A 144,179-nucleotide genomic window follows, 5' to 3' on the forward strand; every position below is an offset into this window, starting at 1 on the left:
CCCCCTTTGGACTTGATGGCAAAGCTAACTTGTCGTACTGAGAACTGTCATCTGATTCCTTTGAGCTGTCCTGCATCCCATGTATTCTGTCACATCTGATATCCCTTCTGTAGATTCATCTAGTTATATATAAGTAAGTTGTTCTTCTACGAGTGGGTTGCCATCAAGTACAACACATGCATCATAATGCCAACAGAACCTCTCACATATCACGTGCATTCATGTCATACTAAACAATGCTCTTAATTTGACTACATATTGGAAAATACCTCTAAAAATCACATTATTTAACCCTCTACCAATACGAACCCAATACACATACCCAATTAAAAAAACCCTTACTTTCACTAGATATTGTAGGTATCCATTTTTTCATTAACATTTTTTATACCCATTTATATTTTTTCATTAACTTTGAGCTCCATTCTTTATACCTACCAATATAAAAACCCTTTACCTCCTATTATATGCTGAATATATTATGTCATTTTTCCTCAATATATATCCCCCAATATGAATGCAGGTGATATGGTATTTCTCCCCCAATGAATCCCCCGTGGACTCCTGTAACTGAAACAAATGCATTGAAGGAATCCTATGATATTATTGAGGGTGTATCACTGCTACGAAATTTTCTTTTGAAGACATGAGAGAGAGTCATTAAAAGAAGCATTAATTGGGAAGACCTATTGGAGTTGTTGGATAATGATATAAGAGAACTCATGCTCCTCTACAAACACCTCATACATGCCACCTGTGATAAAGATGTGTTAGGCCTCCGTTTTGTCTGGTTTTATACCACTTTTTTCTCTAAAATCACACATGCTTTCGTTTAGTTACTATCGTCGTTTTGTGCATTATAAAGTAAATATTTACTATTTGGCACTTTTCCCTTGTTTTAACAAGATTTAACATTAAAATCATAATTAATGACAGTTTTTGTGTTTGCAGGTCTAAAACTTGGAGGAATTGCCTTTATATACGTGATTACCAAGCGCATGATGGGTGGCCTTGATCCTACACTCTTGAGGATTCTTGCACTAAGAAAATATTGTACATGTTGTCTTCATCACTTTTTCTATCTTTGGCATGTCAATGTTCTCAGGGAAACATATGGAGTTACGAAAAAATAATTGTTCAACCAACTTCTATATGCAACAAATTTCTAGCCTGTTCTTGAACTAATGAAATGTTGTGCCTGCGCTGATTTGGGGGTTTGACATCTCGATGCAATTATGAAGAAAACTGAAGATGGATTTTATCCAAAATGATGTTTTGACAACTCCAAATGAGTTAGAATGTACCCATGTTTCACGTTTGATTTTCTAGAAGAAAATTTCTAAATCAACCCCAAAATTTGTAGAGTTTGCAAACTGCCAACTTCCTCCTCGATTTATGTGTAGATGAAGACAAATCTCAAAATTATGGGACATGGGGTTTTCTCCTAGTAGAGGAAATTAATTAAGATGCCAACGGTTTTTTAAAATTCACCATGTTTAGGGAGATTCAAAGGGTTCTTTGAAGCATATTTGTAAAAAATGCATTTTTTCCAAAATTCCAGGATCTTGCCTAGATTTGGAGAAAATGGGAAAATTTTAGTTTCTCATGCACCAGATTTTGATTTCTTTGTTAGAATATGGCTATGTTGTACCTCTATAGATAATTATAGGTTAAGGAATTATGCCAGAGCATCTAAAATGTTTTGTTTGTTTTGGATTTTTGGATGACCAATGCTCTAAACTGTTAAACAGGTGCAATTTCGTAATTACTTCAGATATATTAGAAGGGTTGACTCTTCACCTTTAACATAATTTTGATTTGAAGAGATGTGTAAGGTTGAGATTTAGAAAAATTATGATTCATTAAATCTGCAAATCGAGTATTTAACTAGTCATCCACAAAGGATGCGTGTAAAATCCTTTTACACCCAAACAAAATATATTTAAAGTTTAAAGGGAAGTGAAAATTAAAAGATGTAGAGGATTTAATTTAAACAGAAAGCTCAATTAACTAATCTCTATAATTGATTATAACTTCATGAGGGCTTTTAGATAGATTGAGATTCAATCTTATCTTACCTAGAATGCCCATTATTTTCAAACATATGCAGATTTAGACAAAATGGAAATATAAATAACATATAAGTACTCACAGGAACACAAGTTGTTTCAAAATGAATCCAGAATCCTTCTATTACTTTCAGAAAATAACTTCAGAGGATTACAAGTCTTCTCAAGAGTTTATCACAATGGTTCAACCCTTTATAGTTTGATCTACAAAGTATTTATACAAATTTCCTAAAAATATCTTGATTTAAATATCAAGATTTATTTACAAATATCTCAAAACTGTTTTACAAAAATATAACTACAGAATAGGAAAATAAAACTGCTTGGGCATCTTGACACTGAATTCGAGGCTTCTAGTGATGACTGGGCTGAAAAGGTTGTTGTTCTATTACTCTTGATAATTATATGTCCTTTTGTTCCTAAAAACTTGTATCTTGTTGTTGAAAACCTATTGTCTACTGTTGGAAATCTATTGTCTGTTCAATTAATGAGTTGTCATATCTTTTCCCATCTTTCTTCATCTGGAATGGAATATTTGATTAACTTTATGTATGTTTCATCCACTTTAGTGTATTTCTAAAAAGTGGGTTTGACTACAAACAAATGTTTGATTTCATGTTTAATCAATAAATCAAAACTCAAACCTTCAATAAAGGCTTTTCCTGTAATAGTCCCCTTAATCTTAGCAAATCTGGATTTGTCTATAGCTATAGCATGCAGCCTGCGCTGGTATTCTTCGAGGGGAACCAGACTGTCTTTCATTCCTCTTAAACTTTGAAGTCCTTTTTGACGTAGTATATTAAACGTTTTGTGGAACTTCTGAATACTAGCTTCTATATTATGGCATTTATTTTCTATTTGCAGCATTAGATTCGTTTTAGTAAGAATCCTTCTTACTTCCAAAATAGTTTCAATTCTTTCCTCAATTTCATATTCTTCCAGCTCTTCCCTTTTTTTTTGAATTTAGAATTCTAATCAATGCTTTTTCCTCTGCTGGATTTTGACCGAGGTCTTTCTTTACTTTTGCAATTACCTCTGATTTTTCCAATAGCTCCTCCTGCTCAAAAATAATTTCAATGGAAGGCCACAAATTAGTCATAGACTCATTGATATCCAGCCATATGTTTTCTTTGGCTTGTGCAATGGATTGAGCAATAGAAAACTCATTTTCTAGAGTCTCTATTCTCTGAGTTAATCTATGAGTTTTTAGCTAAGTTATTTGTTGAGTCTGTGGACTGTGTTTCCACTACTATAGTTGCTGCGATAGAAGTCCTTGTAGTAGGAGTTGTTGAAATACCTTCAATAGAAGTTGTTACTATAGGAATAGTTGCTGCCATATATGCTTATTGTTATTTTTCCTTTAATAAACTTCTAGTTCAATATCCATCCTTCGTATCTTTAAATTTTGTTCAACAATAATTTTGAACATGCTTTCTTTTTATTTTTCTAACTCACCAACTTCTTTGTTCTCTGGATCTTCAGTAGTAGGGAGTTTTAGCTGTTTCCTCAATTCTTGAATGTCATCATTTTTCCTCTTAATCATTTCCTTAGCAACTTTGACATTACTGGGATCATATCCCAATTTGATTATCATATCTTCTAAGGATTTTATCTTTCTATATTTGCCTAGTGATGATATCTTTTCTAGCTTTAGCTGGGACTGAATGTTCTTCAATGAAACCCGCAACTTAGATGTTGCCATTTTTGAACTAGTCAAGGTTGAGTAAATCATTTCTCTAGCTTGCTTGTGTAGATCAATCTAGTCAATAGGATGAATCTGTTTGGTGTCAAAAGCAAAAACAGATTGTTTGTAATTTTCTACAGTTTTTGGAAAAGGAACTTTAGGCTCTAGAAGGGCCATATGAAACTTTCCTTTTTTAGGTATCTAATGTTGAGAGAAGCCTGTGCTGGGGAGCTAAAGTTTGCTTCCAGAATTATGAATAAATGGTGGCCTTCAGTGCCTCATTTTTCTTCTTAATTCCCTGTATCTAGCAAATATACTTGGTTCTTTAGTAGTATCATCTAGCTCTCTTGTTTGGACTGATTCTGAAGGGTCTTGAATGACTAAAGATACAAGAGAGCTTGAGAAAATTTCTTCAATCCTTGGAAATGTCTTAGCATAAGGACTTGTTAAAACTAATGTGGTATGTTCTTGTGAGCTCTCTTCCTGAAATGGCTCTTCGAGACCGTTCTTTTTCTTCTTCTTGCAATGAAGTCCATCTGCTGAATTTCTAAAACTAGAAGGGAAATACTTTCCCTTGTCCTCTTGGCATGTTTTTCCTATGGCACTGGAGTTTGTGAAGTTGTAGAAATGAAAACCTGCTCTTCTGCTTCCTGCAATGTATTTTCCTACCACTCCTCTTGGTTCATGTACTGTTCAATCTCTGGTCTAGGAGTGTGTGCATAAGGAGTAGTTTTATGTTCTACCCTTAGCTTAGAAATAATCCCCAAGGGATCATAAGACCAGGTAAAACTTAATTTGAATTTCATTTGTTTCAAAAGGAGATCTTCTTCTTTTGCATATGCTTTAGTATTACAAATAAAGGGTCCAATATGAGCCTTTAACTTAAACTGAGACTTCTTTTTAGCTGACACAAAGTGTAGCTCATCCATATTCATCATCTGCCTTATATACTCTAATGAAAAATCCTAATTGGTACAAACTTAGGCAGTTTATATGGAGGAAGCTCACATCCATATACTCTAATCTCTGTGTAGTTTTGATACAAGTACCAATCTCCAGTCTTTGTTTTCTCGCTGAGGTGTAGAATTCTCTTGATTTCAGGGGAAATCCTAGGAACAACATCACTATTGAGCAAGCATGAAACCATATATAAAAACTGATTGGTGTAATCACTGAAGGAAAATTCATTGGTATTCTTCCTTACCAAGGAAGTCCAATGAATTACAGATTGAGGATTACCCTGCTCATCTAATTTCTGTAATTGAAATTGGAATTTATTTGCTTGATGAAATAAGAACAGGTATACAAGAACTGACTGATATTTGAAATATCCTTCTGTTGAAAACTTCAAGAACTAATAATGTATTGCTTCAGGAAAAAATTCACTCTAATTGAAGATCATCGATGGTTTTTCACCGATTGAAAACACTCACAAAAATCCTAAAATAATCTCATCAACCCATTGATCATTTGGACAACCTAATAGACAAGAAACTACTGAGACAACCTGTCTAGTCATTTCTGGGAACATTGAAGAGTGGTATGGAGAATTTTTTCTTAGTAATTCTGCATTTTCAGGTAAGAAGATCTCAAAGATCTTAGCTCTTTGAGGGAATGTGAGATTTTTATAGATTTCCATAAGGGAATCTACAGAAAAAGGGTGCAGAGGGGCTGAAGGTTTCACTTGAAGCATTTGGCATATAGACTCAGGGGATATTGTGAACAAAACATCATTGTTTTGAGCAATAAGAGCTCTTTGAATTGGAATATATCTGAAATGGCACCAGGTTACAAATTCTAGAAATAAATGAGTTTGGAGAATGGTGAATTGAGGCAGGAAGGAGTCCCACATGCTCAATTCATCGTTGGCATCAAGGAATTTCTGTTTTGCCCAATTGAGAAGTTCATATAGGTCAAACTCACATTGGGTTTCAGAGATTTTATATTCCTGGTCGACTAGGGGTAATCTATCTAAGTCTATGTCAGGGGTCATCATCGGATTTTTCTCTACCATTTTAGATTTTCCTTTGGAAGATATTCTGGAAATATACTTTAGTAAGGGGTGATGTTTACTAGGTGATTAGTGAATTTCTGTAGTGATGATAGATGGGCTTTCAATGTTGGTTTGGTTATACTAGACCTGCGCATGCAGCTTGTAAATGGAATGCGTAAAAGATACAAAGGTAAAATGTGTGTTTTATTTATGGAATGGTAAGTTTAAACATTTGCAAGGATATTTGTTAACAAGAGTGGGTCATTTATTACGGGAAGGTAACAGTCGAGGAGATGGAACAAATAGATACCAGTTATTTATTGACGAACAGGAGGTGGACAGATGGGGAAGGTGGAGTGGCTTTATTATTTTGGTAGGAGTGGGAACGATTATCTGGTGGTTTTCGGGGGGGGGGGGGCGAATGGTAAGTGGTTTATGGAGGGGGGGTCTAAAATATTTGAGGGGCAGACACGTTGCATTGAGAGTTTATTCAAAACAACTTTTTGACCCCGCCTTGGTTAAACATCGGAGACACGGAAGGGGTGGGTGAGGGGGATGGGGTTGAAGTGCTTCCCCAATCGTTGATCTAGGTGGGGAGCATCTCATTGGTTGAGATGAGCACCTTTATTACATAAAGCGACAAAACGTCAAGTCGTATTTATCAAGATTATTATTAGTCATTTAATTATGTTTAAACAAATTAAACCACTAATTAAGATGATGTGAGACATTTGAACTAGGGCACTTTTTTTAATATATCTTGGGATTTATTCATTATTTTTTCTATTTTTTTATTTCTCTATTTTTATTTTTTATATCCCTTTTCATTTTTTTCTATTTTATCTTTTTCGTTTATATATCTTATATTTTATTTTTCTTTCCTTTTTCAACAAATAGATGTAAAATTCGGAATAAGTTACAACATCGTCTCCATCTGGGGACTGCTTCTCCCCGTGGGATGTAGAGAAGATGCAGATCCATGTGCCTTCTCCTCGGGCTATGGAGTCTTTGCTATGAAAATCACACTTGACAACAAAATTTAAATGAAACTGGTAATGTACAATGGACTATGACCGTAGTAACTTCAATACTGAATATAGTGTTTAAGATATTGTCCATTGATAGGCAATGAAGAATATCTTCCTTCCAGATTATGTAAGATAAAAGTATTATTTCCCTTGATTTCTACAATGTTGAATGGTCCTAACTAGATATTATCAAATTTACCATGTTTTCCTCTTTCATCTCTTCGGGCATCCCATTTTAAGACTAAATATCCTTGCCTGAAGTCTCTTTCTCTAGCCTTCCTGTCAAACAAACTTTTCATCTTGTTTTGGTATTGGTGAAGCTTGTACTGAACTTCATCTCTGTCTTGATTTAACTCAATGATCTGATTGATTCTTCTTGAAAAATCATCAGGTTCTTCATATGATTCCTGTAAAAATTTCATAACAGGAAAAGCTAGTTGTGTAGGAAAAATGGCCTCAGTGCCATAGACAAGTTGAAAAGGGGATTTACCAGTTGATCTCTTAGGTGAAACTTTGTTAGCCCAAAATGCATACTTGAGATGGCTATCCCAATTCCTCTTATGATCTGAGAGTACCTTCTTGATAACCTTGACCAAACTCTTATTTGATGATTTTTCCAATCCATTTCCTTGAGGGTAATATGGGGTAGAATGATGCAATAAAATCTGATACTTTTGGCAAAATTCTATCATTTTAACACTACTGAATGCCTGTGCATTATTAGTGACTATCTGTTGTGGACAACCAAATTTGGATAATATATTTTCTTCAATGAATTTGATGACAACAATGTATGTTGCGTTCTTGACAGGGATGGCTTCTACCCACTTTGTGAAGTAGTCTGTAGCAGTTAGGATCCATCTGTGCTAATTACTGGATGTTGGAATTATCTCTCCTATGAAATCTAGTCCCCACTATAAAAAGGGTGCTTGAATCAACACTAGAACAAGTGGAAGTGCTACTAACCTTTTCTTCCCAGCAAATATTTGACATGGAATACAACTTCTGACCTTTGCTCCAACTTGTGAAAACAACTTCGGCCAATAAAAACCTTCTCTCAAAATTTTGTATGTTGTTGCTCTCCAAGCATAATGTCCTCCACATATACCTTCATGAAATTGTTCTATAACACCTTCTGTTTCATTTTCAGTTAGACATAAAAGAAGGATATTCAATGGATCTTTCCAATACATGTTAGCATTGATGATACAATATTTCATAGCCTTTAATCTGAGGGTTCTGCATTGATTTTTTGTGAATCCAAGAGGATACTCAAAATCATGAAGAAAATGTATAATATCAGCATACCATTTAGATAATAAGAACTTTTCATCAATATGAAGTGGAAGAGGAGTTGAATCTGTAGTAGAGGAAGGTTCTTGTGTATTCTTCTCTCCTGAACTTTGAGAAGGTTCTTGTGTATTCTTCTCTCCTGATACTTGCATGATAGTATTGATTCCTAGAACTTTACAATTTGATTCAGCCAAGAGTTTGGCTAAACCTTGTCCTTTCACCAACTTAGTAGATTGGATATCTAAATCAAATTATAGTATTTTTGCAATCCATCTTCCTCTCCTACCATCTGTACCAAGTTGTGTCGAGACAGTCTTGACAGCATCATTTGGGACATAGGCAGTAATAGGGGAATGAAGGACATAAGTTTTGAAGGCTTTTAAGGCTTGTACGAGAGCATAAGCTTGTTTTTCATTGATATCATATTTCAACTCAGCATCTCTCTTAAATTTGTTGAAAAAGCCAATAGGATGATCATCTTCATTATCATTCTTTTGCAATAAGACAAAAACTAATGTAGTATCAGAGGCAAAAGAGAAAATTCTAAAAGGCTTTGAATAATCAGGATTGGCTAGTACTGGGGCTTCAAAAATAGCCTTCTTGATTTGTGTAAAAGTATAGCTTACCTGCACTTTCCATTTGACTTCACGATTCTTCTTTAGCATATCAATAATATCCTTGACTATCTCAACATAGTTTGGTATAAATCTTCTTAGAAAGTTAATCTTTCCTAGAAAAGTTTAAATTTATTTTTTATTTAAAAAATAAACTAATTATCTCAATGGCCGAGACTCGTTTTGGATCAGTCACTAATCCTTCTTTTGAAATAATGTTTCCAGTAGCTTTCCTTCCTTTATAGCAAACAAATATTTCTTTGGATTGAGCGAAATTCCATATTTCCTGCATCTATCAAAAACCTTTCTCAATTTCTTTAAATGTTTCTCATCAAAATTTGAAAATACAATTAGATCATTCAGATAAATAACAACAAACTTGTTAACTTTACCAACAAAATCTAAGTCCATTTCTCCTTGAAAGGTAGCTCCTGCATTGGTTAGGCCAAACGACATTCTAGCATACATAAATGTACCCCAAGGAGTTGTGAATGTTGTTTTTCCCTATCTTCTAGACTTACTAATATCTTATTGTATCCAGAAAAGCCATCCAACATTGAAATTCTATTGGAGCCTATAACTTTTTGGAGCAATTGATCCATCTTGGGCAATGTATAATTTTCCTTTAAAGATAGTTTGTTTAAGTTTCTAAAGTCTACATACAGTATTATTTCACAATTTTTCTCTCTGACGAGAACTAGATTTGCTAACCAATCAGAGTATCTTAGAGGAACAACAATTTTTGCATCCAAAAATCTTTTAAGTTATTTTTCAATAGGTGGAAGCAAAACTCGATTTATTCTTTTCAATTTTTATTTGAAAGGTTTAGCTTCTAGTTTGAGAGGAATTTTATGTTTAATACGAGTTGTGTCATAGGTTTTAAGCTCATCAAATGACCAAGAAAAGACATCTTTATAATGCTTGAGAAGATTAACATATTTGTATTTTTTCTCTTTAGGTAATGATTCTGAAATTTTTACATTTCTGATTTCTTCATTGCTTCCAATATTACAATCTTCAACATCCTCTTGCTATGAACAATGTAAACTTTGAAACGGGAACTGATACTGTTACCCGTTTCGTAGAGATAGCAAAAAAGTGACCTGATTTTGGAAAGGGGTGATGCAGAACACACATGTTTTTTTTAGAGCATAGTTTTTGGCACTTTAATTTTTTTTTTATGTACATTACGTTTTAGAATGGTAGTGATTTTCATGCTGATTTTAAAAAGTGGTAATTCTGCATCAAACCCTTTTTTTAAAAGACCTATTTTTGACTTTAAATTTTCTAATGTATGAAATGTAAATAATTATTTTGTAAATTTAATAATTTTTTAAGTGGTCGTTTTCTTCATATTTTCTTGTTTTTTATTTTAATTTTATTTTTTTTGTAGTGAGGTTTTTATTGTTTTGCATTTTTAAATTAGAAGGTCGATATTTTGAATTTTCGATATTCTACATATTTATACATCCTTAATTAATTTTTCAATCCACATGAAATAATTGTTTCTAAAAAACAATATTTTTTAACAATGGACATAAAAATAACCATTTTTAACATAAATATAACTAAAAAACTACATGTTTTGATAATTTTTTGCTAGAATTGACATGTCAAAATCACAATTTTTATACGAAAATTTTAACTAAAAATGGTTAAATAATAGTTTTTTTTATGAATTTCATGTCAAAAAAATAATAATAATCTTTTTTTTCCAAAAGATAATGATTAACTTAAAAATTAATGCGAAAATCACATATTACAAATATTGAACGCATAACAACCTTAATTGAGTGTTTATTCTTCTCATAAAATGTCAAAGTCAAAACATTGCAAAGCTTGATTTCCAAGCATAACTTAAATTTAATCAACAATGTCACGTAATCCAAACTCTTCGTCCTCTAGAGTTTCATCATTGTCTTCTTCCACAATATTTTCTACTTCCTTTTGCTCATTTTCCTCTTCTAATGGATCTTTGATGTCTACGAATCTCCCAATGTATGTCTTTCCAAACATTCCATGTAATGGTGGTTGGGGTTCCTTTACCTTTTTTGCCACACGTGATTCACTAAAGTCCCCTTTCTTCAACCCAATTTCTTGCATTGCATCTGGAAGAAATTGAAGAGCATTAATTCTTTGCTGAATGAAATTGCACTGTATTGGATCTTTTTCAATTGCAATGCAATTTCTTCCTTTTTGAAGGAAACATGCTAGTGTTGTTCCTAATTATCAAGCACAAAAGAAATAATGAACTAAATTAGTACAATGACATATTAATTAAAAAATAACATATTGAAATTCAATTCCATATAATAAAACTTACCTGAGCTAGAAAATAAATCCATAACCCAATCTCCTTCATTTGAACATATGTCTATAAGATAGTTAATCAATAATTGTGTTTTTTTTATAAATGTTAACTATCTCTCCTTTTGCTTCTTTGTCTTCATATGTTAGTTTTCTCACAACAGCATCATAAGTCAGTGTTTGGCTATGACTCTTTCCGTCTAGCCGGTTAAAAATCATAGACATATGGTTATCATCTTTTTCCCAGCTATCAATATGAATGAACTCACAATCATTTATAAATTGTTGATCTTGATGGTTAAGAAGATTTGACTTTTGCTTGTAACATGAAATAGTAAAAGTTCAATTAACTTGTACATAAATGAATTTTTCAACATTAATCAAATATACATTTTAAACGTCTTACCATGTAAGCTGCATCCTTGAATTTGTTTTCCCCTTATAGCTTGACAATATCATTGCCAATTGTGTGTCTGAATGAAATGTCACAAATCTCCATAATGGTGATGACGTGACTTCTACAAATCCCGCAACCACTTTACTAAGAGCTTGATAAGTATAAGGGTCACTATCATAGTCAATGTTTGGAATATTGAAACCATGGGGAATATCTGCAATAACTAGGGCATAATCCCTTTTAGGTATGAGTTTAGCAATGTCTTCATAGTCGCCTTGTATTACTTGATATTGAATAGTGTCTAGCCCATTCCAAATGAAATGATTAAGAGTTGGATCAAGTTCAACATTCTTAATACGTTGCTTCCTCAGTCTTTCGATCTTTATTTTTTCAATAAAGGTTTTGAAACTATCTGGTGCTCCATTATCATCCTTCCTCATCTTTTATAAAATAAACAAATATATGTGTAAGTTATAAATTAAAAATAGTACACAGATGAATAAAAATGAATGTATAAATCAAGATACCTTTTTAAATGCAAGATAAAAAGCTTTTAATGTTGATGTAGAACTTGAATCTGGATAGTTGCGTACAACATCATCCCAACTATCTTCATTCAACAATCTAACCATTTGTTCTTGAATTTTCATGTAAACTTTGTGACTGCATAGATAAAGTAACAAAAAGTTAATATAATTATATGTATAACAAATACTACCAAGAACAACATGTTTTATTTAAAAGATAATTATAATCTAGAAATAAATAAAATAATTCAACAAACTTACTTTTGAAATTCTTCAGAACTTTCTTCCAATGATAATTCCCCTGACCTCACACGAGATAATATTGTTTTGACAATTTTTTCATCTTTCACTCCTTGCATCGCTCTCCAAGGTGTGATAGTCATATCGTCTGGAAGCTGCTTCATTTCAGGAGCTGATTTACTGTTGCTACATATCAATGGCTTAGACTTTTTGACCCTTTAGTTTTTAATGCCAATGTCTTCCCAGATGCTAAAAATCTCATCAATCAACTTCCAAACATCTCTAGTTCTAAATGCCAATTGGAAAATGTTATCAGCACCTCTGAATAAATCACTAATTTTTTTGCCTTTTCCACCTTTTGAATTGGTTTTCTCTTCAATTTGATAGTCTATTTCCATACAACATTCCTTTCGGAAATCTGCAGTAACATTTGTCCTATCCCCACCACATTTTTCTTGAAATTCACTATGAATAAATCTAACCCTTTGGATGAAAGTCATAGACATCCTATATTCATTATCTGAATTATGATCCCATGCCACTAACTTTGTTTCTGTATCTGATAAACTAGCATAAATGATACATTTCATTGTTTCAAAACGTGGGTTATTAGGATATTCCTCCATCAATTGTCTTTGAGCTTTTACAGAATGGTTCCCCCCAAGCACATAATAATTGTATTCAAAACATTTTGACTTATCAAATGCTTCTTTGTTGGGAACTTGAAGTGGATCAACAAGAAGCACATAACTAACCACATGAGCATATGGATTGTACCTCATCAATGTCTTCAAGTTGTGAACATGCAGATGATGTGGCTTTCTGACTTGATATTGACATTGTCCTTCACTTGCCTTATAGGTTTGTCTGACATTAAGCTAAAATGTATGACCACCATCAATTAAGTTTCTCTTTGTCAAATTCTGTCAAATGGAATTTTGTTTCCTTTTGATAATTCCATCCTCTAAATCAGCTCCTGGTGTAATGATTTCTCTGCTTTCTTTTGAAGTTTCTCTAGGTTCTTGACTGTTGGTAATGACTACTTCAAAATCTTCAACTTTACTTTTCTTCGTCATAACATTCTCAACAGATTTATTCTTGGGCATTGTTACTTTAGGCCTTTTACGACTCTTCTCAGTTCCAATGTCATCTTCAGTAATGGCAACATATGCTTCATTGTCAGTTTCAACTTCATCGTCCTCGAAAGTAACTTGTCTACCCTTGCTAGATTTATCCACCAGAGGCCTTTTTTCTGATTCTTTGAATGTAGTTTTGTAACATCATCAATTACTACATTTTGCTTGTTTTCCATATCTTCTTCTGACACTGAGTAAAAACTGCTGACAACTTTCATGATATCATGCTCTATGAAATGAATGCCTCCCAACCTAATTGAACAACTTTCAACAAAATTCTGCCAAACAAAATATCATATGTCAATAAAAACAAAGTTAAAAAATATACTTTCAAGAACACAAATATAAATAAAAATACTTACGATGTTTTGTTTCATCTCATTTATGATTTGTTTACACAACTTTGTAGATACCTCTCTCATGTCATACAATGAATATGATAGTCGGTATTTAATCCTTTCATGTGACTTGGGAGCTTTTGTAAGTATGTAAACAACTTCAGTGTCTGGTACCGAACACATATCTATGACTCTTCCCATCACCTCATAAATTCCATTATCATTCGGTATATCAATATATAGATATATATTCACATTTTGGCTTTCTCTTTCTTTCACATACCAGATTCTTGATGGAAATTTCACCTCTTTTGAATTCTTCCAGTCTAAAATCATCTTCTTATCATTTGAGGCACTTGAAAGATTTGTAGCCATGAGCTCAGGTGGAGTTCATTCACCAATGTTTTTTGAAGATGCACCTTTAAGAGTTTTTGATCCAGAAAGATTCACAAAAATCTTCTTTGATGCCATTTTCCTGAAAAATAGAAACACATAAATCAGTAAATAACAAAAACATATTAACTTAAATTAACAATGAAAATATATCATAAATTTTTTATTTGTATAATCAGAATCACCCAGCCACCCCTGACGAGCAGTCGGGCAGGTGGGTGGGCGGGCGGGAGGGCCGATGAGGGACGGCGGGGCGGGGTGGGCAGCCGGGCGGGTGAGGGTAGGCGGGGATGGGCAGGCGGGTGAGGGGCAGGGGGGACGACGGGGATGGCGGGCGGTTGAGGGAGGGCGGGCCGGGTGGGTGAGGGCGAGAGGGCAGGCCAGGCGGGGTTGGCAGGGATGGGTGGGCGGTTGAGGGAGGGCGGGTCAGGTGGGTGAGGGCGAGAGAGTGGGCCGGGCGGGTGAGGGCGAGAAGGCGGGCCAGGCCGGTGTGGGCAGTGAGCGGGGAGGGGGTGGGCGGGCGGGCGGTTGGGGGGGGGTGGGGTGGGGGCCAAGGGGGGCGAGGGCGTGCATGCCGGAGGGCAGGTGTGCGGGGGGCGGGTGCGTGTGGGTGGGTGAGGGTGGGTAGGGTGGGTGGGGGGGGATGGGGGGGGGGCTAGGGGGCAGGCGGGATGGGTGGGGTGGCTGTGGGCGGGCGGGGCGTGTCGCGTGAGGGTGGACGGGCCAGGCAAGGGTGGGTGGGCGAGAGATACGGGCCGAGCGAGGGTGGGTGGGTAGGCGGGCCGGGCTGGGCAGGCGAGGACAGGTGGGCGAGGGCAGGGCGGGTGGGGCGGGGCGGGCGGGCCGGGTGGGACGGGCCGGTGAGGGTGGGCGGGCAGGCGGGTGGCAAGGGCGGGGCAGGTCAGGCGGGCGAGGGCAGGTGGGCGAGGGCAGGTGGGCGAGGGCGGGGGGGTGGGTGGGCGGGGCAGGGCGGGTGAGGGCAGGCGGGTGTGGGCGGCTAGGCGAGGGCAAGGAGGGGGGGGAGCCAGGCGGGAGACGGTGGGTGGGCGGGCGGGTGGGTGGGCAGGCTGGTCGAGCCGGGTGAGGGAGGGCGGGCGGGGTGGGCCGCGCGGGCATGGGAGGGCTGGAGGGCAAGGGCGAGAGAGCGGGTGGGCGGGCAGGGTAGGTCGGGCGGGTGAGGGTGGGTGGACGGGGCAGGCAAGGGCGTGCGGGGAGGGTAGGTGTGGGTGGGTGGGGAGGGAGAGGCCGGGTGGGCGGGGAGGTGGGTGTGGGTGGGCAGGGAGTGGGAGGCTGGGCGGGGAGGGCGCCGTGGGGGAGGCCGGGCAGGTGGGGAGGGTAGAGTGGGTGGGCGGACGGGGAGGGGGATGCTGGGGGGCAGGTGGGGAGGGGGAGGCAGGACGGGCTGGGTGGGTGGGCAGGGAGGGGGAGGCAGGGCGGGGTGGGTGGGCGGGGTGGGGGAGGCCGGGGTGGGTCAGCGGTCAAGGAGGGGGAGGCCAGGCAGGCAAGGAGGGTGGGGTGGGTGGGCGGGCGGGGAAGGGGAGGTGGGACGGGTTGGTGGGAATCGCTCAACCCCTGGGGCTGGGCGGCCGGGCCGCCAGGCTGGCGCGGGGGTGGGCACCGTAGCCCCACCCTGCGCCACCTCGGCGGCCCGCGCGGTGGCTGGGGGATTCCCGGCAGCCCGCCCACCTACCCGTGCTGTGGCTAGGCGATTCCCAGAATTGCCCAACGCCCTCTGCCAGGCGGGCGGGCCGACGGGGTGGCACAGGGTGGGAATGCGGCGCCCACCCCCGCGCCACCCTGGCAGCCCGAACGCCCAGCCGCAAGTGTTAGGACCTACAGTTCCGCCTGAAGTGCGACCGCGTTCGACGACGAGCGAGCGGTTGGAGAAATGTGAAGAACAGCTCTATGAAGGATGTGCGATGGAGACATGTACATATGCGAGCACAAGAAGGTTGAGCAATGGTTTTAGATGCGTGGGAGCATGGTTGATTACCCACGGGGCCGACCTACGACTTGGAGTAAAGCCGACTTGCATTTGCGATGGAGTAGGGGCATGTTATATCGTGGAGGACGAGTTGGCTAGGTAGACTAACTCGCCCTGCCACTCGTATAAGTTCGTGATGCGTGGATGGCATTCGATCATCACATCTTCGACCTTCAACAAAGGAGAAAGGCGCAGTTCAAAGGATACGAGGTGCAGGTTTAGTGTAGCCGGATGCGCCCAAGTCTTGGGCGAGGTTACACGGGTTGAACGCACGGGTGTATCGGCTGAACAAAGGCGTTGGGCGAGGAGCGCCCACCGGTCGAAGAGAAGGCGTGCACGGGTAAGGCGTGGGCGCCCGGTTGTGCAAGGCGTGCACGGGTGAAAGCGAGGGCGCCTGGTTGTGCGAAGGCGCATGGGTGAAGGCGTGAATCCCCGGTTGTGCGGTTGTGTAGCTCAGGTGAGCGCCCGCCTGTCATGCAGAGGCAAACGCGGAAGTTGTGTACGGTGGAAACAGTGAAGTGTTGAGATTGTGAACGGAGGTGTGACTCGTGCGGAGGCACCCGTGTGTGGCGACTTGGTTACAACGAGGCACGCCCAAGTTGGGCAAACAACACGATCGTGCGACAAGGTGAACAAAGGGTTGGTGAGTCGTGCGGCGACCGTGCAGAGGTGCCGACGAGCTGGGCAACCGAGTTTGCCGAAGTTGAAAATTGGCTAAGTGTAAATTTGGGGTTTCCCAAGATTTAACTTGTACTTGTAAAAGAAGATTATATATATTGATTTGGGCAGACTCATATTACAGGGAGTTGCCCCTTCCTTTATACTGTTGTGCATTTCTCTTGTATAATGTTGTTTATGTGAATGTTATGGGCTTTCACTTGTATAAAGGAAACATAATAATACTTGGTAACGAAAATAAAACTAAGTATGGAATGTTACGCATAGTCTACAATCGTAAGTATTGGTGAAAAGAAAATGATTGGTAGTGCCGCACCTCGCTATAAGCGGTTGAAAGACTACCGCAGGTGTAGGGTATGATAGGTGGTATCAGAGCTGGTCCAAGTTTTGCAGGAAACTTGGTGGACTGAATCAAGGCGTTGATTATATGAAGACCAAAGACTTGAAGGAAGTTCAAGTTTTGCAGGTAACAGGTGGAATATCAGGGTGATTTAGGTCAATGGTGAAACAGGTTTAACAGAGGTGAAGCTTAGTGCTTGGACCAAGCTGAACGACAAGGCATGGCAGGTTTGGAAGAATGCAAAGGGAAGCTCATGCTTACCTTATATAGGTTGAAGCAGATGAAAGAAGAGAATCCACAGATTCAAAGGAACTTGAAGTCTTGGAAAGGAATGTTGAAGACGAACTTCTTCAACATGATTGGACAATGGAGAAAGATGAAGTTGTAGATTGTGTTGACAAGGAAAAGGAAGCCGTGATAGTTGAGGATGTTGTAGATGTGACAACGATGGAGGATGAACTTGAGATTGATCAAGTTGGACCAGGATCGTGCAGTTTGCAGACAGGGATGGATGAGGAAACTCACATGTAGGAGCCTCATGAGGATGATGTAAGTACTGTTGATACTTGTGTTTCAGTTGAGCATTTGGTAGATGAACCGTATGCAGGGAAGGGCAAAATCAGTTTGCCGATGCTAGGGAGGATCTTACCATGGATGTCTATGATGAGACCTTGTATGGAGAAGCAAGGATTGTTGATTGTTGCAGGACTTGTTGGGTTTGTTTGTGACCTTATGGTAAAAGGTACAAAGGCCCGTGACAAGGGAGGAACATGATGATCATTGCGGAGGATTGGGTCATGCTTTAGCCACATGGAGAATTGGCTAAGTGCCCGACATGACTCATGGACAGATTGAAGGAGGGCACACACTTGAGTTGCTTGGGTGGACTTCTCATGGCTGAGACCAAGAGATAGTCTTGGTGGAACCTTTAGTGGGGGAGCTATGATGGAAGAGACTCATGATATGATGATGATATGGTTGGGTGATCGAGTTCACTAGACCGAAGATTGCAGACTTGGATGAGGATGACCGATTGTTGTGATGAGTCTACTTGGTTGGACTACATGGGCAACTTAGTCATGGACATCAGGTTGGAGACATGGAGCATGGAAATCTTATGCAGGGACATGATGCAGGAGCACTTGTAGAGGTGTCACTTATGGGCATCCAATGAGGAGTGCCAAGGCAGGGATGTTGTGCAGGTCGATTTGCTAGTGTGACATGGAGACTTATTATTTATGAGCCGATGAAGAGGTTGTGCACTCTTGTACAACAAGGCCATGGACTTGGAAGGAGTTGTGAGCATACTATGGAGCATTCCTACTACATGGAGAGCTAAGGCATCTTGTAGAGACCTTTGGGCCGAGACTTGTATGCTTGCTAATATTTTGGTTGGAGATGACTCATGGAGCTCATGATGACATGAGATTGTTGTGACTTTTAGGGACTTCATATATGGTGGACTTGGAGGATCTGATGCATTGAGGAGCTGAGGTCAGAGACTTGATGCAGAATGGGATGCATATTTTCGAGTACATGTATGGGAATGGCTTGAAAGAGTGACTTGATGTGGAGGATCGATATGAGACACTTTGGAGTGATGGAGTTACAACGATGATGATGCCTTGGTGTTATAGACATTTTTGTGCCTCGTAGCATGGAGCATGAAATGTCAATAATTACAGGGATCCTCAGTCCCTAAACATGTTGTTCTTACCCCTAGAAGAACAAGGTCAGCAAACCACAGCACTTCCATCAGTTCTCCACCTGAAAACACTCAGAAACAGCCTATTTTTGGATCATGTCAGCTGCTCCACTGAGCATCTGCGCTGGAATGCAACTGCTCCTCCTTGTACCTGCGCTGTAAGTCAAATTTAATGAAGGCTACCTGCGCTGGGCGAGATTGGCCAAGTGGCACAGTCATTCTGCAAGGTGTCAATTGCCCAGGAAGCTTCCAAACTGACACTTGGTTCATGGGATTCGCCCTGTGATGAGTAAGAGGTACTTGATCTCCATGTGTAAGCAAGGATCTCCAAGTGGACTCAAGAACTGAAGTTTAACTGAAGAGGGAGAGGACACTAGTCAGCTTCATGCCAGCCTCAAGCTGACTCATCCTCTCTTCTTCTCTCCTATATATAGAGCTCTTCTATGAGGTCTAAGGAGGCTGGAATTTTGTGCAAAGCAAGGAAGTGCTGTTGGTTTACAGTTAGAGCTATTGGGTGATTGCTTTCTAGAGGTGAAGAGGAGATTTCTTGCTGCTGGGGAGGTGCTGCTGGATTGGAGCCATTGATGGTTGTAACCTTCTCAGAACCCTTTTACTTCTATCAATAAAGCTTTGAATGTTCTCCTATATACTTGTATTGCATTGATGTATTGTATTTACTTGTATGTCTGATTCACTCTAATCCATGCATCAGTTATGAGTACATGTTTCTTGTAGTTTCCCTCTCTTGTTTGTGTAGGATCTGTGTGTAGCTGGGCCGGCAAAGGGAGCAAGGAGTTGGGAACAAGAGACAAAGAGAGGATAGGATCGACAAAAGCGAAAGACACCGGTTGGTTAATCTTTTCTTCCTTCTCTGTACTTTCATAAAGGAAAATAATCAAAGCTTTACTTTCAGTTGTTGCTAAGGACTGTCACCCTTAGAGTAGGGATAGGGTCATCCGAGTCGGATACTTTTCCCCACAACACTTGGTGGCAACACTTGGGCATGGGTTGAGTTGAGACTTAACCACTTTTGACACATGGGAGCTGATTGATCTATGATCATGGGCAGCACATGGATAGATGAGACAAGTGTATACTTGTTTCTATGGCAGACTTGAGGGAGGGCACATTACAGATATGATGGAGGTTGCTTCATGGACCTGGATGTGGCACATCGAGAGTCGGGAGATGATCTCTTCCTTTGAGGAGATGGATGTTTTGCAGATGGATGATGATGTTGGGGTAGATGTGGCCGATTTCATATAGCACATTAGTACCAGACATCATGGACAGCATGTTGCAGATGAGATGAGGGCTACTTCATGGACCTGAGCTGGCTTACACTTGTATGGAGATGGATTCTTGATCGAGTTGAGGATGTGACGGGATGTTCTGATTACACTTGTATGGAGATGGATTCTTGATCGAGTTGAGGATGTGATGGGATGTTCTGATTACACTTGTATGGAGATGGATTCTTGATCGAGTGGAGGATGTGACAGGATGTTCTGAGAAACAACTGATGGTGGCATGAGGATGTGCATTCTCATGGTTTGAGCGTGACAGTTGGACTGATCACCCGACTAGTTCAAATATGAGGGAGCTCAATGTGCAGAGATGTGTTAGCATTGTGTTGGAGTATCATGGCAGCAGTCCACACGAGGATGACACATGATGAGGTCGGCACAAGATGTTGCAGGAAGCATGTAGCTTGAGATGGAAGGATCAGCCTTCCACGATGGGGAGAGCAGCATGTGGAGATTGCGACGAGATGGTCAATGATCATGCATTGGATTGAGATGATTTCTGGTGTATGACATACCGATGGGGTGTATACCTTGGTATGGTGATCTTGGTGACAGATGGTTGCCGGGACGAGACATGATGGAGATGGTAGTTCTACATATGTTGCAGGGATGATTGCAGTATGTGGAAGAGTTGACATCATGGGTGAGACAGTTGTTGATGATCTTGGTGGATGGCTACCAGGATGGTATGTTGTTGAGGACGACAACGACTTCAGGTGGAGGAGGATGTTAGGACCTGCAGTTCTGCCCGAAGTGCGACCGCGTTCGACGGCGAGCAAGCGGTTGGAGAAATGCAAAGAACAGCTCTACGACGGATGTGCGATGGAGACATGTACATATGCGAGCACAAGAAGGTTGAGCGATGGTTTTAGATGCGTGGGAGCATGGTTGATTACCCACGGGGCCGACCTATGACTTGGAGCAAAGCCGACTTGCATTTGCGATGGAGTAGGGGCGTGTTATAGCATGGAGGATGAGTCGTCCAGGTAGACTAACTCGCCCTGCCACTCGTATAAGTTAGTGATGCGTGGATGGCATTCGATCATCACATCTTCGACCTTCAACAAAGGAGAAGGCACAGTTCAAAGGATACGAGGTGCAGGTTTAGTGTAGCCGGATGCGCCCAAGTCTTGGGCGAGGTTACACAGGTTGAACGCACGGGTGTATCGGGTGAACAAAGGCGTTGGGCGAGGAGCGCCCGCCGGTTGAAGAGAAGGCATGCACGGGTAAGGCGTGGGCGCCCGGTTGTGCAAGGTGTGCACGGGTGAAGGCGAGGGTGCCCGGTTGTGCGAAGGAGCATGGGTGAAGGCGTGAACGCCCGGTTGTGTAGTTGTGCGGTTACGTGGTTGTGCATGGGTTCTTGGGCAGCTCGGGTGAGTGCCCGCCCATCGTGCAGAGGCAAACGCGGAAGATGTGTACGGTGGAAACGGTGAAGTGTTGAGATTGTGAACGGAGGTGTGACTCGTGCGGAGGCGCCCGTGTGTGGCGACTTGGTTACGACGAGGCGCACCCAAGTTGGGAAAACAACACAATCGTGCGACAAGGTAAACGAAGGGTTGGTGAGTCGTGCGGCGACCGTGCGGAGGTGTCGACGAGCTAGGCAACCGAGTTTGCCTAAGTTGAAAATTGGCTAAGTGTAAATTTGGAGTTTCCCAAGATTTAACTTGTACTTGTAAAAGAAGATTATATATATTGATTAGGGCAGACTCATATTGCAGGGAGTTTCCCCTCCCTTTATATTATTGTGCATTTATCTTGTATAATGTTCTTTATGTGAATGTTATGGGCTTTCACTTGTATAAAGGAAACATAATAATACTTGGTAACGAAAATAAAACTAAGTATGGAATGTTAGGCATAGTCTACAATCGTAAGTATTGGTGAAAAAAAAACGATTGTTAGTGCCGCACCTCGCTATAAGTTGTTGAAATACTACCGCAGGTGTAGGGGTGTCACAGCAGGGGTTGGGTGATTCCCACCCACCTGCCTGGCCTCCCCTTCCCCGCCCGCCCACCCACCCACCCTCCTTGCCTGCCTGACCTCCCCCTCCCCGACCGCCCACCCACCCCGGCCTCCCCCACCCCACCCATCCACCTCGCCCTGCCTCTCGCTCCCCGCCCGCCCAGCCTTCCCCTCCCTGCCCGCCCACCCACTCCACCCTCCCCGGCCGCCCAGCCTCCCACACCCACCCAACCATCCCGCCCTCCCCGCCCGGCCTCCCCCTCCCGCCTCCCCACCCAACCTCCCCCTCCCTACCCTCCCCGCCCGCCTACCCACCTTGCCCGCCTACCCACCCCGCCCGCCTACCCACCTCGCCTGCCTACCACCCCACCCGCCCAGCCTCCCCTCCCCGCTCGCTCACACCCACCCTCCCTGCCTGCCCACATCGACCCTCCCCACGCGCCCTGACCTGCCTCGCCCACCCGCCCTCGCTTGCCCGACCTGCCCCGCCCTCGCCCACCCCACCACCCACCTGCCCTCGCCCACCCCACCCACCCACCCGCCTGCCCTCATCCGAACGACCCGCCCCGCCCTCGCCCACCCACCCACGCCCGCCCTCCCTCACATAGCCGTCGTGGCGGGCGGCGGGCGGGCAGTGGCGGGCGGTGGGCGAGAGGGCCGCCAAGGTGGTGCGGCCTAGGTTGGCGCCACCCCCCAACGACCTGGCCACCCGCTCGCGCGGTGGCTCGACGATTCCGGGAATCATCTAGCCACCGCGGGGGCGGGCTGGCAGGTGGATGGGCGAGCAGGCCGCCAGGGTGGCGCGGGCCAGGCGTGAGTGTGGGCAGGGAGGGCGGGTGAGGGGTAGGCGAGGGAGGGCGGCGAGGGCGGGTGAGGCGGCCGAGTGGGGTGGCGAGGGTGGGTGGGGCAGGCGTGGGCGAGGGCGGGTGGGAGGGCGAGCGTGCGGTGCGTGGGGTGGGAGGGCGGGCGTGGGTAAGGAGGGCGGGTGGGGCAGGCGGGGTGGGCGAGGGTGGGTGGGGTGTGCAGGGTGTGAGGGCAGGCGTGGGTGGGGAGGGCGGGTGTATGGAGGGCGGGTGAGGGGGCGGGCGTGGGTAGGGAGGGTGGGGGAGGGCGGGTGAGGGGGCGGCGTGGGTAGGGAGGGTGGGGAGGGCGGGTGAGGGGGCGGGGGAGGGCAGTGGAAGGGTGGGTGGGGGTGGCGTGGGGTAGGGCAGGCGTGGGTGGGGTGTGCAGGGTGTGAGGGGGCGGGGGAGGGCAGGTGGAAGGGTGGGTGGGGGTGGCGTGGGGTAAGGCAGGCATGGGTGGGTGTGCAGGGTGTGAGGGGGCGGGTGTGGGTGGGGACGGCGGGGGAGGGCGGGTGAGGGGGGCGGGCGTGGGCAGGGAGGGCGGGGGAGGGCGGTGAGGGGGCGGCGTAGGGCAGGTGGAAGGGTGGGTGGGGGTGGGGTGGCGTAGGGCAGGTGTGGGCGGGGGTGTGAGGGGCAGGCAGGGTGTGAGGGGGCGAGAGGGGTGAGGGTGTGTGTGAGGGGGTAGGAGGGGTGAGTGAGGGAGGAAGGGGGGGTGGGGGAGGGTGTGGGTGGAAGGCGGGTGGGTGTGAGGGTGAGGACAGTGAGTGGGGCGAGTGGGTGTGAGGGTGGGGAGGTGGGGGCGAGTGGGTGGAGGGTGTGGTGTGCGGGAGGGGGGTGGGGGTGGGGTGGAGGGGAGGCATGGGAGGGTGGGGGTAGAAGGAGGGCGGGTGCGGGTGGGGATTGGGGGTTGGGAGGTCGTGTGGGGATGTGGGGGTGAGGGTTTAGGGGTGGTGTAGCTGGTGAGGGTGCATTGAGGGGGCGGGATGTGGGGGGAGGGGGTAAGGGGGTAGGGGGGGTGGGGTGTGGGGGGACGGGTGGGACAGTAGTGGGTGTGGGAGTGGGTGGGGCTGCGGCGCCCACCTCGGTGGCCCACCCTCCCGCCGTAGGGGTTGGGTGATTCTAAGAATCGCCCAACCGCACAGCCTGTGGGCGGGCTGTCGGGGTGTGCGTCGCAGCCGCGCCCGCCCCCACACCCCCTACTGCCCCACCCGTGCCCTCACACCCCACTCGCCCGCTCGCCCTCCCTCCCTGCCCACCCCGCAACACCACGGTGGCTTGCCCACGACTGTTGGGTGATTGAGTTTGGTCGGGCCCACCATGCTCACGACGGACGTAATTGTTATTTTGGCTCAGAAAAATTATTAATTTTAAAAAAAAATCTTTTCATTAAACTAATTTAATATGAAAATTTTCAAGGAAAAAAATTTAACTTACCTTTCAATTGCGAGAATTCTCCGTTGAATATATTGTTGATAGCAATGTAGCTACTCCACAAATTCACAAGTCTTTCAACGAACTTCAGAAAACCTGGATGTGATGTGAGTAATAGTGATAATGTAATTTAGTATATACGTGAAATTACGGAGATGTTTTACCATATGGTTAATGTGGGATAATTTGTTTTAAAATGTGATAAATTGAATATTGTAGAATTGTTTTACAACGGGGTGAATGTGGGATTAATTTGTTTTAGAATATATTATAAAAATTAAAAAAAAAACATTCAATTGTTTAGTAAATATTATATACTTTAACTATTAAAATAATTAATGTAGAAGTTGTAGTTTACAATTTTAATTTTAATGATTTATTTCATAAAAAAAATTAGTTTACATTTTTCAATAAATTGTAGAATAAAATAATGAAGGTAAATAAATCTAACAAACTTTTTGGAGGGAAATATTTTCGCGAAACTTTTTGGAGGGAAAATTTCATTCTCTAAGCTATATAATATCTTTAGGAGACTCTCCATTTGTATCATTCAACATCTTCTATTTGAAATGGATGGATTGTTCTGATAGTGAAGTTTCGATTTATACACCATCAACATCTTCATCGCATAACAACTCTATTCATATTGATGAATATAGCAGGAATTCTTCCACTATGAATAGAAAGTCAATTCTTCCACTTAGTCCTGATTCTGAGGACTATGAAAGAGGGGATGGAGAATTTCAAATAAATAAAGAGTCACAGATTCCACTTAGTCCTAATTCTAAAGACTATGAAAGTAGCAGTGATGATGAGCTTGATGACAAATTTCAAAAGAATGGATTGTCACGGTGTCCACTTAGTCCTCATTTTAAGGACTATGAGAGCAACAGTGATGAAGAGCATGATGGTGAAGTTCAAAAGAATGGAGTGTCATGGTGTCCACTTAGTCCTAATTCCGAGGACTATGAGAGTAGCAGTTTTGAAGAGCATGATGGCGAATTTCAAAAGAATGGAGTGTCACGGTGTCCACTTAGTCCTAATTCTAAGGACTATGAGAGCAACAGTGATGAAGAGCATGATAACGAATTTAGAAAGAATGGAGTGTCAAAGTGTCCACTTAGTCCTAATTCTAAAGACTATGATAGCAGTAGTGATGAATAGCATGATGATGAATTTCAAAAGTATGGAGTGTCACAGTGTCCAGTTAGTCCTAATTCTAAGGACTATGAGAGCAGCAGTGATGAAGAGCGGGATGATGATTTTCAAAAGTTTGGAGTGTCACGGTGTCCATTTAGTCCTAATTCTAAGGACTATGAGAGAAACATTCATGAAGAGCGTGATGATGAATTTCAAAAGAATGGAGTGTCACAGTGTCCTCTTAGTCCTAATTCTAAGGACTATGAAAGAAATAGTGATGAAGGACAGGATGATGCACTTAGTCCTAATTCTAATGAGTATAAAGGTAGCAGTGACAAAGGACAGGATGTAGCATCTTCAATAAGTAAACAGTCACATTTTCGACGTAGTCCTAATTCTATGGACTATGAGAGTAGCATTGACAATGCACATGAGGAAGAATATCCATTAAACATCGAGTCAAATTTTCCATTCAGTCCAAATTCTAAGGACTATGACAGTAGCACTGAAGAAGGGGAAGATGAAGAATATCCTCCAAGTCAATATTTGAAAAGCAGAGCTGATCATAGTGTGGATAACATTCCTCTTAATGATGATGAAAATCCTTATACAAATGATGATCCAATGATGGAGATGTTGCCAAGAAATATTGTATCGAGGAGTAGGAGCAGACCTTTTCGTATCAATGCAAGTTGTTCTAGTTATACAAGGGGTAGAGAAGAATATCTGACGAGAAGAAGTTCTATCAACGCTCTCATTTCAAGTGAATGTTGCCAAAAAGATTGCTTGAAACATATGGATTTCAAATTTGCATTAGAAAGAAGGAAGAGATATTTGTCAATGAATAAAAGCATGCAAAATTCATATTTAGTTGGGTGCATACAATCTACATTGTCAGGTTATGATTATCATATTAGGACTTTATTTATCTGTAGAAAAGCTTTCAAAATGTTTCATTCAATTGGAAATTTTTGTCTCTCGAGAATTCAAGAAAATTTGAAAAAGGATCCCACATTTTATTCAGAAGTACGTCATAAAAGACAGTTTGGGCCATTATCAAATATTGCAATGTCATGGATGAAAGATTTCTTTTCAAAGCATTGAGAGTGTATGCCAAATAGAGAGACAATACATATTCCAGATAATTTTTCAAGATGAGAAATCTACAACTTATACAAAGAATATGCAGAAGGTGCTGAGGGACATGGCCGGTTTATTACATATCAATATTTTGTGAAGGTATGGAAGAAAGAATTCAACAATGTTTGTATTCCTAAGAAGACAAGGATGAGGATTTGCAGTACATGTGCTTCTCTTAAATAAAAAAGGGACAAATGTGAAGGGTCAGAAATAGGTAAGCATTCATAACTTTAACTTTTAAAATTGTATAGTCATCAACTATGAAAGCATATTTCTTAATGACTTTCTTTTATGTTGTGTAGATTTAATTGTCCAAGAACTTCAGGAGCATCGCGAACAACAAACAAACGAAAGGAAGAAGTTGTACAAGCATCGAAAGAAGTGTTATGATAATCCGAATAAATATTTGGGTTTGATAATTGATGGTATGGACCAGAAGAAAACACTTTTACCACATTTTGTTTTCACACCCAAAAATTTACAAGAGGAAAATTTTATTCAGTTTCACTTGGTCGGTTGTATGGTCTTCAATGGGAAAATGTTGCCAAGGGTGTACTTCACAACTCCAAATATTCATAATGATGAAAATCTGACCATAACCATAATTCATGATGTGATTTCTCATTGGTCTGGTAATCTTCCTGAAGTTTTGTATCTACAATTGGACAACACTTGCCGTGAAAACAAAAATCAGGTTGTTTTTGGATATCTAAACATGCTTGTTGAATTGAGAATTTTTCAAAAGGTAAAGGTTGTTTTCCTTCTTGTTGGGCACACTCATGACCATATTGATCAAATGTTCAGTCGTTTTTAAGTCACATTGAGGACGAAGGAAGTTGGGATCTTGCCATCACTAATTGAATGTATTAAGAAATCATACATGCCAGAGCCTACTTTTGATGTGTTGGAAGAAACTGTTGACATGCGAAGGTTTATTCTGGGATCATATGGTGAGGGGAAATGCATTTAAAAACTTAATGACATTAGCTTCCAACATCAATTTCATATCAAAAAAATTGATGGGAAAACACTAATATGGGACAAGAAGTATTCAACTACTACAGAATGGGCACCGTCATCAGGTTTGCAATTTTTGAAGTTCATTCCAGATCATCCAATATTTGCATAAAAAATATTGTTATTACAATCAGTTGGTGAATTTCATAATGCACGCAGACAAAATAGAGATATAAATTATTCTGATTTCCTGGAAGAAATTAAAAAATGTATTAGATATACATATGAGTACTTTGACGTTGATGATTCAGTTTGGTGGGAGTCATTTTTCAATAATCAAAGTGATATCATTTCAGAAACAACAAATGAAGATATACCTTTGAAAAATCCATTTATTTGGCCACAAAATGTGTCGAATGAACGTGAGGAAATAAACATTGTTGAACAACAACAATCTCAAGGTATTATTAATTCTTCACAGGAAAAGGAAAGAGAGATGTATATTGGTTCCAGAAGATCTCGTGCACAACGTGAAGCCATGGAAGACCTTTACAGGGGTTCAGTACAGGATATTAAGGAGGGTTGCATGATCATAGTGCTAGCAGATGGAGATCCCAATGGCTATCCATTCTGGGTTGCTAAATTTATAAAGTTCTTTACAGAAAATGAGGATGTTACAAGTGTTGAAGTACATTGGTATGCCACAAATACACACCCATTCAATGGTGTGTATAAGCCAGAGATGGTAGTTCACAAAAAAAATGGCAGAAAGAGAAAAAGAAAGGGTACAAATATAAATCGCCGTCGTTTCAATTTAACAAAGAGAGGAACTCTTCTCTTCAAGACGATAGAGTTTCTGAAAAGGTTGTTACCAGAAGGAACAGTGTTGAGATGGGAGTCTGCTGAAACCAGTCGTAGATCTAGAAGAATTTTGAAACCTGAAATGATGGGCATGCATGTGGACTCAGATGGGGCACTAGTTGATGAAAGAGAAGAATATGGAACATCTTCGTCAACATCCAGTCACTCATCTGAAGATGTGAATTCTAATGGTGTGCAAGAAAATATGAGTGATTTTGAATAATTGTTTAAGACAGTTTATATAACTGATGTATGCATCATATCTTGAAATAAAATTTATGATTTCCATATGGTGTTAAATGATAAGTTATGAGGCATTTTTATGTTGTTGGATTATATGTCTTAATTATGATAATTTTTATTGTTTAAAATATCTACAATGCAATATTAAATTAGAGATATAATGTATGTTTTATTCAATATACAAATAATGACTTTTGAATTCATTTAGTGATGTAATTTGTTCATAATGTCATGGTTTTTTAATTTTATAGTTGAAAAAATTTCAATTTCTTTTGTATCTAGCATGTTATGGTTGAGAACATGTTGAATTTATACTTAGGAAAGAAAAATGATATTCTACCAAAAACATTAATGTGTTTTTTTCCTCATAAACAACTTTGTTTGGCACATAAAAATTTGGTTTTACTAGCATTTTTTAAAAAGTTTGAAAATTGACCCTAAAAAAAAATCATCGTTCCAGTATCATCACTTTTTCGTTTTCAAGTTGTATTTTGCACGAAAATTTCGTAGTCACTGCCATTTTTAAAACATGTTCAAAATTGACCCTAAAAAACAAAAATCATCATTCCACTATACACACTTTTCGTTTTTAGCACTGTTTTTAATGTTTTTTCGGGGATTTTTAGCTAGAGTTCCCTTTGAGTTTATAGTTCCTGTTTCAAAGTTTACATAATTTATGAACTTGATAATGAATTTTTTGAAACATCATTATTGTCAAAAAGTATTTTAAGAGGAATTAAACCTTTTGGAATGTAATTATTCGGAAACTAAATGATATTATGATAAACTATTTTATGATTTAATTGTGAAGTTTCATTTTCATTATTTGACTTATGGTCAATGATTTGTTCTTCTTCAATTTGTAGAGCTGAAAATTCATATTTGCTTGCAAGAAAATCTTTAATTGCTCATTATCTTCGAAAACTTGCCAATGTTTAAGATTATCAGGGATGGAAGGTCTATACTTAACTTGAATGTGATATTGCAATTGCATTGGATCAGGAATTTTGAAAGAGCTAACAGAGACTGCTAAATATTCTACATAAATGTTTTCATCTCTAGGGATTGTTGTAATGTTAAAAGCTTGAAAGTAATTATCCAGAGAATCCAATACCTCATTTCGATAAGATCTAAGCATATGATGTTTTTATTGGCATATATTTCTTACTTGTTTTACAATTAATTTTGATTCACTGAATACACTTAAGTTTTGGGCTTTTGGAATTTTAGTTAACTCTAGTCCTAAAAGTAAGGCTTCATATTCTACTACATTGTTTGTAACATCAAAGTCTAACTTAAAAGATTGAGTTATATTTTCTTTATCTAGAGAGATAAGTACAATTCCAGCTCCAACTCCATCTTTGGAAAAGGCTCCATCAAAGTATAACTTCCAAACATCAGTTTTTATACATTTGGGTTTATTCACAGTCTATTCAATGCTAAGTTGAGAATTTTGGAGATCATTAGTTGATAAAGTGAAACATCCAAAATCTTGATCAACAACATAAATAGGATGATTTATTGCTTGATCAAATTTACAAACAATATTAATAAATCTCACCTCTCTGTATAATCTAAGATGTTCTCCCCCATAAACAGGAATTGTAGCAAAGACATATCCATTTGCAAACTTCCCCCTAACTTGGCACAACAAGATTTGGATAATAACATTCCAAATTTTGGGGGAATATCTGTAACAACAATATCTAAAACTACACTCTTAACAGGGATCTGAGCTAGAGTTACAACTAAATCCTTAATTAATCCAAGACAAGGTACCTTCTTTGAATCAAAGGTATATAAATCATGATAAGGTCTTGTGATTTGTAATTGAAGTTGGTCCATAATTACTTTAGGCATTAGATTGTGAGAGGCCCCAGAATCTAACATGCAATTATATAAGAGAAAATCATGAATCTTCAAAGTAACATAGAAGGGAGGGACATTTTCATCAATCATATCAGAACTAGGACCAAAAACCACTGAAGGTTTTTCATCTTGTAAACTAATCACATCTCCCTCAGCATCAATACTTGAGGATTGAATCCATTTTGACACTTGATTCTTGTAACCTGGGTTTTTGGAGAGTTCAGATAATGGAATGGGAATCTTAACTCTCTCTAATTATTTCTCCACATTAAAAGTTGTTGGAACAGTCTTTTCAAATGTGTTCTATTCATTGGGTTGATTTAATGGTTGAAGCATTATTGTTTGTGTTTTAGTTGTTTTGACCAGAGGTTCATTAATAGTGACATTTTTAGCTAGTCTACCAGGTCCTGGTATTGGTCTCAAATCATATCTTTTGGGAGAGTTGTGTGGTACTCAACAGGTAAGATAAGACCTGGATGAAGCTCAATGCATGTATAAGGGTAGTTGAAGGAAAGAGTATGACATCCAGTTGGACTGGTTGGGTCCATTGGTGTAAATGGATGATGGCAAGACAAGCATGGGAAAGATAATCCAGAAAGGTAAGGTGAATGGATTTGAGGCACAATATTCCTTGCCTATGTTGGGAACTGTTGTTCTCAATGTTGTGCATGTGTTGCATGCATAGAGGGAGTTCTCTTAAACTTGACCTTATGATATCTAGTAATTATGTTGTGACCATGATTATGCCGATGTCTATATGGGCATACATGTATGTATGTATGTATGTCATGTCTGACAGGGTCATCATGGATCATGATTATTAATGCTAATATTTATATGTATATATATGTATGTATGTATGTTGTTGTCTGACAGGGTCATTAGGAATCATTCTTGTGGAGGAATGATTGCTTACGCAAGTGAATGACATGAAGAGGTTCTTGGTTTATGAGGAATCAAGTGGAAGAGTAGTCATGAAAATATACAAGGCCAATATCATGTGGTTATCAGTCGATATTATGTGATTATATTATGTCTATGTTATGGACAGGCTATACTGAGGGATACAACAACGAAATGAAAGCAGTATGGTCTGCGGAATGTTGGGACAAGCATGGATAAGACACTGGAAGCACGGTTTCTTGGTAGAGACAGTGTGGTTTTGGGTGTGTGGTACTACTGTTGTGCATTGTTGTACATGTTTCATCTATGATGTTGCGTGCAAGCAGTATTGTGTATATATAGTGTGTGTACATGTTGTTTATGCAATTTTATGTATAAGGTGGTACATATAGTGTAGTGTGAATGTTTTATATGCAGTGTTGGGTATAGATGGTGCTATGTACATGTTGGATATGTGGTGTTGTGTACATATTGTACTATGTGCATGATGGATATGCAGTGTTGTGTGCAGATGGTGCTATGTACATGTTGGATATGCAGTGTTATGTACATGTTGTATATGCAGTGCTATGTACATATGGTGTTTTGTACATGTTGTACATGGAGTGTTATGTACATATGGTGTTGGGTGCATGATTGTACAAGTGGTGTTGTGAGCATGTGGTTTCGTGTACATGTTGTAGATGTGGTGTTGTGTGTAGATGGTGTTGTGTACATGTCATGCATATGATGATGTTTAATGTGGTGTCGTGTACATGTGCATGTGGTGTTGTGTACAAGTTGTATAGGTGGTATGATGTACATGTGGTGTTGTGCACATCTGGCATTGTGTATATGTTGTACAGGTGGTACGATGTACATGTGGTGTTGTGTACACGTTGTGTAGGTGGTGCTTTCTACAAGTGGTACCGTGTACATGTACATTGGTATTGTGTGCATGTCGTACATGTTATGTTGCAGGCATGCGGTAATATGTATGTGCATTGTGTAGTCGTGGTATCGTGACATATGCATTCATTGTGTTGTACTCTATGTACATATTTGTGTTGTGTCATACAATGGGTGTAGGTGTATGTGTGGTATGTTAGGTATAGCTACATGTATTTTGTGGTGTTGTACATCAAGTATAGTTGTATGTGTTGTGTTGTATGTCAGGTGTAGGAGCATGTATTGCATGGTGTTGTATGTCGTATCTGGTTGTATGCTTGTGATGCACACTATGTGTATGTGCACATGGTTGAGGAGAAGGAATTGGGTGTTTGTCGGTGTGGAAACCGATCCAGTGTGCGTATGGAATAAGTACAAAGGTAGAAGCTAAGGATTGATTAAAGGATAAGTATCAATATTTTATTTCAGTTTATTATGCATGTGATTTATGATTATGGTCTATGATCATTACATGTGATCTATGATTCTGGTTTATGATGGTTATATGTGATTTATGATGTTGATCTATGATGGTTGTGTTTTGAGCTAACCTGATACGATATGTTTATACATGATGATTTGGTCAAAGAGATAGTTTGACTTGTTGTGACAGGAAGCGAATAGAATTGCAAGTGTACCTTGTTGACATGCCACCAATGAGGTATGATTTGAAGTTATCTCAATTTATTTTAAATCTAATGGAAATTATGTGCTTGGTATAGGAAGCATGGAAATTCCCAATTGGGTGGTTGAAACCAACTGTAAGAATTAGCAACAACAACAAAAGAAACTATAAAAGGCAGCAATATGTAGGTAAATCATTCAAGAGCAGGGCCATTATGGGACACTCGTACCCAATAGTGTCCATTGATTGCCACGAGCATGCTATGACCAATATGATGTTTTGAGGCAGGGATATGCCTTGGTTTTTGTATCTTCTAATGTGAGGAAGCCTTGCTAAGGGATGGACTACCCAGGATGGGGGTGCCAGCGGAACTTGGAAGGTGTGTGACTACACGAAAGGGGGTGACTGGATTTCCCTAAGGTCTGTGTAGCAGAGAAGGGGAGGTTGGGGATGGATTTGTTTTGGTCATTAGCATTTCCAGATGGAATCAGATGCACATTGGGAGTGCGCCCTGGAAAAATGAGTTGATAATTGTTCACTAAGAGGACAAGTGGTGTTGGATTATAGCATTGGTCATTGGATGAAACGTTGACCTGGAAATGGATTTTGGACTTCCTGGGAAGGAGCTGAATCGTGGTATTACTTTTAGGGTGGAGGTGTGAGCCTCTGGATTCCCTTGTTGATTGATACAGGCATTATATCCTTTTATTTGTTGGTTGAACATATGTGTATATGTGTATATTATTGTAAATATTTTAACGAGCTAGTTTACAAAACTCGACAAACAATGTGGTTATTTGTTGGGTGAAGCAAATGTGTATGTGTATATGTGGTTATTGTAAATACCATAATGAGCTATATTATAAAGCTCCAGTAAATAGTATGCTTGCCATGTTTTAACAGATGGTCATTGTAAATATTGCAACAAGCTATGTTATAAAGCTTCATGGGCAATATGTTTTGTTTTCAATAGTCTTGTTGGTTATAGGTGTCATTGAACACCAAGGACAGTGTTCCCCCAAGGGGGAGGGTTCTGTAACAGCCTTGGTTAAAAATCCATGTAAAATATATAAGACCACAGTCATGGGACACATATTCCAAGTTGAATGGTGAGAAAAACATCCTAGTGGGTGTTCATTTGGTTTACTATGGATAAGGAAATTGGAAAAGGAAATGGAAAAGACTTTGGAAAGGCATGAGACATTAATTGGAATTTTATTTATGAAAATAATGGAAATTAGGAGAAAAAGGAGGTGAAAGGTCATAGGTTGCATGTGAGGAGGAAAATGAAGAAAAATAATGGAAAATGAAGAAAATAGAGGCCTAATTGATAAAAAGGCTTCTCGGGATCAATGAGCAGGTTGGGTCAGAGTAGCTCGGTCAGTTTAGTTTTGGAGCTCTCTCTCTATTCTCTCTCTATCATACCCTTGGACACTTAGAGTGTTCTTGGAGCACTCTTGGAGAGTGTGGCATACTTGGATTTTTGGAGAAATGAGGGAAAGGAAGAGCAAGAAAGTGCAAGAGGACATAAGGATCAATAGCTATAACGAGTTTTACTTGCAGGTAGCAAGTTGCATGTATGTTTTCCTCACTATTTTTGTCATGCATGGCACATGCATGTGGTTTATTGGTCATGATTTATCATTGGCATGGAGGATTGCCTAGATTGACAGTGGTTTTGCATAGCCTTGCCATTTCTTGGATAGTCATGGTGTTGTGGGTTTATTTATTTGTTTTTCTAGTTGGTTCTCATGTTTCCTTTAGCTTGGGTTGAGTTATTAGTTCCCAGAGCCTTGGTTGGAAAAATGATCTAGAATCCCTGTAATAGCTTGGGTTGAGTTATTATTCCTAGAGCCTTGGTTGGAAAAATGCTCTAGAGCCCTGTAACAGCTTGGGTTGAGTTATTAGTCCCAGAGCCTTGGTTGGACAAATGCTCTAGAGCCCTTGGTAGGTTGAGTTACTAGTCCTGGAGCCTTGGTTGGATAAATTCTCTGGAACCCTGTATAATTTATGGGTTGAGCTACTAGTCCTGGAGCCTTGGTTGGACAAAATGCTCTGGAACCCAACAACAACCATGGGTTGAGTTACTAGTCCTAGAAGTTGGGTTGGAAAAAGTGCTCTTGAGCCCTAGAAGGCTTGGGTAGAGACCAATCTGATGATGGTTTCGTGGTGTTCGACCGTGAGGTGGAATCAATGTTTGATGGGTTGATGTGGTTTGGACTCTAGAAGCCCTGGATGGTTTTGGTTGATGAGTTTTATGAGATCCCACATTCATGCTTGGAATATGGCACGGGGGTCAATGGTTGAAGAGATATTTTGCTCAACCATGTCTACGACCAGGTGGAATGTGGTAGTCCCATACTAGGTTGGATTTTTCATCATTAATACGAAGTTATTTGTCCTTGTTATATCATGAGTATTATACTGGTTTATATGGCTAATGTTTTCTTGGTAATTCTATTGTTATTACACTGGTTATGAATATGTATTATGGCAGTGGCTATGTATGGCTCTCATCATGTTTCTACTTGTAAATGAATGAACAATGTGTCAATGGCTTAATGGATGAAACTACAACTAATGCGATAAGGAAACAATGCTTCATAGTGAATCTCATATAAGTATGAGACCCCTATGCTCAGATCTGTTGTTTACACTCGTAGGTTGCATTGATGCCAAGTGTTTGATAGAATGTCAATCCCATTTAGGGATGGTTAGGCCTAGTCTTGGAGTTAGTTTTGGGTTTATTAGTCTTTTCATCATGTGTTTAATTATTTCCAAAAGTTACAGCAAGTTCTATGCAGTGGTCGAAATTCTAGGCTTAAAAAGTTCCTTAAATTCCTTGGACTCTGGCACAGGTCTACTGGAAATAGTCCCTTGACGTAGGGATGCAGGCTTGTGGGAGAATCCAGAGCTCTCTAGATGCTGGCATGCCCATATCATGGGAGCATCCATAGGTTTAAAAGCTTAAAAAATTAGTAGGACTCAGGGGTTGGTTAGCAAAAAGGTTGGGATGGTTCTTAGGAGTCCTATTGTTGATTTTGAAGGTTTGTATGGTGTATTTCCATCAGTTCCACTTCCTTAACATGAATTAGGAGGTCGAATCATATCACAGTAACTTCTCGTCACTTGGTATTTGTATTACCATGGTATTTTCCCAAGGTATTAGTTTTTAAATTGATGAGGATAGATTGCTATATAATTTTGAGTGAGTATTGAGTTTGTGATTGGATGTTTGGAGTGAGTGTGTGAGTGAGTGTTTTAGCGCTTTGCATATCTTATCATATAACTGTAGATGAGTTGAGTGATGTGCTTATCATAGTTTATTTTCAAATTAGAGAGGTTGATGGGTTTCTCATGTTGAGAAGATTTGAGAACCTAGTATGAAACATTTTGAAACGTGGCTTGCATGGAGGAGTTGAAGGCATAAAGACTTTATGCTTGGGAAGATTAGAAGATAATTATTAGAGGAGGAGAATCTCAATCCAATGGTATTTTGATAGTCTAATGAATGTTGGGTGAGGCTCGTTGGTTGTGGTGGCTTCCAATGGATGATTATCTACAGAGTCATGTGAGTATGAACTTCTCAATTGATGGATGTCAACACACTATTGTAGAATTTGAGTCTTCCAGTTAGTGGGTGCCAGTTACTTTATGTAAAAAAAATTCAACCATTAATAGAATATTTAAGCATCAACAACAGCGGGTGGTTTTTTTCCATGGAGGGGGTTTTCCACCAAAAAAAAATTGTGCTCTCTTGCGTGAATGTCTTTTGATATTGTTCGTGGAGTTTATTCTAGTTTTACATGTTATATTTGTGATTTGATGATGGGTTACTAATATTTTGAGTGTTTTTATAAAAGAGTTAAAAATTAATAAAAATCTTATCACTATTGGTTCACCCCCCCCCCCCCATTAGTAGTGAAGCGATTTCCAACAATTAGTATAATAGATGGTTCTCTTAGTGGAGCTTGATCCCTTGAGGGTAGATCATAAGAAGGGTTCTCTTTTATTGTCCATGGAAGTAGTATACATATAAAACCTTCAATCAAAACATTCATATTAAGTATGAAACCCTAGCTTTTGCAACCAAAAGTGCAAAGGAATGCGTAGAACCAAAAAAGGGAAATATACTAGTAGGGTCAGCACCAGGGTTTGGTTACAAGCACTACATCACGTTTGAAAAGAAGGTTTAGGTCAATGGAGTAGAGCCCTACCCTATGCACAAAGGGTGCAAATGGAGAGACAAGTGTGGCAAGGGAGTGGCGGTTACACCCCACAACCAGCCTAGCTAATGAGAACTGTCAGTTCCAAGCCCTAGCAATCTAGCGTTGGATTTGTGCCACCTCGCTCATGTCGGGACAAGCCATGTAAGTCAAGGAATAATCTAGAAATAAAGGTAGATGTATGTAGTTATTAGTAACCACAAATTTAATTTAACCATAATAAATATGAAGTCCTAATGTCTGCACGTAATCTACTTTGTATCAATTAGAATTGCATAACCATAAACAAGGGTTTCCAAACAATATATATTACCACATAAACCATTTACCTTATATTATATCTTTTTAATCAGTGAACAAGAGGTAAGGTCAATATTTTGTGGTTCAGTCTTATATGAACTTGTAAACATATATCATTGAACATTAAATATAAAGGAAACTATGGCATTATCATCTCAGACAAAGAACAATATAGGACAAAAAATCATACAAATTGGTCTCAATGACAATGAACTATCATTCATATAATTCAAGGCATAATAAAAGTGAAATGGTTATAAGATTAAAATAATTAAAGGGTGTGGATGTTACATACACATCTCCCTCATACCAGGATATAGAATATGCCTCTAGGTGCAATTATAAATATTTTTATAATTATAAAAGTATTTATTTTAGTTTTTCCCCAATGGGGTTGATGAATCAAGGTGACATAGGGATTGGTCTAGGTGCCTGCCACCCCACTATCCCCTCGACAATTAACAGGGGAAACATGGCAACCCACTGTGATCTAGCCTAATGCGAATTGAATTCTCTTTTAGTGTGAGCAATGGTGCATTTCAGGACTAGATAATGAGCAAGGGTATAATGTTTCTTCAGCATGCATTGCGACTATATTGTGGCCTTTGGGGTCGTAAAATTGGTATGGTATGGTAAGAGGAGTGAGTCGAGCCCACCTTAACTAAGAAGGAGGTCAAGTTGGAAAGGAATTATTTCTATGTGGATTGACGGTGGTATCTTGGAGGCTTAGCTCTAGAGCCTGGGGAACTGGGGATGAAGGTAAGATGACCCAATGGAAGCACAACTGGGACCCAAACATAAGGAGTTTATGCATGGCTACATATCTGAAGGGATTGTTGAGGTTGCAAAGTTTCTAGTGGTATTTTTCATGTTGGAATGCCAAACCAATTCGACTCAGGATTCTTAGGCCTAGTAGAAGGTATGGACATACAATTTCACTACTTTGTTTTATTCCACAATTGTTATATATTTCGGTTACAACCTCTACATTTGGGAGCTTTGGATTCTGATTTTTAATTCTAGTAGTATTTATTTCAGTTTTGGTGATGGGTTATTGTGGTTCAGCGATTTTGCTGGTGGTCTGAGGGGCTTAGATGGAGAGGTATGTGTTTGTTCTCTCCCTCGTCTCATCGAGCTAACTGTGTGATTTCTAGAGCAACAATTTTTTTGGGTATCATGGTGGGGTTTGAGGACTAACATTGCCCTTTTGTCTCAGACGTGGGCTTAGTGAAGTTAGAACCTAGGAAATTTAACCCATTTTTGTAGGTTTTAACCCCATACAGAAATTACCTGCATACGAATTCTAAAACACGGAAAATAAACAATGTGAGAGCATAACACATAAAACACATATACACAGATATTTTCCCCTAGATTCCAAAAAAAGGGCTACCAGCTTGATTTTTCATTATATTCCTTTCAATGTTACAATACATATTTATACATGCCGAAGCATCCAATACCATGGACTGAAAACCATCGCATCCAAAACCATGTGTGAAAATCATGCAAAAAAGCATAGGTGGGTCCACCCAACCTAACATAAGGTCCACAACCAAAATTTTCTAGGGCGCTGCCTCGGACCCCATAGAGTGGGGTTACCTGCACCCCTCAAACCCCCTGTGACTCCCCCCCACTACGCAATTGGCACAACGAAGGGGGGGGCTCCGCCCCCTTCCTAACCCCCCGGTTAACTACGTGGGCTAGTCGTGGAAAGAATATAACACAACCCAACATTCTCCCACTTGTTGTTTTATTTCCACAGGGGGCCATAAGAGAGCCTAGTCATTTATCCAACCCTGCAATGCCCATTGTTTCTCTACACCAAGAGAACTTCTCAAAGCTCACAGATTTTTTCAATGCATCTGCAGTATTCTTCAAAGTGTCCACCTTTACCAGCAACAACCTTTTGTCTTCTATCATATCCCTCACAAAGTGATACTGAACATCAATGTGCTTTGTATTTGAATGATATGCAGGGTTCTTTGCCAATAAAATTGCACTTTGGCTGTCACAGTCTATCCTTATAGCTCCCTGTACTAACACCATACTTGAACACAATCTCTGCAACCAAACTGCTTCCTTTCTTGCATGAGTAGCTGCCATGTATTCTGCCTCTGTAGTTGATAGTGCCACTACCCACTAGGTTAAACACATACCCACTTGTAGATCTTCTCAGATCCAGATCTCCAGTCCAGTTTGCATCAACAAAGCCACGAATATCCAACACTCTATCCAATCTTGGTCTTCCTTGGTAGCACAAACCATAATCACTAGTGCCACGCAAATACCTGAAAACCCACTTCACTGTTGTCCAATGCTCCTTCCCTGGTTTTGACATAAACCTACTCAATACTCCCACTGCATGTGCAATTTTTGGTCTAGTACAGACCATTGCATACATCAGGCTACCAACTGCACTTGCATATGGAACATAGAACATGTCTTCTTCCTTTTCTTGTGTCTTGGGACACTGTTCAGTAGATAACTTTACACCTACAGGAATAGGAACCTTCACCGTTTTACTATCCTGCATATTAAACCTCTACAATATTGTCTCGACATACTTCATCTAGTTTAACCAGAGCTTCCTCTTTGTCCAATCTCTTTTAATTTCCATGCCCAAAATATAGTTTGCAGCACCAAGATCTTTCATGTCGAATTTGGAGGACAAATGGGTCTTCAAATCCTAGATAATTTCTTTGTCATTTCCAACCAGCAACATATCATCCACATACAAGAACAGATAAATAACACGGTCACCAATTAATTTAAAATACACACAGTGATCTGCTTTGCTTCTGGTGAAGCCAAGTCCCTGTATAAATGTATCAAATTTCTGATACCACATACTTGGTGACTGTTTTAACCCATACAGAGACTTCTTTAACTTGCATACCAGTTCTTTCTTACCCTTCACCACAAAGCCTTCAGGTTGCTTCATGTAGATCTCCTCTTCCATATCCCTGTGAAGAAATTTTGTCTTCACATCCATATGTTCTACCTCAAAATCAAAAGCAACAGCAACAGATAAATGTAATCTAATAGAAGTTACCTTGGCAACAGGAGAAAAAATATCACCAAAATCAATTCTCGGCACCTGGGAATAACCTTTTGCTACCAACCGAGCTTTGTATTTCTCCACCTTTCCATCTGCATTTGTTTTCTTCTTGAACACCCATTTGTTGCCAATGGGTTTCCTTCCAGCCAGCAACTCCACCAGATCCCAAGCCTCATTTTCGTGCAAAGATGCCATTTCATCAAGCATGGCCTCTTTCCAGAGTTTTCCATCCTCTGAATCTACTGCTTCCTTCACAGTTCTGGGATCATCATCAATGATAGATAAAGCAAAATTTGAATAGAAAGCAAATGGACTATACCTTTCTGGGTACCTTCTTTCTCGAACTGATCTTCTCACAGCCGGAGTTTGTGGCTCTTCTTCTTCTTATTCCTCCTCCGCTGTAGAGTCTAATTCTTCCTCCTTTAGCTCAAACTCTATCTTCTCAGGTTCCTTTGGTTGGACTTCATGTTTAATAACATCTTTCACCTCTCTGAACACCACATCTCGGCTGTACACAACCTTCCTTGTTACTAGGTTCCAAAGCTTATAACCCTTTAAACCATCCTTATACCCAATAAAGATGCACTTTTCAGATTTACTATCCAACTTGGTTCGTTTCTCCTTTGGAACATGTACATATGCATCACATCCAAATACCCTCAGATGTGAAAGAGAGGGTTTCTTACCAGTCCATACCTCTTGTGGAGTCTTATCCTCCAACGCTGATGAAGGTGATATATTGACCAGGTAACATGTTGTCTCCACCGCCTCTACCCAGAATTCCTATCCTAATCCGGCACCACTGAGCATGCTTCTTTCCCTTTCCATCAATGTCTTGTTCATTATTTCTGCAACTCCATTTTGCTGAGGTGTATATGGAGTAGTATTCTGCCATGCTATACCACATTTCTTACATAATTCTTCAAATTCCTTACTGCAAAACTCTCCACCATTATCTGTCCTCAACACCTTTATCTTCTTCTCTGTCTAGTTTTCCACCAGAGCCTTAAATTCTTTAAACTTGTCAAAGACTTCAGATTTCTTCTTAAGGAAATATATCCATGTATTCCTTGAGAAGTCATCTATAAATGATACATAGTACACAGACTTACCCAGTGATGGAACCTTCATAGGTCCAAACACATCATTATGCACAAGCTCTAATATATGTTTCGCCCTCTTACCACCAGAGGGGAAACTCACCTGATTCTGCTTCCCATATACACAATTTTCACAGAAATCAAAATCCAGAGAGCTATTACTCATACCTTCTACCATACCTTTACCATGAAGTATTCGAAGGCCCTTCTCTCCAATATGTCCAAGCCTTTGATGCCACAACATGGTCTTCTCTCAAAAGACCACTAGATTTCTGCTCCTCTTTCAGGAACCACAGAACTGTTGCACCCATCAACAACAGTACTACCTTGCAGCTTGTACATAGTTCCAATCCAAACTCCCCGCATCAATACTAGTGCTCCCCGAACCATCTTGTAGGTATCCTTCTCAAACACTGTTTTTACACATGCATCATCCAGCTTGCTTACAGAAATCAGATTTTTGGCTAATGCGGGAATATGTAGAACACCGAGAAGTGTTCTAACTCTTCCACCTTGCAACTTCAACTTTAATTTTCCACGACCAACGATTCTAGTCTTCCTGTCATCCCCCAAGAAGACATCACCACCATCATATTTCTCATACTCGTAGAACCACTCTTTGTAGGGAGTGAAGTGAAAGGATGCACCTGAGTCAATCAACCATGTCTCATGATCTACATGTGTACTTGAAGAAGCCAAGTACACATCCCCACCTTCATCTGAGGTGGCTTTCACCTCTACAGAAGGAGCATCATCAGATCCCTTTCCTTTATTAGGATCTTTAGATTTACAGTCCCTTTTGTAGTGCCCTTCCTTTCCGCATTTCCAACACACCACCTTTACAAGTTTTCCTGGAGATTTATATCTCCCTCTAGATTTAGATCTCCCACTCAATGACTTATTTTTGTTTCTGTTCTGAGACCGTCCTCGTACAGACAAGGCATCACCATTCTGGCTCTCCATATTTTTCTGTCTCATCTCCTCCATCAGCAAGGATGAGACTATTTCATCAAACTGCAAAGCAGTTGCATTGGTACCTATTGCAATAACCAAACTATCCCACGAATCTGGTAGAGAACACAACAAACTAATGCACTTATCTTCATCTAAAATTTTGATATCAACAGACGATAACTGACTTACCACAGTATTAAATACATTCAGATGCTCTGTCACCGAGTCTCCATCTTTCATCCTTAGGTTATACAACGTTTTCCGTAGGAACAGTTTATTCACCAGAGACTTATATTGGTACAAAGTTCCTAACTTGTCCCACAAAACCTTCGTCGTAGCTTCCCCTGATACATTCAACAATACTGAATCTGAGACACATAATCGTATTGTGTTCTTTGCCTTCCGATCCAACTTCTTCCATTCTTCATCGGACACTCCCGTTGGTTTAGTACATGGATCTACCGTGATCCACTGATCTTTATCCACCAACAAATCCTCCATCTTGAGTTTCCATAACTCAAAACTTTGACCATTAAATTTCTTGATCTCTATTTTTCCACTGCTCGCCATCTTCTTTTACCACCAGAATCGATCTCGCAGATCTCCCACTAAACAGTGTCTACCAAAGGCCCGAGTGAAACCCCTCAACAACAAAGGCGTCCCCTTGAATCCAAAATAGCTTTGATACCAAATGTAGGTTTTAACCATATACAAAAATTACTTGCATACGAATTCTAAAACACAAAAAATAAACAATGCGAGAGAATAACACATAAAACACATATACACAAAGATTTTCCCCTGGATCCCAAAACCGGGACTACCAGCTTGATTTTTCATTATATTCCTTTCAATGTTACAATACATATTTATACATGCTGGAGCATCCAATACCATGGACCGAAAACCATCGTGTCCAAAACCATATGCGAAAATCATGCACAAAAACATAGGTGGGTCCACCCAACCTAACATAGGGTTCAAAACCAAAATTTTTCGGGGAGCTGCACCAGACCCCAAAGAGTGGGATTACCTGCACCCCTCAAACCCCTTGTGACTCCCCTCTCTACGCAATTGGCGCAACAAGGGGGGGGGCTCCGCCCCCCTCCTAACCCCCCGTTTAACTATGTACGCTAGTCGTGGAAAGAATATAACACAACCCAACAATTTTCTAGGAATTTTGGAGGCTTGGTGGTGGTTGGTATAGCCCAAGGTTGAATTGGGGTTCTGAGATGATCTCTTACTACTTGCGGTGTTACGACATCTTCTTATTAGTGTTTCTTCATAGGTTAGGATGTATTTGGGTGGGCTCTCAACATTTCTTCTTGGGTTAGGTTAGAATGTTGGGTTGTGTTATATTCTTTCCATGACTAGCTCCCCTAGTTAAACAGGGGGGTTCAAGGGGGGGCGGAAGCCCCCCCCTTCGTTGCGCTGATTGCGCAGTGTCCCCCCCCTTCGTTGCGCTGATTGCGCAGTGTGAGGGTCACATGGGGGGCAACTACGCCCCGGGGAATTTTTTTTTCAGACCCATGGTTTTGTGCATGGTTTTTGCACATGGTTTTGGGTGCGATGGTTTTCGGTCCATGGTATTGAATGCTTCGGCATCTATATATATGTATTGTAACATTGAAAGGAACATAATGAAAAATCAATCTAGTAGTCTCGGTTTTGGGATCCAGTGGAAAATCTCTGTGTATATGTGCTTTATGTGTTATGCTCTCGCCTTTGTTTATTTTTTGTTTTTAGAATTAGTATGCAGTTAATTTCTATACAGGGTTAAAACCTACACTTACAAGCTCATATGGAGAGGTTTGTGTTTGTTCTCTCCCTCGGCTCACCAAGCTAACTGTGTGGTTTCTGGAGCAACAATTGTTTTGGGTATCATGGTGGGGTTTGAGGACTACCATTGTCTTTTTGTCTCAAACATGGGCTTAGTGAAGTTAGAACCCAGGAAATTTAACCCGTTTTTTGGGAATTTTGGAGGCTTGGTGGTGGTTGGTATAGCCCAAGGTCGAATTGGGGGTTCTGGGATGATCTCTTACTACTTGCGATGTTACGACATCTTCTTACTAGTGTTTCTTCATAGATTAGGATGTATTTGGGTGGGTCTCGACATTTCCTCGAGGGTTTTGAAAGTACCCTGGGTGTCAACTCACTAATATATACTTGGTGCTTCTATCTGAGTGAGGGGACACATTGTGTTGGCTCTGTTGATATCTAGTGGTGCACTAGTAGTAGTTATGTGTGCAAGGTTTATTTGTGTGTAGTCCAATTAGCAATGCATTGTCATCATGGGTGAGTAAGAAGGGGAATTAGTGAGAGAGGGAGGCGCGTTGGGCACTTGCTAGATGACCCTGAACCTGGTGAGGTTTTTGACCCCAACCTAGCCCAACCACCTATATCTTAGGGACAACCTCCTCCTCCGACTAATTTCAAAAACCATCTCCAACACATAACTCTTCTCCTGGAGTAGCATAGGAGGGGTTGTAATGATGATAGGAATGTGGTCATTATCTTCATGAATGATCTCCAACAACATTAGTGGCATATGCAAGATCCTTTGGGCAGTATGCATAAGGGGAAATAATGAATATAAGAGAAACTGGATCGCTTTGAAGGAAGATTGGCCCATATAGAGAAGCACATCCACTATGACTTTATACCTCCACCATCACCTGACTCTAGTCTAGATCATCCTGCTTCGGTCAATTCCTCCAATTCCTAAAGGTCATTGGCTACATTATGAATTTGAAGGTCTTCTGGTATCACTTACCTTTCTGGTTTTAGATGATAAGGTTGTTTTGATAGTTAGCTATTTGTCTTAGTATTCACGTATTGGCCAATAAATCTGGTAAAAGTGAAAACAATAAGATTTTGAGAAAATGTAATCAAAGATATAATATTTTGACATAATACAAAACTAAATTTACCAGAAATATTTATTTTAATTTTAACTTATTAAAATTAATTAGTAATTCTTTTAAAATATTTTTTCAAAATTTATTTTAATTTTATAAACATAATACTATAAGATTTAAATGTAAATTATATTAAAAATTTCATTTTACTTTTATTTTTATTTTATGGATTGAAATAATGTATAAAATATTCAACTCGATTTATTTATATTTCAATTATTTAATATAATTTTATATACCATCAAACTAAATTTCATTTAAAATAATGACATCAAAAGTATTATATTTATTTTAATTACAGAATCGGAAAATACACCCTTTCCATTTCTTCCTAAGGCACTAAAATAAGTGTATCCCTATGAACTTCCAGAGGGACAAAGTAAAAAAGGGTGGCCATAGAATCGCAGCCAAAAGGTTGTGTTTGTTTCACACCAACATGACCCAAACCACCACAATGAGGCACCATATGTTGTCTAGGAGACATAATATACGTTGCAGCGTGACTGGACAAACAGTGCAAAGCAAACCCATGACCCAAATAACAATTTAAAGGGCAAACTATCGCTCCCCGGGCCAAACCTTAAAACTACCAAGTTGTCACCCTACCTCTGACACAATGGCCCAAATTCAAGGACATTATTCAACTTAGGGCAATGAAGAGACATGCAAGACCATGAAATGAACCACCATCCCAAGACACAAATGGTGAGAAGAGAATTCTAAACAACCAACGTAGAAAGCCAAACCCTATGCCCAATTGACAGACCACAAAATTTAAAGCTAAGCCAACAACCACCATATAAATCTTTGAAACACCAAAAATAATATTTACGAATAGAGAGAATATTCACCAAGACCTAAAACTAGGAACAAAAATCAAAAGCCCGATGATATAGCCACCGTAACACTAAGCAAACCACAACCCCTAAAACTAAGACATGTCAAGGATATGATATATTTTGAAACCAAGACATGTCAAGGATATGATATATTTTGAAAATCATAATCCAAAAGAAATAATTGTGAGAAGACGACCACCAATTCAAACATCGACTTGAACTCAGAATTATACAAATACAACCAAAAAAAAAACATAAACATAGAAATAACAATACACTCTTGAACCTGAATAACCAAAAAACTAATTAACAAAATCCAACCACCACAAAACAAATTCCATCACAAGAACAACTCACAACAAGTGAAAAGAACTTAATAGCGCTGAAGATAGGAGCCTCACCTCTGGTCCTCCAACTCTCATACATGTGCCAATCCATTACAAACAAGTGAAATTAAGGCAGGGGCTCCAACCTCCTCCTCCCGGATATTGGCACGCAACCCAAGTCACGAGACAAATGTGCGACTAACACAACATCCTAGACAACTGCGCTTCTCAATCTTTGTTTTTACCGTGAAAGCACCAAATTTCTGTTCCTATCAACGCTAACGAAACGAAACGAAAGGGAATTGTGTCGGATTTAATGTCTCTTCTAAAAGCAAATGGTGCGATAGAAACGGGCGAAGCCACCCCGCTGGTTCGTGGAATTAAAATTCACGGTATATTCCAAGTTGCGGGCGTAGTAAGTCAACCGACGTCTAATTGGCGTGTTGACTATACCGTCTTTTGCACTGCAATTCCATGTCATTTATTCCAACACCATTCTCTGCAATGCCATCTTCTTCATCATTGAGGAAGCCCGTGCTACTACGTTTCTTATATCCAGGAGCAGAGCATCATGGCACGCCATCGTCTACTCACCAATTCGACGCCTCTCACTGTTTATCAACTTTGCTTTCTTCTTACATCTGCCCTTCTCCTCCTCCTCCTCCTCTGCTTCACAACATCATGTACTGGCAGTGGCTACGAGGAATGCTACTGGGGTACATGTGGGAGCATTGAATTCGCCTACCCTTTTGGGAAAATTAACAGCGGCTGTGGTGATCCTCAGTTACAGCTAAACGGTAGTTTGGATAGCAATCCTCTGCTTTTACTCAATGGAGACGAGTATGTCATCTTGCAGCCGACAATCTTGGATAGTAATAGCCTTTATAATAATATCATGACAATTGTTAACTACAATCTATGGAAGAGCAAGCCGGGGGGTAGTTGCAATGCTTCAGGTAAGTACTCTCAATTTTGGTGGCCCGCCTCTCAATTTCGTATAGCCCACGGATACATCAATCTGACGCTTTGGGGGCAGTGCAATGAAAGTATTAAAGGGCATAAGCGCCGTTTATGTGGCGCTGATTGGTACATCATTCCCAATCCAGAATCTGTGAGGCGATTATGCCAAAGCAGTATTCAACTGCCAGTTAGAAACAACTTCTCATTCCAACGGAATCAGGATCTGAGAACACGCCTCTCAGCAGGTTTTGAAATAACATGGTATGCCGACAGGAAGAGAAACCGAAGCTGTGACGCTTGTAAGAACACTGGCGGGAGTTGTGGTTATAACATTTCAGAACCAACTAGTTTTCTTTGCTATTGTATCGATGGCACCTCGCATGCAGAGATATGCTCCACTAATAGTATTGGTACTTTTCCTGAACCCCTTCTCCCAATTCGATTACAAGACCCAATGCTTAAATTATCACCATCTATAAAAATGTTTTAAATGTTCCCTCCATTCTGCACTCTTAAACCCATAGACATATATGCATTTTTTCCGTATATTGTCAAGTATTCCTCCCCTTTGCAAAAATTATGGATCGTTGCTTTAACTCATAATAGTTGTTATCTATGTTACCAGAAACGGGACGGCAGCGAGGGTTTCTGGGAAAAAACGCACAAGAAACGGAACGGGACGGAAAACGCCGTTTTCTACGTCCGTTCTGGTCTTCATGGTCAGCACTCAGAATTTACTAACATTACCTGTTTGGGAGGTGGTTTGGGGTGTGTATCTTCAACCATGCACATTGAAGAATGTATAACGACGATTTGAGCGATCACACTAATATTCCCAGACAGGGAATCTATAGTTTGATTGAAAGCACATAGTTTCATTGCACATGTCGCTTCAATTGCCAATTTGGACCATAGTTTATTTATAATCGGGATTTGTGGCATTTCCTATTACATTAATGTATTTTCCATTATCTCCCATTTTTCTGATGAAGCTATAGTTTTTATAACTCAAATAGCATAATCAAGCCAAACTCTACGCCCAACATCAATCCCACAACGTTAGAAGTTACTAATTTGGAGCAGGCTATAATCCACTGTTATATCTCCCTGCATTGTAGCAGGTCATAAGAGTCCACTGTTGTATCTCCCTAGCATTGGAGCAGGGTCATATATTCGGCCCGGGGTCTGGCCATACACACTAATCCATTATGGGTAAATCATAAATGGGATGATTACATTTTCAGCGATGTAAATGAATGTTTTGTTATGTAAATGAATGTTTTGTTTTATGTTTTCTTTATATTTTCTCTCTCCTCGTTTCTTGAATGCGAAACCTCTGAATACTGTTTCTCGTCTCGTTCTCGTTTCTGGTTTCGTTTCCCGTTTCCCGTTTCTGGTAACATAGGTTGTTATGGCCGCGTTGCAGGTCATAAAAGCAGGCTTGCCATTGTAATAGGTAGCTATGATTTCTTCCCATTGAAAATCATTGTGAACTTCTATCTTGTAATTTCCACTGTTCTCACCTATGTAAATCAACAACACATTCATATGGATCTCTGTATTTCACTGCAGGTTGCATCATTGGAGGAGTTGCGCTCACAACAATAGCAGTGCTGTTCTTAATGTTTTATGCCAAGAAGAGAAGGCCTAGTCCTGGTACCTCTACTTCAAGGGTGGAGAAATTCCTAAAGGAAAATGCTGATGAAATGCCAATCAGATATTCACACTCTCACCTCAAGAAGATCACAAACAACTTTGCAGAAAAGTTGGGAGAAGGAGGGTTTGCTGTGGTGTATAAAGGAATGCTTCGGAACGGCGCCCTAGTGGCTGTTAAGCTTCTTGATCGGCACAGGCATACCGAGACCCAATTCATGAATGAAGTTGCTACCATTGGACGTGTCCATCATGTCAATCTGGTTCGTCTGCTGGGGTACTGTTTTGAAAACCCTATAAGCGCACTGGTATATGAATACATGCCCAGTGGATCTCTGGATAAAATTTTATTTGCCCGGAAAGAGGAGGGGCAAGTGTTAAGGTGGGAACAATTGTATTCGATTGCTTTGGGTGTGGCCCGTGGAATTGCATATTTACACCATGATTGCGAAAAGCGCATCGTACACTTCGACATCAAACCTCACAACATATTGCTGGACGCCGACGATTTCGGTCTCGCAAAACTTTGTGGAAAGCGAGAGGATCATATTTCTATGACAGGAACGAGAGGGACGCCGGGATATGTTGCGCCGGAGTTGTGCCATAATGATGCCGGTCCTGTTACAGATAAATCAGATGTCTATAGTTTCGGAATGCTGTTGCTAGAGATTGTTGGGGGCAGAAAGAATATTGATGTGCAGGTTAGCCGGTCCAGTCAATTATACTTTCCTGAATTGGCTTTCAAGCTGATTGAGAGTGGTGAGTTGGGGATGAGGTTGAGAGGAGGGGAAATGGAATGTGCAGACGAGGAGAAGGCGAGAAGACTCACAAAAGTTGGATTGTGGTGCATTCAATATAACTCTGCAGATCGTCCTTGCATGATGAGGGTTGTGCACATGTTAGAAGGAAACGGAGATGACGTCGCCAAGCCTCCGCCGCCGTTCAATTCCTCGGCCACACCTGAAAATGTTGTGCTGCCATCCACGGTAAATTCTTCTTCAATTGAGATTACTTTATAGATTTATATCTTTGATTGTCTTTACTTAAACCAGTCCCTGGACTTTTGCGCGTCTCTCGCCGATTCGCCGGACTCCATACAATACCTTTGTGAAAATGACTGGGTGACTGCAGGAAGTGTTCAGATCCTAACTCAGGTGAACTGACAGCTACCAGCCATGATTTTTTTCTCTAATGTAATAATGTTTTTACTTCTGGAGTAGGACTCAGAATCTGCTTGTTTCTGAGAACATGTACATCAAGCTACTTTTTATCTGAGAAAGATTCACTCTGCCTCCTTAATTGATAAGTAGCAGAGGAATTAAGATTAAAAGCAAACTTCTGGTCATGCAAGTTTTTTTTACAGAGCCAATTTTATCTTCTTCATTTGTTTTTTATTATTAAGGGTTCTTTTATCAAATATTGAAAATTCCAAGGTGCGGTATATTTGGGTTTGTATAGAGCCATTATTTTTTAAAGTACAATCCATTTGCCTGTACTGATCTATTAAAAAAATTGGAATATAGTGCTTTAATATTCAATTTATAAATTCATTATTCTTTTTCAATGGCCTGATGGGTTTGGATTTGGATTTAATATTCAATTTATAAATTCATTATTTTTTTTCAATGGCGTGATGGGTTTGGATTTGGATTTACTCATGCATAAAAAATTTTTTGAAATGCAATAATTTTGGTAGTAAACTCATTATTAATAGTAATAATTTTATAATAATGCTTATTTTAATTTTAAAATATTAAAAACATTTATTTATTTTAAAATATTAAAATCATTTATTTATTAATTAATTAAATTAAAATAATAAAAAGCTTATAATATTTTTAAAAAGTATATTTTCAAATTATTTTTTAATATAAAAAAAATATGATTTATATTATAAATTTAATTATTTTATTTATATTCATTAATTAAATTAAATTTTAAAATCTTTAACTGAATTTGTTTTTATTCTAAATATCTAATTAATCATTGCAGTATGAAATAAACTTCATTTAAAAAAGGGCGGCTGCACTTGGCAGCATTTGATTGGAACAGGTGGATCGCTCCCAAGCACTCGATGACTTTGCAATGCATTCCGAGAACTATTAAGGAGAATCATCTACATACCTGTTATAAAATTAAATATCATTCACAAAAATGCCTAAAAAACAAATGTTTACAAATGAAAAGATAACAAGTAATCCTTGGTTCCTAAGTCTACAACAACACACTAGCCATTACATAACATGCGACATCTATTTAAATAAAACATTGTAATGACTGCACCTTTACAAGCATGCTTTTGAATCAAACTAAACTATCTAGAGGATTTTCAAAGGTGTGTGTTTGTCCAGAAACTTTCCAAAGGCGGACCCTCTTATAAGTGGGGAAAAACGACTCTCACAATCACCATTTATGCAGTAAGAATTTGACTTAGTCCAACCACGCAATGGCTATGGTTTGGCGAATCATCTCCTCCAACCAGATAAAAGTGTTTCCAATTTCGTTTTTCATGTGTAGATTCTAAATACATATATTTTTTAAAAAATATTTATTTCTATTGGACATATATCAAATTTCTAAAAAATATAGGTTAAATATAGGTTTTTTATTTATGCTATAACATTTGATTGGTTGACCTATTTTGAAATTATAAAAGAACCTGCACTAATATATATGAAGACCAACCCATTAATATTAATGTGTGTGTGTGTGTTTTAAGACCCTGGACTTAAGCTTGACCTCGTTTCAAGGCTTCACTGGATTTCTTAATTTTATAAAAATATAAAATCAACATTAAAAATTATGTAAAATAGGATTACACAAGAATCGTCTATTATCTATAATCATACAAAAATTGTCTCATTAAAATCCATCATTTACATACAAAACTCGGGGCCTGATGTGACTATATGAGGAAAAATATGTTAGACACTTAATCCTTGGGTTATGATTTGGGTTAGTGTGTATTATGGTAAATAGTTGTTAAAGTCCAAGAAGACCCAAAAACTGAATCAACAGTTTCATTATGTATTTATATGTACATTATGTACATCATTCCTTGAGATCATCATTAATAATATAGTTAATTTGGTTTCCAATTTTGTTGTCTTACAATGGTATCATAGTGCAGGTTCTAGGAGTATATGTTACACTAAAAAATGTCACCTTGACTACTTACAGTTAGTATGGCTCAAATCAACAGTCATACTACCCTCTTAGGCAAGTCTCATGCCTCTGTTATCCATCTCAAACTCAAAGAAGAGAGAAAGTCTTGTAAAAACTATGTTTATCTCTGGGGTCGCAGGTTCTCTCTAGCCTTACCTGCGGGGACGCTGACCATGTTCACAAAATCTGCGTCCATGGACGCTCTGTATGTTAAGGGACAGGTGCGTCCCTCTATAAAAGGCAAAATGCGCGAGTTTTATCTTGAAAAAGTTACTTGTGGTTACTTCTAGAACATTCTAGAGGTCGGTTTGATGAAATGGATGCGCCTTCAGTTGTTTCATGTATCTCTATTAAGGGGGAACTTATCCCATCAATAAGGGAGCTATCCCACCCAAAGAGGGGGATGATCCCATTGATAGTGGACCTGAATAACCTCTTTACAGCACTATAAATAAAGGCATTGAGCCAGAAGGAGAAGAGGTTGGAGCTATACATTTTCTTTGGGTAAATGCTGCAGGATTTAGGTCTTCCATTAGAGCCTTTGTGAGGAGAGATTGTCTTCACTTGATTCTACTTGGGAGAGGGTGAGCTTTGTCAAAGTAGAGGAAAACCCTTGATGGACCCTGGGAGGAACTTGCACAACACCAAGGCCAGGTTGTAAGAGTTTCTTTGTTTCGTTATTAATACAAACTGGTTTATTTTTCTCAATAGCTTGTGTTAATGAGTTATTTCATGTGTTCCTTGGTCTGCATGTTGAATATATGTTTTATTATATGAAATGCAAGTGCTTGGTAATTGTTTGATTGTTTGTGGTTGCAGGAATTGACTTGAAGGAGGAGCTCATCCGGATCGTCAAGAACGGACTTCAACAACAGCGTTTTGGAATAAGGTAAGCCTAAACACTTGTAGTTTTCATGTTGTAAAAGGTGTATTTAGAGAAAGATCACTCCATTTTGTCTTGTTTGTCATTAGAATGTCTTAGACTTCTAGGAAGGTCAGTCGTGTCCGCACCCTTGACAGATTCCGTGTGACAAATTGGCGACTCCGCTGGGGAATCCATTAATGAGAGAGTCTTTTCCTTTATATGAACTTTGCTTTGAGAAAATCATTTTTATTTTCTGGTTTTTGACTGTGAGAATTAGTATTTGGGTGGCTTAGCTTTAGATTTAGTTAGATTTGGTTTTTCTTCATTTTTCCAGAAGGACGCACCCTCTGAGTACTGCACAGTGCGTCTTTGGACGCGCTGTTGCCGTCTGCACAGAGCGGGGCCGCACCTGTGACAACGGGTTGCCTGCGTCTTCCTGTAAAACTTAAGAAAATTCCATTTTTGCTTTAAATTGCTTTTAGATTTTGTTTTTCCTTAGTGTTTTCTGCCCAGATCCTTTAGTACCCTGTCAAGAATTTTCACCTGAACTAGTTTTGTGAGCTTTGAGTGTTTTAGTGGTTTTCAACGAAGTTTAGACCTAGGGTTTGATTTTTGGAAAGGCTTTGTAGTGACTTTGATAGTAGAAAGTTGTCCAGCCTTAGATCTCTCTGGTTAGTCAACCTTCTTAGAAGTCGGGCCTGTCGTAAAGTCTCCTTTTGTGAGCAACTTGCCATTTGAGTTGTTTTGGGTCAAATTTCGAATTACTTGTTTATAAAGTATTGATTTCCATTTTACAAAAAGATTAGAGTTTTGTTTTGGCTAGTTTTTGATTCTGCAATAAGCTAGTCCTTGATTTGATTGTGATCAAGTAAAACACCTTAGAAATAATCATTGTTAGTTTTGGCCTCGTTAAGATTGCTTAGAGTAAATTTGCCTTTAGTTTGCTTATGAGTGCATTTTCATAGATTTTAAGAGTTGTTAAGATTGATTTTTGGTTATATTAGATTTACTTGCTTTATTAAAAGAAAAATACAAAAACATCTTCTTAAAAAGTCTTGTTTCAAGTAGCTTTTTGTTTTCGAAAGAAGAAAAGAGTTTTTTCGTGCATGTAAAGAGAGGTTATGTTTTTATGCTTGGAAAAGACAAACGAATTGTTTCTTTGATTGTCTTCAATTAAGAAGTTGCTTTTATAAAGATTGCATTCTCTCAACTTTTTAGTTAAGCAATTCATCGAAAAAGTAAAGTAGTGGATAAATCATTCTAGGTGCATTTTGTAGTGGTTTCGAGTCGAGTCAACACACCACTAGTTTCACTTCCATCACCTTTTGACTTAAGAAACAACCTTAAAAGTAACGCTTAAATTAAAATCAATCTAGTAATCTTTATTTTTCTAGGGCTCTGAAGCACCAACATAGCTTAGGCTAGGGTCTTGGAGTAGGTGAGTACTTAACTCTCCAAGACTACAAAACCAAACAGATAGTCTATCTTGAGTAGAACAAATCCAATTGTTTCAGTTACATTCTGGGAAAGCTCCTCTTAAAGGAGAAGCACGAGCTCGTGTCCGAACCAGTGAGGGGATCATTCCTCCCTCGTTGGGAACGACGCCAGGCAGTACGTATTACAAACGGTAAACCTCGGATTAACCATTGTCGAGGAGCCAGGGGTCACTTATCGGTAAACCTTGGATTGTTGTCAAGGAGCCGGTAAGGGGATTGGAGCTTGCTACTCTGCCCTTGCGTGCTGTCGGAGTTTAGACTGTTCCCCCAGGTGTAATTGTTGTGATTGGTAACCTTAGTGGCCATAATATCTAGGATTCTACCCAAGGTGACGGTGGAGGGAAGGTCCCACTGTACCTGGAGCAGACGTCGGTTATACTCACTTGGATTTTCTGGGGGGTTCGCTTCACTTCGAGACGGTTAAAGTGGAGGAACTTGGTCCAGTCTATTCATTAAGCAGGTTGCCGGGGTAACTGTTCCACCCACCATTTCTGTACTGAATCCTGCGAGGTTGGGCCTAATCACCAACTAGCGCTTTTGGTCCGGAAGACTACTGTTTGTGTGTGGTTTGACGCTCTAGATTATTTAGGCGTGTGCTTCAAATTTGTTTGCTTCTTTAGAAGACTTTAGGTGGTTTGATTTGAAATTTTTTACTTTGTTTTCGTGTGTTGTAGTTAAAATCTTTAATTGTGGCGGAATTACCGAGACAGTCCCGTAGACTTCGGGGCAAGTCTCCTGAGATTGTTACCGGAATAGATTTGTTAAGAAAACTCCGTAAATCGCGGGGTGAATCTCCTGAAGACGTTCCGGGTCATTTAGAAGGGTTAAAGGTCCTTGTAACTCCTCCTAGTGGCAGTAGAGTAGGATCACCTGAAGAAGGAGAATTTTCCTTGGTAGTCCATCCAGATTACCAAAGTTTAGAAACAGGTTACAATCCCGAAGCTGTTACAGTTTCCGAGCTTGCTGGTAGTTTTTCATCTGCCAGTGAAACAGGCGAAGAACCTGAAATTTCAGAACCTGTTACTCCAACTCCTAGTGTTCCTGATTCACCAAGAATAGAAAGAATTATCACCGAAAATCTTCCTGTTGGATTAATTGCTATAGAAGAACTTGTTCCAGAGGAAGAAATAGGCGTTTCTGATTCTGAAGATCTAATTACCCTTGATCTAAGGGAGCGTGAATCCATCTTTTACAGTCCTCCTAGAAGTGAATCTTGGTACCTTGCATTAACCAATTTTTTAGACAACTCAGTAGGTTTTTCTACACCTCGTACTCCGGTTCCACCTAGAGGAATTCATTCTCCTGTAAATATGTCTGGTCAGTCATCTGTGTTTTCACAAAGTCCTGAATCATTTTTACATGGCGGTCCTTCTGTTCCTACTGGGTATCAATCACTTTCTGGTACCTTTGCGGGAGCATCTCCTCAACCTGTTGATCATGGGTTATTAGTTGGAAACAGTGGTAATGTACCATTGAGTATAGGTGACGTTTATATGATGTCAGGTTCAACTCCCATTAACCAACCTCAAGGTGGCCAATTACCGCCTGGGGGGCAACCTTCGTTAATGCCTGGGGGGCAACCTCAAGGTACTTCATTCGTGACTGGGGGGCAACCTCAAGGGTATCAACCCCAAGGGTATCAACCCCAGCCTCAATATGTACCCCAAAGTCAACCTCAGTATCAATATCAACCTCAAGGATGGCAACCTCAAGGATGGCAACCCCAAGGGTATCAACCCCAAGGGTATCAACCTCAAGGATACCAACCTCAAGGTCAAGGTCAACCCCAGTATTCGTATTTACCTCAAGGTTATCAACCTACGGGTCAATACCCTGGTCAAGGTTATCAACCACCTCAAGGGCAATCATATGGGACTGCACCTTACAGTTATCAACCCTATCCTCAATACGGCTATGGATCTCAGTATCCTCAACCTGTTACGAGTCAATACCCTGGAATGTTAACATGGGATCCGTCACAGGGTCAACAGATGTCGCAACCAAGTATACAGTCGGTACCTCAAGCAGGACAACCTGCAGTTCCTGGTCCACCCCAGCAACCGCAACCTGTCCAGTCAAGTGTTCAGACCCCTGTAACTTCTGTAGTTACTCAGCCGCCAATTGCACCTGGTACTCCACCTCACACGGCTGCAGCAACTACCGCTTCATCTACCATGCTTACTTCTGGAGTATCGGCAGCTCCGGTTTCTACTGTCCCTGTAACCACTCCTCAGACATCTGTACCGTTGTCTGGACCCACGGTTCAAACCACAGTCCAGATGCCTGCAGGCCAACCTGGTACAAGTACGGTTGTTACTACTCAACCTCAATTTGTTCAACCTCCGTACCAGGGACAGTATCAACCTGGGCAAGCTGCCCAACAACCGGTTTACCAGTATCAACCGTATCCTGGGTACACTTATCAACCACCTCAGCAACCCCAGTACGGTCCGGTTAATCCTGGTTTTCCAGGAGGATATAATATCCCAAATGCGACTCCTGTTCCTAGTTATCCTGGATATCCTCCTCCTGGGGCTGGTATTGTGACTCAGAGTTTTAGAGATCCTAACCGGCAGTTACCGTTTATTGCGACTTTAGATTTACCCGACTTGACGCGCCTAACGAACGATCCAATTCAATATCTTCAGTTCTGGCCGCCAATGCCAAATAAGTTGCCCAGCGATATACCCAAGTTCGAAGGTAAGTCTGGAGAGGATCCGTCTAATCACGTGATGACTTACCACCTCTGGTGTGCATCAAATTCCATCTCAGATGATTCCATCCGCTTACGTCTTTTCCAGCGTACACTCATTGGTCTCGCAGCCAAGTGGTACATTGAGTTACCACGGGCCTCTTTTTACAACTTTAGCCAGTTAGCTACCTCGTTCTTAACTCATTTTCAGTTACCAGTCAGATACGATAATGGTACAGAATTATTAACTTCGCTAAAACAATCGACATCCACGTACATTTCTGATCACATTCATGAGTGGAGACGTCGAAGGAGATTAGTGAAAGTTTTTATCCCGGACCAAATCTTAGCTGAATGGTTTGTCAAATCATTATTACCAAGAATTACTGAAGATGTAGCTAAGGCCGGAGTAGTTACTGAGGAGCAAGTCATTGCTCAGGCACAATACCTTGACTTAGTTTACACTCAGTCGGGTACGTTACACGAGAAAATTCCGGATCTTCCAAAGTCAAACCAAATCGCTGCTGCTCCTTCGGGATCTCATGCCGCTGATGGTATGATTGGTATCGTGACTACGAAGAGTAAGAAGAAGTCTTCCAAGACCTCCAATACTCCAATTATCACTTTGCCTGATTCTCCGACAGGAGAGTCTTCTCCTCCTGAACTTACCGCCGACATTCACGCTGTAGAGTCATCTACGGCCAAATCCAAAAACGGTGGAAAGAAGAAAGGAAAGAAGAAGGCTAAAGCAGACAAGGCTCCAAAGGAGAAAACGGAAAAGTCGGAAACCAATGACGAAAAACGCAAACCTCGATATCCTTGTCTTATTTGTGAAGAAGATCATTTTACGAGAGACTGCCCTCATCGGGCCGAGGTAGTGAAAATAGTCAAAGGTTCTCCCACTCCTGCTGTGTTAAAAAATCCATTTCCAGAGCAGGAGAATAAGATGATAGGTTCTTCTTCGAATGCCAGTGAAGAACCCATTTTGATGATGTCTCATGTCAGGATTGCGACTCGATCGCAAGATTATGGTAGTAAGGCTCCTGTTGATGGTAAGGAAGCAGAATCTTCTCACTCTAACCCATCAACCTCAGCTCCTGGTTCCGATCCACTACAGATCGAAAAACCTAACCCAGACTTAGTGATTAAGCCGCCCGCCAAGGGTGTACTTCGAAGGTCTGCTTTCAATCCACATGCGAGAGCAGCCCAGAATTACAACATTGTTGAAGACTTAGCTGTTTCACCTTCAGCAATGTCGGCACTCGAAGTGCTGCAATCATGTCCAGCGCAACGAAAATTGCTTTTGTCGGCTATTGGAGCTGTCGATGTTCAGGACCCGAACCTAATGATCTTTGATCTAGAAAGTAGTACACCACGTCTCCCCCATCAAATGGCTTTCCAAATTCCAGTGATAGTCAAAAACAGGCCTATTCATCGGACTGTGATTGATGAGGGAGCTTCTACGTGTATTATGTCGATTCAATGTTGGAGATCGCTTGGTTCTCCTTCGTTGAACCAATCCCCCACCATCCTTAAGGCCTTTGATGGCCGTGGGTTCCGTCCGTTTGGTATTCTACAAGAATTGCCTATAGGGGTCGAAGGTAAAACCGTTAGTCTGGATGTGGAAGTGGTTGATGCCCCTCTAGACTACAACCTTCTTTTGGGTCGAAGTTGGTCATATGCTATGACAGCGGTCGTTTCATCGGTCTTCAGAGTCATTAAGTTTCCACATAACGGTAAGATCGTGACTATTGATCAGCTGACATACTTTTCATCCGACCCAACCTCTTTAGAAACTATCCAGCATGTTGGTAAAACGACAATCCCTTATAGGGACATTGGTGTAGGTTTAGTTAAGGATTCCGGTTTACTGGGAACTTTTCCTCTCCCTCCACTCAATGCAGACCCTTCGTTCGCAACAATTCATATGATCACGTCAGAAAACATTATTTATGATGATCCTTGGTATGTTCCCTCTGACTCTGAGCTAGACTCACTCGGTGATGTTATGCCGTTGAGTCCGTATGAGATTGCTTATGAAGCTCTTATGTCTTTTACCGACTTTCATTCAACCGAAACCGACCAAATGAATGTGGTCAGTGAAGAGTCACTTTTCACCTCACCCTTAGAACGGATAACGTTTCCCGAAGAAGTGTCATCTGACGAACAACTTCGCGAAATCCTAAGTGTAGATGATCTACCATGGGAAGATCTCCATCACAGATCTTCGTTTTTACCTAAGGATGATGCATTTGAAAATGATTTTTCATCTATCTTTACCGCTGAATATGTCAAAGACGCTCAGGATCCAACGAAACATTCTGATTCAGAGCTGAATTTAGGGAATATTTCTCGTACTATTCCCATTGATATTTCAGTGAAGCCCGGAATCGAGGAGAACATTCATATAGGTGCCGCATGTACTGAAGAAGAAATCCAAACTTACAAGGCCCTATTCCAAGAATTCCGCGACGTGTTTGCCTGGTCTTACGAGGAAATGCCGGGAATTGATCCTGCCATTGTTGTTCATGAAATCAAAACCTACCCGGATGCTAAACCCATTCGGCAACGGTTGCGTCAGATTCACCCTCGAAAAGCGGCTGCGATTAAAGCAGAAGTCGAAAAGCTGTTGAAAGCAGGTTTCATTTATCCGATCCCGTTAACGGATTGGGTATCGAATATTGTTCCCGTCAATAAAAAACAAGGAACAATAAGAATCTGTATCGACTATAGGGATATCAATCGAGCTTGTCCAAAAGACAACTATCCTACGCCTTATATCGATCAAATTATTGATGATTGTGCCGGAAGTGAGATGTTTTCCTTCATGGATGGTTTCTCAGGCTATAATCAAATCAATATTCTACCTGCCGATCAACCAAAAACGGCATTCATTTGTCCATGGGGGACATTTGCTTATTGCAAATTACCTTTTGGGCTTAAGAATGCCGGCGCTACTTTTCAACGGGCGATGTCTTATGCATTTCATGACATCAAGCACATTGTGCAACCCTATCTCGATGATTTGCCTGCTCATTCTTTACAACGAGCTGATCACCTTGTCCACCTACGAGCAATCTTTATGAGGTGTAGGCATTATCGAATTCGGTTGAATCCCCACAAGTGTGTTTTCTGTATAGAAACAGGTCGATTGCTGGGATTTGTTGTTTCAAAAGCCGGCATTCGCGTCGATCCCTCGAAAGTCGAGGCTATCATCAAATTGCCTCCTCCTTCGAGTTTGCGCCAACTCCAAAGTTTGCAAGGGAAAGCGAACTTTTTACGCCGATTCATCCCAAACTACGCCGAGGTCACTAAAGGTTTTACACGGTTGTTGAAACAGAACGCACAATTCTTTTGGGACGAGATTGCCCAACAATCTTTTGATGCACTGAAACACGCGTTGACCCATGCACCGTTATTGCATCCTCCCAACTACAACCAGGACTACTTCTTATACCTCGCAGCTTCGCATTCCACCATTGGAATGGTGTTAGTTCAAGAAGATGAATTCAAAGCAGAGCATGTGATATATTATCTTAGTAGAACCTTAAATCCCACTGAGTTAAAATATTCGCATGTGGAGAAATTGGCCCTGGCAGCCGTTCAAGCTGTCCAGCGTTTTCGTCACTACATTCTTCTCCGCAAGACTACAGTTATTTCGGATTGCAACCCTATGATTTATATTTTGACAAAACAACTGCTAGGGGGCAAGTACTCTAAATGGATTGTTATCCTGCAAGAGTTCGACTTGGAGTTCGAGAAGTCCAAGTCTAAGAAATCTTTAGTTTTTGCGGAATTGATGTGTGATTTCCCGAGTGCTGACACAGAGACTGTGGCAGAGGAGTCCATTGTGGACGAATCTTTGTTTCTTATTAGCACTTTAGATCCGTGGTATGGGGATATAATCATCTATCTCCAAACCCAAACCTTTCGGCCTGAAGCTTCCAAGGAAGACCGTCGAAAAATTCGGTTTCGATCCCAGCAATACAGAATTATTGGAGATACACTTTATCGCCGGGGGGCAGACTTAGTTTTTCGACGTTGTTTAACTCACGAAGAGGCTGAGAGAGTTTTGAATGATTGTCACTCTGGAGCATGTGGCGGTCATATGTCTGGGTATGCCACAGCTCAGAAGGTGTTGCGCGCTGGCTATTTCTGGCCGTCTATGTTTAAAGATTGTATCCTTGCTGTCAGAACATGCCACAACTGTCAAGTGTTTGATCGAAAGATGCGCGCTCCACCTGCTCCTCTCCACCCTATAATTGCCGCTGGTCCATTCGCCAAATGGGGCATTGACTTTATTACTTGTAACCCTCACTCGGCCGGGGGGCATGCGTATATCATCCTCGCGGTTGATTATTTTACAAAATGGGCCGAGGCGATGCCTACATTCGACGCAAGCGGCAAGACAGCTGCAGTTTTCGTATTCAATCATATCATAACTAGGTTTGGTGTCCCACAAGCAATCATTACTGACCATGGGAGCCATTTTCGAAACGTCATGATGACTGAGCTTACAAGCCAGCTTGGTTTGCGCCACGATAGCTCTACTCCTTATTATCCGCAAGCCAACGGTTTGGTTGAGTCAATCAACAAAGTTCTAGTCATCATGATTCGACGGATCATTGGTATCCATCGAACGAATTGGCATAACATGTTATTTTCGGCGCTATGGGCATATCGAACTTCAGTGAAAAATTCAACAGGTTTCACCCCTTTCCAGCTAGTTTATGGCTTAGAAGCTGTGTTACCTATTGAATGCGAAATCCCATCACTTCAAATGGCTGTCGAATTACTTCCAGCTACTTCCGAAGAGGAGAAACGGTTATTATACTTGGCTAAATTAGATGAGACTCGACGTGACGCTACTTTAGCTATCGAGACTCACGCGAAACGAATGAAAGCTCAGTACGATAAAAATGTAACCCCTCGAAGTTTTTCGGAAGGAGACCTAGTACTATTATATGATCAAGCTAACGATAAGCTAGGTGCCGGAAAATTCGTTCCCATGTGGCATGGGCCCTACATTGTAAAGCGAAAGCTAGCAAAAGGGGCTTATGAGTTAGTTGATTTTGATGGGGACTCTTTGGGTAAACCCAGAAATGGACTTTACCTAAAGAGGTATTATGCTTAAAATGATGGGTATGGAGAAATTTTTAGATAGGTTAGATTTCCTTTCTAGCTAGCAAGTGTGTTAGTTTAGTCAGTGTGCTTAGCTTAGCGAGTGTGGTTTTTCGTCATTATTCTGGCTTATCTTGGTTTTACTCTTGATATTGTAGATGTCGACGCCTCTCCAAACATACATTGGATTTGCTGATGGTGCTTGTCGTAATACACGGAATATCTCTTCCGCAGCTTGGGTTATCTATTCGCCCTCTGACGAGTTAGTTTCTATGCATGGGGTAAGCCTCGGTCAAACAACGAATAACATTGCAGAATACAGTGCAGTGGTTGAATTATTATCCGAATCTATTTCATTTGGAATTCGACGTTTGATAGTGAGGTTAGATTCTGAACTTGTTGTATTACAGCTTAATAGAGTTTATGCCATTAGAAATCCTGTGTTATTAAGGTTGTTTTTGAGAGTGCGTCTCTTGGAACGTGAATTTGATTACATTGAATATCAACATATTCCAAGGTCTTTGAATACATTAGCAGATGCAATTGCTTCTCGAATGTTGGACAGACATTTACGATAATCATGCAAGTAAATTTAAAAACATTTCATCACATATGTTAAACAAGATAAGCCGGTAATAGTGATATATATAGATAGAAGTGTGTCAAAAAATATATACATCGTCTTCGATCATAGGTTTAAAACACCTTATGATCGGCAAAATGATAGTACAAAAAGTCAAAAATGTCACATGTGACTACAAAAGTGACTAGTCAATCACTGGTGGTGCTCTCTGTACGACACCACTGCGCGGGCTACCTTACGCAAAAATCTCCTAAACGGTCCAGGGACCGCGACTACGAAGCGCTGAAGCCTGATAGGAATGTCGTCCATAGTAGTCTCAGGTATATCTGCCGTGAGACGCTCTAGATCATGCTCCAACTCAGCTAGTACTTCTGCTGTCGCGTCCTGTGGGGCCGGTACCGGTGCAGCTGGATGTAGTCTATCATAAGGCCGGAGGTTGGCTGGACGCTGTGGACCAACATCTGCATTTTGAAAAAGTTTACTATTAGTTTTGAGACGATATATATAAAAAATACAAAAAATACATAACTAGAAAACTTGTGAAAATAAAAAGTACCTCTGTCGTCCCATTGTTCTCCCTGTGGAAGAACCATGTCCGGATCACCTCTGAAATCCATTCCGGCATACGGAAAGTCCTGTATCACAAAAAGCTGGCCCTCTAACCAGTCAAAATAACTATCTGAGAATCGAACTACTGTCGCGCCCTCGTCAGGATGCCGGGCCATCACCGCAACCCATCGTATCAGCTTTGGCTGCTGGGGACCCAAGATATCAACAGTGAGTTGCTGAGGGATCAGCATTGGAATTCTCTCCAAGGCAAAGCTCACGACTATAGGCCCATATCCAAAAGTCTTTAGTCGTCCGTTCTTTGCCTTGGTCAGTTGGCTCTTCATATGAGCCGACACAGCTTCACACCAGTTGAAAATGGTGCCTTGGTAACAGTCAATTGCCATCCGCATTTGGGATCCGGAAGCAATGTGTAAAGCGGCCGCGCCGCAAATTCTGGTAACCGTGAACGCTATGACTTTGAGTTCCGGTAGAGTGATGTGTTTTATCTCTATGCCTTTTGAATGGTGAGCCCCAGGTGTGCACCAATCCTCGCGGAGACTATCAAGGGATTGGCCACCCGGCCTAGTCCCCGCAAGACTGAGTTGCTCACCTCTGTTTGGCAAGCCAGTGAGAAAGTATACATCCGAGGGCTCTATCTCGAGCTGGTGCCCTCCTATGTAAAAGCATTGTTCTTGTACGTTCCATCGCTCAACCAGCCATTCCAAGAATCTTACCTGGCCCCTCATGCCCGGTATGGTCCAATATTTGTATAATCCGCATGCTCTTAGGGCATCCAGGGAAGGTTGATGATTTATTGCAGCTTCATCTTCCTCTACATGCTCTCTTTCTCTCCAGTCTAACATGATTAATGCCCTGCATATCAAAAATAGCAATTAGAAATTGATTTGGGAATTTTTGGTGGTTTTTTGAGAGAGTTGGGGTTTTGAAATGCGCGTTTCTCGGAGGACGCACCCCGGCTTTGTAGCACAGGGCGCCCGGACGCAGCTGGCCTGAAGGCGGGCTGCGTCTTCCGACCGTTTTCCCGTATGAGAAAAAGTCGGGGGACGCAGGTCACCCGAAGGGCACCTGCGTCCGCCGAGAGGCGCATTCCAAAACCAAAACCCCCCAAAAAATGAAACTAAGACCTAAAAATTAATTCTAAACGGATAGAAATGCAGAGTAGGATGTGTAAAATACCTGGATGAGACGGCGTTCGATTCCGACGGTCAGATTTTCCGCAGCGACCACGGGAAGTTTCTTGTCAAAAGCTCCTTTTTCAACCTCAACAGTGAAACGGTAAAAATGACATGGTAAAAGGTCTTTTTATAGGTTTTTTGGATGAATTAGTTCATTTTTTACCATGAAAAGATGTTTTTGAATGTATTTTTGCCTATTTTAAACAGGTATGAGTAATGTGTTGCTTTTGTGCAGGACAAAGGGATTTCGAGGGAAATTGTAATTTTTCACAAACAAAAATATCAGAGTCATCTTTTAAGCCCTTTTCTGACTCCTAAAACATGAAAAGATCGCCGAGTGTTTCTTTTTCACTCGTTAAAACGGAATTAAAAGACGGTCCCCTTTTAGCTCTTTTCTGACCGCAAAATCAGGAAAAGATTGCCGGGTTTTTGTCGTTTCGAACTCGATAAGGAAATAAAACGACGTGTCCTTGATCGCTTTTTACTTTTCAGGTTAACGACACTATTATGAAAGTACTCCTTGGTCGCAAGATCAAGCGGTTCCCCCAGGTATTATTTTATACTTTTTCGGGCTTGAGGGACACAAATATACGAAAAAGTTCAACGTGGAGTCTCCTTTAGTTTTTTCAGACTCTCTAAAATTGAAAAACGCCGAGTTTCTCCTATACTGGGCTCGTTAAACTTTTACAGTAGAGGACCTGTTCAATTACAAACAGGAACGAACCACTCCTTCCTAGGGTTCGAATTTAAACTAGGTTGGACTCGTCCGAAGGATGAGCTTATAATCAAGCATATGTTATCCTCCTCAAGCTTGTTAAAAATAAAGAGGTACTTGCCAGAAATGGTGGGGGAAAAGAGAGAAGAATGAACCTGTTTGTCACCTTTTGTCTCAAAAGAAACTTTATTACCACTCTTGAACACGACACTTTTCATTCACCTGGGTTGGGAAATCTTTTACCTCACAGTTGACCAAATCACTTTGAAAGTCTTTAACCGGGTTCCAGGGGTTAACTTTGAGTTATACGTCACCAAGCCATCTGTTGTGTCGTTATGTGTTCAAGAGGTCTGCAAGCAAAAACTTTCATCTGCAAAATACTTGTCATCCATTTGACCATCCCTGAGTCAGTCCTTACAGCAACATTTCTTCAACTTGAACAATGATTTCGTGTTGCGGGCTTGCCTGCAACGGGTCGCTTTCTATCGACATCGACACATTATCTAGAAAGATGACTTAGGAATCGACAGTACCTTGAAGTCTGCATGCATCAATGGCAGGTTTCTCGCCTTTGACGTCAGTTTACATCATTGACTTTCGATCAGAGGATTCCGTGAAGTGTTCGACATCAAAACATCTATTCACATTTCACGGGTTGTGCTTGGTACTTTGAGAACCATTGACATTACTGGTGGTTTCTCTCACGCTTGTTAACAGTTTACATCATTGACTGGTAATCAAGTGGTTTCTACCATGTTCGACATCGAATCATTTAATCACATGGCTAGAATCGTACCAATTCGGGAAGTAGAAGTGAAGACCCTGGATCTAGTTTCTACCATCCAGGCTGCGAGGAGTTTTGTATTCATTATCTATGTAGACTAATCATAAACAGATGGCTGCGTCCATACTGTGTCTACAAAAGTCTATTAAAATGATGTACTGCAAGATCATTCCTGTATCAGAATAGTTAGTCCATTAGTTAAAGTTTTGAATCTGAGTATGGGAATGCCTACCTCAGTGATGATATAATCTTATCCATGTATTTTGTGTTGAAAATTGCAGGTTCCAACCAGGCCATCCACAAGGCAATCCTTGAAATGATAAAGCGCTTCACCCTTCCTAGAATTACAAAACCCTATTCTATTCCAGGCTTCGCACTTTAGGGGGCAATCTGTTACACTAAAAAATGTCACCTTGACTACTTACAGTTAGTATGGCTCAAATCAACAGTCATGCTACCCTCTTAGGCAAGTCTCATGCCTCTGTTATCCATCTCAAACTCAAAGAAGAGAGAAAGTCTTGTAAAAACTATGTTTATCTCTGGGGTCGCAGGTTCTCTCTAGCCTTACCTGCGGGGACGCTGACCATGTTCACAAAATCTGCGTCCATGGACGCTCTGTATGTTAAGGGACAGGTGCGTCCCTCTGTAAAAGGCAAAATGCGCGAGTTTTATCTTGAAAAAGTTACTTGTGGTTACTTCTAGAACATTCTAGAGGTCGGTTTGATGAAATGGATGCGCCTCCAGTTGGTTCATGTATCTCTATTAAGGGGGAACTTATCCCATCAATAAGGGAGCTATCCCACCCAAAGAGGGGGATGATCCCATTGATAGTGGACCTGAATAACCTCTTTACAGCACTATAAATAAAGGCATTGAGCCAGAAGGAGAAGAGGTTGGAGCTATACATTTTCTTTGGGTAAATGCTGCAGGATTTAGGTCTTCCATTAGAGCCTTTGTGAGGAGAGATTGTCTTCACTTGATTCTACTTGGGAGAGGGTGAGCTTTGTCAAAGTAGAGGAAAACCCTTGATGGACCCTGGGAGGAACTTGCACAACACCAAGGCCAGGTTGTAAGAGTTTCTTTGTTTCGTTATTAATACAAACTGGTTTATTTTTCTCAATAGCTTGTGTTAATGAGTTATTTCATGTGTTCCTTGGTCTGCATGTTGAATATATGTTTTATTATATGAAATGCAAGTGCTTGGTAATTGTTTGATTGTTTGTGGTTGCAGGAATTGACTTGAAGGAGGAGCTCATCCGGATCGTCAAGAACGGACTTCAACAACAGCGTTTTGGAATAAGGTAAGCCTAAACACTTGTAGTTTTCATGTTGTAAAAGGTGTATTTAGAGAAAGATCACTCCATTTTGTCTTGTTTGTCATTAGAATGTCTTAGACTTCTAGGAAGGTCAGTCGTGTCTGCACCCTTGACAGATTCCGTGTGACAGTATAAAAGCATGGTTTATCTTCTCTATTTATCTTTTGAAATTTAAGGATGTGTCATTTCATGCCATTAAAATATTATTGAAGGCTAGGACTACACTAGAGCACATGTTTCGGAGTTTCCAATTGCTTGCTGACATAACATTGTTGTTGTGAATACTTTGGAGGTAAAAAGATCCCAATTATTTGATGATGAATTGAGAACCAAAACAAGAGCCAAAACTGTAGAGTTGAAAGAACGACTAGTTTGTAATTCTACCAGTGTGTATACACTATTTCTTTCTATATATAGAATCATGATTTTTGGCTTGAGAATGTGAAAAACTAGGAAGTTCGTGACTCTCAAGGTAGCAACATCCTGAGTCAACAGAATGTAGATAACCAATTTGTTTACAAGTGGCATCAAGTACAAGGATAGATCATTTGTTATTGAAGGCAATGGTAGTCTCACTTATGATGAGTATTTTTTATGTTTTTTGTTTTTGGTAGAAGAATGTAATCTGTCTTGTGCCTTTAGAAGAAAGTTGTTGAAGATGTGCATTGGAAATTCCTTCAAGTTTATAAGTTTGTATTGCATTATTAAATAGGTCAACTCTTCGTATGTTCTTATTGAAAATTATTCATCTTTTGCTTCTCAAATTATGTTGTAAACAAGTGCATTTTTGGTTGAACCTAACACCTGAGATTGACTAAAATGGCTCAAATTAAAAATCTATTTGATATATTAAACATTCTCATTAGTTCCATTGTCGATGAAACTATAAATGTCAATAAAGTAAGTCTTGTTGATATCAAAATCCACGTACATGATGCAATGGAGACAACTGAATTTCCCGAGATTGAGTCTCAAGTACAACGAGACAATCCTAATTCCAAACAGTAGTCAGAGGTTGATGGAGCCATTTCGAAAGAAAAATTCCATGCAAATGTAAAAATTGAATCTCCACTTCCCAAAACATTTGTTAGACCTTGGGAAGAAAATGTACATAACAAAAACAGAACCAACGTGGGATACAATAAAGATGTTTCTTTTCATGTGCCTAATTTTTCCAAACCTATCCAATTTTGTAGTGTTGGATTTCTAGATGATATTGTCCCACAACAAATCGTTAGATGCAAATATTGTGACAGAGTTGGACATGAGAAATCTCATTGTTACGATCTTCATCCCTACAAACATTGTTGAAAGAAGAATTGCCATTCAAACAAATGTTTCAAACATAATACTACTGCAAGAGAGAGAATTAATTTTGGATGGATTCCTTCTTGGGATTGATCTAGGGTAGACAAGAATATTTACAGGTCATACCACAAGATATGTTCGAGAGTATTGACTAGTCTTGCAGCGAAGCATACTTCATCTTCTCACCTTGTATCTAATGAAAATGTAGCAATAAAATCTCAGTTTGACTTTGCCTTGGTCAAACTATAGAAAATTCGAATTTCCACATCAGCAGACAACTTGGATGATGTTAACTTGTGTGACATGGATTGTGTCACCCAATTTACTTAACAAATTCAAGTTGGAGGAGTTATATTCAAGTTACGTATGTTTGATTGCTAATTTGTAGCAATCTATTTCAGTTAATTTGAGTTATTGTCAGTTTAACTAGTTCTAACTGTCAAAAGAACTAGTGGAGGTCAAGTTGTGGAAGTGGAACTTCAACCACACTCAATGATCAACTAGATAACTGATCAATCATCCCAAAATAATTGTTGCATGCAGAGAATTCAAGTTACGCAGTTGAGATGGATATTCCAAGGCAATCTACTATCAGTTGTAGCGTATTCCAATGTGTACAGGTGGTGCATGCAGTCGGAGGAAGGACCTAGGGCAATTGCGCAATTCCATGGTGGGAAATTCCTAAAAAATAGTGGAAATTTCTGAATGGAACAACGCAAGGAAATAGGAGCGTGAAGGGATTGAAATTTGGCTAAGTGTTTACCATAGTCAGTCAGTCAGGTAGAGGGATAGGCTATACACTTGCAAGATGTGCTCAGGCTTGAGCAAGCATATGTATTTCATCTCTATTCTTTGATTAATACAATATAGATAGTAAGCGATTTTGAGCAGTTTCTTTCCCCTAGATAAATCTTTGTGCATGTGTGATGTTTCTTTTTGCATGTCTATGATTCTTGTTCTAGATAGTGAATTAACTTCCACAGATCAGTAAAGTAGCTTCAATTCTTGTGATTTAGTAAATTTTAATGAGTAGTATTGAATCTACAAATTAATTTCTACAGTATCTGACAAGGGGGGAATTGATGGAATTGATATGGTCTACCACATGTTCAAATATTTTTCAAGTGAGCCTTAGTCAGAGTTGTATTTCTATAGCCTAGAGTCTGAGTTCAGAAACCAGATTCAAAGTTGTAGACAGAGTTATTTTGATTTATGCTCTATGAGAATGAGCATGATTGCATGTTTTTTCATGTTGAGATTTGTGAAGGAGCACATCCCCAAATTAGGAATTGTTCGAAAGTTGGTTTGTTTGAGGAATTGCTATGATATTTCAAGAGTTGATGGCCATCCTTAAACCATCACTGGTTGAGACCTTGAGTTCTCCGAAATTTTTGTATCTTTTTTTCTTTTCTCTTAAAAACCACCATCCTTGGTTTGTGGTCATCCTTTGAAAACCATTTCTGAGAGACATTCAACTCTTGGTTGAGATGTTTTCTTTCATTTTTAGTTCTCATTCTTGGACTTTGATAGATCCCTTCAGATTAAGGGGGGAATGTTGGACACCTATTCCTCGGGATATGATTTGGGTTACTGTGTATTATGGTAATTAGTTGTTAGAGTCCAAGAAGATCCAAAAACTGAATCAACGATTTCATTATGTATTTATATGTACACTATGTACATATTCATTGAGATCATCATTAATAATACAGTTAATTTGGTTTCCAATTTTGTTGTCTTACAAAATAGCATACCAATCTTAGAAAAATCCATTTTTTTGAGTTATACCAATTTTTCATAAATAAAAACTATGTATATTCAAAAAGACAAATTGATTTTCTATGTTTCATCTTTTTACACCATGTTCTAAAAGTTTATGCAAATACCTCTAATAATTCTTTCTAATTATTTTACCAAAATTTCATTGCAACTAACATGTCATAATTGGATAGTGTTATATCGCACTTGTAAACATATCTTTATAAAGATAGAAACCATGAAGAAAAGTGTGATTGCAATAAAAAAAGTTGATTTTCCTTTGTTCCATTCTTCTCATTCACTACATTAATGCTAATTGAATTTTTTTTACTCGTGATTTTCTGACAAGTATATTTATTATTTTAAGTAACATTTATCTCTTTGTTTATAGGAATGATAATGACATTTGGAAACATTGTCTAAAAAAAAATTGGACATATCTATGGGTTACAAGGATTTAATAAGCATGTCCATATGCATGAGCTCAAAACTAATTATCATGGAATTGTAACAACTCCTCCATAAAGGATGTTAGAAGGGTCCTTGACAATCATTTATTTAAATCTAACTTCATTGAAAAGAAGATAAGATGACATTTCATCATGTCAAACTTACAACCCCTACTTCAAACCCATATTGAAACTAGTACAATCACAATAGTAAATGTGGTCGATATATATTGATCGGCATCATTTTCATACGCCGATTGACATATAAAAGGTGGAAAATATTGTCAATCGATGTATATCAACAACATTTACTAATGTGATTGTGCTAGTAGAAGGTTGACATGTGTGGGAAGATTCATATACCATGATTAACTATGGTTCATATTGGTTGACCATGGTAGTCGAGGATTGTTAATGGTTATGATGGTTGAGCATGGTTAACTAAGGTTTACCTTGGTCAACCATTAATGTAACAATTTATTTCTATTACATTAATGTTGATGATTGTTACATTGTTACATTCACATTACATTAATGTTGAACCTGGCTAACCCTTGACAACCCTTGACAACCATGGTTGACTATGGTTGATGTCACATTAATGATAATTTTAATGTTACATCACTATTACAATAAAGGTGACATTAGTGGTTGAAAAGGGTTGACCATGGTTGATCGAGGTAGACCTTGGTCAATTGAGGTTGAACTTGGTTGAGTATGGTTGACCTTGGTTTACCATGGTTGACCTTAAATAACCATGGTTAACAAAGGATTTAGATGATACATTATGGTGGACTAAACATAACCATGGATGACCATGTTAAGCATGTTTAACTTGGCGACCATGTTTGACCATGGTGGTCATGGTTGAGCTTGTTTGACCATGGCTGACCATGGTTGAGCTTATTTCACAAAGCTTGAGTATGGTTAACTATGGATGACCATGGGGGAACATTGTTGACCATGTTTTTCAACACTTAACTATAAATAACTATGTTTTACCATGTGGACTAGAGTTAACCATGGTAGACCATGAAGACAACCTAGCCATGTTTGACCCACGAGGGGCTTCACTCAATGAACCTCTGACATAGCATGTGTGTTTGTGGCATACTAAATGATACCCTTAATTTGACTACATATTACAAAGTATCTCTAAAAATCCCTTTATTTAACCCCCTACCAATACGAACCCAATACACCTTCCCAATTTAAAAGACCCATACTTTCACTGGATATTGTACTTATCCATTTTTTTATACCCATTAATATTTTTTCGTTAACTTTGAGCTCCATTTTTTATACACAAAATATAAAAACCTTTACCCCTTATTATATGCTCAATATATTATGTCATTTTTTCCTCAATATATATCCCAAATCAACCAAGTAAACCTAGGTCAACCTAGTAAATATGTTAAACCTAGTAAACTTAGTTCATCCTCATAAAACTATGTCAACATAGTAAACATAGGTTAAACTAATAAACCTAGTAAAAATAACAAACAAAGTAAACTTGGGCCAACCTACTAAACCTAGGTTTACCTACTAAACCTAGGTTTACCTACTAAACCTAGGTTTACCTAGTAAACCTAGGTCAACCTACCAAACCTAGGTCTACCTAGTAAACCTAGGTCAACCTAATAAACCTAAGTTAACCTAGTAAATCTAACAACCCTAGTCAACCTACTAAACCTAGACAACCTAGGTCAACCTAGAAAACTTAGGTCAACCTAATAAAGGTAGTAAACCTAGTCAACGTAAGTAAACATGTAAACATAGTAAGTCTAGTAAACCTAGGTCAACTTGGTAAACCTAGTAAACTTAGGTCAACCAAGTAAACTTAGGTCAACCTATTAAACTTAGTAAACCATGGTTAAGCTAGTAAATGTAAGTCAACCTAGAAAATGTCATAAATCTAGGTAAATATATTAAACAATGGTAAATCTAGTAAACCTAGGTAAATCTATTAAACCTAGTAAACCTATGTGAGCGTAGCTCAACCTTAGTCAACCTAGGAAACCATGGTTGAGCTAGTACACTTAGCCCAACCTAGTAAACCTAGTTCAACCTAGGAAATGTAGGTCAAATTGTTAAACATAGGTTAACCTAGTAAAATTAGGTCAAGTTGGTAAACCTTGTAAACATAGGTCAATCTATTAAACATAGTAAACCATAATTAAGATAATAAACCTAGGTCAACCTAGGATGTAGAAATCATGGTGTAGATTTGCAACCACTTATGAAGTTTTAACTAAAATCACAAGACACAAACCTACTCTATTACTCTACAGAAGTTAATTCACAATTTAGAAAAAAAAATTTAAACATGCAATAAGAAAGAAAACACATGCAATAAGTATTTTTCTCGGGGAAAGAAAACTGCTAAAACCCCAATGTTTGCTTGCATTAAATCAAAATAATAGAGATGCATTACAATTTCTTTGCTCAACTGAGCACAACCTACAAATGCATAACCTATCTCTCTTCTCACTGAAAGGCCTAGACCCAAACTTAGTCAAATTTTGCTTCTAATTGAGCTCTTGTTTCCTTGCATTGTTCCTTGATAAATTAAGCCCCTATTATTTAGGAAATTCATCAAATTGATTGCACAAATCCTTTAGGCTGATCATCTGACTACATGCAACACCTGTAGACTCTGGAATATTCTACAACTGATGTTACATTGCCTTGTAATCTCCACCTCAACTGGGTAGCTTGAATTCTCTGCATGCACTAGATATTTTGGATTGATTGATCAGGTAACAGATGATCACTGAGTTTGATTGAAGTTCCACTGCACAACTAACATTCCACTAGTTCCTCCAAAAGTTGGAACTAGTTTAACTGAAAGCAACCTGACATAACTGACCTTGATTGCTACAAATTAAATCACACATGTTTAACTGAACTCTAACTCCTCAACCTAGAATTTACTGAGTAAACTGGGTGACACAAGCCATCTCACACAAGTTAACATCATCCAAGTTGTCTTATGATGTGGAAATTCGAATTTTCTCAATTTAATCAAGGCAAAATCAAAGTGAGAATTTCTTGCTTCATTTTTCAATGCTCCCTCTCAACGAGAAAATGATTATCAAACCACCCCTATCCTACACCTATAGAGCTCGAACTTCCCTCTTGAAAAGGCCTTTCAAAATGTCAGCATCTTTTTCCTCTGTTAGAATGTATTGCAACAACACTAACTGCCTCTGCATAAAGTCCCATAAATGGTGAAACCAGATATCTATATGCTTGGATTGATCATGAAAAATATGATTCTTAGAGAGATTAATGCAACTTTTATAATCACAGTAGATCAAAATTGGATCCATCGTTTGACTAAACAATCCAACAAGTATCTTTCTCATCTAGATTGCCTCACATGTTGCTTGAATTGAAACCATGTATTTTGCTTCTACCGAGTTGAGTGCCATAGATATTTGCTTCCTGCTGTACCAAGAAACTGTTGTGGACCCAACACTGAAAATTCCAGCTGATGTACACTTTTGGTTTGATGGACTCCCCACTCAATTTTCATATGTGAAGCCACACAACTTCACTCCCTCTGTCTATATGTCCCATAGTCCAAACTAGGTAGTGTCACTGAGGTACTGTAGAACATGCTTAGCTTCCCTCCAAAATAATTTGGTTGGCCTTACCATAACATGGCTCAGTTGGTTGACTACATAGCACATCTCTAGTCTTGTGTTCGAAAGATACATAAGTGAACCCACTATCATGGAAAATTTCAGGGGCTAATATTCATAGGTGGGCTAATTTTCCATGATTTTTCCAAAAAAAAAAGATTCGCCAATTTCCATTTTTTATAAAAATGATTCGCCCAAATTTTACAATATAAAATTATTTTACCTTAAAAATCGCCTACATTATATAGAGAGTATATATAAATCATTATAAATTTTAATAATTTTACAAATACATCAATAAAGATTTTATAGTTTGCATATTACGGACTAGCGAGATTCGCCAATGTTTTTAAACTTTAAGATAATTTTCCATCCTTCAAATTTTCCCTACCCACTAGCTGACAATAAATGGTAGAATCCACTTCTTCACCTGAAGTGGCATCCTCCTTCCTCTATTTGGTCGCTAGAGGTGTCTCCATGGTTTTCAAATCACCATGCGAAACATCTATAGTATCTCATTTGTATTCTTTCCTTGAGAGACAAACAGTTCCCCATTGCCTTGCCATACTTACAACCCGAGGAAGTAGTGCATGAGACCCATGTCCTTCATTTCAAACTCCCTTGTAAGGTCCTCCTTGCAAGATCTAATTAGCTTCTCATCACCAGTTAAAATCAAATCATCAACATATAAGACAATAATGAGCAATTTATGTGAAGATATGATAGAGGTTTGAATCCGCTTCAATTTCGGTGAAGCCCAAACTGGTGAGATAGTTATCAATCCTTGTGTACCAAGCACAAGGTGCTTTTTGAGACCGTACAATGCTCGTTTGAGTTTTCACACATGAGACTCTCGATCAAAAGTATTAAATCCTTCTAGTTTCTCGATGTACACCTCCTCCTCAATAACTCCATTGACGAATGTTGTTTTTACATCCATCTGCTGGATCTTCGACCCCATTTGCACAGCTAGTGCAAGTATTAATCTGATGGAGGAGTACCTTGCTACAGGAGCAAAGGTTTCCTCATAGTCAATCCCCTCAACTTGAGAGTACCCCTTGGCCACAAATCTGGATTTATACTTCTCTATCTCCATCTGCTTCCTTATTAAAATTGAAGATCCATCGTGAACCCACAACTAATTTATCTGCTGATCTTGGGACCACTTCTCAAACATTGTTCTTTACAATGGATTCATATTCCTCCACAATCTCATCAACCCATACAAGTTTCTCTACTGCTTCCTTGAAAGAGGATGGCTTAGTATCTACAAGCTTAGTCATTAGAGCCATGTAGCCAGTGTACCAATTTGGTGACCTTCTCTTCCTGCGTTAATTTGAAGGAGCACCCACATTCTCCCTCGCATCCTGAACAAGTCTCTCAACTTCCTTGGTCCTTTTTCTACCTTCTCTGGATGGTTCTTCTTGAGTGGTTGTCTCCACTCTTTGCTCCTCAATTTGTGGTTGCTCCACATCTTTGTAAGGTTCCTCCTTTGGAACTAAAAGTTCCTCCTCTAGTGGGTTCTGAAGCTCCCTCTCAAAAGAGCACCACATGAATTTGTCCTCATCAAATTTTACATCCCTTCACACAACTGTCATTCTGATGGATGGAAAGTACACATGGTAATTGTGTGGAGTTTCAGTGTAACCCAAAAATACCCCCAATTTTGTTTTCAACTCTAGATTCTTCCTTAATTCTTTGGAGACATATAAGTAAACAGAGGCAACAAAAGTCCTAAATTGTGACACATCCAACTTCCTCCTCGAGAAAGCCTCCTCTAGTGTAATCATGGCAAGAATCCGATGATGACACTTGTTCTGCAAATAGACTGTTGTGTTGCATGCCTCAGCCCACAAGTGCAAAGGTAGGCCTTGGTCATGCATCATCAACCTCGATTCTTCCACAATGCTACAATTATTTCTCTTAGCCACCCCATTTTGTTGTGGGTTGTGGGGTGTTGTCAACTCTCATCAAATTCCTTCTTTTGCACAAAATATTTTAAATTCATTCAACACGTACTCACCTCCAATATCATTGCTGAGAGCCTTCACTTTATTGCGGGTTTATTTCTCAACCAATGCCTTGAATTCTATGAACTTATAGAATGTATAATATTTCTTCCGCATGTAGAAGATCCAACACTTCCGTGAGAAGTCATCAATAAAATTGACAAAATATTTGTGCTTGGCAGTGGAGGCTATCAAGAAAGATCCACAAACATTAGAGTGGATCCTTTCAAGGACTGTATGTGCTTTGTTGTATCGATAATGGAATGTGTATTTTTTGTACTTCCCCAAGGTACGTCATTTTCATACATCCTTTCGCTCAAGTGCTCCTTTGGGGATGCTTGTGGTTATATGCTGCATGATCTTCAGGGCACCATGATGCAAATGACCAAGTCTTATGTGCCAAATTTCATCGACATCGTGGCTCTGCACCTTCTCCACCTTTGTGATTAATGCAGCACAATCTTCCACATCTATCTTATATAGGTTCTTCACATGAACCCTATTCTGCTTCACCTGTCCTGTTGCTATGTGTCTTAGGAATGATTTTCCTTTGTTGAAGGTCACATCATAACTACGGTCTTCCAAAACTGCAACAAAGACGAGATTTTTCTTTAATACCAGAACGCACATGACATCCTTGAGCCTGAGGGTGGAGTCTAACTCCCTCTGAAAGGTGAATGTACCAATCCCAGTTGTGCTATACCTTCTATCGTCCCCCATGTCGATGTGCATCTAAAAATATTTTTCTTCCAGGTCACTGAAAAATCTCTACACCCTGTCATGTGGAACGATGCACTTGAGTCCAAGTACCACACGTTCTCCATTGTTATGTTGGCCATGCATGCAATGAGGGTAAATTCAAGCTTGAACTATGAAGCCAAGGCTTCACCTGCTACTCCTCCTGAGGTCTTCTTGCTTGCCTTCTTGTGTGGACACTTCGTGGCATAATTCCCAAATTCATGACAATGGAGGCATTTAATTTTGGACAAATCTTTCCTTTTTCCCCTTTGAATGGATTCAGGTTAATTTGGATTGAGATTTCTTCCATTTTCCCTTCTTTGCCTTTCTATCCAAAGAAAATTTTTCTTCATCCTCTCCCTTGGATGAAGTCCCATCTCTGGTATTCCTATTAATTTCCTCTTGTACTAAATTAGACCATAAGCGCTCCCAATTTGGTAGTTTCTCCCTCCCATTCACTGAATATTAATGGTCATTCCATCTCTTGGGAAGGCACAGAAGGGCTAGTATTACCAAGTCTTCTTCAAGAATATTAACACCAACCCTACCAGGTTCATCGTGACATTGTGTGGACTCGATTGGATACTGCAGAGTAGTGTCATTCTTTTGCATATTGATACTTTGAAAGTTTATCCTTGAGCACCACCTTCCTATGGTCACTATTATTCTCGAACAATTTTGTCATTACTTTCCACATTGTGAAAAAAGTTTCTTTTTCGTGGATATTTGAAGCAATATGATCTCGTACTCCCTCCAAGATTATTCTCCTAGCCTTGGCTACATCTTTCTTCCACTAAGCAAGGTTTTGGGCATCAGATGCTTGTGGTTTTGCAACATCTGACTTGAGGTATTCTAGCAATCCATTGTCATCCAATACCACCTCCATGTGATCCTTCCATGCAACAAAATTAGATGTTCTTTCCAAGGCATACTCTAGCCTTAATCCATTGAAGGTCATGTTCTTAGCTCTGAAGAAATATCACTACACCACTGACCTTCCACTAGTTCCTCCAAAAGTTGGAACTAGTTTAATTGAAAACAACCTAAGATAACTAACCTTGATTGCTACAAATTAGCAATCACAGATGTTGAACCAAACTCTAACTCCTCCAACTCAAATCTACTAAGAAAACTGGGTCACACAAGCCATGTCACACAAGTTAACATCATCCAAGTTGTCTGCTGATGTGAAAATTCACACTTTTTTAATTTAATTAAGGCAAAATAAAATTGAGAATTTCTTGCCACATTTATCAACATAGTAAACCGAATAGGGAAAGGGAAATAGAGATAGAATGAGTGGAATATAGGCAAGTAGAGAGAGAGGGGAAGGGGAAAAGAGAGTGAGATAGGTGGCGAAGGGGGAGGGTTGGGGAGAGAGATGGAGGAGGAGGGAGACATACCGAGAGAAGGATAGATAAGGAGAGAGAAAGGGAGATAAAGGGAAAAAAAAGAGGGGGTTTAGGGAGAGTGTGTGTTAAAGAGAGGGAGTGAGAGGGAGTGTGAGGGAGTGTGAGAGAGATGGGGAAAAGAAGAGAGAGGGGGTAATAGGGAAAATGTAAGACATAGAAATAGGGAGAGGGGGAGATATAGAAAGGTATTAGGTAAGGGGTAGAGAGAGAGTGATATGTTAGGGAGTTGGAGAAAGAGAGAGAAAGAAAATCCTAAGCCTCCCTCTCTCTACCCCTTTCCATGTTTATATTTGCCTCTCCTCCTATCCCTCTTTCACTCCAAAATAACAATTTTTATTATTTTTGAACTAATACTTAAATCCAACACTCTACTCATGATCGTTATAAATATTTTAAGCTCATTATAAACATTGTTAGAAGTGACTAACATATGAATTCTAACCCTGCCTGTAATTGAGTTTTAGAGATAATCCATGAAGTTTTCTTGAAACATAATAATGATTGAATGATCGATGAAAATGTAACCATAGTGACCTTAGCCTTGATGCTAGATTTCTTTTTCTTCTTAATTTATTATTAATTTAACATGTCTTTTTATGTTAATGATTTTAGATTGTCTTCTAATTACACTAATAAATGTATTTCTATTGAAAAAAGTGTTAGGTTTTAGAATTTTTTATTACAAATATTATATGTATAGTCAAAATTTAATAAAATAATTATTTTTAGTTATTAAGGTTCAATGAAATGTTTATGCCTATCATATTCGCCTCCTGATGCATTTCACATCTCAAAAGCCACTCAACATGTGTAATTATCTATTCAGGAGAATTTCCAAAATGTCTAAAAAGATACAATTAAAGGACAAGGAACACTCGCCAAGCTTGTTCCATCATAGTCTCATCAAAACCATTGTCCTTCACTAGCTGGCAGAGAGAGGTATGGCTTGGGAAGCCTTTTTGGAAGTAGCTTTGAAATGGCATGAGGAAAATGCAGCATCTCAGTCTCCAAGTGCACCAAAACAATAAACAGAGGTGGGGTCATCTAGCAAAATAATGGAGAAGACTCAGCTACCCAAACCTGAGTTGATTAAAGTGTATAAGAAAGGGCAGAGGCTTGTGTTTTCTTCTTACAAAGAGAAAGGGGCCAAGCCTTCTTCATCGACAAAGCAGGAATCAACAGCAAAGGATAAAGACACAATAGAACACGAGTTTGAACTAATTGATCTAGAGACTAAAGATCAGACCAAAAACATGAGAAAAACTATCAGGGACAAGGACTACCAAATAAAGGAGCTGGCGATCAATTTGGAAAGGGAAAAGTATGTTATATCATTCCTTGAACAAGAAAACAGTCAACTCAAAGCAAAGGAGCTGATACTAGAAAAGGAAAAAGCTAAGTTAATGCAGCAAATCGGAAAGGTAAGGAGATCATGACATCAAGCGAGCCTGAAGCATCAGAGGTGAGAGGAAAAAATAAAAGACCAAGAATAAGAGGCCTCAAGAAAGCTTTGCAAGAGGAACAAGAACAAATTCTGCTTAATGAGGATCTTGACCTAGAAGATAGGATTGCCCTAGAGGTTCGTCAAGATAAAGAATATTGGCTTAATAGGGTGACTGAACACTTGGAGAAACTCCTTGAGAAGGAAAACATAGACAATCAATTTCTCACATACATGGTGCATCACTATCAAGCTGAAAACATGATCGCCAATGTCAAGGTAAAACAGCTTGAAAACAAGCTCAAGGAGGTCAAAAAATACCAAAAGGATGAGGGAAACTTGGATATGCTTGCTGAAGCATCCATGAAGCTATAAAAAACCTATTTTTACACCTTCCCTCCAATTTTGAGAAAATTCTGAGCATTTTGAGGTTTTTGACAAATTTTGGTCTAAGTTCAGAAATTCAGCTGCTCCAGAAACGCGCTGCACTTTTCCTTAGGCCTCCATTTGAGGAAAGGTCTACATTTTTGGAAAGGTCTTGACATCCTCTAAAAACCCATTTGCACATATTTTGCGGAGGTGGTTTAGTTTTGGAGAAAAAATCAAAAAGGTGGCAAAAAGACTAGCATTCTGGACCATTTTTTGACAGGTGTTGTGCTTCTCGAGCGAGCTTGGGTGAATGGATTTTTGAAGGTCTTTCCATGCTCCAAATTCATAAATTCAAACTGTTCTGGAAACTATACTTGAAGGGCTAGTTGACCATTCTCTCATATTTGAATTTTGACTCCTGGAAGGCACGGGAAAATCAGCTCAAAGTTGACGTTGCGCTTCTGCACTTTCTGTGTTTTTATTTGGAAAATTTCACTGTGTAAAATTTCTAGTTTCTAGTCTCACTTGGTCAAAGTCAAGATTCTCTATGTAATGGCACTAGTTACAAGGCTAGGTGATGTAGGCATGAATAAATTTACATCATAGGAAGTTTTTTTGTGTTTATTAGGTCTCATAAAGAAGCAAACTCCTAAACAAACTCTTCATGAAGTGTTTGAGTTTCACATTCTCACTCTCACCCGTTGGTTGAGAGAATCTTGGAGTCAGTCCCTCCACCAAGGAATTCAACTCCTGAAGGTGGGAAAGTGATCTAGGAGAGTCTATAAGTATCATTTCTCCTCAAGAGAATAGGGTTTAACTTTTTGTCAAGGAGGCTTGCATTGTAATCACCTTCAGCTAATACAGATACAGGTTGCAGCTATTTTCAAGGAACTCTAGCCCGGTGAGTTCATGGTGCTTGTACTTCATTATTTTTGTTTTCTCATGGCCTAAACATCTTTATCTACATTATATTTCTGCTTTCTATGAATTCCTTGTGATAAAATACTCAGAATTCTTGTTTTTCAAGCTTTGTTATCTGGTTTTCATAGTTATGTGTTTTGTCTTCCTAAGCTAATGAAATCATGTTTTTTTATGCTCATTAGTTTCTTCCACACTATATCCTCTATACTACACTAAAAAATACTCAAATTACACCATGGCTCCTGAATTATAGCTCCTTCTTATGTTTTCTCCTGCATTCCCATAGCCTAGACCTACTTGTGGCTCCAAACCCTAAGTTCAGGAAATCCTTAAAAACCAAATTATCACAAACAAACAAACAAATACTTATATCTAGTCTAAAATTCATTTTCTTTAAAGTCATATCACTAATAAGAGACTTAGAGATATTCCTCTCATGCTCAGTAGGGCTAGCTACTGAGCTGAAGTGGTTTGAGGTTACCCTTCTCGATTTCCTTTTCAGCCTAGGAGATTGTAAGGACTAACAGGTTGCATTGATGCCAAGTCTTTGATAGAATGTCAGTCCCGATTAGGGATGTTCAGGCCTAGTCTTGGAGTTAGTTTTTGGTTTATTAGTCTTTTCATCATGTGTTTAATGATTTCCAAAAGTTACAGCAAGTTCTGGGCAGTGACCGAAATTCTAGGCTTAAAAAGTTCATTAAATTCCCTGGACTCTGGCACAGGTCTACTGGAAATAGTCCCTTGACATAGGCATGTAGGTTTGTGGGAGAATCTAGAGCTCTCTAGATGCTTTCATGCCCATAGCATGGGGGCGTCCAGAGGTTTAATAGCTTAAAAAATTAGTAGGACTCAGGGGTTGGTTAGAAAAAAGGTTGGGATGGCTCTTAGGAGTCCTATTGTTGATTTTGAAGGTTTGTATGGTGTGTTTGCATCGGTTCCACTTCCTTAACGTGAATTAGGAGGTCGAATCATATCATAGTAACTTCTCGTCACTTGGTATTTGTATTACCATGGTATTTTCCCAAGGTATTAGTTTTTAGATTGATGAGGATAGATTGCTATATAATTGTGAGTGAGTATTGAGTTTGTGATTCGATGTTTGGAGTGAGTGTGTGAGTGAGTGTTGTAGTGCTTTTCATATCTTATCATATAATTGTAGATGAGTTGAGTGATGTGCTTATCATTCTTTATTTTCAAATTAGAGAGGTTGATGGGTTTCTCATGTTGAGCAGATTTGAGAACCCAGTACGAAACATTTTGAAACGTGGCTTGCATGGAGGAGTTGGAGGCATAAAGACTTTATGCTTGGGAAGATTAGAAGATAATTATTAGAGGAGGAGAATCTCAATCCAATGGTAGTTGGATAGTCCAATGAATGTTGGGCGAGGCTCATTGGTTGTGGTGGCTTCCAATGGATGATAATCTACAAAGTCATGTGAGTATGAACTTCTCAATTGATGGATGTCAACACACTATTTAGGATTTGAGTCTTCTAGTGAGTGGGTGCCAGTTACTCTATGTAAAATAAATTCAACCATTAATAGAAGATTTAAGCAGCAACAACAACGGGTGGTATTTTGATATTGTTCATGGTGTTTATTCTAGTTTTACATGCTATATTTGTGATTTGATGATGGATTACTAATATTTTGAGTGTTTTTATAAAAGAGTTAAAAATTTTAAAAATACTATCACTATTGGTTCACCCCCACCCCCCCCCCCACCATTAGTAGTGAGGCGATTTCCAACAATTGGTATAATAGATGGTTCTCTTAGTGGAGCTTGATCCCTTGAGGGTAGATCGTAATAAGGGTTCTCTTTTATTGTCCGTGGGAGTAGAGCACATATAAAACCTTCAATCAAAACATTCATATTAATTATGAAACCCTAGCTTTTGCAACCAAAAAAGCAAACAAATGCGTAGAACAAAAAAAGGGAAATATACTAGTAAGGTCAGCACCAGGGTTTGGTTACAAGCACTAGATCACGTTTGAAAAGAGGGTTTAGGTCAACGGAGCAGAGCCCTACCATATGCACAAAGGGTGAAAATGGAAAGACAAGTGTGGAAAGGGAGAGGTGGTTAAGCCCCATAACCAGCCTGGCTAATGAGAACCGTCAATTCCGAGCCGTAGCAATCTAGCGTTGGATTTGTGCCACTTCGCTCATGTTAGGACGAGCCATGTAAGTCAAGGAATAATCTAGAAATAAAGGTAGATGTATGTAGTTATTAATAACCACAAATTTAATTTAACCATAACAAATATGAAGTCCTAATGTTTTCACATAATCTACTTTGTATCAGTTAGAATTGCAAAACCATAAACAAGGGTTTCCAAACAATATATATTACCGCATAAACCATATACCTTATATTATATCTTTTTAATCAGTGAACAAGAGGTAAGGTCAATATTTTGTGGTTGAGTGTTAGATGAACTTGTAAACATATATCATTGAAAATTAAATATAAAGGAAACTCTGCCATTATCATCTCAGACAAAGAACAATATAGGACAGAAAATCACACAAATTGGTCTCAATGACAATGAAATATCGTTCATATGATTCAAGGCATAATAAAGTGAAATGGTTGTAAGATAAAAATAATTTAAGGGTGTGGATGTTACATACACATCTCCCTCATACCAGGATGTAGAATATGCCTCTAGGTGCAATTATAAATATTTTTATAATTATAAAAGTATTTATTTTAGTTTTTCCCCAATGGGGTTGACGAATCAAGGTGACATAAGGATTGGTTTAGGTGCCTGCCACCCCACTATGCCCTCCACAATTAAGAGGGGAAACATGACAACCTGTTGTGATCTAGCCTAATGTGAATTGAATTCTCTTTCAATGTGAGCAATGGTGCATTTCAGGACTAGATAATGGTGGAGGGTTTAATGTCTCTTCAGCATGCATTGCAACTATATTGTGGCCTTTGGGATCCTAAAATTGGTATGGTATGGTAAGAGGAGTGAGTCGAGCCCACTTTAACTAAGCAGGAGGCCAAGTTGCAAAGGAATTATTTGTGTGTGGATTGAGGGTGGTATCTTGGAGGCTTAGCTCTAGAGCTTGGGGAACTAGGGATGAAGGTAAGATGACCCAATGGAAGCACAACTAGGACCCCAACATAAAGATTTTATGCGTCGCTACGTATCTGAAGGGATTGTTGAGGTTGCAAAGTTTCTAGTGGTATTTTTCATGTTGGAATGCCAAACCAATTCGACTCAGGATTCTTAGGCCTAGTGGAAGGTCTGGACTTACAATTTCACTACTTTGTTTTATTCCACAATTGTTATATATTTTGGTTACAACCTCTACATTTGGGAGCTTTGGATTCTGATTTTTAATTCTGGTAGTATTTATTTCAGTTGTGGGGATGGGTTATTGTGGTTTAGCTATTTTGATGGTGGTATGAGGGGCTCTTATGGAGAGGTATGTGTTTGTTCTCTCCCTTGTCTCAACAAGATAACTGTTTGGTTTCTAGAGCAACAATTGTTTTGGGCATCATGGTGGGGTTTGAGGACTAACATTGCCTATTTGTCTCAAACCTGGGCTTAGTGAAGTTAGAACCTAGGAAATTTAACCCATTTTCTGGGAATTTTGGAGGCTTGGTGGTGGTTAGTATAACCCAAGGTTGAATTGGGGTTCTGATATGATCTCTTACTACTTTCGGTGTTACAACATCTTCTTACTAGTGTTTCTTCATAGGTTAGGATGTATTTGGGTGGGCTCTCAACATTTCTTCTTGGGTTAGGTTAGAATGTTGGGTTGTGTTATATTCTTTCCACGACTAGCTCCCTTAGTTAAACAGGGGCGTTCGAGGGGGGGCAAAGCCCCCCTTTCATTGCGCCGACTGCGTAGCGGGGGGGTCACAGGGGGGACGACAGTGCCCCAGGGAATTTGTTTTTCATACCCTTGGTTTTGTGCATGGTCTTCGCACATGGTTTTGGGCACGATGGTTTTTGGTCCATGGTATTGGATGCTTCGGAATGTATATATGTGTATTGTAACATTGAAAGGAATATAATAAAAAACCAATCTAGTAGTCTCGGTTTTGGGATCCAGTGCAAAATCTCTGTGTATATGTGTTTTATGTGTTATTCTCTCGCCTTTGCTTATTTTCTATTTTTAGAATTCGCCTGCAGTCAATTTCTATACGGGGTTAAAACCTGCACTTAGGGGCTCAGATGGAGAGGTTTGTGTTGTTCTCTCCCTCGGCTCACCGAGCTAACTATGTGGTTTCTGGAGCAACAATTTTTTTGGGTATCATGGTGGGGTTTTAGGACTACCATTATCTTTTTGTCTCAGATGTGGGCTTAGTGAAGTTAGAACCTGGGAAATTTAACCTATTTTCTGGGAATTTTGGAGCCTTGGTGGTGGTTGGTATAGCCCAAGGTCGAATTGGGGGTTCTGGGATGATCTCTTACTACTTGCGGTGTGTTATAGACAATTTTGTGCCTTACAGCAACAGGCATGAATTGTCAATAATCCAAGGGATCCAAAGTTCCCTAAACATGATGTTCCTACCCCTAGAGGAACAAGGTCAGCAAACCAACAGCTCTCAGATCAGTTCTCCACCTGAAAACACTCAAAAACAAGCAATCCTGAAATCAAAGCAGGTGCTCCACTAGGCTTCTGCGCTGAAACTCAGCTGCTCCATGGTGTACCTGCGTTGCAAAGCAAGTGGAACAAAGGCCACCTGCGCTGAGCAAGATGGGACAAGTGGCACACTGAGTCATTGCTCTGGAATCTTCCAAAAATGACACTTGGATCAGGTATTTCGCCTTGTGATGAGTCAGAGGCTCTGTTTCTCCAAGTGGAAGCAAGGTTCTCCAAGTGGACTCAAGAACTGAAGATCAACTGAAGATCAATTGAAGAGAGAGAGGACACAAGGCAGCTACACATCAGTTGCAAGTTGACTCATCCCTTCTCAATTCATCTATATATTGAGCTCTCTCCTATGAGCTCAGGAGGCTGGAATTGTGTGCAAAGTAATGATATGCTGTTGGTTTCACTATAGAGCTATTGGGTGATTGTTTGAGGGAGGTGAAGAGGAGAAATTCTTTCTGCTGGGAGGTGTTGCTGGATTAGGACCTTCAATGGTTGTAACACTCTCAAAACCTTTACTTCTTCATTAATAAAAGCTATTGAGGTTCTTCTATATGCTCTTGTTTCAATGATATATTGTGATGATTGTATATTTGATTTACACTAATCTCTGAATCAGTTATGATTGCATGTTGCTTGTAGTTTCCTTCTTTGCTATTTTGCAGGATCTCATTGTAGCTGGGCCAGCAATAGAGCAAGGAGCTGGGAGCAAGCAGCCATAGAGAAGAGTTTGGATTTGACATTAAGCGCAAGGCAACGGTTAGTGCATTCTTTCATTCTCTTTTGCTTTCATAAAGAAGTAAACCTTCAGTAGTTTCCTTTACAGTTGTTGCCGAGGTACTATCACCCTTAGAGTGGGATAGGGTCATCCGAATCGGATACTTTTCCCTACAACAAACTGGCGACTCCACTAGGGATCGTATCTGTTTGATTGTGTTTGTAGTATTTTGCTATTCATTTCCTGAACAAAAGAGTACCAAATCGAAAAGCTTTTGACTATATCAAAAGCGAAGTAGAGGGCAGCTACTCTAGCTCATTTCTGAGCATGTTCATGATTTGAAGAGCTGATCTACAAGGACCCTTGTAAGCTCTTAGTGATAGCTTTTCATCCTCCTAATCATCCCTTTAAGTGTGCTTGACTGATTGCTTCTGATTTGAGCAAAAACTGTGCATTTTTGAGAAAATTGTGACCCGGAAACTGTGAAAACGCAACTTTCGTTTTCCAAAGTAGGTAGTACACAGGCTACCTGCTTTGCAACGCAGGTCCCGAAGGGGCTACCTGTGCTAAGAGCCAAACTGGCTGAGCAGCACCTGCGTTTGCCCAATTTTGCCTAGTACAGTTCGGGTTTCCTCCCTTTCTCTTGCCTATTTTCATTATAGGTTTTGCAGCCAGTTACCAGTCCTGTACCAGTTCTGAAACCAACATTACTTGCCATCATTCCGCCTCTGTTATATAACGAATTGTACTTGTTCTTTTGTATTTCTTACATCATTTACAATTTCCCATAACGAAGAGTAAACTAGTCTTGCTTTGGCCTCTTAGATCTGAACCTGTGTTAGGCATTTTGCTGGTCTAAAGAGTTAGCTTGTTTGCTGTCCATAGCTGATTAGTCTGTTTACTTTCGTCATTATGGTTTGATTTCATGTATTTCCAGTGATTAAACAAGTGAATCTTAAGGTGTCTTTTGATTTTGGAAAAAACTTGTTTGTTTTCGCTTTAAATCGAAATCAAAGTTATATAACAACTTTCTTTCTGTAATATATCAACATTAAGAAAGGGAAAAGAAAATACATGCATTGTGCATTTTGCATTTGAAAAAGTTTGCATGATGATTTAGGAGAAAGTGCATTAGTTTGTGCTGTATGAACTGTGTGAAAAGAATTTGCCTTTCTTCTCCCTCAGTAGTTAAGATTTTCATCAGTCAAAAAGATTTGAAAAAGCTTGCTTCTCATCTTAGGCTGCATTTAGGAATTTGTCATATACATCTCGTGGTGAACCTTGAAAGGCAAACTTTAAAAAGATCAACTTAAAATATACTGAATGAACCTAACAACGCATTTGAAACATAACGCAAACATATAGAGGTCTAGGTAGAGACGTGTTCCGGCGTCGTTAAACATAGTGACTGTCGATTTCTACGAAGGTGGGTGATTCCTCCTGAGAGTCGGTGGCACTAATACGGACTTGTGCTCCCATGTACCGTCGCGTATATATTGGGAGACCCCTATAGGCAATCATCCTTTATCCATAGGAAGCCGTGTCGGCCGCCCTACTGATCGCGATGCAGTGAACACAGCATTCACGAAGATCGACCACCCGTACCGTAAAACGTATTCTGTGGTTTCGCGAAAGGTTTGGCACACCCTCTGCCTAGATCTCCAGAGCAGTTTCTTTTGGCCCTTTTCAAACTCTATAACTGAAAAGGTCCAACCGAGCATTTGTCACTTCGGGCTCGTTAATACATCGAAGGAGACTAGAGTCATCTTTAGCTTTTTCTCGACTCTTAAAACATGAAAAAGCAAAGTTATGTTTAAAAGCGTCTAATAAAATTCATTCAAATCGGAAACACAAATTTTCCCCTTTATATTTTAGTTGATCGAGTAATCCGCAATCGTGGAAGAAAGTCAATTGAATATCCATCGTTCTCGGAGGCTTGCGAGTCAACCGTCTTTGTCTCCAGAATCGAAAACAGTCCGGACAAAGCGAGCTCGTCGAACCAGTTCAAAATCTCCTTTAAAAGTTAGAACAAGTGTTCCAACAACATCTGAGATTCTGGTTACTCCACACATTTCCGGAAACTCTGCCTCCATAGAAGAAGTTCAACCGCCACAAAAGGACGGTAATACCGATCCTAGTCTGGGGGCAAATACTTGTATAACTGAACCAGTTCCATCTGTAACTGGTCCAGAGAGTTTTGTTCCTCAAACATCTGTCGCTGTTGATACAACCCCTTCTTCGGCACCGAAAATGTATTACGGACCTGACGGTCTTCCTCTTCCACCTGGTCTGATTGCGATAGAGGAAATTATAGAGGAACCGCAAGTATCCACTCCAACTCATTTTGGAGTAGGGGTTACTCTATTTCCTGCTACGACAGAAGTTTGTCCATCACCAGTGGAAGTTCCTGTAGAATCACTAGGCAATCAATTGGATAGACTAAAAATGTCTGAACAACCGTCGACATCTAGGACTGTGTCAAATGACACGGCGACGACAGAATTACCTGCTGCAAATCCAACAATGTTCGCCGGCGTACCATCTGTCCCAACTAGCTCTCAGTCGCTAGAAGGAGTCCACCAAGAGACTATCTCGACAGTATGGTCTGTTCCTGTTTGTTCCGGAGTAATGTCTGGTAACTCTTATGGTGAGACTCATCAAATTGACCCTTTTGGGAATCTAATTAGGCCATCCAGTCCTCCAAGACAATCAATTGCCTTGAGTTCTGGATTACCACCGTATGGGGGGCAGTATGCCCTTTCATTACCCCCTCCGGGAGGGTACCCATACGGGAGTTCTCAACCTTATTCAAGTTATGGTGGAATTGCAGCGAGTAGTTGGGTACCTATGCTATCCCAACCACCAAGAGTTGTATATTCTATGCAACAGTGTGTACCTGTGACGAACATCCCAACTACACCGGCTATTGTAACCGTGTCGCAAGTTCAAACAATGCCTGTTGTATGTCAACCTCAGATTTCTCAGGTTCTCATGCAACAACCCCTTGACCCTGCGACCCAACCACAATTGCCTACTAGTGGGGCGACACAAGTACAATCGGGTACAATCACCTCACATCTTGGTCCAATGGTTAGTGTAGCGCAACAACCCATGGTATCGCAACCATGGATAGTGTAATACCAACAGCCACAATTCCAACAAGTGTACCAAGGTTCTGAACAGCAAATCTTTGCGAATACTGGACAACCATATATCCAAAATGGTCAAAATCAACCACTTTATAGTGGTCAAGTCCATCAACCGTATCAATCATACCAACATCAACTCCATTATGCTGGTATGCAAAGACCAACTGTTCAGGCGATTCCATCGTATCCTGGTTACGCTTCACCTAACTTGAATCAACAGTTACCATTCGTGGCGACTTTAGAGTTGCCTGATTTACATCGGTTAACCAATGATCCAATTGCTTACGCCCCATGGTGGCCAGTGATTCCGCACAAACTTCCATCCGACATTCCTAAATTCAATGGAAATCCAGGTGAAGACCCGTCGAATCATGTGATGACATTTCATCTATGGTGTTCGTCGAACACTTTAAATGACGATTCGATAAGGCTTCGCCTCTTTCAGAGGACATTGACAGGTCCAGCGGCAAAATGGTATATAGAATTTCCCAGAGCTTCGTTCGACAATTTTAGCTCCCTTGCCACGACATTCTTAACCCACTTTCAATTACCAATAAGGTATGAAACGGGAACAGAGATATTGACTAATTTCAAACAGACAACCGCAACTCATATATCAGATCATATACATGAGTGGCGACGTCGACGAAGAATGGTTAAAACATACGTTCCCGATCAGCTTTTAGCTGAGTGGTTTATAAAGTCGTTACTTCCGGCCATAACGGAAGATGTGGCAAAGGGGGGAGTCGTAACAGAAGAGCAGGTTATCGCTCGTGCACAATATTTGGACTTAGTATATACTCAGTCCGACACGCTCTATGACAAAATACCAGAAGCCCCTAGACCAGAGTTTTCAATTCCTCCTCCTCCTCCTAAATCAAATAGTGACTCTCATGCCGGCGATGGCGTGATTGGCACGGCAAACACGAATCCGAAAAGGACCAATCAAAAGAAGGCCCGTAAGGATTCGAATCAAAATGCGCATGAAGAAGTTCTTGCTTCGGAAGTAAATGTCGTATCGACAGATAAGGGCAAAGAAACCAATCAACCAGGAAGCAAGAAGAAACAAAACAAAGGGAAGAAGAATAAACAAGTTGAGTCATCTCCTAAGAAAAATTCTTCAAACCCTCCTGGAAATAGGAAACGGTATCCATGTCAAATATGCGATGACAAAGATCACAACACTAAGGATTGCCCATTCAAAGCTGAGCTAAAGAGGTTCTTTAAAAGTCCTCATACCTCAACTGTGTCAAGTGATCAATTTCCTAACCCAGGTCAAAATATGGTTGATAGTGGAAACGCTTCCCCATCTCAAGTGCTTATGTTGTCGGTTTCAAAACAGCAAAATGATGCTTTGATTTCGACAAGGAACAAAGATTACGGGAATCCACAGGTGTCGAACGATAAAGGTAAAGATCAACCTAGCAGTTCGACAACAACTTCGGCAGAAGTCGTACCCCCCATCACGCATGAATTAACAATAAAACCGCCAAAGGGAGTAGTGCACAAGTCGACCTTCAATCCTCGTGCCAGAGCGGCACAACATTATAACATAGTGGAAGATTTGGTGCAATCGCCATCTGCTATGTCGACTCTTGAGGTACTACAACATTGCCCATCCCAAAGGCAGGCATTGTTATCAGCAATTGGTGGGGTGGATCCTAAAGATTCCAATCTAGTGTCCTTTGATCACAAAGGGTATGATCCTCAGTTACCAGCTCAACTAGCTTTCCTCGTCCAAGTGAAAGCCCTCAACAAAACAGTTCATAGAACGATTATTGATGAGGGGGCATCGACATGTATTATGTCGATGAGTTGCTGGAAGACTTTAGGATCTCCAACCTTGTTGCGATCATCGACAACATTAAAAGCATTCGACGGAAGGATATATACCCCTTACGGTATCCTTAGTAACCTGAAAGTTGAACTAGCGGGCAAAACAGTAGAAATAGATGTTGAAGTCATTGATGGCAATCTTGACTATAACATCCTACTGGGAAGACCATGGATTTATGCCATGCAAGCTGTTGTGTCGACTTATTTTAGGAAGATCGCATTCCCCTTTGAAGGAGGGATTACGGTCGTCGATCAACAAAACTTCCTCCCTAATGGTTCACAAGTTACAGGAAGCGTTCCCATGATCCATGGCAGCGACCGGTCGATTCAAGATATTGGAGTAGGTCTGTTGAAAGATCCCACTATGATGGGAACTTTCGCGCTACCACCTCCTATTTGCATAGGAAATGTACCATTTGTAGCAACATGCAATATGGTATCCACCTTGAAAGTCACAGAAAGCAGAGTCGCTATGGATCATTCGATGGTTTTGCCACCAAGCCCCATTGAAATATTGTAGCAATCAATGTTTCAGGCCTGGGAGGCGAACCCCAATCAGCGCTCATCGAGCGTTTGGGTAGATAGATCTAGAGAAAATGGTACCCCATTAGATCCTTGGTCAAAAGTACATGGGACTGACGAAGGAATCTTACAATCAATGATGATTGAGGGGGCACCATGGAATGACCACCACCATCGTTCCCTTCTTCCAAAATACGAAGAAGATACTCAAAAGGATCTTTACCACCCTTCAGTCTTTGAATTCCTAACAAATACTGTAAACACGGTGGATTCCGAGCGAAACTTATCCAATATTGAAGAGACTATAGCCATAAATATCTCGACCAAAACAGGTGTTGTAGAGAATATTCATGTTGGCAAAGGTTGTTCCCCTTCAGAACTGGAAATATATAACTCTCTTTTTCGCGAATTTAGAGATGTCTTTGCTTGGTCATATGATGAAATGCCAGGCATCGACTCGAGTATTGTTGAACATGAAATTAAAATGTATCCTGATGTCAAACCAGTAAGGCAACGACTTCGACAGGTTCACCCTAAGAAAGCCACTGCCATTAAGGCAGAAGTTGAGAAACTTCTCCATGCTGGATTCATCTACTCGGTTCCACTAACTGATTGGGTATCGAATATTGTACCTGTTATGAAAAAACAAGGAACAATACGAGTGTGCGTCGATTATAGGGACGTAAATCAAGCTTGTCCGAAGGACAACTACCCTACACCCTTCATCGACCAGATAATTGATGAATGTGCCGGATGTGAAATCTTTTCCTTTATGGACGGATTCTCCGGGTATAATCAAATTAATATCCGCCCGCAGGACCAGTCGAAGACTGCATTTATATGTCTGTGGGGCACATTCGCTTATCGAAAATTACCCTTTGGTTTAAAAAACGCAGGGGCGACATTTCAGAGGGCTATGAATTATGCCTTCCATGACATCAAGAGCATTGTTCAACCATATCTCGACGATCTTCCGGCTCATTCACGAAAGCGGACTGATCATCCGCAGCATCTAAGAGCGATATTTCTACGTTGCCGACACTACAAGATAAGACTCAATCCGCACAAATGTGTATTTTGCGTCGGTTCTGGTCGTTTACTTGGCTTTGTAGTCTCCAAGGATGGGATTCGTCTCGACCCTTGTAAGGTTCAGGCAATCATCAATTTGCCTCCACCTTCGAATTTGCTTCAGATTCAGAAACTCCAAGGGAAAGCAAACTTTCTGAGGAGGTTCATTCCAAATTACGCAGAACTTGCTAAAGGTTATACACGTCTTTTGAAAAAAGATGTACCCTTCGATTGGGACCAGGTTGCGCAAGCTTCCTTTGACGCTTTGAAAGAATCTCTAGTCAAAGCATCATTAATGTACGCCCCAGATTATCTTAGGGATTTTAACCTGTATCTAGCTGCAGCAGATACAACCATTGCGATGGTTTTAGTTCAAGAAGTCAAGGGAGTTGAACATCCTGTATATTATTTAAGTAAAAACTTAAATGATACAGAAAGTAAATATTCTTACGTTGAAAAGCTAGCACTTGCTGCTGTTCAAGCGGTACAGAGATTTCGACATTATATCCTCTTTAGAAAAACTACCATTCTGTCAGATTGCAACCCCATGACTTATATACTGTGACGACAGTTGCTGGGGGGCAAGTATTCCAAATGGATAGCGATTCTTCAAGAGTTTGATCTGGAATTTGTGAAATCCAAGTCAAAGAAAGCTCTGGTATTCGCAGAATTATTATGCGACCTCCCTTCGTCGTCCAAGGATGAAACCTCCAAGGAATCAATCGTGGACGAGAATTTGTTTCTGATATCTGCAAGCGATGAATGGTATGGAGATATAATTATCTATCTCCAAACCCAAAAGTTTCGGCCGGACACCTCGCACTCCGAACAGAAACGTATAGGATACCAAGCAAAAGACTACATGATCGTCGGTGATACTCTTTACCGTCGTGGTATCGATACCGTTCTGAGGAGGTGTCTCACCCATGAAGAAGCCAAAAAAGCCCTGAATGAGTGTCATTCAGGCGCATGTGGGGGGCATCAATCAGGTTTCGCTACAGCCCAAAAGATATTAAGAGCACGATATTTTTGGCCAACAATGTTCAAAGATTGCATAATCGCAGTCCGAAGTTGCCATTCCTGCCAAATCTTTGATAGCAAAACCAGAAAACCGCCCGCACCCCTGCAACCAATAGTTGCAGTTGGGCCTTTCGCCAAATGGGGCATCGATTTCATGCAATGTAACCCCACCTCGACCGGGGGGCATGGGTATATTATAGTCGCAGTAGACTATTTTACCAAGTGGGCCGAGGCGATGCCTACATTAGACAATACTGGTGAAACAACTGCCCTTTTCTTTTTTAATCATGTAGTCGCCAGGTTCGGCGTACCCCAGGCTATAGTTATAGATCATGGATCGCATTTCCGCAATCACATGATGGTCGAATTAGCTGCCAAACTAGGGCTATCTCATGACAGCTCTACTCCGTATTATCCACAAGCCAACGGACAAGTTGAAGCAATCAACAAGGTCCTGAAGCGTATGTTGCAAAGGATGAATCGGAGTTCATAAAAGAAGATGGCACCTAATCCTGTATGCAGCCTTGTGGGCCTACCGAACCTCGGTAAGAAACGCGACCGGATTCACACCTTTCCAATTGGTGTACGGTCTAGAAGCAGTCTTACCGATCCAGTGTGAAATTTCGTTGCTTAAACTCGCAATTGATCTCCTCCCCGGAACTTCAGAAGAAGAGGCTCGTCTCTTGGAATTAATCCAATTGGATGAAACCCGTCGTGATGCCGCTTTGGCTAACGAAGCCCATAAGAAACGAGTCAAGGCTCAGTTCGACAAAAATGTCAAACCACGTATCTTCTCAGAAGGTGATTTGGTCTTGCTTTATGACCAAGAATCCGATAAATTAGGAGCAGGTAAATTCAATTCCTTATGGATGGGCCCCTATATTGTTAAAAGAGTGTTAGCAAAAGGAGCCTACGAGTTAATAGATTACGACGGAATTCCACTGGCGCAGCCCCGGAACGGGCTGTACCTCAAGCGTTACTATGCTTAAATAGTAACCTGCATGCTTTTGTCGTATTTTGTTTTCGCCAAAGTTCTTGTTCTGGTTGAGTGATTCCCCTTTTTCATTCCTTGCAGATGTCAAACCTTATGGAGACATGTGTTGGATATGCCGACGGAGCGAGTCGTAGTTCGCGGAACCTATCCTCCGCAACATGGGCCATTTTTTATCCAAGTGGCGAGTTAGTAAGTTTCAGAGGTGTATGTATTGGGCAATCAACGAATAACATCGCTAAATATAGCGCGTTGATAGAACTACTCTCTGATGCCATCACACGAGGCATACGCCGGCTAATTGTCAGGCTAGACTCACAGCTCGTAGTACTACAACTCAATGGTATATATTCTGTTCGTAATCCAGCTATTTATCGCATGTTCCTAAGAGTAAAGATCTTGGAAAGACGATTTGATTCAATTCAATATCAACATATTTCAAGAAATCTAAACACATTAACTGACTCATTGGAAAACTATGTGTTAGATAGACATTTGCAACATTTATAAAAAAAGACACATCATAAAAAGTGTACATATGAATCATCCAAATCAACCAGAATAAGACTCGAAAATCAAAATATATATAAGCTGTTCATAAAGTTCATACATAATGTTCTGTAACCGAGACAAAAATTGGTCATATGACCTAAAAACTCAAAATTCTAGGGGGCACCCTAGCCTAGTGATGCTCCTGATAGTAAGCCACAGTCTGTGCTATCATGCGCAGAAGACGGGTCCATCGTCTAGGTACACCGATAGTATGCTGCTGCATCGGTAAAGGTAACTCGTCAATCTGTACATCCGGAAGACCACGGGTAAGGTTCTCAACCTGCCCTTGCACAGTTGTAAGGGTCTCTATGTCGCTAAGATCACGGATAATAACTCTCCGAGCAGGCTCCTCTGCCGGAGCAGCAACAGGTGGTCTCAGACGAACTTCCGGACGAACAAGACCGACAGCTGCAAGCACACATGAGTTCAATCAAAGTCTTGAAAGAATAAAGCACAAGAACATTATGAATGAAAACAATGAACAGTAATATGGTTGAAGTTCTTACCAGTAGCATCCCACTGAGCACCGTCTGGCAGTACCATATCCGGATCACCCGAGAAATCCATACCAACATATGGGTACTCGGAAAAAGACATCTCCTGGCGATCGAACCACCTAAAGAAAGCAGCATTGAAAGAAATCTGGGATTGACCTGCATGTCTGGACATGTGATCAACCCATCGCCGCATACGTGGCTCGGTAGGAGAAGGCACTCCGAGATCAATGTACTGAGGTTGCATCAGAGGGATCTTCTCCAAGGCGAAGGCAGTCAGAATCGAACCAAAACCAAAGTTCTTCAGCTTCCCGTCCTTCACCTTGTTCAATTGATTTTTCATCTGACTAAGCACTGCATCACTCCAGTTGAAGATCTTCGGTTGGAGACATTCCAAGGCGTGCTGCATATGAGACCTGTTGGCAACATGTAAAGATGCACTACTGGCCATCCTACCAAGAGTATACAGAATAGACCTTAGAGGCCTGCTGGTAACATCACGGATAACCACCTTGCCGTCTCTGCTCGGCTGGGACCCCTCCCTGCAATACTGGCGGACATAATCTCTCACGGAATCATTCCCCCGAACTGTACCTGATAAAGAAATAGGGGCACCCCGCCTTGACAGGCCAGTCAAGAAGTAAATATCTGTCACAGTCAATGGAATAGGTTTGTTCCTGATCTGGAATACTTGGTTAACAGGATCCCAAGCATCAAGCAAGTACTGCAGTAGTGAAATCTGTGCTCTCATGCTAGAGATACGGAAAAACTTCAGTAAACCACAGTCTCGTAATGCGCCCACCGTAACAGGATCATGAAGGGCAATCATATCTTCTTCTTCATGTTCTCGTTCTCGCCATGTTAGGGCCATCTTGATCAAGAATCCCTGCAAAACAATCAAGAGAATGAGTCAGCTCCTGAAATTGATGAAAAACTGGCGAAAATTTCATCAAAATCTGCAAAAACTTGTTGCTTTTAAGCCCCAAAGCAGGTGCCCAGTTTACTACCTGCGTTGGGAGACAAGCTGCCTTCAAGCAGCTTGGATCCCAACGCATTTTTCGAATGGGGAACCTGCGTTGATCAGAGGGCGCCCTGGAAAAACCCCAGAGGCTCAATAGAACAGAAAAACAGGCATAAAACAGGAAAATGAAACCATGAAAATGAAGAGCTAAGGTTTAGCTCCTACCTGGTCCAAACGGCGCCGAAAATCGTCCGCAGAATCTCCCGGAATTAGCTGATGAAAATCAAGGGGAAAGAGGCTCCTCCAAAGCTCCAACAAGCAAAATGCAAATGAAATGGTAAAATGAGAGGTAAAAACCCTTTTTATTTGCTTTCTTACGTAATTCGAGGTAAATATTAATGTGTTAATCTCATTTTCAAGTAAATATTACTCATTTCTAACTAGTTTGTTGCAGCAATTTGAAAATGCAGTGCCATTAGTGAAAAGAGAAGCTAGTTATGGTAAAAAATCAGAAATAAACCATATAATTGAGCAAGGTTTGAACGTATTCAAGCTCGTTAAAAAATGAACTGCCCCTTAAAGTTTAGGGGGCATATGCCTTGTCTGCGTTATTATGCAGGGGACATCATCGAGCAGTTTTAACAATGTTCATGCTCGTTAAAAAATAAACGCAAGAATCGAGCAGTTTTTGTACAGAGTTCATGCTCGTTAAAAAATAAACATAAATTGTGAGCAATCTTTCCCTACAGTTCAAGCTCATCCAGAAAAAATGAACCGGTAAATAACCTTGAGAAGTGTAACCTTTGAAAGCCATTTTAGAAACCTTTGGTCGTGTTCTTGCAGTCTCACCTCCATCCGTTCATTTGGCCAATCGTTCATCTCCATATGTTTGTTTACCCATTTTGAGGAACAGCTGCGAAGAGTGATTTCATTTAGCCATCCTTGTGACACTGCCGTGATTGGAAAATTCCAACCTGTACCTGGAATCTGCTACTATCCCTGTTTATCACTCGTTCCTCAAAAGACGAGTCTTCTTTGAGCTCTTTTCACTGACTCGTAAAATATGAAAAGTTTGCCGAGTTTTGGCCTTCCAGCTTGTTAAAAGGACCGGAAGAGCTATCCCTCCTCTAGATTTTAATCTTTTTGGACCTGAGGGATTATTGCACAAAAAGATCGAGCGCTTGCTTTTTCGGCTCGTTAAAGCGATCGAAAACTCATCCCTTCTGTATTGTTTTATACTTTTTCGGACTTAAGGGATTAAATGACGAAAAAGGAATTTTGGAGTCGACTTTACGTACCTTTTCAGACTCTCTAAAAATGAAAAGGGCCGAGTTATCCTTGTCGTTAGACTCGTTAAATTCATTAAATAGCGACAAACTTGTCTTTAGACGAGAATGAGTTTCCCTATCGCTAAGCTCGTTAAAACATAGCGATGGGCTTGCCCGAAGGGCAGGTTATAGAACAAGCATATGTTATCCTCCTCAAGCTTGACAAAAATAAAGAGGTACTGGTCAACAATGACTGGGGAAAAATTGGGAGAACCTCACAGCTTTAATGGTAGCAAGTCGCTCTTGAACATGACACTTTGTCCTCCGTATCACATCGGGTTGGGTTGTTTCATTCACCGGTCTCATAACCATGGTCCTCGCCACACCATCCACATTTGGGGTAATGCTACCAATCCATCACATCAGTGTCGTTATATGTTCAAGAGATGTGGTTCTTCAAAGAGTCAACCGTGTCCCATCCACTGCCATACATTGTCCTTCATCCATTTCATGATCGCCACCCTGAATCATACATCACAGTTTGTTTTCACCTCATCACAATCACTAGCTCCGTTCCGTGTCACTGATGTGGGATTCATTAAGGCCCTCCTTTGACGGATCGCTCCTTGTCGACATCAGCTCACTATCCAAGGAGTTGATCTAGGAACACCCCCTTCAGTACTTTGAAGCTTGCATGCCTCAATGGCAAGTTTCTCACTTCCGGCGACAGGTATACATCAATGACCTTCGACCAGAAGATTTTGCATGGTGGTCGACGCCAAGTCCTTTATTCCCACCATGTGAATTGTACTACCGTACCTTGAGGGTCATCATCCTTATCGGTGATTCCTCTCGCGCTTGTTAACGGTTTACATCATTGACCGGTAATCAAGCGATGTCTTTCCATGTTCGACTTCAAGAAATTCTCACATGGATCGACTTGTACATCGAGTGAAGATCAGAAGAGATTGAAGACCCCGGATCTAGTTTCATCCATCCGGGCTGCGATATATATTCAGGACATAAAGACATTTGATATGTACATCATTACAGCAGATGATCATTCTTCTCAAAGGATGATAATTTCGGCAGAGAATTATCAGTCTACAATCAGACGATCGTCTGTTCTATGTACCAAAATGTATTTATAAAGCTGAGCATGGGAATGCCTGCCTCAGCTAGATCATGAAAATGTATGAAAAATAATGTATTGTATTGTATCTTATTACAGGACACTTCTCAGCAGATTGAATGAACTTCGGATCCTCTCAATAAAGCATTTCACCCGATAAACGACCTCATACTTTAGGGGGCATCTGTTATAGACAATTTTGTGCCTTACAGCAACAGGCATGAATTGTCAATAATCCAAGGGATCCAAAGTTCCCTAAACATGATGTTCCTACCCCTAGAGGAACAAGGTCAGCAAACCAACAGCTCTCAGATCAGTTCTCCACCTGAAAACACTCAAAAACAAGCAATCCTGAAATCAAAGCAGGTGCTCCACTAGGCTTCTGCGCTGAAACTCAGCTGCTCCATGGTGTACCTGCGTTGCAAAGCAAGTGGAACAAAGGCCACCTGCGCTGAGCGAGATGGGACAAGTGGCACACTGAGTCATTGCTCTGGAATCTTCCAAAAATGACACTTGGATCAGGTATTTCGCCTTGTGATGAGTCAGAGGCTCTGTTTCTCCAAGTGGAAGCAAGGTTCTCCAAGTGGACTCAAGAACTGAAGATCAACTGAAGATCAACTGAAGAGAGAGAGGACACAAGGCAGCTACACATCAGTTGCAAGCTGACTCATCCCTTCTCAATTCATCTATATATTGAGCTCTCTCCTATGAGCTCAGGAGGCTGGAATTTTGTGCAAAGTAATGATATGCTGTTGGTTTCACTATAGAGCTATTGGATGATTGTTTGAGGGAGGTGAAGAGGAGAAATTCTTTCTACTGGGAGGTGTTGCTGGATTAGGACCTTCAATGGTTGTAACACTCTCAGAACCTTTACTTCTTCATTAATAAAAGCTATTGAGGTTCTTCTATATGCTCTTGTTTCAATGATATATTGTGATGATTGTATATTTGATTTACACTAATCTCTGAATCAGTTAGGATTGCATGTTGCTTGTAGTTTCCTTCTTTGCTATTTTGCAGGATCTCATTGTAGCTGGGCCAGCAATAGAGCAAGGAGCTGGGAGAAAGCAGCCATAGAGAAGAGTTTGGATTTGACATTAAGTGCAAGGCAACGGTTAGTGCATTCTTTCATTCTCTTTTGCTTTCATAAAGAAGTAAACCTTCAGTAGTTTCCTTTACAGTTGTTGCTGAGGTACTATCACCCTTAGAGTGGGATAGGGTCATCCGAATCGGATACTTTTCCCTACAACACGGTGTTACGACATCTTCTTACTAGTGTTTCTTCATAGGTTAGGATGTATTTGGATGGGCTCTCGACATTTCTTCAGGGGTTTTGAAAACAACCTGGGTGTCAACTCACTGATATATGCTGGGTGCTTCTATCTGAGTGAGAGGACACATTGTGTTGGCTCTGTTAATATCAGGGGGTGCACTGGTAGTAGTTATGTGTGCAGGGTTTATTCGTGTGTAGTCCAATTAGCAATGCATTGTCATCATGGGTGGGTAAGAAGCGGAATCAATGAGAGAGGGAGGTGTGTTGAGCACTTGCTAGATGACCCTGGACCTGGTGAGGTTTTTGACCCCAACCTAGCCCAACCACCTATATCTTAGGAACAACCTCCTCCTCCAGCTAATTTCAAAAACCATCTCCAACACATAACTCTTCTCCTGAAGTAGCTTAGGCGGGACTGTAATGATGATAGGAATGTGGTCATTATCTTCATGAATGATCTCCAACAACACTAGTGGCATATGCAAGATCATTTGGGCAGTATGCATAAGGGGAAATAACGAATATAAGAGAAACTGGATCGCTTTGAAGGAAGACTGGCCCATATAGAGAAGCACATCCACTATGACTTTATACCTCCACCATCACCTGACTCTAGTCCAGATCATCCTGCTTTGGTCAATTCCTCCAATTCCTAAAGGTCATTGGCTACATTATGAATTTGAAGGTCTTCTGGTATCACTTGTCTTTCTGGTTTTAGATGATAAGGTTGTTTTGATAGTTAGCTATTTGTCTTAGTATTCACCTATTGGCCAATAAATCTGGTAAGAGTGAGAATGCTAAGATTTTGAGGAAATGTAATCAAAGATAAAATATTTTGACATAATGCAAAATTCTATATTTACCAAAATATTTATTTTAATTTTAACTTATTAAAATTAATTAGTAATTCTTTTAAGATATTTTTTCAAAAATTATTTTAATTTTATAAACATAATACTATAAGATTTAAATGTAAATTATATTAAAAATTTCATTTTACTTTTATTTTTATTTTATGGATTGAATTAATGTTTAAAATATTCAACTGGATCTATTTATATTTCAATTATTTAATATAATTTATATACCATCAAACTAAATTTCATTTAAAATAATGACATAAAAAGTATTATATTGAGTTTATTTACAGATTATAAAAAATATTAAAACTATTTAATTTTATTTAAGTCTAATATAAAATCTTAGCTATATAATTTAAATAGTCCGTAAAGTTAATAAACATCCATCCATAATAAGTATAAAAACCCTTATATCATATATCTCACTTTGTTCAAATTAAAAAAATAAAATAACAACTCACTAAATTACATCATACATCTTACCTGGCTCAAATTTAAAAAAAAAACACACACATAAAACTAACTAAATTATAATTTTATTTTAAATTATTATTATTATTAATGAAAACAATTAAGATATAATTTAAACATATAAACATTTGAAAAAACATGGAATATGATTCTTAATTATGGAGATCTAATCCCATTTTATCATGAAGATTCTCAGTTTGTAAATAAGCTTTGTTAGAATACCCTATGCCAATAGTATGGCTTATCAATATCACATATGAAAAAACAACAGTTCACGACACTTATCTATATGACTTTTTTTAATTGATTAATATAATTAAAAGGGAAAAAATGCATAATTACTTTGGAGATAAATCTCAACCTTTGATTTGTGTATACTATATTCTAAAATATTTTATGGAGGTTAAATCTCTACCATCCACACTTAATTTATATGAAGTTTTTTTTAATTAATCAATTTAATTAAAAGGGAAAAAATGACATAACTATTTTGGAGATAAATCTCAACATTTAATTTGTGTATAAAAATATGAATGTTCTAAAATATTCCATGCGGGTTAAATATTTACAATCCACTTAATAATTATCGATAATTAAATTAAATTTTCAAAAAATATATTGCAAAATAAGCAAGCACATCTATCCATCTCTGTAATTTTTTTTACTTAGACAGTGAAAAATTATTTAAAAAAATTATGAATTAACATACTTTTTCCTTCATATTATTATGCCTATGTTTGAGCTTACAACAGAAATGATGATGATAATCAAATAAGATCAACTTTTAATTACATATTTTGATTTATCAGGTTGTTTTTATGAGAAAATAGTTTAGAAATGAATTTGTTTGGTTGCTTTTTAAATTTATGGATAAAAATTTATATATTTTAACTATATTATAAATGTTTTTTTATAGAAACATATTATTTGTATTTTTATTATTTAGTAATTACTTTTTAAATATTTATAAAAAATATTTTATATTATATAATAAAACACAAAATAAATACACTTTAACATTATATATTTTAATCACATTTTTAAAACAAATTATATTTAAATTTTGAATTATGGAAAAAACATAATTAATAATAATTTAGAAAAATTATTTGTTAAACACACATGGGCAGCAAGACAAAATATGACAGATAAAACATGCAATACCTTTTTTATTAACAAGAGATTTACATTTATAGTACATTATGTGACTCTTGGGTTTCAGATCCCAAGGTCTCTTGGACTGCTTTTGTCCATTCGACTTCCACACTAACCCATTTAGGATTAGGTGTCCAACATTCCCCCCCTTAATCCGAAGGGTTATGTATGAGTCCAAGAAGAGAGCTGTAATACAAAATGTGCAAAATATGCATGGCAGCACTCGGCTGAATGTGCTCTATGAAATATTGGTATAAAGGGCGGTGGTTTAAGGATGACCACCAACACTGGAACGCTTAGTGCAGTTCCCGGAACTCTTCCAAAACTGGCAAGAAACTGAAGTTTTCTGCTAGAGGAAGTGATCATATTGTTTTAAAGAGGGAAACCTTCAACCATAAAAGGGAGGTCTCACCCCGCATAAAAGGTAAAACTTCAACCTGAAAAGGGAAGTCTCAACCTGTGATGGTTTAAGGATAACCAACAACTCTGGAATGCTTAATGCAATTCCTGGAACTCTTCCAAAACTGGCAAGAAGCTGGTGTCTTCTGCTAGAGGAAGTGTTCTCAAGTGTGTTCCCGGAACTCTTCCAAAACTAGCAAGAAGCTGAAGTCTTCTGCTAGAGTAAGTGTCCCAGATTGCCAACTGAAGGCATGTTCACGGGCATCTTTGTCGTTGGCTACAACTCTGAAACTGGTGTGGCAGGTTGTGGCTCAGGCTCACTTGATGTGACTTTGAAGCTTGTAGATGACCATCATTTCCCCCCCTGTCAGATACAAGGTGAGATGATGGAGAAAACTCAACTGCAAGACTGTTCAATACTCTAGAACAAGTTCTAACATGCGTTTGGAATATCTTCTTGGTTGTTGATGCCCATTGCCAAGAAGCGATCCATCCAAGATGAATCTTTGTTCTTGCAGGAAGTTTGTTTCTGAAGCATCTGTGTGAAGAATGGTTGGTTTTATGACAGTGCTTACATGGTTGAAGATCAAAACAGTGATCTTTCAAATGGCCAACTCGGTCACAGTGTTGGCATTTCACAATCTGTTGTTGTTGTTGTTGTTGTTGTTGTTGTTGTTGCTGCTGTGGAAGAGGGGCAGAGTCTGGAACAGCTGAAGCTGAACTGTCATGAGAAGTAGATGAGCTGTCATGAATGAATCCAGCGCTGTGAAACTGAATGGGCTTTGAGTAGTCTGGAATATGAAAGGACAAGTCCTTTTCATATCCAAGACCAGTTCTGTGCTTGTTGTGAACAAGCCATTCCCAAGGTCTGATGATGGGCTTGGGAAGTGCAGACTGAGTTTCTGCATCTGCATGTACAGTTGTTGCTTTATTGGGCATTGGATCTGAATGAACTTGCTGCTTATGGGAGTCTATTTCACTGTTCTGAACAAAAACAGGTTCAGAATGATGACTCCTTTGTTTTAATTCTTCTTGCTGAAGCTGAGATTCAAGCTGTAAAAAATCAATCTTTTCCTGTGCATTATATAAGCATGTCTGAATTTCTGAGAGAGATCTTTTGCTGATTTGTAATGTGTCATCAACAGTAGATTGTATAAGAGTTTTCATGAACTCTAATACTTCACTGATTCTGGCCATTTATGCGTTAAAAACTGATCAAAACTATTACTTAATGCAGAAAAGTAATTCCCACTCACAGTACACAAAAATATCCTTTATAAATGTCAGCAAATGATCAGTGTGCAATATAAAGGATTACAATCAGCTCACCAAAATCTTTATGCAGCAGTGGAATCAAGGAATCAATGCACTATACTGAGTTTTAAATACAATGCCACAATTGGGGCAGCGGCAACTGCAAATAATAATCCCCCAGCGCTATATTACAGAAATATGCTGCCCTGGTACACAGATAATGACTCAGCTCTCAAGGTTGAGGCCACACGAATCTATTCAGCCATATAAATCAGACAAATATAATATATATATCAGTCCAGGGATGAAGAGAGGAACACGAACTGTTAAATAGAGGATATATATGCCTTTGGTATAGCGGAAAACACGCTCAGAACTGATGTCACCCTTCGACCATTTCAGAAAAAAACTTTCACAAGCTAATAAATGTGTAGTGACTCGGCGCAGGACAGTGCTATCATAATAAACTCGAGCCACAAGAAAAAAATTGCTTTTATAAGTCTAGGCACACACCAACTGGAGATATTTTGGCTAGCTAGACAATATTAATTCGCCCCTCCAAGAGATAAACTCAGTCAGCAATATTAGAAAGGGAAAACTCTTTATTTTCATCAAAGAACTTCATCCTTGGAGACTTCAGCAAACATGGCATCTTTAATAAGTTGATATTCGATCTCAGAACTCAATATTTCTCTCATGTCTTGTTATACGATATCACAATGGGCACGCAGCTACAGCAATTCGGAGACAACAGTATTGCTGATATAATATTATGGTTACTCGATTCACAGGGTGGACATTATGAAGAAAAACCACTTTATTTTCATTCGACTAAAATTCTTTGACTGGTAACCGTTCAAGTTATCTCGAGGAAACCAAAATACAATACTCCATGGGAATATAATTCGGTTTTTTATTTTCTTTCACTGATGTCCAGGCAAGGCAGCTTTGATTTCACTACGCACACCAGAGTTGCAATTTTTGTTCTTCAGAGGCGAAGTTTCTCGAGAGAGGCGAAAGCTTCGGCTTCGGCGATTTTGGCCGTCAATACTTAAAGATGTTTCGTAGCAGAGGTCAAGGATTGGCCCACAACATCTATTTTGAACTTTGTATGGCTGAAATCAAATTCAACGCTGGTTAATGATTTTGGAGACCCGTTCCGGAGACATGTGATGCATTGTCGGTTTAATGAGAAACCTGCAATCCCATGGTCAGCGATTACAACATCACTTGGAATATTTGTGATTGCTGTGTTAGTTGGTCACATAATATATGCTGCAGTAAACTGCATTGCTAAAGTGGAAGAAGACTTTCGTAAAAAGGAAGAGCACCAGGTGTTCCAGTGGTTCTGCTCGGCTCCTGGAACTCTGATCTACTTCAGCGTTCATTCATATACCACATAATTTTTATTATTCACGGATTTCAATACGACCATTAAAAAATCACCAACGCATATGCAGGCCATTCAACACTAGTATTGAGGTATTCTTCAGTTCAATGCACCACCGTTTAAAAACAACTCGCAACATAATGAAACGATTCCAGTGCACAATTCAAGGCTTCCAAAATTGATGTGGGTCTTTACAACTTCAACGGCTACGCTTTGATGTGATTCAGGGCGAGTTTCGATGCATAAACAACATTCCAGTTAAAACTCAAAAAGGCGTTAAGCCAAACGCACCAAACTGAACACCAAACTGAACTGAGCAATAATTAAAAACGCGCATTTGAAACAGCATCATTCAAAACTTTATTTGAATCTATATCCGCTGCGCCAACATTATACTCGTTCAATCGAGGGGAGGTCTTTTTCGAATGAAACCATTGGTGGCAAAGGCAAAATCTGAAATCGGTTCTCAATAGGGAGGTTATGTACATAACCTTGTTTTCTGCTAGAAACAGAAAGATATTTAGAATCTACAAACTCAGGCTCAATATCATATAGAAACCGAGATATAGTTGTCCAAACCCCTTTAGGTGTACCGGCAGCATTCTCAAAGTAAAATATGGTGGTCCTGGAGCAAATTCGTTAACTTGTCTTTGACATTGTCCCCCAGGTTGTCCTAGAACCCCGTGTCAGGAAATGCCTCTTCTATTGTCATAGGTGGCGCATATCATGAGTATGCACCCACTAACAAAATTTTAATTATGCACCGCACTAACAAAACTTTAATACAGAGATATATTTATAAACAGAATAGCAATATACGGCACCATACCACGCTTCCGCTGCGCTACCATTCAACACAGCATACCGGAACTTGACTTCAAGGCTTCATTGCAACGCACTGCCTTCAAAAACTCAATGTACACAGTGATGCTAGAGATTGTTCGAATGGCCATCAACGCAATTTAATACCATTGAAATGTAGTTCAATACCAACTTGTATGCATTCAAAACTTGGACGGGCACAGCGTCAATATCATATAAACGCACAGCGTTCAAAAACCACAGCGTTGTATAAAATTTTACAAGTCTCTTGGAATAGACCGTAGAAGGCCCGTGCTGCGGATTCCAGTACAAGCTCCTGGTCTCTCACAGTTTAAGCGGTGTCATATTCTTCTACAGCGTTGATACACATTCATTCATTTGAAACGCATTGATACCACAGTCATTCATTTGAAACAACGGCAGTCATTTGTACAAATACTCAAAGCAGCACACTATTTCAGGCAGCGTGAAAAACAGTTATGTTACCAGTGGTATGTCGATTCAACAGAGGCGTTCTTTGCTCCACCCATCAGTCCATCGCGGAGGATTCCTCGCACAGGAAAGCAGCAGGCCAAGCCCGGAGACGTGCTCTTCTTTCGCTACAGCGGCCATGGAACTCTGGTTCCACTGCAGAACTCCACCGGCTATGACGAGTGTATCGTCCCATGCGATTTCAATCTTCTTACAGATGAGGACTTCCGATTAATGGTGAACATAGTACCATGGTTTCAGACTCGTGCCACAGTGGAGGCCATGGACTCAATACTCCGTTTCTTGAGAGAAGAAACTGGAGAAGCTGAGATGGAAGCTCATAAAATCAAGAGCGCTCTATTTAAGCTTTTCGGCAAGAAAGCTAGCTCCAAAGTTCAAAGGCTTGCTACAGATAACGACTCTTTCCTGGAGGAAATGGGACAGCATGGACAGCGCTGGACAGGACAGCGCTTCTTTCAGGAACGTTCATGGGCAGTCCAGAGCGCAGGTACAGAGAGGGCAGGTATAAAACGTCTATGAGCAGTTACAAGGAGCGTTTCGTATGTAGAGAGCAGTGACAGGAGCAGCGTAATTATCATGAAACGCTTGGCAGTTAGTAAATCGCAGATGGATCAGCGCTTTAAATGGGGCAGTTATGGACAGAGCGCAGTGGTGACAGAGGCGTTGATGACAGAGGCGTTATAAGGCAGCGCTGATAGAGGTAACATCCTCTATTCTAAGAAATGCTCAGAAAAGTATAATCAAGAGGAGAGCATTGGTTTACAAAGGCCACAGAAACAGGTGGCTCACAATGGAGCAGGGCAGGAGATCGCCTGCTCTGATACCATGTTAAACACACATGAGCAGCAAGACAAAATATGAAAGATAAAACATGCAATACATTTTTTATTAACAAGAGATTTACATTTATAGTACATTATGTGACTCTTGGGTTTCAGATCCCAAAGTCTCTTGGACTGCTTTTGTCCATTCGACTTCCACACTAACCCATTTAGGATTAGGTGTCCAACATTATTAAAATAAATTAAATAAAAATAAAACTCTACCATTCAACCCTTAATAGGAAAAAAAAAGATATAACCAAATTTCCTTTTTTTTTAAATAATCAATCTCATAACATTTTAATAAAAATATTATTAATAAAAAATTAAATAAAATACTAACATTTAACCTTATATATCTTAAGTATCTCAAAAATATAACAATACATAATCAAATCAATAAAAAATTTCTTAATCATTCCATAAGATGTTGACTTTAAATATACACAACTAATAAAGTTCGAGTGCTTTCTTGTAAAGTATCTCTTACAAATCTATAACATTTAACCCTATAATCATCCTAAATGTCTCAAAAAGAGTAACAACATGATCAAATCAGCTAATAAAAAATATCCTAAAAAATATAACAATACATAATCAAATCAACGAATAAAAAAATTATCGTCCCAGAGGATGTTGACTTTAAGTATACACGACTAATAAAGTTGGAGTGCTTTCATGTAAAGTCTCTCTTACAACTCTATAAAAATGACGAAGTTGGTTATGAACAATTACTTTTAAGGTAGAAGTTTCAAAGGTCAATACATTTATATTGTAATGGGTCTTACAACTCTATAAAAATGACGAAGTTGGTTATGAACAATTACTTTTAAGGTAGAAGTTTCAAAGGTCAATACATTTATATTGTAATGGGTCTCCAAATGTCAGTCCTCGATAATTCCAGGGACAATATTAATCATCATTGTGACTTTTCTTCGAATCAATCTCCCTTTAGATATAATACGTTTTCCATGAAAAGTTCTATGCTAAAGTCAATATACTAAGTGATGGGCATGCATGCCTGCCACTAAAATTCAATTTTCTATCTAATCAATCCATCCATCCATCTCCAAAGTCTAGGTTGCTAAGGCCAATATACTAAGTGATGGGCATGCATGCCTTCTACTAAAATTTAATTTTCTATCTAATCAATCAATCAATCTCCAAAGTCTAGTTAATCAATCAATCTCCAAAGTCTATACTAAGTGATGGGCATGCATGCCTTTTACTAAAATTCAATTTTCTATCTAATCAATCAATCAATCTCCAAAGTCTAGTTAATCAATCAATCTCCAAAGTCTAGTTACAAGTTGATTTGAGATATTTTACTACTTAGATTTGGAGTATTACTTAGATTCAGATTATGGACAACGTTTGTATTATTCAGATTTAGAAGTTGCAATGGCAATACTAATTGGGTATTTGATCTAGGTAAATGGAGAAAGACGATTATATTTTTTTACTCAATTTTCATTTATAAGGAGATGGTGAATCTTTTTTCAAGGAGATGGTGAATCTTTTTTCACATGGTGCTGAGAGATAAACACATGGACAATTATGAACTATTTAATGGTCATGAAGAAATAAAGAGGATCCTACGAGGCATTTGCTATGATATATGGATGAAATAGTGGTTCGTCTTAACAAAATGGCAGGTTACATAATTTTAGATTATGATATTGACTCAGAGACATCTCAAAATGAGGCAGTTATTAATGCTACTCCACTCAACATGACCACTGCGCCTTCTTCTCGAGATCTCCCGATGATTATCTTAGATGACTGAATCCATAACTGTTTTTGTTTATTGTTGAATGTTTGGACTCTCGTCCTTATGGTGTCGTATTCATCTACGTTTATGTATATGTTTTATCATTGTTTTATGTGTCAGGCCTCTATTTTCATTGTGTAATGTGTTGTTTAGTAGTAATCTCTAGATCTTTTGGTGTTTTAAAGTCAAACACTATGTAATCTTGTTAAAATATGTGATTGTTTTTTTGTAAGGAAGTTACTGGTCTTGTTACGAAATCAACATGGTTTTCAAAGAATATAAATTGTAATCATGCTTTATTTTTTATTATTAATAGAAATATATATATATATATATATTATATATATATATATATATATATATATATATATATATATATATATTTCCATATTCCTCATGAAATCCTTTTTCTTTCCCTAATAAATTTCAATAACATAAGCATAAGAACGTGACAAACCCCATTTATATATATATTTCCATGTAGGTTCCTCATGGAATCCTTTTTCTTTCCCTAATCAATTTCAATAGCATAAGCATATGAACCTGGCAAACCCCTTGTACTAATGATAGCAGTCTAGCGGCAACTTATCTTCTCTTGTAGAAGCACAATCTTCAATAATCCACTTTCACATGTTATAGGTGTAGCCACCCCTTGTACTAATGATAGGAGTCTAGCAGCAACTTATCTTCTCTTGTAGAAGCACAATCTTCAATAATCCACTTTAACATGCTATAGGTGTAGCCACGTACACGTATATATAAATATATATAATTTCCAATTATATAATTTATATAAATGTTAAATAATTTATTTACGGGGTTTTACTCTATATTATAGTTCATTTAAAATAATAATATTTATATGAGTTTTGATTAAATTATTAAGAATAAAAGAAAATATTATATTGTAAAATAAATATAATATTAATACAAAACATAGTACAAATTATCACCTCCAAACTTTGTCAAAAGGACTTGAATGTTATTGAGAAAGATTGTTGTAACAAAAAGCAAAGTCATATCACCATAGATTTCAGTTAGGATTTGAAGAAAAGACAGTGCAATTATGGTTAGTATTGTCTACTGGAAGAGTCAGATTTACATGAGGATATGTTAAGTCACCAAATACAGAATTTGACAATAAACAACCCTCCACATAACCCAAACATGAATCTATATTATTGTGGCTGAAATGATTATTCCATTGGATGCATTTAATGTCTTCAATGCTAGAGAACACATTATGGCTATTGAGTTGTTTATCCTTAAAAACCATCTTGAGCAAAGTGTCAAATTGTTGATGCAAAGATAGGGAGTATAGGAAGTTCAGTCGCCTCTTCCGAGACCAACTCATATTCGGGAGATATTTAAGCTCACCAGCAATGATTTCAGAATTGGAAAATACACCCTTTCCATTTCTTCCCGAGGCACTAAAATAAGTGTTTCCATATGAACTTCCAAAGGGACAGAGTAAAAAAGGGTGGCCACAAAATCGCAGCCAAAAAGTTGTGTTTGTTTCACACCAACATGACCCAAACCACCACAATGAGGCACCATACATTGTCTAGGAGACATAATATACGTTGCAACCTCACTGGAAAAACAATGCAAAGCAAACCCACGACCCAAATAACAATTTAAAAGGTGAACTATCGCCCCCGAGGCCAAACCTTAAAACTACCAAGTTGTCACCCTACCTCTAACACAATGGCCCAAATTCAAGGATATTATTCAACTCAGGGCAATGAAGAGACATGCAAGACCATGAAATGAACCACCATCCCAAGACACAAATGGTCAGAAGAGAATTCCAAACAACCAACATAGAAAGCCAAACCCTACGTCCCAATTTACAAACCACAAAATTTAAAGCTAAACCAACAACCACTATATAAATCTTTGAAACACCAAAAATAATGTTGACGAATAGAGAGAATATTCACCAAGACCTAAAATCAGGAACACCAATCAAAATCCCAATGATATAATCAGGAACACCAATCAAAATCCCAATGATATAGCCACTGTAACACTAAGCAAACCTTAACCTCATTAAGCTACAACCATATAAAAAAGTGTTGTAGATTCCAACAACCTAAAACCAAGACATGGCAAGGATATGATATACTTGAAAATCATAATCCAAAAAAAAAATAGTTATGAAAAGAATATCACCAATTCAAACATTGACTTGAACTGAGAATTATACAAATACAACCCAAAAAAACATTACAACACAAAAAAACATCGAAATAGCAATACACTCTTGAACATGAATAACCCAAAAAAAAAAAATACACTCTTGAACATGAATAACCAAAAAAAAAAAAAAAAAAAACTAATTAACTAAATCCAACCACCACAAAACAAATTCCATCCCAAGAACAACTCACAACAAGTGAAAAGAACTTAATAGAAGTGAAGGTATGAGCCTCACCTATGTTCCTCCAACTCTCATACATGTGCCAATCCATTACATACAAGTGGAATTTAAGGCATGGGCTCCAACCTCCTCCTCCCGGATATTGGCACGCAACCCAAGTCACGAGACAATGTGCGACTAACACATCGTCCTAGCATCGGGGATTTTTCTTAATCTTTGTTTTTACCGTGAAAGCACCAAACTTCCTGTTCCTATCAACGCTAACTAACCCGCACGATATTCTTCAATGGACGAAAGGAACGGAATTGTGTCGGATTCAATGTCTTTTAAAAGCAAATAGTGCCATAAAAAAGGGCGAAGCCACCCCGCTGGTTCCTGGAATTAAAATTCACGGTATGTTCCAAGTTGCGGGCGTAGTAAGTCAACCGACGTCTAATTGGCGTGTTCATGATGCCGTCCTATATACTGCAATCCGTGTCATTTATTCCAACCCCATTCTCTCCAATGCCATCTTCTTCATCTGTCTTTGATTATTAAGGCTTCTTTTTTCAAATATTGAAAATTCAAATCACAATCAAAGTTAAGAACCCTCTCCATCTACAGGTGGATGTCGCGGTCATAAAAATTAATAATCCTGAAATGTTATTATCTTCAATACTACTACGAATAATTAGTAGAGAGGATTGCATGGTTGACTAGACTTGAATACATATTCACTTTACGTGATCATTAATAGAGGGATGCGACACGGCGTGTTGAATTTATTGCAGTTTGCATACCAAATGGCGACACACATGAGGAATCTACACCATTATTTGCCGTCCAACAGGATAAAATCTAAGCGTCTTGATTTTGCGGTCTTCTGACTGAGATTGCCTGGCCGTTCACTTCACGCCCATTCACTCCAATGCGATCTATCTCCTTCGTCTTCTTTGCAGAATCCCTGCTACTAAGTTTTCCATATCCAGGAGCAAAGCAGAGCAGAGTGTCACAGTACATCATTGCCTTCTTACCAATTCGATGTCTTTCACTCTTTATCAACTTTGCTTTCTTCTTGCGTCTGCCCTCCTCCTCTGCTTCATAACGTCATGTACCGGCGGTGGCTACGAGGAATGCTACTGGGGTATGTGTGGGAGCTTTGAATTCCGCTACCCTTTTGGGAAAATTAACAGCGGCTGCGGTGATCCTAAGTTTCAGCTAATCTGTAGTTTGGATAGCAATCCTTTGCTTTTACTCAATGGAGACGAGTATATCATCTTGCAGCCGACAATCTTGGATAGTAATAGACTTTATAATAATAGCATGACAATTGTTAACTACAATCTATGGGAGAGTATGCCGGGGGGTAGTTGCAATCCTTTAGGTAACTACTCTCAATTTTGGTGGCCCGACTCTCAATTTCATATAGCCCATGGATACACCAATCTCACGCTTTGGGGGCATTGCAATGAAAGTATTAAAGGGCATAAGCGCCGTTTATGTGGCGCTGATTGGTACGTCATTCCCATTCCAGAATCTGGGAGACTATTCTGCCAAAGCAATATTCAACTGCCAGTTACTAACAACTTCTCATTCCAACGGAATCAGGATCTGAGAACACGCCTCTCGACAGGTTTTGAAATAACATGGTATGCCGACACGAAGAGAAACCGGAGCTGTGGCGCCTGTAAGACCAGTGGCGGGAGTTGTGGTTATAACATTGCAGAACCAACTAAAACATTTATTTGCTATTGTCCCGATGGCACCTCCCATACAGAGATATGCCCCACCAATAACATTGGTACTTTTCCGGAACCCCTTCTCCCAATTCGATTACGAGACCCAACGCTTAAATTATCACAATCTATAAAATTGTTTTAAATGTTCTCTCCCTTCTGCACTCTTCAACCCATGGATATATGTGCATGTTTTTCCCTATATTGTCAAGTATTCCTCCCCTTTGCAAAAACTATGGATGGTTGCTTTTACTCATAATAGTTGTTATCGCCGCGTTGCAGGTCATAAAAGCAGGCTTGCCATTGTAATAGGTAGCTATGATTTCTTCCCATTGTGAACTTGTATCTTGTAATTTCCACTGTTATCACCCAAGTTAATCAACATCACATTCATATCGATTTATGTATTACTCTGCAGGTTGCGTCATTGGAGGAGTTGCGCTGACAACAATAGCAGTGTTGTTCTTAATGTTTTATGCCAAGAAGAGAAGGCCTACTCCTGGTACCTCTACTTCAAGGGTGGAGAAATTCTTAAAGGAAAATGCTTATGAAATGGCAATGCCAACCAGATATTCACACTCTCACCTCAAGAAGATCACAAACAACTTTGCAGAAAAGTTGGGAGAAGGAGGGTTTGGTGTGGTCTATAAAGGAATGCTTCGGAACGGCGCTCTAGTGGCTGTAAAGCTTCTTGATAGGCACAGGCATACCGAGACCCAATTCACTAATGAGGTTGCTACCATTGGACGTGTCCATCACGTCAATCTGGTTCGTCTGTTGGGGTACGGTTTTGAGAACCCTATAAGCGCACTCGTATATGAATACATGCCCAATGGATCTCTGGATAAAATTTTATTTGCCCGGAAAGAGGAGGGGCAAGTGTTAAGGTGGGAACAATTGTATTCGATTGCTTTGGGTGTGGCCCGTGGAATTGCATATTTACACCATGATTGCCCAAAGCGCATCGTACACTTCGACATCAAACCTCACAATATATTGCTGGACGCCGACTTCACCCCTAAAATTGCTGATTTCGGTCTCGCAAAGCTTTGTGGAAAGGGAGACGATCATATTTCTATTACAGGAACGAGAGGGACGCCGGGATATGTTGCGCCGGAGTTGTGCCATAGTGATGCCGGTCCTGTTACAGATAAATCAGATGTCTATAGTTTCGGAATGCTGTTGCTAGAGATTGTTGGGGGCAGAAAGAATATTGATGTGCAGGTTAGCCGGTCCAGTCAATTATACTTTCCTGAATTGGCTTTCAAGCTGATTGAGAGTGGTGAGTTGGGGATGAGGTTGAGAGGAGGAGAAATGGAATGTGCAGACGAGGAGAAGGCGAGGAGACTCACAAAAGTTGGGTTGTGGTGCATTCAATACAACTCTGCAGATCGTCCATGCATGATGAGGGTTGTGCACATGTTAGAAGGAAATGGAGATGACGTCGCCAATCCTCCGCCGCCCTTCAATTCCTCGGCCACACCTGAAAATGTTGTACTACCATCCACGGTAAGTTCTTCTTCAATTGAGATTACTTTATAGATTTATATCTTTGATTGTCTTTACTTAAACCAGTGGCTGGATTTTTGCGCGTGGATCGCCGATTCGCCGGACTCCATACAATACCTTCGTGAAAATGACTGGGTGACTGCCAGGAAGTGTTAAGACTCAGGTGAACTGACAGCTTCGAGCCATGATTTTGTTTCTCTAATGTAATAATGTTTTTACTTCTGGAGTATGACTCAGAATCTGCTTGTTTATGAGAACATGTACATCAAGCTACTTTTTATCTGAGAAAGATTCACTCTGCCTCCTTAGTTGATAAGTAGCAGAGGAATTAAGATTAAAAGAAAACTTCTGGTCATGCAAGTTTTTTCTGACTTCGATTAATGTGCACTTTTTCTGTATAGGGCCAATTTTATCTTTTCATGTGTCTTTGATTATTAAGGGTTCTTTTATCAAATATTGAAAATTCCAAGGTGCGGTATATTTGTGTTTGTATAAAGCCATTATTTTTTTAAAATACAATCCATTTGCCTGCAATGATCTATTAAAAAAATTGGCATATAGTGCTTTAATATTCAATTTATAAATTCATTATTTTTTTCAATGGCGTGATGGGTTTGGATTTGGATTTACTAACGCATTAAAAAAATTGAAATGCAATAATTTTGGTATTAAACTCATTATTGATAGTAATAATTTTATAATAATGTTTATTTTAATTTTAAAATATTGAAAACATTTACTTATTAATTAATTAAATTAAAAGAATAAAAAACTTTTAATATAAAAAATAATATGATTTATATTATAAATTTAATTATTTTATTTATATTCATTAATGAAATTAAATTTTAAAATCTTTCACTGAATTTGTTTTTATTCTAAATATCTAATTAATCATTGCAGTAGGAAATAAACTTCATTTAAAAAAAGCCGCTGCACGTGGCAGCATGCTCTTCCCAATTAGACGGTTTGAAATTGAAACCACGTGCATGCTCTTCCCAATTAGACGGTTTGAAATGGAAAATTTTGTGTGTAAATAACATTTGATTGGAACATGTGGATCGCTCCTAATCCAAGCACTCGATGACTTTGCAATGCACTCCAAGAACTATTCAGGAGAATCATCTACTGCATAGACACGTGGTGGAAGCAGGTAGACAGAAAAGGCATTTCTTATTAAAAATGGCCCTCTCAATCGAGAGATTTTTAAACTTGCAACCCAGAGTTTTCCCACGTTAAATATTCTCCAGGTAAACTCTAGGTTAAGAGCAAGCCAAATCCTTGCAAAATTAAAGAGTTAGATGGTAATCATTTACCTCTTAATCTAGTTTCTAATTATATAATATTTCTCCATTCCAATTAAGGATTGGTATTTAGTAATTGGATTGGTATTTATTACTAGTTATATTCTAAACTATGTCATTGTAAACTATGTCATTGTAGATTTTGATAGCTCTAAAAATTGTCTTGAACAAAAATTCGATGACTTTAAAATTGAAACTCCAAGTCATTTAGAAAATCACCATAGCTTACTCTTCGTGTCCTCTTGACTTATTGATGATCAGATTAAAATGAAAATTGATAGGCCCCTGTTGAAAAATCACTATTTTTTTTTGTCTTACGCTAGTTCATTAAATTATAAAGAGTAGTGATTGAATATGAAAATTTCCCAATAATGATCATGCACTAGTGAGATATGTGTATATTGTGATAATAAGGCAAGACAATTCTCTATAAATGTTGTTTTTACTACAGACCAAAATTCTCAAAGACAATATGAGTTTACAGTAGTTGAAGTTGAAAAAACTTAAAAATTTACAATTTTCTATATCAAAAACAAGCTAAAAGTGTTTCCAATTTGGTTTTTCATGTGTAGATTCTAAATGCATATATTTTTTGAAAAAATATTTATTTTTATTTTTATTTATTGGAGATATATCAAATATTAAAAAACATAGGTTTTTTATTTTTGCTATAACATTTGATTGGTTGACCTATTTTGAAATTGTAAAAGAACCTGCACTAATATATATGAAGACCAACCCATTAATATTAATGTGTGTGTGTGTTTTAAGACCCTCATAATGGGGCTTAAGCTTGACCTCGTCATTTCAGGGGATTTCTTAATTTTATAAAAATATAAAATCAACATTAAAAAATATGTAAAATAGGATTGCACAAGAATCGTCCATTATCTATAATCATACAAAAATTATTTCATAAAAATCCATCACTTACAAACAAAACTCCCTGATGTGAATATATGAGGAAAAATATGTTAGACACTTAATCCTTGGGTTATGATTTGGGTTAGTGTGTATTATGGTAAATAGTTGTTCAAGTCCAAGAAGACCCAAAAACTGAATCAACAGTGTCATTATGTATTTATATGTACATTATGTACATCATTCTTTAAGATGATCATTAATAATATAGTTAATTTGGTTTCCAGTTTTGTTGTCTTACAATGATATCATAGCGCAGGTTCTAGGAGTATAAAAGCATGGTTTATCTTCTCTATTTATGTTTTGAAATTTAAGGATATGTCATTTCATGCCATTAAAATATTATTGAAGGCTAGGACTACACTAGAGCACATGTCTCGGAGTTTCCAATTGCTTACTAACATAACATTGTTGTTGTGAATACTTTGGAGGTAAAAAAATCCCAATTATTTGATGACGAATTAAGAACCAAAACAAGAGTCAAAACTGCAGAGTTCAAAGAACGACTAGTTTGTAATTCTACGAGTGTGTATACACTATTTGTTTCTATATAAAGAATCATGATTTTGGGCTTGAGAATGTGAAAAACTAGGAAGTTCGTGACTCTCAAGGTAGCAACATCCGGAGTCAGCAGAGTGTAGATAACCTATTTGTTTACAAGTGGCATCAAGTACGAGGATATATCATTTGTTGTTGAAGGCAATGGTAGTCTCACTTTTGATGAGTCTTTGTTAGGTTCTTTGTTTTTGGTAGAAGAATGTAATCAATCTTGTGCCTTTAGAAGAAAGTTGTTGAAGGTGTGCATTGGAAATTCCTTCAAGTTTATAAGTTTGTATTGCATTATTAAATAGGTCAACTCTTCGCATGTTCTTATTGAAAATTATTCATATTTTGCTTCTCAAATTATGTTATAAACAAGTGCATTTTTGGTTGAACCTGACACGAGACAATCCTAATTCCAAAAAGTAGTCAAAGGTTGATCGAACCATTTCAAAAGAAAAATTCCATGTAGATGTAAAAATTGAACCTCCACTTCCTAAAACATTTTTTAGACCTTGGGAAGAAATTGTACATAACAAAAATAGAACCAGCATGGGATACAATAAAGATGTTTCTTTTCATGTGCCTAATTTTTCCAAGCCTATCCAATTTTGTAGTGTTGGATTTCTTGATGATCTTGTCCCACAACAAATCGTTAGATGCAAATATTGTGACAGAGTTGGGCATGAGATAGCTCATTGTTATGATGTTCATCCTTGTAAACATTGTTGAAAGAAGAATTTCCATTCAAACAAATGTTTCAAACATAAGACTACTGCAAGAGAGAGAATTAATTTTGGATGGATTCCTTCTTGGTATTGATTTAAAGTAGCCAAGAATATTTGCAGGTCATACCACAAGATATGTTCGAGAGTATTGACCAGTGTTGCAGCGAAGCATACTTCATCTTCTCACCTTGTATCTAATGAAAATGTAGCAAGAAAATCTCAATTTGACTTTGCCTTGGTCAAACTAGAGAAAAATTGAATTTCCACATCAGCAGACAACTTGGATGATGTTAACTTGTGTGACATGGATTGTGTCACCCAATTTACTTAAAAAATTCAAGTTGGAGGAGTTATAATCCAGTTATGTATGTTTGATTGCTAATTTGTATAAATCTATTTCAGTTAATTTGAGTTATTGTCAGTTTAACTAGTTCTAACTGTCAAAAGAACTAGTGGAGGTCAAGTTGTGGAAGTGGAACTTCAACCACACTCAATGATCAACTAGATAACTGATCAATCATCCAAAATAATTGTTGCATGCAGATAATTCAAGTTACGTAGTTGAGATGGATATTCCAAGGAATCTACTATTAGTTGTAGCATATTCCAATGTGTACAGGTGGTGCACGTAGTCAGAGGAAGGACCTAGGGCAATTGCGCAATTCCATGGTGGGAAATTCCTAAAAAATAGTGGCAATTTCTGAATGGAACAACGCAAGGAAATAGGAGCTTGAAGGGATTGAAATTGGCTAAGTGTTTTCTAGAGTCAGTTATTCAAGCAGAAAGATAGGCTATACACTTGCAAGATGTGCTCAGGCTTGAGCAAGCATATAATGGCAGAAGTGCCCTCAGACACGTAATTTTATTAATCAGAAAAAATAATTACATAATTTGATTTTGCAAGAGTTTACACCCGAACAACACAAATACTCTTGCAATGAGCTATATATAAGCTCCATGTCCTAACTACCTCTAATTATGGATCACTTATTAAATAACAAGTGTCCATTTACAATAAATACTATTCAAACCAACTAGCTAACTAATCTCCTGAAATAGAGCCTAAGATACAACACATTTGGAGAGTCATATCTAGTTACAACAATATGCTAATTCTAAAAGTCTCCATTAAATAATTAAACATTCTAGAATAATAATTATTAATTTAATATCTTAAATTAATAATTATTTTATTCTAATTTTATAACCTATGATAAAATTGTATCTTTGGATCATCTAACATTCCCCCTATGATCCAAAGATACATTACAACAGATACCAAGTTCATCCCTGAACTTAGTAAATTTTATTCTGCCGAGCGGTTTCATGAAAATGTCGGAGATCTGATCTTCGGAAGGACAATAAACTGGTTTTAGGACATCTTTGGCAATGAGAGACCTAATATGATGATACTTGGTGTCCACATGCTTTGTCTTTGAATGAAAAACTGGGTTCTTGGCAAGTTTGATGGCTGACTGGCTGTCAATGAATAATGATGTCATCTGTATTCTTTGATTAATATAATATAGATAGTAAGCGATTTTGAGCAGTTTCTTTCCCCTAGATAAATCTTTGTACATGTGTGATGTTTCTTTTTGCATGTCTATGATTCTTGTTCTAGATAGTGAATTAACTTCCACAGATCAGTAAAGTAGCTTCAGTTCTTGTGATTTAGTAAATTTCATGAGTAGTATTGAATCTACAAATTAATTTCTACAGTATCTGACAAGGGGGGAATTAATAGAATTGATATGGTCTACTACATGTTCGAAGATTTTTCAAGCGAGCCTTAGTCAGAGTTGTATTTCTATAGCCTAGAGTCTGAGTTCAAAAACCAGATTCAGAGTTGTAGACAGAGTTATTTTGATTTATGCTCTATGAGAATGAGCATGATTGCATGTTTTTTGCATGTTGAGATTTGTGAAGGAGCATGTCCCCAAATTAGGAATTGTTCGAAAGTTCGTTTGTTTGAGGAACTGCTATGATATTTCTAGAGTTGATGGTCATCCTTAAACCATCACTAGTTGAGACCTTGAGTTCTCCAAAATTTTCATATATTTTTTTCTTTTCTCTTAAAAACCACCATCCTTGGTTTGTGGTCATCCTTTGAAAACCATTTCTGAGAGACATTCAACTCTTGGCTGAGATGCATTTTTTCATTTTTGGCTCTCATTCTTGGACTTTGATACATCCCTTCGGATTAAAGGGGGAATGTTAGACACCTAATCCTCGGGATATGATTTGGGTTACTATGTATTATGGTAATCAGTTGTTAGAGTCCAAGAAGATCAAAAAATTGAATCAACAATTTCATTATGTATTTATATGTACACTATGTAAATATTCATTGAGATCATCATTAATAATACAACTAATTTGGTTTCCTATTTTATTGTCTTGCAAAATAACATAACAATCTTAGAAAAATCCATTTTTTGAGTTATACCAATTTTCATAAATAAAAACTATATATATTCAAAAAGACAATTTTATTTTGTATGTTTCATATTTTTACACCATGTTCTAAAAATTTATGCAAATACCTCTAATAATTCTTTCTAATGATTTTACCAAAATTTCATTGAAACTAACATGTCATAATTGGATAGTGTTATCTCTCACTTGCAGACATCTCTTTATAAAGATAGAAACCATGCAAAAATAGTATGATTGCAATTAAAAAAGTTGATTTTCCTTTGTTCCATTCTTCTCGTTCACTACATTAATGCTAATTGATTTTTTTTTCTTCGCGATTTTCTGACAAGTATATTTATTATTTTAAGTAACATTTATCTCTCTGTTTATAGGAATGATAATGAAATTTGGAAACATTGTCTCAAAAAAAAAATTGGACATATCTATGGGTTACAAGGATTTAATAAGCATGTCCATATGCATGAGCTCAAAACTAATTATCATGGAATTGTAACAACTCCTCCATAAAGGATGTTAGAAGGGTCCTTGATAATCATTTATTTAAATCTAACTTCATTGAAAAGAAGATAAGATGGAATTTCATCATGTCAAACTTACAACCCCTACTTCAAACCCATATTGAAAGTAGTAAAATCGCAATAGTAAATGTGGTTGATATATATTGATCGACATCATTTTCATACGCCGATTGACATATAAAAGGTGGAAAATGTTGTCAATTGATGTATATCAACAACATTTACTAATGTGAATGTGCAAGTAGATGTTTGACATGTGAGGGAAGATTCATATACCATGATTAACTATGGTTCATGTTGGTTGAATATGGTTAAAAATGGTTGATATTGGTTGACCATGGTAGTCGAGGATTGTTAATGGTTATGATGGTTGAGCATGGTTAACTGAGGTTTACCTTGGTCAACCATTAATGTAACAATTTATTTCTATTACATTAATGTTGATGATTGTTACATTGTTACATTCACATTACATTAATGTTGAACATGGCTAACCCTTGACAACCCTTGACAACCATGGTTGACTATGGTTGATGTTACATTAATGATAATGTTAATGTTACCAGGAAACTATTGTGGACCCAACACTGAAAATTCCACTTGATGTACACTTTTGGTTTGATGGACTCCCCACTCAATTTTCATATGTGAAGCCACACAACTTCACTCCCTCTGTCTATATGTACCATAGTCCAAACTAGGTAGTGCCTCTGAGGTACTATAGAACAAGCTTAGTTTCCCTCCAAAATAATTTGGTTGGCCTGACCATAACTTGGCTCAGTTGATTGACTGCATAACACATCTCTAGTCACGTGTCGAAAGATACATAAGTGAACCCACTAGCATGGAAAATTTTAGGGGTTAATATTCATAGGTGGGCTAATTTTCCATGATTTTTCAAAAAGAAAAAGATTCGCCAATTTCCATTTTTTATAAAAATGATTTGCCCAAATTTTGCAGTATAAGATTATTTTACCTTAAAAATCGCCTACATTATATAGAGAGTATATATAAAATCATTATAAGTTTTAATAATTTTACAAATACATCAATAAAGATTTTATAGTTTGCATATTATGGACTAGCAAGATTCACCAATGTTTTTAAACTTCAAGATAATTTTCCATCCTTCAAATTTTCCCTACCCACTAGTTGACAATAAATGGTAGAATCCACTTCTTCACTTGAAGTGGCATCCTCCTTCCTCTAGTTGGTCGCTAGAGATGTCTCCATGGTTTTCAAATCACCATGTGAAACCTCTGTAGTATCTCATTTGTATTCTTTCCTTGAGAGACAAACAGTTCTGCATTTCCTTGCCATACTTACAACCCCAAGAAGTAGTGAATGGGACCCATGTCCTTCATTTCAAACTCCCTTACAAGGTCCTCCTTGAAATATTTGATCATCTTCTCATCACCAGTTAAAATCAAATCATCAACATATATTACAAAAATGAGCAATTTATACGAAGATATGATAGAGGTTTGAATCTGTAGTATAACAAGGGGGATAATATGGGGTACAAAGGGAGGTACCCAAGGGAATAATGTAATAATGGGATGGGTCATAGTAATAAATAAGGTGGTTAACCCGTATCATGTAAGGGACCACAAGTAGTTAGTAATAATGTAATGGGCCCATGGTATTAGATACATGGTATTGAGGGAACCATGGTAATGACCCATGGTATTGTATGCATGAGGCCTATATAGAGGCTAGAGACTCCCCATTGAGAGATGTGAAGGATTATTGTATGAACATGCATATGGCTTGTGGAGTGTTCTCCTTCCTTAAGGAGTGAATGTATGGTGTTGCCCTACTTTAAGGGTTTGATTAATAAAGTGAAACATTTATCTATATTCAGATCTTGTTATTTCTGGTGTTATTTACAGTTATTGGGTATATTGGTCTCATTTCATATATTTGCAGGTCAGATATATAACAAGTGGTATCAAAGCACTTTCTTGGGCAAAAGTGGAGAATTTTATTTTTTTATTTTTTGCAGGAACTTTCTAGGGCGGCGAGTTTGCAGATTAGAACTGTACGTTTTGGGGCAAAATCTACAAAATATAATTGCAAATCTGGATTCTTTGTGAAAAAATACCTAAGTTCAAAAAAGAAAAAATCGGTCGAATCGGAGTCCGGATGAAGGAGATCTTGTTGATTTAAAAATCAGTGTTGTTGCAGACATTTTTTGGGCGGCAAGTTTGTGGAGCAGATATGTACGTTCTATTGAAAAATCTGCAACATCTAATTGCAAATCTGGATTGCTTGTGAAACAATACCCAAATTCAAAAAAAAATCAGTGGAATCAGAGTCTGGATGAGGGAGATATCACTGATTTAAAATCAACTCTTTTTTTCAGAATTTTTGGTGACGGCGGGAAAGTTGCACCACGGATCTGAAATTCCAATGCCTAGATTGGGATTTCTATCACATGGGAAGATGCAAAATGGTCATTCCATTTTCGAAAACAGGTCATCATAAAGATTCTGAGCAAGATTTACTAAACTGCGACCACTCTAAATTTTCACCAAGTAAGTGATTTTTATTTATTTTATTTTTTTTCGTGTCATATAGCAAGATGCTTTTTACAGGAAAAGGTAATGGCTCTACTGTTGAAGAATTCATACAGAGACAAAATTTCACATATGGGGAACATTGGAAGGATTTAGTGTGGCTTGGTTTCAAAGATGAGGTTACCAAATGGTGGTTCTCACTTGACAACAAGCAGTTGACCAAACTTTCAAATGCAGAATTTGAAAGAGTCTTTTTAGACAAATGGTCTCGTGCTAGAAAAAAGGAGAATGAGACACGTAAGAGGTTATTTTCTACTGGTGTCTCCTTATTGCAGGTTCATGGAGTGATTCAGAAGGAGAAGATGTTGTGTCTATAAATCCTAGCTGCAAGCATAATTTTATCAATGTTAATTTGGCAAAAAAATTGCAAGTTCCAGCAAAACACATTGAAAACATACAGGGTTATAATGAGGATGTTCAAGTTTATAAAGATTTGAAGCTTTCTATGGATAAGTATGTGTTGCATTGTGACTTTTATACTTCAGATATGGATAACATGGATGTTGTTTTGGGATATCCTTGGATGGAATCTGCGGGTACCGTCAATATTAATGTGCAGAAGAAATTCCTGAAGCTCTGGTATAAAAAGAAGAAAATTACATTGCAGGATATTTCCATTAAGACCCAAGCAGAGACCATGGAGGCAGAAACACAAAGCTCTAATGACACTTACACATCAGATGATGAGCCTTTGATGGTCGATAACCAAACACAAACAGAAAAACAAGTAGAGTCCAAGGAGGTTGAAGCAGAAAATGTTACATCGGATGAGGACTCAGTGGTTGAAGTAATATTGGAAGATAAGAAACAATATCAGGCACCACAACATGTACTAGCTACCAATCAGGCTCCATTAGGTGGTAAATTAAAGAAAGATACAATGTTGGTTAAAACTTCAGCATATCACCACCCACATCACCCAGCAAGAAAACAACCAACAAGATGGAAACAAATTAGCTACAAGGACAACAGCCCCGACATGGCATATAGAGAGTGGTGATGATCCACCTACTATACATCAACACAAAAGAGTTACGAGGATCAACTTCCATCTCAAGCGAGCAAGGCACCAGCGAGATCGAGAGTTCACCTTTCTCTTGGATGGCTAGATGTAAGTGCATGGTACTAGTGGACTACTCTTTTGAGTAGATCTTATTATTTGTGTTCTTCCCATGTTTCGGGGACGAAACATGTTAAGGGGGGTGGAATGTAGTATAATAAGGGGGATAATATGGTGTAAAAAGGGGGGTACCTAAGGGAATAATGTAATAATGGGATGGGTCATAGTAATAAATAAGGTGGTTAACCCGTATCATGTAAGGGACCACAAGTAGTTAGTAATAATGTAATGGGCCCATGGTATTAGATAGATGGTATTGAGGGAATCATGGTAATGACCCATGGTATTGTATGTATGAGGCCTATATAGAGGCTAGAGACTCCCCATTGAAAGATGTGAAAGATTATTGTATAAACATGCATATGGCTTGTGGAGTGTTCTCCTTCCTTAATGAGTGAATGTATGGTGTTGCCCTACTTTAAGGGTTTGTTTAATAAAGTGAAGCATTTATCTATATTCAGATCTTGTTATTTCTGGTGTTATTTATAGTTATTGGGTATATTGGTATCATTTCATATATTTTTAGGTCAGATATATAACAGAATCCACTTCACTTTTGGTGAATCCCAAACCGGTGAGATAGTTATCAATCCTTGTGTACCAAGCACGGGGTGCTTTTTGAGACCATACAATGCTTGCTTGAGTTTTCACACAAGAGACTCTCGATCAAAGTATCAAATCCTTCTAGTTTCTCGATGTACATCTCTTCCTCAATAACTCCATTAAGGAATGTTGTTTTTAAATTTGTCTGGTGGATCTTCCACCCCATCTGCATAGCTAGTGCAAGAATTAATCTGATGGAGCAGTACCTTGCTACAGGAGCAAACGTTTCCTCATAATCAATCCCCTCAACTTGAAAGTACCCCTTGGCCACAAATCTGGATTTGTACTTCTCTATGCTTCCATCTGCTTCCTTCTTAACCTTGAAGATCCATCGTGAACCCACAACTAATTTATCTACTGGTCTTGGGACCACTTCCCAAACACTGTTCTTTACAATGGATTCATATTCCTCCACAATCTCATTAACCCATACAAGTTTCTCTATCGCTTCCTCGAAAGAGGATGGCTCGGTATCTACAGGCTTAGTCATTAGAGCCATGTAGCCAATGTACCAATTTGGTGACCAACTCTTCCTACGTTAATTTCAAGGAGCACCCACATTCTCCCTCGCATCATAAACAAGTCTCTCAACTTCCTTGGTCCTTTTTCTGCCTTCTCTGGATGGTTCTTCTTGAGTGGTTGTCTCCACTCTTTGCTCCTCAATTTGTGGTTTCTCTACATCTTTGTAAGGTCCCTCCTTTGGAGCTAAAAGTTCCTCCTCTAGTGGGATCTAAAGCTCCCTCTCAAAAGAGCACCACATGAATTTGTCCTCATCAAATTTGACATCCATTCACACAACTGTCATTTTGATGGATGGAAAGTACACATGGTAATTGTGGGGAGTTTCTGTGTAACCAAAAATACCCCCAATTTTGTTGTCGACTCTAGCTTCTTCCTTAATTCTTTGGAGACACATAAGTAAACAGAGGCAAAAAAATTCCTGAAGTGTGACACATCCAACTTCCTCCTCGAGAAAGCCTCCTCTGGTGTAATCATGGCAAGAATCCGATGATGACACTTGTTCTGCAAATAGACCGTTGTGTTGCATGACTCAACACACAAGTGCAAAGGTAGGCCTTCGTCATGCAACATCGGCCTTGATTGTCCCCCAATGATACAATTATTTCTCTCAGCCACCCCATTCTGTTGTGGGTTGTGGGGTGTTGTCAACTCTCATCAAATGCCTTCTTTTGCACAAAATATTTTAAATTCATTCAACACGTACTCACCTCCAATATCGTTGTCGAGAGCCTTCACTTTATTGCAGGTTTATTTCTCAACCTGTGTCTTGAATTCTATCAACTTATAGATTGTATCATATTTCTTCCACATGTAGAAGATCCAACACTTCCGTGAGAAGTCATCAATATAAATGACAAAATATTTCTGCCTGGCAATGGAGGCTATCAAGAAACGTCCACAAACATCAAAGTGGATCCTTTCAAGGATTGTATGTGCTTTGTTGTATCGATCATGGAATGTGTATTTTTGGTACTTCCCCAAGGTACATCCTTTTCATACATCCTTTTGCTCAAGTGCTCCTTTGGGGAGGCCTATGGTTATATGTTGCATGATCTTCAAGGTGCCATGATACAAATGACCAAGTCTTATGTGCCAAATTTCATCGACATCGTAGCTCTACACCTTCTTCGCCTTTGTGATTAATGAAGCACAATCATCCACATCTATCTTATATAGGTTCTTCACACGAACCTCGTTCTGCTTCACCTATCCTATGGCTATGTGTCTCAAGAATGCTTTTCCTTTGTTGAAGATCATCATAACTACGATCTTCCAAAACTGCAATAGAGATGAGATTTTTCTTTAATCCCAGAACGCACATGACATCCTTGAGCCTGAGGGGGGAGTCTAACTCCCTCTGAAAGGTGAATGTACCAATCTCGATTGCGCCATACCTTCTATCATCCCCCATGTCAATGTGCATCTCCAAATATTTTTCTTCTAGGTCACTGAAAAATCTCTACACCCTGTCATGTGGAACGATGCACCTGAGTCCAAGTACCACATGTTCTCCATTGTTGTGTTGGCCATGCATGCAATTAGGATAAATTCAAGCTTGAACTATGAAGCCAATGCTTCACCAACTGCTCCTCCTGAGCTCTTATTGCTTGCGTTCTTGTGTGGACACTTCGTGGCATAATGCCCGAATTCATGACAATGGAGGCATTTAATTTTGGACAAATCTTTCTTTTTTCCCCCTTGAATGGATTCAAGTTAATTTGGATTGAGATTTATTGCATTTTCCCTTCTTTGCCTTTCTGTCCAAAGAAATTTTTTCTTCATCCTCTCCCTTGGATGAAGTCCCATCTCTGGTATTCCTCTTAATTTCCTCATGTACCAAATTAGACCATAAGCATTCCTAATTTGGTAGTTTCTCCCTCCCATTCACCGAATATTGATAGCTATTCCATCTCTTGGGAAGGCACGTAAGGGCTAGGATTACCAAGTCTTCTTCAAGAATATTAACATCGACCCTACCAGGTTCATCATGACATTGTGTGAACTTGATCGGATACTGCAGAGTAGTGTCATTCTTTTGCATCTTGATACTTTGAAAGTTTATCATTGAGCACCACCTTCTTGTGGTCACTATTATTCTTGAACAATTTTGTCATTACTTTCCACATTGCGAAAAAAGTTACTTTTTTCGTGGATATTTGAGGCAATATGATTTCGTAATCCCTCTAAGATTATTCTCCTAGCCTTGGCTACATCTTTCTTCCACTGACCAAGGTTTTGGGCATCAAATGCTTGTGGTTATGCAACATTTGACTTGAGGTATCCTAGCAATCCATTGTCATCCAATACCACCTCCATATGATCCTTCCATGCGAAAAAATTAGATGTTCTTTCCAAGGCATACTCTAACCTTAATCCATTGAAGGTCATGTTCTTAGCTCTAAAGAAATCCCACTACACAATTGACCTTCCACTAGTTCCTCCAAAAGTTGGAACCAGTTTAATAAAACAACCTGAGATAACTAACCTTGATTGCTACAAATTAGCAATCACACATGTTGAACTAAACTCTAACTCCTCCAACTCGAATTTACTAAGAAAACTGGGTGACACAAGCCATGTCACACAAGTTAACATCATCCAAGTTGTTTGCTGATGTGAAAATTCAAACTTTCTCAATTTAATTAAGACAAAATAAAATTGAGAATTTCTTGCTACATTTTTCAACATAGTAAACCTAATAGGGAAAGGGAAATAGAGATAGAATGAGTGGAATATAGGCAAGTAGAGAGAGAGGGGAAGGGAAAGAGAGAGTGAGATAGGTGGTGGAGGGGGAAGGTTGGGGAGAAAGATGGAGGAGGAGGGAGACATACCGAGAGAAGGATAGATAAGGAGAGAAAATGGAGATAAAGGGAAAAAGAAGAGGGGGTTTAGAGAGAGTGTGTGTTAAAGAGAGGGAGTATGAGAGAGATGGGGAAAAGAAGAGAGAGGGGGGAATAGGGAAAATGTGAGACATAGAAATAGGGAGAGGGGGAGATATAGAAAGGTATTAGGAAAGGGGTAGAGAGAGAGTGATATGGGAAGGGGTTGGAGAAAGAGAGAGAAAAAGAAAATCCTAAGCCTCCCTCTCTCTACCCCTTTCCATGTTTATTTTTGCCTCTCCTCCTATCCCTCTTTCACTCCAAAATAACGATTTTTTATTATTTTTGAACTAATACTTAAATCCAACACTCTACTCAAGATCGTTATAAATATTCTAAGCTCAATATAAACATTGTTAGAAGTGAATAACATATGAATTCTAACCGTGCCTGTAATTGAGTTTTAGAGATAATCCATGAAGTTTTCTTGAAACATAATAATGACTGAATGATCGATGAAAATGTAACCATAGTGACCTTAGCCTTGATGCTAGATTTCTTTTTCTTCTTAATTTATTATTAATTTAACGTCTCTTTTATGTTAATGATTTTAGATTGTCTTCTAATTACACTAATAAATGTATTTGTATTGAAAAAAGGTGTTAGGTTTTAGAATTTTTCTTTACAAATATTATATGTATAGTCAAAATTTAATAAAATAATTATTTTTAATTATTAAGGTTCAATGAAATAGTATGATTAAATTTATTGAATTACTTACCTTTTATAAATGAATATATGTGATTATTTAAATTATTAAAAGATTTTATAACCACATAACTTTCTTCCGGTCCTTAGATTTGAATTACTTTTGTTACCACAATTGTCTTTCATTCTTGCATTAATCTCATAAGCATATCAACGTTCATCATTTAACTAATATAACTATACTAATGCAAGAGTCCTTTATTCTCTCTTTTTAGTATAAGAGTTCTTTAGTCTCTCTTTTTATATGACCACTTAATATTAGTACATCTTATTTCTACTAATCATTAAAGTTTTTAATTAATCTATTTATAATTTTTTGTGCCCATGCCCTCTCTAGCCTAGTAATGGAAGAGATTTTTTGTGCCCATGTCCTCTCTAGCCTAGTAATGGAAGAGATGTTGTAATGTTATATAGACATTTTGACTTGTCAAATTACATAAACATAAATAAAATAATAATAATAATAATAATTAATAATCACTAGTAATCAAACCAGCGTAGGTCTATCTTAATTATAGATCTATAAAGTGCTTCAGAGGGATCAAATAGATCTATAAAGCGCTTGAGAGGGATCAAATCTCTTGAAGTGCAAATATTTCCTCAATTTTTGCACAAAAAAGGGTTACACAAATTTGATCCCTCTCGGAACTTGTTAAATTCAGAGTTAACATAGATCTAAATTGTGTAATGTTTTGAACTATGAAATCAATGAACTTCTCTTTATGTATTTTAATTCCACCTATTTCTTTATATAAATTTAAAATAATCACAACTTGTTGTTTAGAAATATAGGGGAGGGTCGCCAATACATGTGCGCCCTCCCCGCCACGTCATAATACCACGCGTCAACCCACATGGCTCCGGTACGACACCTGTCCACCGTGGAGCTGGCCGTGTGGGCTATCACCTCGAACATTAAAACACCTCCTTCGCGCCATGTACTAGGTTGGTCTGGGCTCATTTCGACGATGTTCCATTTTCCCTTTGTCTTTCTGCTCGGGGCCGGTAGTTGGGCGAAGCCCCCCGCCGAAGATGGCGCGGGATGGCCCTATAACCTGCGCGCATGGTGGTTAGAACGTGTGCTGGGGGAATGGTGTGTTCGGTTGACAGGGTTTGTATTGTTGCGCGCAGAGTCGTTTATTCGTGTGCTGGTGCGAAGGTTTGATGGAGTTTCTGGGTTTCTGGCTGGGACAGCGGTTCTGCTTTTCTTGTGCTTTTCCGCCTGGATTTCTTGGTCGTTCTGGAATGCAAGCTGTTTAACATGGAATGCCGGTTGTTTAGCGTTTCTCTGGTGGTGGTCTTATCAGGCGATTTTGTTGTTTGGGGAGGAGTCGGTCGCCATTCTACTGAGCTTGAGGTAACATAGCATTTTTAGGGTTTAGCTCTGCTGTTTTTGTTGTTTTTGTGATCTCTAATGGCTTCTAATGGCTTTTTTCTTCCTGTTGCAGGTGTGGAAAAGGACGTTGCAGGTGTGGAGAAGGTCTGGCGAGCTGTGGGGAAGGTGGGGGAGGTCGGCGACCATCCATGGCCTGTAACCGGTAGGATTTTTAATCCTACCAGCTTTACTCTGTGTTTTTCAACACAAGCATCTCTAACAGGATATTTTGTGAACTTTCTATGGCATTTTATGGCAGCATTTTGAGCAATTTTTTGAGGGTTTAGGGTTTTAGGCATTCTATGGCATTTTTGCTGTTTTGGGTTTAGGGTTTTAGGCATTCTATGGCATTCTGTTTTTGTTGTTTTAGCCTGTTTTAGCCCTCAAAACGCTCTGTAGCTGCTCTCCCCTGACTTGCATAGCCGGCCCCGAGCAGAAAGACAAAGGGAAAATGGAACATTGCCGAAATGAGCCCAGACCAACTTTCGAAACTCTCTGTAGCTGCTCTCAATTGCCTTGTTACTGTGTTTGCTTTATAGATAAAAACGCTGCATTTTTATTGTCCCTGCTATTGTATCTTTTTCATTTGGCATATGAGGGTTTCTCTTTTCTTTCATAGAGTTCTGAGTGCTCTGCTTCGTGCTATTGTTTGTTTTATATTCGACTGCTCGGAGGGGAAGGCTCTTCTAAAGCCTCACTAAACCCTTACGAAGCTTCTTCGCAGACTTGCTACTCAGGTTGCTCTCTGGGCTACAGTGTTGTATGGAAGCCGTGGACATTTGTATGGACTTTGTATGGAAGCCGTGGACATTTTACGACCTTAATCACAATTATACTGTTAATTTATTTATGGTTTCTTGAAGTCATAACTGTTATCTTGTTTCCTTCTATGAAAGTCTTATTCCGAATTTTACACACAAGTTGCATTCTCTATTATTTAAATTGACTTGGGCTACAGTGTTGTATGGAAGCCGTGGACATTTGTATGGACATTTGTATGGAAGCCGTGGACATTTTACGACCTTAATCACAGTTATACTGTTAATTTATTTATGGTTTCTTGAAGTCATAACTGTTAGCTTGTTTCCTTCTATGAAAGTCTTATTCCGAATTTTACACACAAGTTGCATTCTCTATTATTTAAATTGACTTCTCTGGATACTGTTTGAACGCTACTATTCTTGATTTACTCATTGTAGAATATTATGATTGCCTTATGCTGTAAAACCTTGCATAGTGCTAAGTTTTTGAGATCGTTTTCACTTGTGACGGTGCATCTCTATTTGAAGGTTATTTTGTTTTTACAGCTGATGAGTTTATAAGTTAAGAAATGGGTAGGGTTTACTGTTTTATGAACAAAGCTTCTACTCTTTTATTTCCTTTTAATATCGCTCAGCTTTTACTAGCAAACTTTATAGGATTAAATCCTTGTCAGGGTTTTGTTAGATTTTTGTCAGGGTTTTGTTAGAGTTTCCTTGTCAGGGTTTTGTTAGAGTTGAAATGCCCGATAATGCATGCAGAGAGATTGACCGTTCTTCATGAAGAAATAGGTTCGATATCTGCTTGAGTCGGAGTGTTGGTGTTTTCAACTTGTAACTCCAGTGTCTCTCAGTAGTTATGTCTTCGGTCAGGTCTTGAGTGGGCATATCAATTTGGAACAATTTCTGTTTTTTACACCTATGACCTGGAGCATATTTTTCATCACAATTATAGGAGAGTCCATTTCTTTGGTGGTCTGCCATTTGTGTTGGAGACAACCTTTGTACTTCCAAGGGATGTGTAGGAATTGTGCTAAGTTGGAATATTTGATTCTGCAAACAGATTTCTATGCACTTTTGAAACTTTTCTTCCTAGTTGCTTGGGGAACAGGGATATAAGGAGTGCAGAGCTATCGGGAGAGGAGAATGTGTTGATAATAGTGATATATTTGTAGGGTGCTGGTGTCCATTGTAGCTGTTGAATTGTCTAGATTGTGTACCTCTGAATGTAAATTTCTTGTAATATGTGAAAAGAATATTGAATCAAAACCCTCCTTGACCCGTATATAGCACATGACCTACTGAAATTTTAAATTTATGGAGTCGGTATAATCTCTATTCCAAAAAACATAATTATTGTTGCTTAGTTGCCATGCATTAGATACTGTGAACACTCTTATCAAGAGCCAATCCAATCCCTTTAAGAATGGCATGTGCTTCTGCCTGATTGTTGATCTTTCCTAAGGTTCATTCAAATTTTAAACTTTATTTATCTCCAGCGTTGATGAGAAGACCCACAATTGCAGTTACCCTGGATTTCCTTTCGGTACACTGATTTCCTTTGAATCTCTCTTATTTTTGCAATGCCTAGTTTTGTGCAGGGAAGTTTAAATTACAGGAAAGCTTAACATGCTGTAGATTTTGAGCTCTGAAGCAATTTTGTGGGATTTTTGTATACCTACTGCTTTGTAATTTCCTTCTTACATGTATTAGAGGCAATTCATAATTTTTCTGTACCGTAATACACTGTTATAGATCAATATTAACTCCAGAACTCATAAGTGTAAAAAGGGATCTAAAGAAACAGAGACATGATTCTCTTGATGCTTAAAAGATCCCATCTTAAGATGGGTCTACGCTGGTTTATATTTTGTAGATTTATAAATTATTGTAATTTTATTTTTATTTAGTTTTTATAATAATTTAGCTATTTTTAATTTTCCATTTTTACTCCAATTATTTTTTCCCCCTCTAAGAAGGCTGTTGTAACTTTGCGTCAATTATAACAATTCATTAGTTAACCAAACAATTGTCATATGTGAATCACTCATATTGTCAAACAATTGATCTACTCATGAAGGAAAATGAAAAAGGTGAATAGGTGCTTAGAAAAGAATTAATGACTAAGCCACAATTCGTCATATAGCTGATTAGGTTACTGTGCACCCAAATTTCTCTATCTTTTGGAAAGTTGATGTAACAAGATGGAACAATATGATTCTCATAGTTGTTCATCAACTGATTTGATTAATTTAGATACTTCCATCATTTTTACTGGCACATATAAAAACACATGCTCTCTATAAGTTGGGCATACTCCACGGTGGACAGGTGTCGTACCGGAGCCATGTGGGTTGACGCGTGGTAAACTGATGTGGCGGGGAGGGCGCACATGTATTGGCGACCCTTCCCTAGGTGATTGATAAAAATCATAACTATGTTCTTTATTGTATTTCTAGTTTCCAGCAATGTAAAGTTCTTATTCATTCTAATTCAATCAATAACATGCTAAGTATAGAGTTCCTTACTACTAGTTCCTCGTACATTAGAAGCGAGCAGGAGGTGTTTCTAATTGTGAGTGTAGACTTCTATTCAGTGTTAAGTGATTGTAAACTTGCCCAGCACTGTCATCACATTATAACGGTCCACTTATTGGAGCCATAAGTGAGTTTAGAGCTTTGTACAGTGCGCACAGAATAACTTATAGAAATAGTTTTATCATAATTAATATTTTACAGAAAGACATATTCCATTGAAAATTTCTTATCAACACACAGTTAGGTTGCCACAAGAAATCACTACTAGGTTGTAAGCCAAAATGTTGCTGTGCCAAGAAAAAGATACAATCCATCCAAAATCCACATCATAATGTGGTTAGAACCGAAAACATATGACACCCCTATTCTTTATGGCCCTGAGAATCTTGAGTGCCAAAACTCCCCGAGTTACCTTCTTGAGCCAGGTAGGTTGGCCTACCAGTCAAGGGCTAATTAGGAAATGGTTGATTGTTGCCATATGATTGATTCCAATTTGCAGCTTCCAACCATGGAGGTATTGAGTACCCATACCTCACATTTGCACTACTGACCCCTGCATTAAGTGGAGGTGTGTAATGAGAATACAGAGAATTGACAGCAGCTCTGGTAGGAACAAGGCAAGTGGGTAAACCCTCGGTTTGATAGTGGGGCACTTGAATGTTTATGAGATCTTGGAATAATGGTGTATTATCTGCAATGGAGTCCAATGAGTTTGAAATAATCCTAGTTTCATCAGCTATTCTTGTATCGTTGATCATCCCTTGTTCCTTTTCAAGCATTTGTTGTGCCTTTCGTTTTTCCTTTTCCTGTCTTGCCATTTGCTTTTGTTGGCTCTTAACTTGCCTTGCTTTATCTCTTTCAATCCTTTCTTCTGCTCGCTGTTGTGCTGCAACAATCCTTGCTGCCTTCTTCTCCTTGACCATATCCTTCTTTTTCTGTTTTAATTCTTGCATTTCAAGTTTCTTTTTTTTCTGACTCAACTAACAGGTTTATATAGTCCTCTGAGGTGAGTAGCTGTGAGCTTCGGCCCAGACGAAGACTACCCGGTGCACCTTGCGTTTTTCTCATTGATACTCTCTCTACTGGTAGCTTTAGGAACCGTCCAAGTGTCTTCTCCACCCCTTCCACCTGCATGTCATTGCTTGGTACTTCCCTTTCAGTATCTGTTGGAACTGATTGAACCATATCATTATCTTCATTTGATGCCTCATTATGTCCTTCATCTTCTTCCATTGATCTATTGTCCACAAAAAAATGAACAATTTCACTGTTCAATTCTGCTGGTTGTGAGGGCATGTTCATGCTTTCTTCATTGGTTGCTGAGACACTATGTGCATTCAAATTGATCATTGCTTCTGCTAGCCATGAAGGTGGGGTTACTTGGCTTGGCAATGTCAATTGGTCATTGTCAACTGCATGTTCAACAATATCATTAGAAATATCAGCGACAGGAATTTGATGTTCTTGAGTTGGTGGAACAATCTCCATGTTACTAGGCATTTGTTCATTGTTATATTGTGTTTCACATACAGTTTCATCATCTTCAGCATATAACTGTCCTTGAGACAGGGAAATCATATTACCAGCTGCAACAACATCATCTTGGTCATCTACTTCTTGCACTTCAACACATGTTTGGACATTCCCTTCTTCCTGACCATCCACATGAAACGCTTGGCTACAACCAGTATCATGCATAAGAGCATCATAGTTCAGTGGCCAGATTCCTGTCCTCCTAAAGCCAGCCTTGATATTTGATGGTGTCAAAGCCCTTTTAAAAGCTTTACTTGCAAGCTCTGCTAGCTCAAACCTTTTCACCTCAACCCCTGGATTCTTTGCCATCCATGCAGCACGCTCCGACCTGAAATAGTTCTTGAAAGGGCCAAACACACTAACATCAAGGGGTTGCAGCCTATGAGTGGTATGAGCGGGCAATGTCAGCAGGTCGATGCCTAAATTGTTTGCTTCCTCAATTGTTTGTACAGCCATGTGGCTCCCATGGCCATCTAATATCAAAAGGTGTCTGTTATTAGGCGAGACGCCACCTGGTACCGATGCAGCAAAGTGAAAAAGCCAACTTAGAAACAGCTCTTTAGTCATCCATGCATGGGGATGTGCAGCCATGCATGCACCTGGTTCACAGTTCTGTATATAGTTTTTCAGTTGATTTTTACCTTTGAATAGATAAAATCCTGGGATTGAAGTACCAATTGCATTAACACAACATAAAATAGTTATCCACTCCCTGCTCTTGGGCAAAATCTTTGGCACATTTCGGCTCCCTCTCTTGGCAATTACCCGCATGCCACAATTCCTCCCTGCCTGTAAACCTATTTCATCACAGTTCCATATATGGTCTGCTCCATAAGAATGTTTATCATAAGCACTAGAAAGTGTGTCATAGAATTTTTGCACAACTGCAGGGCGCAAATTTAATGCTCTGTCTCTGTCAAGGCCCTCAGCAGTACGCAATACAAGTTCTGGATGCCTTTTTTTAAACCCAAACCACCATGATTTACCAGGAAACCCATCTTTGAATGGGTTTGGCCTCCCTTGACAGATTTGAGCAACTGTTGATTTGAGTTGTATCAACTCTAGCCCATGTCCCAGTTGGGCCATCTCTTTACACCACTCAACCACTTCGGCCTCCTCATCCTCAGTCAGAACTGTAAGAGGCCCTCTACGTTTTGTATGAGTCAGTCCATTTATCCAATAATGTATTGACGAGGGAGGAATACCATGTTTTTTTGCAGATGCCCGAACTGAGTATCCATTAAACTCTATGTCGTCAATTGCAACTAACATTTGTTCTTTTGTCCATCCTCTTATAGCACTGATCTTTTTAGTTGAGCTTGCCCCTTGGACTGTTGTTGATGGTGGTTCTGTGGCTGATGGTGTGTTAGCATCAGCGGCTGTCACATGGTCATCTTCAACAATGTTCCCTGGTGCATTGCTGGCATCGACATCAGCTGGCCTGTCATCATCAGACGATGTGCATCGCAGCTGCGCACCCCTTGTCACTCTCCTGCCACTTCTCCTTGTACGAGCAGAGTAACTTCCTTTTGCCATAGATGCAACAACCTGTAAAATTATTGCATGCATTTAGACATTAGAATATATGTTAAATTATGCTTTACTACTTCTACAAAAATTACTTTTCCTCTATTACAGGAAATTATCAAAACATTTTGGATACATAGCTTGTTACAGGAAATTATCAAATGTGAAGGAGATACGTGCTACTAAAATAGTTACACTTCCTCCATACAAATATGTTATTTTCCATTTTTATTAGGCTAAAAAGAAGTGTGGGTGGGGAACTGATTGTCAGTTTGCTCACTCAGAAGAAGAACTTCAAAAGGGTCAGCAAGTATTTTCTATTTTTGGTCAGAAACTAGAAACAATTTATGGCAATGCAATAAGTTCCAACATTTATGACGAGGTAAATAATTATAAAATCAAGTTGTCCATGCATTATGAGAAAAAGGGAACCTATTCAAATGGGTTGAAGTGCAAATTTTCCCATGGACACAATGAGCTTAGGCCTTTAGGTCACAGATTCATGCAACAATTTGTCCTAACAAAGCATTTTTTTTCAACGTTGTCAAAGAAAGACTCAATTTGTTGATTTTGTCCTGATAGAGCATTTGTTTTCAGCTGTCAAAGAAAGACTCAGTTTTTTGATATTTAACAAGGATCGAATTTGTAACTTTTTTGGCCATGAATATTTCACTGAGATTGTGTGTTGAATTTCAATTTGATAAGAGATGAAATATTTCAGAACAAATATTATTCTATAGTTGCTAACAATTTGAGGATATTTAATGCTATTCCTAATTTGCTCTACATTTTTGGAATTAAAAAATCTTGGTCTTTGATTCCTTCTACTTGTTTACCCATGATCAAATTCTATTACCAATTGAAAATTATGTTACCCACATTTTTCATTTTTTCAGTAAGGACAAAACATTTTGGATACAGAGCTTGTTACATTATGATTCTATGGTCTCCCAGGTGTCATAGACAATTGGTTTTACTTCAGTTTAATTGAGTTTCATTGCAGTCATTTACTTTTTATATTTTTTCATATAATTTATTTACTTATTTTGAATATTGTGAAGAACAATCTCTGCTCCAAGATTTCTCTCCATTATCTGTGACTTAATTTACAGTGCTAAATTATGTAAATCCCCATTCCTTTGGTCCAACTTTTACAACTCCGTATGGCTCGGGCTCTCCATACCCTAAGGTCTCGAGCTCAACGAGGTGAAAAGATATGAAGGTCGATAAGACTGTCATCTGCTATGTTACTTATAATTGTGTTTTCTCATTATCTAAAATCTTACAGTCATCTAATCTAATAAAGAGAAATGGTCATCTGCTCGGGCTTCAATTCTAAGAAACCATTCCCCAGTTCTATGGTCCATTCATCAGTAGTATAAATTCACTTATTTGCAGTCTTTCGACTCAATATCAAAATGTTTGCTTTCTCAATAGCTTCATGCTTCTGAAAATATGTGAAAAATATGTGAAAAATTACTAAGTTTATCAGAGTCATTAAAGTTACAATTCGTTTTTGTTCTATGTTTTAACTCATCCATGTTCACTCGGATCTTGTCACTTCTGAATTGCCCAAAATCGGATGGTTCACACTAGGAGTATAGTTTGACATCGGCTGGCATTCTTTCTTTTACAATAACCTTTCCTTCTTTCTGACAGGAGGTCTTATAATAATATAGTTGTCGACCAGTAAAGTAAGTCAAGCAAGCCAGTTCGGTAGCTGACCAGTAAAGTAAGTCAAGCAAGCCAGTTCGGTAGCTGTCCAACGGGCAAAGGCTTCTTTCTTTAGAGTGCTGCCCGCCCCCTTCTTCATTCATTCATTTAGGCCCGACTAGGAGTGGATCCAGGGAACCTGGCTCGGGAACAACTTCTTACTAGTAGGGGCTAATCACAGTAAGAGAGTCCAATCTCTGAAATAGAGCTTAGTCTCTCCCCATAGTAGTATACTAGTAAAAGGCGTAGATTATGACTTGATCCAATAGAGTCAGAACACCTTTATATCTAAAAGAAATGGTGCTCGATGAAACGATCCAGATTCCACACTATGCTGTGGGCTGGGGGGAGAGCTGCTCTGCGAAGCTAGGCGTTCAGTGTTCTTATGGAGGAACCATAGAACCCAAGCCATAATAATCGCTCAATTCCTGTAAGCTAAGGTTCAAGGTTCAATTCCTGTTAAGTAAACAAGCTATCGCTCAATTCCTGTAAGCTAAGGTTCAAGGTTCAATTCCTGTTAGGTAAACAAGCTATGACTACAGTACTAGCACGACATACGTGACATTTGGACATACGTAACATTTGTGATATGTAAGTTGTAATCCCTATGAAGTTGATGATCGAATAATTCGTGTAAGCTAACCTTCAATTCCTGTAAGGTAAGCAACCTGTGACATTGATGCTAGAACACATACATAAACTCTGTGAGCAATGAAAACAATGAAAACAATGAAAACAGAACTGTAAGAAGAATGAGTTGTAATTCATATATCTGATAAATGAAAACAATGAAAACAGAACTGTAAGAAGAATGAGTTGTAATTCATATAACTGACTTGAATATATTGGCTACTGTTTTGTGATGTTGTCTTGAAGTTTGCTGAATAGTTTGAAAGCATAAGATGCAACTTCAACAGTGGGTGGACTTCTTTTATAGTTTTGGGGACTTGATTTTAATTGGTGGACATGGATGCACATGGATTGCAATGGCTTCATTTTGAATGTGTGGTATGGATTTAATTTGCTGTGATCTAATGGTTGGGAATTGTTTATTTGTTGATCCATGTGCTTTGATCTGTTTTGATCTGTCATTTATTGCAGTTATTGGGTCTGGGCGTCATTTATTGAACAAAGTGGATTTAATTGTTATTGGGTTGGGTGTCATTTATTGAACAAATTGGATTTAATTGTTATTGGGTTGGGTGTCATTTATTGAACATAGGGTGTTTAGTTGTTGAACAACACAACAGTTATGGCTGACATACATTCCTTTTGTTATGTGCAGGTAGGCATATTTATTTGGGATGCAAAGTTCCAATTCTGATGAGTGGGGGTTGAAGTGACTGTTGTTTTGTACTTCTGGAATAGACCAGTTTGGAAGCTTTTATGGCTCTAGCTGTTTTCTACTTGGGTCAATATGTTTTGCAATATTAAATAGTTAAATACTATTTATGGACAGTTGTGGGCCCAGTCAATATATGGGTGATTTTTGGACATAATTTAAAACTTATTTATACATAATGTTATTTATTTCTGTTTAAATTTTGGTTTCAAAAGTCTTAATCACTGGTGGTTTGGTGGGACCAGTATTATATCAACTACTGGTCCCTGCACAACATTAGGAATCTCTCCCCTAGATCGAATATTCAATGAATATGCTGAAAAAGTCTTTCCATCTCATTGATTGAATAAATGAAAACTAATATTCAATTAATATAATAAAAAAATAACAAAGAATCATTGAATGTTATTATTCACTAAATTTTCTCTGAATAAAGTAGTATTTAATTAATATGATAAAAATGTAATAAAAAAACATTAACTTATTGCATCATGTTTTATTTTTATCATTTACTGTCTTTTCTTAACCTAATCTTGTCATGTCAATTCCACACAGATTTAATTTCTGTTGAAAGCAATTAGCACGACTGACGAAAACGAAAGTCGTGTCAAACGTCAACCAAAGTCTAATTGATGTAGAAGGCATTTTTGCGTTGATTATAAATCTGGAAAATATTTTGGAATTTGTAGATACAGTCAAACAATTGATTTTTTTTGTAATGAAAAACTAATTTAATATGCGCTATGCACTTTTTCTTACCTAATTAGAAATTTAGCTTAAATGATACGTAATAATGTTACTTAAATATAATATATTGTTCACGATAATAACGAATTTTTCGTTGTAATGGAATGATCCAATAAAAGAAATTCGATTAAATATTACATAGCTGTCTTTATCTTTCGTTTGTCTTTGATCATAAAGTATGAAAGAAACTAATATTCAATTGATATAATAAAAAAGTAACAAAAAAATCATTGAATGAAGTAAATTTTCCCCGAATAAAGTAATATTTAACTAATATAATAAAAAATGTAATAAAAAACATTAACTTACTGCATCATGTTTTATTTTTATCATTTACTGTCTTTTCTTAACCTAACCTTGTCATGTCATATAGATAATCCAGATTCCACAGATCTTTTCAGTGGAGGAAACGAAGAATACGATGGGAATTTAATTTCTGTTAAAGACAATTAGCACGACGGACAAAAGAGAAGGATCGTGTCAAACTTCATGTCTTTCATGTTTAAAAGCAAATAGCGCGATGGATGGGAGAAGTCTTTTATTCCCTAAGTCAACAATCAAATATAAATGGAAAACTGGTTTAATATATTAAACATTTTTTACACAAATTTACCTTAAATACTTACATAATGTTAGATAAGCATTAATTGATCACGATAATAACGAATCTTTTCCTGTAATGGAACGATTTAATAAAAGAAATTCGATTAAATATTACATCTTTATTTTTAGTTTATCTTTGATTATTAAAAGGGAATGATTTTCATTTTTAACTTTTTGATTATTAAAAGGGGATGATATTATTTTTTTACCTTTTCCGTATTAAGGTGTGATAAGTTCGAATTGGTGATTTGTGTAATGAGGTCACCATGTTATCTCAAAAGTTTGAATTGGTTTTAGAGAGGAGAAGAGAACGAAGGCGAGAAAGTAAGCAAGCAAGCGAAGGAAGAAAAGGATAAGCAAAGGATGAAGGCTTGTTGGGTGTAGCTTTGACATTTTTGTTGGAGGTTTTCTTAGCTGATGACTGGGCGCCGAGTAGACCTTTGAGCAGGAAATGGACCATTCCATATGTTCTATTACAACTGGCAACCTCAAAGAATCCCTTTCACCTGTGCACAACATGTACGCAGCAGTTGCGCAACACTGTGCCACACCTGTGCAACAAAAATTCAAAACTATATTTGGCGCTTTCTTCCCGCCTCAAATAAAACAAAGTGGTTATAGCTACTCCATTGAAATTATGTTATACACCAGCAACCTCTAGAATGCAAAAATATCTATACATTTAAACATTTTCAAACCGAAGTCCAAAAATTTCATCATTCTGTCAACAAAAACTACA

General features: G+C 39.0%; 2 protein-coding genes across 2 annotated transcripts; both read left to right on the forward strand.

Annotated features, from left to right (window-relative positions):
- The first annotated feature begins 22,771 nt into the window (after window positions 1–22,771).
- LOC149174396 (LEAF RUST 10 DISEASE-RESISTANCE LOCUS RECEPTOR-LIKE PROTEIN KINASE-like 2.3) lies at window positions 22,772–50,289 on the forward strand. The gene is made up of 4 exons (XM_089420841.1): window positions 22,772–23,068; window positions 47,217–48,027; window positions 48,243–48,317; window positions 49,190–50,289. Exons 1-4 carry the CDS (start codon window positions 22,772–22,774, stop codon window positions 50,287–50,289), a joined length of 2,283 nt encoding a protein of 760 aa, XP_089276967.1.
- Window positions 50,290–82,684: 32,395 nt separating this feature from the next.
- On the forward strand, window positions 82,685–115,249 carry LOC149174397 (uncharacterized). The gene is made up of 3 exons (XM_089420842.1): window positions 82,685–82,718; window positions 108,157–108,750; window positions 114,095–115,249. The coding sequence occupies exons 1-3, from the start codon at window positions 82,685–82,687 to the stop codon at window positions 115,081–115,083; spliced, it is 1,617 nt and encodes a 538-aa protein (XP_089276968.1). The 3' UTR covers window positions 115,084–115,249.
- Window positions 115,250–144,179: the final 28,930 nt, after the last annotated feature.

The sequence above is a fragment of the Pinus tabuliformis genome, chromosome 4_1 (genome assembly GCF_031772625.1).
Source record: "Pinus tabuliformis cultivar Carrire ecotype Pingquan chromosome 4_1, CPIR1, whole genome shotgun sequence".
NCBI classification, from domain to species: Eukaryota; Viridiplantae; Streptophyta; class Pinopsida; order Pinales; family Pinaceae; genus Pinus; species Pinus tabuliformis.

Coding starts and splice junctions, on each gene's coding strand:
- LOC149174396 (XM_089420841.1), top strand. CDS start 22,772: ATGGGCGAGCAGGCCGCCAGGGTGGCGCGGGCCAGGCGTGAGTGTGGG. Junction 23,069..47,216: donor GGCGGGTGTATGGAGGGCGG/GTGAGGGGGCGG, acceptor TCTTATATCCAG/GAGCAGAGCATCATGGCACG. Junction 48,028..48,242: donor ATGCTCCACTAATAGTATTG/GTACTTTTCCTG, acceptor CTATGTTACCAG/AAACGGGACGGCAGCGAGGG.
- LOC149174397 (XM_089420842.1), top strand. CDS start 82,685: ATGGCTCTTAGGAGTCCTATTGTTGATTTTGAAG. Junction 82,719..108,156: donor TCCTATTGTTGATTTTGAAG/GTTTGTATGGTG, acceptor TTGATACCACAG/TCATTCATTTGAAACAACGG. Junction 108,751..114,094: donor CGCAGGTACAGAGAGGGCAG/GTATAAAACGTC, acceptor CTTCTGACTGAG/ATTGCCTGGCCGTTCACTTC.